At 37.4% G+C, this 144,179-nt stretch overlaps 5 protein-coding genes across 14 annotated transcripts in view; 2 read left to right on the top strand and 3 right to left on the bottom strand.

Annotated features, from left to right (window-relative positions):
• The first annotated feature begins 20,291 nt into the window (after positions 1-20,291).
• LOC127556653 (zinc finger protein 665-like) lies at positions 20,292-41,467 on the top strand. 2 transcript variants are annotated; one of them, XM_051989927.1, is made up of 5 exons: positions 20,292-20,433; positions 22,207-22,288; positions 31,349-31,475; positions 32,086-32,181; positions 35,395-41,467. In XM_051989927.1, exons 2-5 carry the CDS (start codon positions 22,256-22,258, stop codon positions 37,770-37,772), a joined length of 2,634 nt encoding a protein of 877 aa, XP_051845887.1. In that variant the 5' UTR covers positions 20,292-20,433; positions 22,207-22,255; the 3' UTR covers positions 37,773-41,467. The 2 variants fall into 2 exon arrangements, with proteins under 2 accessions (XP_051845887.1, XP_051845888.1); XM_051989928.1 differs by lacking the exon at positions 35,395-41,467 and having other exon boundaries at positions 32,086-32,276.
• A 594-nt stretch (positions 41,468-42,061) lies between these two features.
• LOC127556654 (zinc finger protein 883-like) lies at positions 42,062-67,004 on the bottom strand. 3 transcript variants are annotated; one of them, XM_051989930.1, is made up of 7 exons: positions 66,792-67,004; positions 66,305-66,387; positions 63,811-63,937; positions 62,622-62,717; positions 55,837-57,958; positions 52,957-53,043; positions 42,062-43,573 (listed from the first exon to the last, which is right to left on the bottom strand). In XM_051989930.1, the coding sequence occupies exons 2-5, from the start codon at positions 66,335-66,337 to the stop codon at positions 56,250-56,252; spliced, it is 1,965 nt and encodes a 654-aa protein (XP_051845890.1). In that variant the 5' UTR covers positions 66,338-66,387; positions 66,792-67,004; the 3' UTR covers positions 42,062-43,573; positions 52,957-53,043; positions 55,837-56,249. The 3 variants fall into 3 exon arrangements, with proteins under 3 accessions (XP_051845890.1, XP_051845891.1, XP_051845889.1); XM_051989931.1 differs by lacking the exon at positions 42,062-43,573 and adding an exon at positions 50,712-52,488; XM_051989929.1 differs by lacking the exon at positions 42,062-43,573 and having other exon boundaries at positions 50,712-53,043.
• An 8,997-nt stretch (positions 67,005-76,001) lies between these two features.
• LOC127556655 (zinc finger protein 850-like) lies at positions 76,002-97,269 on the bottom strand. 5 transcript variants are annotated; one of them, XM_051989933.1, is made up of 5 exons: positions 97,001-97,269; positions 96,470-96,545; positions 91,458-91,584; positions 90,551-90,646; positions 76,002-81,883 (listed from the first exon to the last, which is right to left on the bottom strand). In XM_051989933.1, the coding sequence occupies exons 2-5, from the start codon at positions 96,500-96,502 to the stop codon at positions 78,855-78,857; spliced, it is 3,285 nt and encodes a 1,094-aa protein (XP_051845893.1). In that variant the 5' UTR covers positions 96,503-96,545; positions 97,001-97,269; the 3' UTR covers positions 76,002-78,854. The 5 variants fall into 5 exon arrangements, 4 of the variants coding, with proteins under 4 accessions (XP_051845893.1, XP_051845892.1, XP_051845894.1 ...); XM_051989932.1 differs by having other exon boundaries at positions 96,470-96,630; XM_051989934.1 differs by lacking the exon at positions 76,002-81,883 and adding an exon at positions 85,013-87,336 and having other exon boundaries at positions 96,470-96,630.
• Positions 97,270-101,185: 3,916 nt separating this feature from the next.
• Positions 101,186-110,545, top strand: LOC127556657 (zinc finger protein OZF-like). 2 transcript variants are annotated; one of them, XM_051989938.1, is made up of 4 exons: positions 101,186-101,922; positions 102,432-102,561; positions 102,999-105,446; positions 108,515-110,545. In XM_051989938.1, exon 4 carries the CDS (start codon positions 108,595-108,597, stop codon positions 110,017-110,019), a length of 1,425 nt encoding a protein of 474 aa, XP_051845898.1. In that variant the 5' UTR covers positions 101,186-101,922; positions 102,432-102,561; positions 102,999-105,446; positions 108,515-108,594; the 3' UTR covers positions 110,020-110,545. The 2 variants fall into 2 exon arrangements, with proteins under 2 accessions (XP_051845898.1, XP_051845896.1); XM_051989936.1 differs by having other exon boundaries at positions 101,186-102,561.
• A 24,766-nt stretch (positions 110,546-135,311) lies between these two features.
• Positions 135,312-144,179, bottom strand: part of LOC127556664 (zinc finger protein 883-like) — a 10,507-nt gene continuing 1,639 nt past the window's right edge. The window contains exons 2-7 of one of the 2 annotated variants that reach the window (XM_051989948.1): positions 142,342-142,463; positions 142,008-142,116; positions 141,419-141,564; positions 139,634-139,760; positions 138,237-138,332; positions 135,312-137,635 (exon numbers count right to left, since the gene is read on the bottom strand). In XM_051989948.1, the coding sequence (XP_051845908.1) occupies positions 136,053-137,635; positions 138,237-138,332; positions 139,634-139,760; positions 141,419-141,451 (1,839 nt within the window). In that variant the 5' untranslated portion in view covers positions 141,452-141,564; positions 142,008-142,116; positions 142,342-142,463 and the 3' untranslated portion in view covers positions 135,312-136,052. The remainder of the gene's footprint in view (positions 137,636-138,236; positions 138,333-139,633; positions 139,761-141,418; positions 141,565-142,007; positions 142,117-142,341; positions 142,464-144,179) is intronic. The other variant, XM_051989949.1, reaches the window with a different exon arrangement.

Raw genomic sequence — 144,179 nt, forward strand, 5'->3', positions numbered from 1 at the left:
ATATATGTTTGCAGAACCGAACAGTTCTCTTGTTGCATAGGGAGAATTGGATTCAGAAGGTATAAATAACCCGGGAAGAAAAACAAAAATGCAGATAGTTCACATTCGTTTCCCAGTGTTCTAAAAGGAAAGATGTTGAGATTTATTGTTATTTCAGCATAACTTTGAATAGATTAGACTGGAGTGGTCGATATGTATAAGGAGAACAGTAAGAAACAAAGTTTTATAGGGAGGTCAGGACAAGATTATGCTGAATTTTTTTTTTCGATTTTCAATATTTACTTTTATAAGATTGAGTTGCAAATTTTCTTCTCTCTCCTTCCCTTCCCCCTTCCCCAAGATAGCAATCAGTCTGTTATAGGTTATACATATACAATCCTATCAAACATAGTTTCACATTAGTCATATTGTGAAAGAAGAATCAGAACAAAAGAGAAAAGCCACAAGAAAGAAAAAACAACAAAAAAGTGAAAATTGTATGTTTCCATCTTCCTTTCAGGCTTCATTTATTTATTTATTGAACACTTATTATGTGCCAGTGTGCTAAACATTAAGGATGGAGAGAGGCAAAAAGTCCTGCCCTTCATGATAGTTCTCTCCCTAGATGTTGGAATTTTCCATTGTGAATCTTGGAATTGTCAGATCATAGTCTTGCTGAGAAGAGCTAAATCTCTCAAAGTTGATCACTGCAGTGTTATTGTTACTGCATGTATTATTCTTCTGGTTCTGCTTGATTACTCTATTTAAGTGACAGATATTGAGATGAAAGGGACTTTAGTGTGATAATAGTCCCCTCTTTTCTCTCTGTTTCTATCTCTGACTCTGTTTTTCTTTCCCTTTCCCTCCCTATCTTTGTCTTCCTTTCTCCTTTCAGTCTTTTTATCTCCTCTTCACCCCATTTTTTCTCTCTGTCTCTGCCTCCCCTCTATCTCTCTATCTCCCTCTCCTTCCTCTCCCCATTCTCTATCTGTCTCTCTCTAACCCCTTCCCTCTCCCTCCTTCATTAATATCACTTTCTCTTCTCCTTGCAGTGATGGGGATGCTCCTGGATTACCAAATGAGATCATATGTATATATAGGAGGCACAATAAATACTTATTCCCTCCCCATCCTCCCAGCACCCTTTAACCTCTTGTTCCATGCCAGGGATTCTCAACTTGAGGTCCACAGACCAGCCAGGGGTCCATAGATAGAATTTAGAGGCATCTGTGAACTTTCATGAAGGGAAAATGTCTTTATTTTCCTTAATCTTTAACTGAAATTTAGCATCTCCTTCAATAATTGCATGAATTAAAAAAAAACACCTTATTTTGAAAAGGGCTTCATAGGTTTCATTACAAAGAATCTCTGTTCCCTAGGGAGCATGGGCTCAGCACCCTACTGCCAGGAGGGGAATTGCACTCTGGTGAGTGAGTGCTGCAAAGCATGATTGATGACTTTTTTGTCTTATAGCTCTGCTTTCCCAAGACTGACTCAAGGAGCCAAGCAAGGGGAAGAAGAGGCAATGGCTCCTGTGCTCTTGGCAGCCAGCTCACAGGTTAGCTGGAACACCAGCTCCTCTCTCTTTTTTTTGATTTTTGATCCTCAGTCATAGAGTATGTCCCAGAGTGCTGGTCTCCCTGAGAAAATGCATTCTGATGGAAAGTTTTGAGGTCAGAGAATATATAAATGATTCAAGGTAGAAGAAAGCATCAGGGGTCATGGAGTCTAACTTCTTAAAAGAGGTCTAGACCAATGAATTCTATTTCCAAGTATTGCCCATATCTTCCCCAAATCAGAATTTCAGAAATAATGAAAATAGCAGAGGCTATGAAGTTCAACTCATTTAGTCTTTGCTTGAATCCCAGTAGTGATAGGGAATGTGCTACCCCTTAGTTACTCATTCTCCTGAGCCTCTATGCAGGGGGTCCTCAAACTACGGCCTGCGGGCCAGATGCGGCACCCAGGGCAATGAAGTTTCTTTATTTAAAGGCCCACAAAACAAAATTCTTGTCTTTACTATAGTCCGGCCCTCCAACAGTCTGAGGGAAAGTGAACTGGCCCCCTGTTTAAAAAGTTTGAGGACCCCTTCTGGCTTACTCCCCTACTCTACAGGAGTGATCATATTCTTGATTATGCTACCACCTTCACGTGCTCTTCGTTCATATCAAGACCATTGAAGTTTCTTGAATGGCCCATTGGGCCATTAAATAATTACATCTCATTATCTCTTGCTCCTCTAAATACATCCTTGAGTCCTTCATGATGTCTAATCCCTCTTCCCTTCTTTCTGGACTTTCCTGGACTTCACTCTCCCCCCCCCCACCTCATTTTCTTGCCTTTTCATTCTCAACCCAGTTCAACATTATATGGTCCTTTATTCTCAAGTCACTTTCCCCCTGTCCTCTTCATAGTCAAGTCTTACTGAACCTCAACTTTGGCTTACCACCACCATCCATGACTCTTGCTTCTACTTTACTGAGAGAATAGAGACCATTCCCTGAGAGCTCCCTCTTTTTCCCTTCTCTATATCTTGCTTCCCTCTGACATCATCTCTGGTTATCTTTTTCATTACTCTAGTGTCTGCTTGGACCATTGACTCTATTTCCCCCCATTTTCTCCAGAAGATTGCCCCTATAGTCATCTCCTATCTCTCTAATCTTGTGTCCTTTTCTACTACTGGCTCTTTCCTGCTGCTTACAAAAACACATTCTAAAAAAACTCACTAGACCATCCCTTCAAGTTGTCGTCCCATATTTCTCCTACCTTTCTCAACCTAGAATTCTACTCACTGCTCTACTTCCTTTCCTCTCACATCTTAAACTCTAGAATATCCCCCTCTGTGCCCTTTCTTAGAATAAAAGTTTTTCAATACATAAAATGGGTAGGATTACAAAGGAAACCAATTATTTTGAAAAACAGTTACAGAAATATTTTTAAAAGCAAATTCATCATGTTTAACATGTATGAGACTGCCTGCCAGCTAGGGGAGAGGGTGGAGGGAAGGGAAAAGCTGGAACAGAAGTGTTTGCAAGGGTCATTGTTGAAAAATTACCCATGCATATGCTCTGTCAATAAAAAGCTATAATAATAAAAAAAATTAAATTAAAAAAAGCAAGTTCATGTTCCTCAACTGAAGAATCCCAAGTCTAGCCCATATTTTTTCCCTGTAGGATAGTGTATATGACTTTGCTGAATGTTTATTATAATATCTAAGTAAACTATGTTTGTTTGATGGTCTTGATCTATAAAGTTATCATAAAATGTTTTGTTAAAATTTATAGAAGTCATTCTTCCCTTGTTTAGCATTATGGTTTTATAATTATTAAAAATTGTTCTTCATGATTTTCTCAAAAGTAAATGTTTCCAATTAAATGTAATAAAAGTTGCTAATTTTTGTATTGAATTGAACTTTTAAAAATCACTCTAAATAAGATTCTTGTACTTAATGATCAAATGAGATAATATTTGTAAAGCACTCTAGCAAAGGGCTTGGAAAATAGTGCTGTTATATAGGCATGTAACTTACGTTATATAAGTTATGGTATGTGTTATACATTATAATTAGAATATATATAATTATTATTATAAAATATTATATAATTATATTATATGTTGTATATATTAAGTGCTATATAAGCACTATATAATTCTCTTGTTCTTTTCCCCTTTCCTTCACTTAATGTCATTAAATAAGTCACCTCAGGCATGTCAGTAAATTCCCTCCAGTCATTTCCTGGGCCAGGAAAGTCCTAAGCACTTCATTTCCTCTCTTCACCTCCTGCTCATCCTCTGTGGCCCAGTTCAAGTCCTGGTCATCTCACTGGATCCGCTCCATAACTCTGGAAGGAAGGTGCATCACTGTTCCCATTTTACAAAGGAGGAGACTGAGCCAGAGAGTGGTGAAGTGACTTGCTTAGGGTGACAAAGTTAGGAAGTGCTTGGGCCCAGCGCTCTGGCCACTGTTCTGCCAGCAGTGCAGGGATAGGTCTCTTCTGGCCCTGCCAAGTGTCATTTTGTGTGCCGTTTGCTTGTATAACTTCAGGTACTTGGAGTGCAGTCCAGAGATTCCTAGAGGGCCTTTAGATCCTTTCAGGAGCCGAGGCTGCAGTGGACAGCGCTGTGGTCCTGAAATCAGAAGGGCCTCAGTCAAATCCTAACTCAGCCATCTAACACTTCCTCGCTGCGAGACCTTGGACAAGTCCCTTAACCCTGATTGCCTCACTAAAAAAAAAAAAAAAAAGATACTTTCTGGAGCTCCACAGGGCCAAAACCTTTTATAATAACACTAGGCAGTTTTAATTTGTAACATGGCAAATATTGATAAATATAACTGACATTTAAAAAAGTTTGGGGGGATGGGGTCTTCAAAAAAGTTTAAGGTTGTAAGAGAGTCCTGAGAGATAATATTGTGTAAAAGCACTTATCCAGTGCCTGGAACATAAGAAGAGCGCTAGAAATGCTTATTCCCTTCCTGAGACCAAGAACTGTAGCCCTACTATAGTGGGAGTCATCTGCAGGCCGAGAAGATGTTCTAGTTTATCTTCATGTCTGCCCAAGGACTTTACTTGGAGCTCTGTGCATAGCAACTGTTGGATTTAATAATAATAAAAATGCCTTTAGGATTGGCTGGGAGAAAACTCTTTGCTATGGGGTTCTGGGATGAGGGGTTTTAGAGAAGAGGTCATGGTTGCCTTTGGACCTGGAGGACGGAGAGAACACCCCCTTTGTATGTACTTTGTTCCATGATTTCTGGGTAATTCTACTCTAGATTTTGGGGTTGGTGATGAAGAGTGATAGCGAACCTTAATCAGTCTAGAAATGAATTAGCATTAATGCTGTGGTTTTTGATGTCAGTTTTGGGCATTGAAGATTCACTTTTGTTACGTTGAATCGTATTTGGGAAGTGACAAGTTAGTGTTGGATTCCCATTGGGCTCACTTTGGGCGATGGTTTGTAAGAGTGAATTTGAGTGAGCAAGTAAAATAACTTGTAAGCTGCAGATTCAACCACAAGGTGAGCTGCAGATTAGGCAGGAGTGGGGGAGAACCTCCATCACCAGATGTGCTTCCTCCCTGATGTGTGCCCTCACTCCCTGCAGAGCCTGCCTGGGCTGGCAGAGGGAAGAAGACTGTCTCTTTTTGCCTTTCCCTTAGTCTTGGTTGCTTGACTACTCACCAATTTAGAATGGGATGGAAGTCAGCCACTCCCTTCTGATGGAATGGAAAACCATCAGAATTTACCCTATGCCCTAGTATCACCTCCTAAAGTCCTGAAACCTTACTGTACATCTTGCTTCTGTGACCTGTAGTCTCCTAGCACCAGCATCTTAACTACTTCAGTAACTCAAGGCCCACTGGACCTTGGCCCCATCCCTGCTGCTGCTCCCCCTGGCTCTTCCAAGCTTCCCAGTCGTTGTCTCCCCAGATTACCATGTGAGCTTCTTGAGAGCAGGAACCAGCTAGCTTTTTCTCTTTATATCTCCTTTACTTAGCACAGTGCTTAGCACATAGCAAGCCCTTAATAAATGCTTTTTCATTCATTTATTTATTCATACTCACTAAGTATTTAATGTAGTTTTTTAAAACCTTCAACATCTTAAAGACTGGTCCTTTTCTGTCCTACTGACTGTCCCTCTCCCCCACAAGGAATGAGAGAGATATTTCCTAATATTCTTTCAGGAATCCCTGATGTTCAAGGATGTTGCCGTGGACTTCACCCCAGACGAGTAGAGGCAGCTGAACCTGGCTCTGAGAGATCTGTACAAAGAGGTGATGCTGGAGAACTACAAGAACCTGGTCTTCCTGGGTGAGGACGACTTTCCCTTCTAACGTAGAGCCTCTCTTTGGGGTTATTTGCTCACCAGAGGCGCTGAGTCTCTGATCTACTTGAGATTTGTTTGTTTTCCAGGATTATCCAGAGAGATTTCTCAGTCATATGAGATGAAGCAGTTATATGGTTCTCCTCTCTTCCCAACTAAAGTCTGCTTCTCTGACTGGAAAGTTTATTGGGCTGTCCTTGAGTAGTTGAAAGAGGAGATTCTTTGCTTCAGATGCTACCCAGCCTTAAGCACTGAATGGATGTTGCCTCATTCAAATAGACCTGTTGAAGACCTTACCTTAAAAAGATCCAGGTCTCCCTCTGCATCTGGAGCCAATTTCAGTCATCCTGATCTGTATCTGGATACTGGACGTGGGTGGTTCTGGAGGGGAAAGTGAGGCAGGTGACCCTCACTGAAATCCAACTCACTTGCATGTTCTGGGATCCCCTCCCTGATGTTATGGCTCTTTTCGAGAATGAAGGACAAATAACAACAATCTCTCCCTAGTCAAAGCTCTTTCTCAAAAGCCCCAGCACCGATATAAGACACGAAAGTTTTTTGTTTTCTTAGCGGTCCGTATCAGCTCTAATTTGAGTCCCCCCTTCCTTTTTGGGAATACAACTGAGAATGTGCTTCAGACATGCTTTGTGCCCTGGGATCATCTCTTCTCCCTGAAGAGCAAAGATCTTAGCACAGAATCATAAGCTGTTTCTCTTTGCTGTTTCTTTCTCTTTGAGCAGGACTTTTGATTTTCCAACCAGATGTGCTCTCCCAGTTGCAGAGAGGGGAAGTCCCTTGAGTACCAGAGGGCGCTTGCACAAGTAAATAACAACCAGGTAGATGAGAATCATTGTATTCTGGAGAGCAGCTCCCAGTGAAAGTACCTTTGACATTGGCCAATTCATGGCCAGTCTCCCAGTTCTATAAACTTCAATAAATCACTTTCCCGCTATTTCTCTTTACCTTTCATTTTTGTCTTAAAGAAATGTGGAACCCTGAGCTCATGCTTTACTAGGAAGGAAACATACTTTGAACATAATTATCTTCAGTCATTTGGAAAGATGTCATGTTCAGGGAGTGATGTGTCTTTTCCTATGAACTGATGATGTAAGCAAAAGGTGAAAAAAGGAAAATTTAGGCTTGCAGTCAAGGACAATTTCCTTATTATTAGGGCTGTCCAGGAACGGCATGGGGTGACTCTTCAGACAAAGGCTGCAGGATCCCTTCTGAAGCAGAAGGAAAGGGCTCTTTGCATAGACCCAACTGATCCCTCCAAGATCTGGAATTAGCCCTTAGCTTGTATTCTGGCTCCCTTCCTTTTGTGCAGCCAGCATGATTAAAGGCCTCTTGTCTTGGATCCCTAATTCAGCAGCTATTTCTTAACATCTATTTCTACAGCAAGTATTGGTCTCTCTTTTTTCACAAGTTATCTTCCTTCTGCTCTCAAATAACGAGTCCAGCCTATATTTTTAAGACCACAAAGAAAAGAACTCTGCTGTTTCTTGGCTCATAGCTGGCAGAAATGAAAGTCAAATACATATTTTTTTATTCTTATCCTGGGACTTTCCCACCAACCATGTTTTCTCTTTCTTTTTGATGAAAAAAAGTTTATTTTTTCTTCAACTTTTTACTTTCTTCATTATTTGCCAAAAGCTTTTGGTAGATTTGAGAATCCCTTCATAAAACTAGCTTTTCTTTTTACTGAGATTTATAGATTAAACCATTTTATCAGTTATTTTAGTTGACTTCTTTGGGTCTCAAATCCTTATCCACCAACTCATGATTGTCCTTTCTAATGATTCTAAATCTGTTCTTTTCGTTCTATATCTCTTTAGACATATTTCTCATACTCAAGCTTTCAGGGTTGAGGCTGCTTCATTGCACCCCACATTTACATATCCCTGTAAACATTTACATATGTTTGGTAAATTACTTCCATACCACACTATTTCCCAAACTTAAGTTGCCATTTTCCCTGAAATTCCCACAAATTTCCCTTCCCAACTACAATTATTATTTCTGGCAGTGCTGTTTATATTCTTTCAACTCATGAATGAATGTCTTTGGTCCCCTTTATTCCAATAGTTACTGAATCCTTTTGATTCTTCCATAATTTCTCCTGGATTCATTTAGTCTCCATTTCTAATCTAATCCAGCCTTGCTCTTCTTTTTTCATGCTCAGATGACTTGAAGGGCCTCTTGATATTAGAGATATCTTTCCCTAACATTGGGTTTCTTTCCGGGTACCACTGAAGATATGCTTGAACCAGCTTGTCATGACTTACATGAGCTGATTATTAAGTTTTCAGCATGATCCCCAAATGCTGATTTGTAAATCAGACCTTGGTGATATTATTTTATTGATGGAAACCCATAGCGAGTCCTCAGCCCCTACTGGATATTAGTCTAAACTACTCTGCTTTGCTTAATGTTTTTTTTTAACTTTATCTCCTAAAATTCCTAACATCCACCCACACATCCTACATTTTCTCCTTTCCATACTGTGCATCCTGCCTCCCCATTCCTCCTCAGATATCCTTTGAATAGATTGTGCTGTGACAGTCACACAGCTAGTATACACCCATCTGAATTTAGGACTTCCCCTCTCCAGTACTGTCCCTCTGTGGTGCCCCTTAGAGACCCTGTGTCCTGTAAAGTCACAGCAAATGTTTAGTCTTTACAACAGCCTTCCTTGGCTGCTACGCTGCATTTGAACTCAGGTCCTACTGATTCCACACTAGGTGTCTATCCATCACCTTGCTGCCCTAGATAGTTTTCATCATTCACTGTGATTTAAAGTTAGCTTAGATGCACTGTCTTATAATAGACATTTCTACATGTTGTCCATAAAGATATATTCAGAAGTTTTAACAAATAGCAAAAATTTATTAAAAACAATTTTTAGATATTCAATACTTCTTACTTTTCTCCTGCCTAAAGCATCTCATCTCCAAGCTAAGCATTCATAGTGATTTTAGCCTCCTTTCCCATGATATCATTTACCTTTTATTATTCTCAACACCCTCTGGCTAGAGACTTCTTCTTTTAATCCGTGCCATTAGGATGCAAGCTCTTTCAGGGCAGGAATTGTTTTTGCTTTTCCTTGGTTCCAGCTTTTAGCAGAGTAGCTGGCATATAGCAAGTGCTCAGTAAATATTTATTTGTTTCCTTTTTTGTAGAGGGAGAAGACTGTGGATATGAAATGCTGCAAATGATACTGGTCCCTTATAATGTGTGGGTTTTTTTAAATTCTGAGGACCTGGAATTTTTTTCTATTTGTTATTATTATTAGAAGAGACTCTTAGGGTAGGTAAGGGATATTAGAAAGATACATTGGAAAATACAGATGATAAAAGTAAAAGATATCATTAACAATTCACTTTTTAGACCAAGATTCAAAGTCTAGGCAAATGATGATCAACTATGCTATTCTAGAGACTTAATTTCATTTAAATCAGAGATATTTTATGTTAGTATCCTCTTAATTAACTTCTGTTCTCTCTTAATAATGTTTGTTTTATACTCTCCCAATGAATATTCCTTCTTCTTCATGGAAAAGAGCTTTCTTAATTTCTCACAGAGAACAATTAATATTGATCCTTTTATTTCTTCCTTATTCGAGAAACAAGGTAGGATACCCTGGAGTCAGTTACAAAGCAAAGCATTTCTATGGGAAAGACATCTAAGGAAAGACCCGTAGTAAATGGTCCTTGGGATTACAAATTGAGAGAAGCCTGGAAACGTGGTATCAGGTTACAGAGGCAAAAGAACCACAAATTAAGACAATCTAGACAAATGACAGTCACTCATAACTCTAATACATTTCAGGGAAAAGTCAGTCTTGTTTTAATCCTTATTCTATAGCAGAAAACTGCAGAGGAAAAAAGTCTCTACAAATGTGGTATATATGTAAAGAGCTCCCAGCAGTATTCAAACATTCTTAAATGTGATAAAATTTCTGGTAAGAAGTTTTGGAAATCCATTCAACGCAGTAAGTCTTTTAGTTACCATACAGACTTTATTCAATATCACAAAAAACTTAGTGAAGAAAAACCATATGAATGTAATGAATGTGGGAGGGCCTTCACCAGCAGGTCATTCCTTAGAGGACATCAGAGAATTCCTATTAGGAAGAAGTTCTTTGTGTGCTATTCATGTGGAAAAGCCTTTTTAGAAAGGGGAAAACAACCCATATGAAAGAATTTATTCTAGAGAGAAACCTTTTGAATGTAATAAGTACAGAAAAAACATTTAGCACCCCAGTAAGTTTTACTAAACATAAGAGAATTCATACTGGAGAGAAACCCTTTAAATGTAATGAGTATGAAAAAGCCTTTAACTACTTAGGAAATCTTAGTGAACATAAAAGAATTCATACTGGTGAAAAACCTCTTGAATGTGATAAATGTGGAAAGTCCTTCAGACAGAGCTCATTATTTAGGCATCAGATAATTCATACTGGAGAAAAATGTTTTGTGTGTAATCTCAGTGGGAAAGCCTTCATAGAGAGTGGGAAATTCATGATTCATAAAATAATCCACACAGGAGAGAAACCCTGTGAATGTAAGGAGTGTGGGCAGACCTTCATTCATAGCTCATCTCTCAGGTATCATTGGAGACTTCATACTGGAGATAAACAATATGAATGTAATGAATATTGGAAATGTTTCAGTACAAGCTCATCACTTAAAAAGCATCAGGTAGTTCATACTGGAAACCTTTTGCATGTAATGAATGTGGGAAAACATTCATAGAGAGAGGAAAACTTAATGAACATAAGAAAATCCATACTGGCGCTAAACCTTTTGTGTGCAATGAGTCTGAGAAATTCTTCTTGGAGAAACCCTTTGAATGTGATGAATGTGGGAAGGCCTTCAGTAGAAGCTCATCATTTAGGAAACATCAGAGAAATCATACTGGAGAGAAATCCTTCGTGTGCAATGAGAATGGAAAAGCTTTCCTAGATAAGGGGAATCTTACTGCACATCAGAGAATCCACACTGGAGAAAACCCCTTTGGATGTAATGAATGTGGAAAGGCATTTAGCTATACTGCAAACATATGAGAATTTATACTGAAGAGAAACCATTTGATTGTGATGAATGTGGAAAAACCTTTCACCACAGAAAAGATCTTACTGCTCATAAGAGCGTTCATACTAAAGAAAAGCCTTTTGAATGTGATAAATGTGGGAAAACCTTCAACAGATCAAACCTTACATTGCATTGGAGACATCATATGGGCGAAAAACTCTTTGAATGTAATGAATGTGGAAAAGCCTTCAGTAATAGCTCAAACCTTAGGAAACATGAGAGACTTCATGCTGTAAAAAAACCTTACCAGTGAATGCGGGAAAGCCTTCAGAGAGAAGATAAAGATTACATAAGAAAATTCATACTAGTGAAAAAACTTTTCAATGAAATCCCACAAGCCTTGACTTAACATAAGAGAACCTGTTTTAGATTAAAGCCCATACCAGATAATAAATATGGAAAACCTTCTATTACAATGTATCCCTTGGGAATCATAAGAAGCACACTGCACAAAGACACTATCAGGGAAACAATTATAGGAAATCCTTTAACGACTCCTGCCTTAGAATCAATTGTGAATTTATAGTGGAAAAATGCATGTAAATGAATATGTGAATGTTTGCAGACACATCTCATTCGTTAGAGAATTTATAGAATTTTACAGTTGAACAAAACCTCAAGGGCTCAAGGGCCCTCTAGACCAATCCAAGCCCATATAAGGCTGCCCTACTTTATACTTGAAAAGTGATTATCCAGCCTTATTTTGAAAATCTCATGTGAGTGATACCCTATAGTTTAAGCTGAGCATTCCTTTTTTTAAATTAGGAAGTTTTTTCCTTAAAATGAGTAGAAATTTACTTTGAAATTTTACCAATTATTCAAAGTTTTGCTTCTGGAAACAAGCAGGTTTTATTGAAACTTGTCATCTGTATACTAACTCATCAAAATGTCAGAATGTATTGAATATGCTATTATTTGCTGGTTTAGATAATGAAATTAGCTATTTTTCCTCCAGCTCTAACATTCTCTAAACATTTGAATCTTCATATCATGTCTTTCTGTCTCACCCCTACTCAGTTTAATTATTTCCTTCAAATATCTGCTCTATAATTGAATTCCTAAATGGAGAGATATGATCAGTTTTGTGCAACTTGAATCAGATGGTCAGACTGTTTTCTAGAAAAATACAGACTACTAGAAGTTTATGAATAGACCTATCTCCCCATAATCCTACTGATATTATTTTTTTATTAATCATTGGCATTTTAATGGGAATAAAGTAGTAGAGAAGATGTAGATTTCTGTGATTTTGTGAGTAGAAGGAACTTGCTGGTAAGAAAGTTCCCTTTACAAAAGCTAATCAGCTACAATGCTTCAGCTTCTGTCTTAGTTCTACCTATGAAAAGATGCAAAGCAGAAAAAAAAAAACAAAAGAAAGAAACAGAATTGGAAAAAAAATTATGCCTGTTAAATAACTACAAAAACAAAGGGAGAAAATTGTGAAGAGTATGAATGAACAGAGAATCCTGATGGAGAGTTAGGGGCAAGTGATTGGAAAGTTGTAGCATAATCATTTATTTACATGTAAATAGTTGCAAAAAATAAATCTGATTGGTTTTTGTTTACTTTAGTATTGAGTTTATAATAAAGTAATGATTTTTTCCCAATCTATGAGCACATTTATTAAGATTTGGGCCAAACAGTGAGATACCTCACGTCTACAGATTTTCTAACAAAAATAATTCATAAGTTATGTGCAACAAATCTTTACTTATGAGAAGCCACCCCCTTTATAGAGATAAATGTAGATACACAAATGTGTTATCACCATATTTTGAAAAAAACCAAGTAGAGAAATGAAAACAAGGACAAGTTATGAAGTTTGAAAGTATGGCATGATTCTGTTCAAGTGTGTCAGAAATGCTGCTAATGGCCAGAATGGTCTGCACTTGGTGTTTTGAAAGCTTTTTTTGGATGGGATTTAAAGCTTCCATTTTCATCCATGTGGGGATCTACCAGTGTGGCTATTTCTTCCTCCAATATGTCATCAATTTGTCAATAAGAGATACTCAAAAAAGAGAAAGGACTTTTATTCAGGACAAATGTGAGGTTATGACTAATGGAAAAAAAGATAGATTTATTTAAGTCTTTCAGATTCAAAATGCTTATTTTGCATCTTTTCTCTGGCAAGGAAAATAATCTTGTAGTTGAAAAGAACCAAACAAAATGACTTATAATGAATTGAAACACAAAATTAGTAAATATGGAATATTGCACCACTCTTGATGAATTCAAGACCTCAGGCTAAGACTAACTATTCCAGGATGCTGAAAAAGCTCATATATATCACACAATCATACAGCCTCAGAGAATTACAGAGTTGTTTTTGTTTTTGCAAATTATCCAGTCCTGGGTTCAGTCCATTATCTTTCAGAGCTCCCTCACAGTAATTTAGCAGGCACATTTGCCAGGCTCGTTATTACACTGAGGTACATTTCACTTGGGACTGGTGACTTGAATTCATCAAGATGTTGGTGCTTTCTGAGTAGTTCTTATTTATTTTGAACTTTAACTTGTTGTTAAGCATTATTCTTTCTTTCTCTCTTGACTTGGAATCCTTGGAAAGAATTGAGCAGAATTTCTAGATTGTTGAGGAATTTGAGTTATGGTTTCCCCTGACTTTTTTTTTATTGATCCGCTATCTGACAGAAAGTCTTCATAGTAGGCTCTTTTAGACAACTTTTCCTTGTCATCATCATCAGTATTATTTAGCTTTGTGCCTAGAATTTTATTCTTGGGGCAGCTAGGTGGTGCAGTAGATAGAATACCAGCCCTGAAGTCAGGAGGACCTGAGTTCAAATGTGACTTCAGACACTTAACACTTTGTGGCTGTGTGACCCTGGGCAAGTCACTTAACCCCTATTGTCTTAGGGGGAAAAATAGAATTTTATTCTTGAATGCTTCCCAGCTCCTGAATGGTCTCTTTAGAATTTTATCCTAAATCCAAAGTCTTTAAGAAAAATAAGAATCAGTCTCTGGCTGTGGAAGAACTCAAAAGGGATTTTGAAAACTAAGTAAGAAAGGGAAAAGTGAGAAGAGGAATGGGAGTATTACAAAAGAAAATGCAAAAAGCTAATGAGAAGAATGCCATAAAAAGAAAAATTGGCTAAATGGGAAAAGGTACAAAAGCTCACCAAGGAAAATAATTCCTTGAAAATTAGAATTGAAAAAAAAGGAAGTTAATGACTTTATGAGAAATCAAGAAACATTTTTAAAAATCATGAAAAAAATCGAGTTTTAGTCCTTGGGATTCTACCTATCCTTTTTCTGAACCATTTGAAATTCACTCTGAAATCTAATATATATGGCAGACTATGTCCAGCCTTCCTGTCCTCTCTCATGATTCTAAGATGAAGGATCATTTCCTTTTACTGATTCCTCCCTTTTTTGCAAGATGAAATCATAATGACACGTAAAAGATTATAAGTTATAATTTTGACGGAAAGCTCCTTCAGATATTCAGATAATTGAAATTCCTCATCAGCACAGTATAATATCTTTCTGCCAGGTTTGTAGTCTGTTTTCTTGGGTGGGTGTGGGTTTGGAAAAAAAGAAGCACAAAAGGGCAACAGATAAAACTTGGCTAAGGATAAATTTTCCTGAGAGTCAGTTATAGCTATTCCTCTCTTTCCAGAGCTAGAAAACTTAACATAAGAGATAGAGGAGTATTAAATGTTGAAAAATTGACTCCCTTCTTTTCATTTTTCTGTTTTAAAAAAAGCAATTTTTATCACTTAAGGACACTTGTCAGACAATGGGCACACAAGTAGATGTGATTGTCATATTTTTTTCCCTCTGAGTTGAGGGTAGCAAATGATGTAGCACTAGGTGATGTGTTTTAGGAGAAGCTCCATATGTTGGGGTTCGGTCATGTGAAGAACACACATTGGACATTGTCTCTGGCAAAAGGTGGGTTTATTTAGGGGAAGAGATCACAGACAAAATGAAGGGATACAATAGATACCAGGAATGGAAAGTATGAAATAGAGTTGGAGAGCACGTAGTTAGTAAGGAAGGGGTTTTAAAAATTAATGATGAGAAGGGCAAGTTCCACAATTAACCAGTAGCAAGGAAACACCCCATAGAGTTGGGGCCTCCCCTTAGCTGGCAGACCAAATCCCAAAAGAGTTTTCCAATCCAAAAAAGGAGAAGTAGGGTTGAGAAGATGGATACCATAAAACAGAGTGGGGTTAAGAGAAATACAACATGACATGGGAGAGAGGGAAGGGGAAAGACACCATGAGACAGAAGGACTCAAAGGAATGCGGCAAAGATGGTATGTGCCATAAACAGATTTATGGGGAAAATGTAATCTCAGGGACGTGACTGGGATTTTTTTCCTTTTTTCTTTTTTTTTTTTGCTGAGGCAATTGGAGTTAAGTGACTTGCCAGGGTCCCAGAGCCAGGAAATGTTAAGTGTCTGAGACCAGATTTGAACTCAGGTCTTCCTAACTTCAGGGCTGGTGCTCTATCCACTACACCACCCAGCTGCCTCCACAACTGGGATTTCTGATAGTACATAGCCACGTGAATCTGCCCATGACCCCCTCAGATGGCGGGCCTTGGGCATTTGGTATAACTTGGATTTCTGACCAGACAACCTCCACATGGAGCTAAACTGATCTCTACTGGACCCTTCTCCCTGCCCATCTCAGGGAACAATCCCCTTGGTGCTTCAGTTTCTCTCTGCCAACTACAGCCACCATTCAGGACTTCATCATATGGGCAGGGGAAATGTATGAAATCCCATGAGAAAGTGTGTTGTTTGAGGAAGAACAATGAAAGGCATCTGTTCATTTGCCAAACTTACTAGTGAATGGCAAAACAGAATTCTATTCATTGAAACATTTACATAGCTAAGCCATTCCTAACCTGACCTGAGAGTTGTTCAAGCTGACAAAGTCCCCTGTGTTCTCTGAAATGATTGCCCCAAGACAATTATGGGTTAATGTTTGAAGGAATCTTGAGCGAGGAAAAGATCATAAAAATTTTAAAGTATAATAACCAGGCTGAAGGGTCAATACTCAGTTCCTCCGTGTATCATTGATTTCCGTTAATGACTGAAGAACTTCTTCCTTTGATCACGATCAATCACAAAAGAAGCCAAAAGTTGCTGATGTTAGAAAGGAATGTATCAGGGCAAGAATTGTTTGGTTATCTTCCTTATACCATTTCAAAGGATGGTCTTAATTTTTATTCTTTCTGTTCCCCAAAGAGAAGAGTCTACAAAGGGTTTTAGGTGGAGAAATATTTCTTAATATTTCTAAAAAATCAAAAAAGGAAGTTTTTAGATTTTTTTCTTAAATATGCTTCCACATAAGCTGCAGGGAGTAGGAGCTGAATCAGTACTATCATAAAAATAGTCCAAGAATTTGTCCAGAAGTACTGCTGCCAAACATACTTATTAACAACAGACATTTTAATAACTGGTTTATGTGTAGAGCATTTGCATAGTATGCAAAAACACAGTAAAAAAAACAGTTGTTTTTCAACAACTTTATGTAGCTTTTAGTTAGAAGGCTGAACAGATACAATGTGATTTACTGAGGGTAGGAGAAGGTAAAGGTTTACAAATTAAAGAACAGAGAGAAGAGGAACATCTACAGTAAGTAAAATAATAAAACAATAAACATCAGGGATAAAGTTAGAATTTGCAGGCAATTAACACAGGTATAACTTAGGTAAAGAGAGGTAATCATCACCAGAACTAAATTTGATATCAGCTAAAGTCTGCAACCTCCAGCCAGTGATGTTGATTAGTTGTCTTGAGGAAATGGTGGTTGGTCATCAGGCCAATACAGAAAAACTCTCTTTTCATAGTGCTTATTGATTAAATTGCAAGGGGATCAAGAAGGAAGTGGTTAAAAGCCCAATAGTGATTGTTTTCTTCACAACAAATTCCATTATGCAAATTTAGGGAAAAGATGAATAATATTTTACTTCTTGCACTTCCTAATTGTGTGACCCTGGGCAAGTCACTTAACCCCAATTGCCTCAGGAAAAAAAAATTTACTCCCTTCTGAAACCTCTGATTATATTAATATTATTGTAGCATCATTTTATATTTCTTGAAGCAAGCAAGCAAGCTCTATTGAGGAAAGGCATTTAAAAAAAGAAGTAATTAGTGAGGATGGATACAAGATAGTCTGCCAGGGTTTTGTATGGAGACGGAGGACAAAAATGGATAAAGTGGATGATATAGTCTATTTAGTCTTTTTTTTTTTACGTCTTTTTTTTTGGATAGTCCAACCAGATATTGAGGAAAATTTATTCAAAAATAATCTTAAGGAATTGTCCTGATGTTTCTGGCCAGAAGCGGGCCCCACTCCTCTTTGGGAAGAGGGAGCACTGAGTACAGAAATGGGGAAACCTTTATATTTGCTCATGTGATGCAGCTCCTCCCTTCAGAAAATGGATTGGTCCATGTTATCCAGTTTACAATCTTTTTTATACGCCCACTACATGAATAAGATTTTAGAAGTATGTGCTTGGAGGATGGTTGGGTGAACAGGCAGGAACATCAAGCTCAACCCCTTCTCTGAGATCTATGTTGAGTCCTCTTAATTTGAAAGCTTACTATGTTTTTTTGAAATCCTGGGAAAAGAGTTTGTTTGGGTTTTGTTATTTCCAAAAATGGGTTTACTGAGAATCTACAAGTGTGTTATATAGAAATGATTTCTAATGTTTGCCTTTTATACCAGAATTAATTTAAACTCACGAAGAATAAGAAAAAAAGGGGGGATATCAAAGTTAAGTGAAATCTCTTAGGTATGTGAGTTTTATTTGGATGTATTGGGTCATCTTAAAGTTGTTCCCATTGTTCAAAGTGATTCTAAGAACAGTAATCTATATCTTTGTCCCTTTGAACATGGTTAATAACTGAACATGTTTTGCTATAGATTGATTATTGAGCATCTTAAAGCAAAAGGATTTGTGTAATGTTGAACTTAAAACCATCTACTTAGATATCAAGATAAGTGATGAACTTTCTAGGATGAATCTCTTACTGTTAGCAATGTAAGATTATCATCAATACTTATTTAGAAAAAAACTTAAAAAATACTTATTTAGGATATGTGATCCTTCAGAGCTAAATTCACGAGGCTTTGATTAATGAGATTTGCTATTTGAGATAAAATTTTTTGAGACTGTGATTGATATTGTTTGGTGTTTTGAATTCAGGTAAGATTGTTTAATGGATCATCCTCAGTAACCCACCATTCTTTAGAAATATGCCACAAGTTACTCAGAGGAATGTGGTCCTGAACTGTTACAGGTGAAAATCAGTATTTGGGCAAGAGCTGGGAGGACCACCTTGGCCTCTGCTTAAGGGGGGATCCTTCTGACTCAGTTTCCCAATGGTTTTTCTTTGAATGAGAATCCACCTGATTATTCCTGAGTCTGGCTATAAGGTGGAATTATTACTGCATGATTGGTTGAAAACTGTGGCAATTACCTAAAAGTCAAACTGAGTTAAGGATGCTTTAACCTGTCATGTAGGTGCTCTCAGCTGAGACCTAAAGGACTAGTTTTGATGCTATTATAAACATGTGCGCCCTGCTTTTTCCTGTTATGGCAAGTTTCTATAATCAGAGCAAGTGGTAAATAGAAGCTATGAGCCCACTTCAAGTATGTAAGATCTTGCAGTTTTAAATCTGAAAATATGTAGTCATTATATCCTAAATAAGTAAGTAAATGAATATTTGGCCTAGTCATTTTTCTGTTGCTAGATGCATATGTCTTTAAGAAATAAGAGCCTTTTTACCCTGAATATTGATTCAACTCTATGCCCCTTTCCAGCTTGAAGTAGCCATGATTCCCACAGAAGATTGAGATCTCCGATCCTTCTCCCTACAATTCCATCTCCCCAAAAGACAGAACGGGGAGGAGATGAGTTCAAGCTGAGGATCTACTAAGCTAGCTAAGAAATATGGAACCTAATATTTTTCTTATTATCCTCCTCTTTGGGCCAGGTTTATTGTATTCCTTTGTTAGTCTTATTCCTTTCAGGTTACAAGTTAATTTAAAAGGAAATGTTAAATGAGAATAGTTACTTTTGAGGAAGATCAAAATACAGATGAGAAATGTGAGATGATGTTAAAAGGGTTTGAAGAAGGGGAAACAGAAAAGATGTGGAAACCAAAACCTTATTAAAAAGGAAATGGGGGAATTGTGAGAAATACTGAGAAGTTAGGTTTCCACCGAATGTTGTAAGCTTCAAGGTAATGTAAGATACCACTTGTAAGTACCACTGAACAAGGGCTTTTGGGAATATGAGAAATTAAGAGAAGGAAGGTTAAGATTTCCCGGAACAATTAAGTTACAATCTCTCAGAAGCCTTGAGCAAATAAGGCATTGGGGAGCTGAGAAGGCACTTGTGGACTCAATCCATCAGAAAGAGTCTTGTGGTTTGGAGAAAGCCACAAGCTTCCTAGTAAATAGAGCTCAAACTAGTTGGGGTCAGTGGCCTAACTTGACCAAATCCCTATTTCTGTACTTAATAGGCCAAATGAATAAACCCACTGTGGGAGTTTTCTGCCGTTTTTGAACATGAGATGTATGAGGAGGGAGGGGGGACATGCTTATACATATTTAGGGGGAACATACAGTGGGCTTCTCAGAAAGTTTGAAACCTGGAAGGGAATGGATCAACCCATTCTCTGAAGGGACTGCACTGAACTACTAAGCATAAAGCTTCTCTCACTTCATGTGGGGCTCCTTTTTCCAGAAGAGGAACTGGGCCCCACTTCTGGTCACAAATGTTAAGATTCCTTAAGATTCTTCTTTAATAAATTTTCTTCCATGTCTGATTTTCAGTGTCAAGTGTGTTTCCAACCACACGATGGGGCAAAATTCTGGGGTTACATGGAGGAAATCCCGCCCATACCTTCTTATCATTTTCACGGTGTTGTCTCAGAGGTTATTCCGGGGATTAGTAGGTGTTTGGCATATAGTAGGCGCCTAATAAATGCTTGTTGCTCCACTGCATTATTTCCACAGATTCCCAGAATGCACCACCACACTCTGGGCCAGGAACTTTATCCCTGAGCTCTTGCGGGTGAGGGAAAAGGCTCCCTCCCGGGTGAAAGGAGTCCCCAGCAGCAAATTCTGCCCAGATGGGCTTTTCTTTTTGCTGTTGGTTTTGGCTTGGCTGTGGAAAGGCGGGCCGTAGAGACCTCTGGGAAATGAAGATTTGCAACGCTCCCCTCCCCCGCATCAAGTCAAGAGCAGGGGTAGGAAAATCGGTCCTCGAGGCTGGGCAAGTAGCCAAAGTTTAATTAAGTACGCGCTTAGTTCTTGGTCTGTGCGCCTGCGCGGAGGTAGGCCGAGGACTACGTTTCCCAGAAGGCACTGCCGACATCAGACTCCATTTCCCAGAGTCCCTCGGAACGCGCCGGCGCTGCTCCATCCCCCTCGGCACCAAGCAGCCCAGTGCGGACCCTAGCGATTCGGGGGCTAGGCAGCGTTTGGAGGTGCACTGAAATTGAGGCTCAGTCGGGCCCTGGTGCGTGGGGCGTCTCGGAGGGGGCGAACGAACGGGTCAGTGCGCGGGCGCAGACACGCAGTCTCTGCTTGGGCTGGGACCGGGGTGTTTTGCATGCGTGTAGACGTGTGGATTGGGGGACTAGGGGGTTCCGGGGGACGCAGGCCTGTGTCCGGCGGGGGGAGAAGGTTAGGGGATAGCCAGGAGGTGCTAACCCCGCCGCACCGTCGCGCAGCTCCTGCCCTCTTGCCGCCGCCGCCGGGGAACGCCGGGTTTTGCGTGCGCGCTCCCCTTTCCCGCCTGCGAGGAGGCCTGCGTGCGCGCGTCCGTGGGCATCTCTGGGAGCCAGCGGGGGACCGCGCTGGGAGGTGCTCCGCATCTGCTCGGCTCCCGCCTCCGCGCCTTTACCCTGGCTGCCCCCGCCCCGCCCACGGCTGTCACGGTCTGCCTAGGCCCTTGGTGGCGCCCTCTCCACCTGTGTTTATTCGCGTTCTGAGCTCTCCCTCTGGGTGTCGGCTGACCCTCCGAGACCCGGGGAGGCGGGGGAGAAGCCCCGCACGCACTCCCTTCTGATTCCCAGCGGTGCCCCGAGGGCGGGGATTCCCTGCTTTCTGGGGCTGGCGGAGTTGCGAGGAGGGGGAGGGGGCAGGAGGGGAGGGACATCCAGCCTCCTGGGTCCGCCACGGGGAGCGGTCTGCCTCAGTGTCCTCATTTGTAAAGCGGTCCAGAGAAGGGAGTGAGGGACCCAGCGGCACCCTTGGTCCAGATCCGTGTGACCTAGGACCACGCCCCTTGCCCGTGAGGAAGGGTGACCCCCCCTCCCCTTCTCCAGCCCCCCATCCTCACGCACTTCGGGTTGGGGCTTGCACCCTGAGCTCCGGCACCCCCCTGTCAGGCTGCACAGGCTTCCTCCAGGCTGGGCTGCGGCAGAAGTGACAATCCGTGGCACTCCCCCCATCCCCGGGAGATGCCCAGAGCCGGCATACCTATGGTGCCTATTGTGTGTGTGTCCGCAGCTGGCAGGCCCGTTCTTTCAGGGAGCTGGGTAGTGCCTGAGGTAGACTTGTGTCTGCTGCATGGACCCGCTGTGCCAGGAAGATGTTAGCCAGTGGGGGAGGAGTGTTGTGGGGGTCTGGGAAAGGCTGGGGGCTGGGAGGTGGGGGTCTGATGCCAGAGGGACTGGGGAGCCCAGAAGGTTTGGGGGTGGCCACCGGACTGGAGCAACCCTCCCCTCCCCCTTTATGTCTCCTCTCCAATGCTGCATTTGAAAAACAAGGTGGCCACGTTGGCCCCTTTCCACTCACCAGGCTGACCTGTGAGGATGACCATGGGCCGGGAGCACCTGCTGTTGGGAAGAGGTAACCCCGACTCGGGGGCCTCAAGCCTTTGATTTGTGCTTTGTACTAAATTTGTACTTTGATTTGTACTAAATGCCCTGTCTGCAAAGTGCCAGAAAGGATGGGCCGACGTCCTGTCTACACCTGAGAATTAAAAGCATTTTATAAAATGATCTGTCCCACCTTCACCACCCGTGCGGTTCTTGTTTTAGGGATGAGGAGACTGAGGCAGGCAGGTTCCCTTCCCCCCAGATACTGGACTTGAGCACAGGCCTCTCCCAGAAGAAGCGGCTGAGATGGGAAGGAGCTTTCTCCTCAGCAGATTCAGAGGGGGGACGTGTTTCTTAGGGAGATGTGATGGACGGGGGCTCTGAAGGGGGGGGTCCGATGTGGGGGGGATGGAGAGGGGCCCCTCTGAACCCACTGATGTGCCCGCAGAGAGTGGGGGCTGCAAAGCGGAATGCCTCTGGTGACTCCTTTTTTGTCTCCTAGCTCCACTTTCTCAAGATCTGGGCTCTGCTCCAGGAGGGAGCCAGGAGAGATGGCGTCGGTGCTCCTGGCAGCCAGGTCCCGGGTGAGTAGCTGGCTCAGCTTTTAGGCCCTGATCACAGAGCCTTGTCCTGAGCGGATTCCATCACTCTGGGCTGAGAATCGGAACCCCAGAAAACCGGGCCAAGTGTCGCCCCAAGGGAATCCGGCCTGCCCCATTTAACCAGAGCCAACAAGCCCGGGAAGAGGTGCGCCCCCTGCCCTGCCCTCTGAGTCTGGGTCCCTGGATCAGGGAGCCACCTCCTTCCTGAACCAGCCTCCCTAGGGTGGTCTGCCTAAGAATCGACCACAGTGGGAGGCTCTCTTGTAGTGCCCGTCCTGAAAATGGGGTCAACCCTGGCCAGGGCTCCTGGCCCCCCGGCCTTCTGAGGTTCCTTGCCCCTTATTCTGTGTGCCTCATGTGTGCAGCTGACTTCTCAAGGGCAGGAGCAGTTTCGGGGTGTCTGCCTCTCTAACCCCAGGCTTACCACAGACTGACACATAGCAGGCTGCTGAGCGTTGGCTGAATGTTCACCTTACCCCCCAGGGGCTCAGAAATCACATCCGCCATTTTTTTGGGCACACCCCAAGTTTCAGTTTGTCTTGGACTTAAGGACTTGGTCTTTCTAAAAGGCAGTTAAGCTCTCCCTTCCTACTTTGCTGCATTTCAACTCTGTTAGCCATTAAAAAAAAATACATTCACTTCCAGTTCAACCACTGTTCTCCTTAACCAACATATACAAGCAAAACATTTGAAGGTTGTGTCTTTTCCTTTATAGATTTGACATTTTCAAATGTCAAATAGTCCTTCCTATGCCTGAATAATTCTCTGAAAGCCGGAGGAGATTTTAAAAGGATTCTGGGTTGGCTGTTTGGTGCACGTGTCATCAAATTTAAGAGATTAAGTGTCTGCTGCATGGACCAGCTGTGCCAGGAAGATGTTAACCAGTGGGGGAGAAGTGTTGTGGTGGTCTGGGAAAGGCTGGGGGCTGGGAGGTGGGATTCTGATACCAGAGGGACTGGGGACCCTAAACCTAAAGGGACATCCTTAATTTATAGTGGTCTAGGTAGGCCCAAGCTGTCAGCCAATTCAACACTATATAAGGGTTAGACCGGGGGTTCTTAGCCTGGGATCACCAATCCCCCAGGGCTCTCTGGATAATATTTAGAGGTTCCGAGTATTTGAACAAGAACAGAATATCTCTATTTCTAATAATCAGACTAAGAGTGAGTATTTCTTGTGGTTATAAATGTAGGCAACAAGACATTTTGAAGAGTCCATAGGTTTCACCAAATTGCGAAACATGTCTGTGATACAAAAAATAATAATAATAAGGGCTTCTGTGTTACAAGGGGCAAAAGGTGATGATTATTGTCCAGGACCTGTGAAAGGGTTTTAAAACTTAAGGCATGATTTCTCACAGATGAAGCCTACTCAGCTAAATTTCATTCTTTTTTCTTTTTGATTTTCCCCCTCCCAAGAGATCTCCTAGTAACATTCCAAAGAGATCTCATGCCCCTTGATGGAAGTAAATCTCACTCAAAAATTTTTTTGTTTCTTTTTGCAAGCCTCAAAATTTTAAATCCATTACATTTCTTAATTTTAATATAATGGGAAAAGATTCCTGTTTGGAGTCCGTAGAGGTCCTTGAACACTCAGTTTATTCAGACCATCAGTCCCACAGCATTCTTGTAGGACCGTGTAACATTTTTGTATTAATTTTCCATTTGCATCTTTTGTAAATAAGTCCTTTCTAAAGTCTACATTGCTATCAGTTTCAAACTTTGACACCTGTTTCTTGGAAGAGACATTTGAAGTGAATGAGTGGGATCATGTACACATGTGTTCTTTGAAAATTAGTAACTACTGATTAAAACTGAAATTAAAGGCATAAGGAATAAAACTTAAAGCCAGGAAAAAAAAAATCACATTAGACAACTTGGTTCACTAGATATAATAATAGTAAACATCTATTAAGAGCCTGCTTTTTGTCAGGCATTGTGCTAAAGCAATAGGGATACAAAAAGAGTCAAAAGACAATCCTTGTCCTTAAAGAGCTGATGGTCAAATCATAGTTGTGGAATATGTTACAGATTGAAAATTTATTTCCTCAAAACAGTTTTAGAAACTAACAGAATGTAACAGACTTAATGAGGCATGTGTTACATAGTGTAAGTTGTAGGCTTAAAATTATCTGCCAAGTTGCTTTAAATTTTTGCTAGCTATTTTTCCCCCCCACTTTATGCCAAATCTGCTTTATTTTCCCTCATTCCTCCCTCAGGGGAAGAAATCGAAGATATCTACCTGAAAAAGAAAGAAAAATAAATTCCTTATATTGCCATGAAAGGCCAATTCTCACACTGGGCTGTGTGCAGTGAACACACACACACACACACCACACACACTCTTACACTTATACCCTGAGAATTTGAATTGTGGTGGATCATTGTGTTGATGAGAGCTCATAAGTCTTACAACAGTTATTATATAAATTGATCTCATAGTTCTGCTTATTTAATTCTTCATCATTTCATGTAAGTTTTTTCAGATGTCTCTGCCACTGTCGCGGCACAATAATATTTCATCACATTATAACTTGGTTAGCCATTCTTCAGTTGATGGGCATCTCCTGTCAGTTTTTAGTTCTTTGATATCACAGAAAGAACTGCAATAATTATTTTTATTTCCTTTTATCTCTTTGAGGCATAATGGTATTGTTGGTTTAAAGGGTATGGATAGTTTAGTAATTTTGAGGTATAGTTCCAAATTGCTTTTCAGAATGACTGGACCATTTCAAGTCATGAAAAAGTGCTCTAAAACATTGTTGATTGGAGAAATGCAAATTAAGACAATTGAAGTACTACTTCATGCCTCTCAAATTGGATAAGATGATAGGGAAAAATGATAAATGTTGGAGAGGATATGGGGAAAACTGGGATACTAATTAATAATACATTGTTGGTGGAGTTGTGAACTGATCCACCCATTCTGGAGAGCAATTTGGAACTATTCCCAAAGAGCTATCAAACTGTGCATACCCTTTGATCCATCAGTGTTTCTACTGGGAATATATCCAAATGAGATCTTAAAGAAGGGAAAGAGATTCACAAGAAGGGACCCACGTTCCAAAAATGTTTGTGGCAGTCCTTTTTGTAGTGGTGAGAAACTGGAAACTGAATCAATGCCCATCAGCTGGAGAATTTTTGAATAGGTTTATGGTATATGAATGTTATGGAATATTATTGGTCTTTAAGAAACGATCAGCAGGATATTTCAGAGAGGCCTGGAGAGACTGACATGAACTGATGCTGAGTGAAATGAGCAGAACCAGGAGATCATTGTACACGACAACAACAAGATTATATGATGTTCAGTTGTGATGGACGTGGCTCTCATCAATAATGAGATGATTCAGGGTGATTCCAATAGATATGTGGACAGAGCCATCTGCACCCAGAGAGAAGACTCTGGGAATTGAGTGCGGATCACAGCATAGCATTTTCACCTTTTGTTTCTTTCTCATTTTCCCCCTTTCTTATCTGATTTTTCTTATGAAACATGATAACTGTAGAAATATGCTTAAAAGAATTATACATGTTTAACCTATGGTGGGTTAGTTTCTACCTAGGGGAAGAGGAAAAGGGGAAAGAGGAAGAAAAATTTGGAATGCAAGATTTTACAAGGGTGAATGTTCAAAACTCTCTTTGCATGTATTTTGAAAAATAAAAAGCTATTATTATGGAAAAACAAACCAACAACAAACAGAATAGCTGGACCACTTACTATCCCATCAGTAGTAGGTTAATATGTTCCTTTAAAGCTCCTTTAGCATTTATTTTCCCTTTTTGGTCAACTTTGCCAATCTGATGAGTGAGGTAGAACTTCTGAATTCTTTAAATCTCCATTTCCTTAATTAGTAGTGATTTAGAGCATTATTTCATGTATGTATTGAAAGCTTGGGATTCTTCCCCTGAAAACTGCCTTTGACCATTTATCAGTTGGGGAATGGCTCTTATAAATTTGAACTAATTCCTTATATATCTTGGAATGAGACCCTTATCAGAAAAACTTAATAGAGAGGATTTTTGTCTCCATTTTTTTACATTTAATTCCATTGCTTTTGTTTGTAGAAAACCTTTTTAAAAAAATTTTATGTAATCAAAATTAGCCCATTTTACCTTTCTGTAATCATTTCTAGTCTTTGATCACAAACTCTTCTGGGTAATTTTTTCCTTGGTTTTCAAGGGAACAAAAAAAATTTGTTTATTATGTCCCCCTTTTGGTCTAACCTTTTTCATCTTGTTATGTCACTTCTCTTTGTTTGTTTGAGTTTTCTCATGAATAAAAAGGGGATAATATTAGCGCCTGAATCCAGGATTGTTGTGAGGATCAAATAAGATCTTAATTAGAAAACATTTAGCATAGTACCTGCCACTTGGCAGTCACTGTAAATGTTAACGCTTGTTGCTGTTATGTTGCATGCAATGTTGGTCTATACCTAGTTTCTGCCAGACTGTGTTTCAGTTTTCCCTGTAACCCTTCTACTTCTCAAGTCTTTAGAAATAATTTGCTTTTCTGCATTTCATCGACATCAGGTAGTTTTTGGTAATTACTGCTGTGTATCATAATTTAAGATCCATAAGGGCCAAACCCTCATTCTTCTACTACTACCTGTATATTTATTTGTCCAAATGTTATTTTGTCTATGTAAAGTTTTTTATAATTTGGTTGGTCCGGCACTAAATGTGCTTGAGACGTCCAAGTCCTATTACATGAGAGTAGGCTAAAGGAGCTGTGGATGGCTAGCCAGAAGAAAAGGGATGTGTGTATGTGTGTGCACGTGTGTGTGTGTTGGGAGTGGGGTGAGACTCACGTGGATTCCTCTCGCTCTGTGGGATCAATGGGTAGAAATTGCAAAAAGGAAAATTTAGTTTTATGTTTAAAATTTATTTTAAACTTGAAATACAAAATAACAACAACAATAACAAATTCTCATGCACACAACAGAACTTAAGAGGGGATTCAATATAAAACAATAAATTTCTGTTTCAAGAAAACCTATTTAATAAATATTGCACAATTGTTTTCAAAGCTGCCCAGCTTTGCTTCCTTGTTGGTTTTCTTTTGTTCTCTGCTGTTCATGTTTTACTTTTTTCCCCCTCCTCTACACAAAGAAGACTACAATTAAGTGTGGGTGTATATACATAGTCATAGATATCTGTGAACATTCACATATATGTAAGACTATACTATGCTTATTTCCACTGTCATCTGTTTCTCTGAAGATGGATAGCCATCTTCTTTCATATTGAAGTCTTTCCATATTTTTCTAAACTTATCATTTTCTAGTTTCCTTCCATTGCAGGATTCCAGCTGAATCACATCCTATTTGAGAGATTATCAGTGAAAGATTTTCCCCCCTAATTTTCTGCATTTTTTCTGTTCTTGGTTACAATGATTTTTTAATTCAAGATTTTAATTCATAATAATCAAAATTATGCTTTTTATACTTCAATAATGTTCTCCCTTATAAAGTCTGGCACTTTTTCTAACTTGGTAAATTTAATGATTTCAGATTGAGTAGTTAGGTAAAATTGTCATTTAAAAAATTATATTGGCTTTACTTATCCATGAACAATAAATATTACTTCAATTATTTAGATCTGACTTCATTTACATAAAACATGTTTTATGTGTATATTCATATAGTTTCTGTGTCTGTTTTGGCATTAATGCACCCAGATATTTTATACCATCTAGGTATGTTTTAAATGGTCTAAAACTATTGAATAATACTGACACAGTGTAGGTCCTCTATTTTTTCATTTTAGTTAAATCAATTTTTACTTTAATTTTGTCTGACATTATTACAACCCCTGCTTTTTTTTACATAATAAATTCCTGACTTTGTGTGTCTCTCATTTTTATAGCATTTTATGAAAGTAACATTTTATTGAATTAATATTTTAATCTGCTCAGTTTTTGTTTTATGTGTAAATTGATCTCATTCACATTCTAAGTTATATTTACTTTTATATTTTCCTCTTTCTTATTTTCCCTCTTTATCTTTCTCACTCTACAATCCTCTCCTGTACTTCTACATCCTTCCTACCTTGCCCTTTTCTTCCTTAACTTATTCATCTTACTAAGAATTCCTGTTATCCTCTCCCCACCCCATCCTGTACACTTTCTTATTTATTTCTGAATTTTAGAAGACTTTTGTACCCTCCTACACACACACACACACACACACACACACACACACACGTATTATATATTATATATATATTTTTTTCTCTCTTTAACCCATTCCTGATGAGAGGAAGGTTTTAGCACTACCTTCCCTCCACTCACTAGCTTCTTTTATATTTATTTTTCCTTTTTCATCTCATTTGTATAAAATAATTGCTCTTTTTTATCTTTCCCTACACAATATTACTTTTTTTTTGAATCACATCATATTCAGCTCAGCCCAAATCTTTCTTTCAAACTCATAAAATAAGTCATAAAAGAACTGATGTTTTCTTATATAAGAAGTAAATGATTTGCTCATACTGAGGCCCTTATAATTAGTCTTTAATGTTAACTTTCTATTTCTCTTGAATATTACATGTCAAATTTTCCCTTATATTCTGTAGCTTTTGTCACAAATATATGAAATTCTTTCTGTTACTTAAATATCCTTTTTTTTTTTTTTTTCATTCAGAATTATATTTAACCTTGTTGGATAAGTTGGGTTTGGTCATAATCCCAGCTTTTTTGTTTTACAAAATATAGTATTCCAAGACCTACCATTCTTCAACATAGTAACTACTACGTCTCCTACAATTCTTAATGTAGCTCCATCATATTTAAATTGTTCTTTTCTCCTTAACTTGGAGGCTTTGAAACTTGACATATTTCTGTAAATTTTCCGCTTGGGATCTGTATCAGGGGATAATTGGTAGATTTTTTTCTATTTATGTTTTGCCTTCTTGTTCTAGAACTTAAGGGCAATTTACTTGATATTTTCTTGTAATGTATGAAGATAATTTTTTATAAATCATAATTTTCAAGCAGTCTATTCTTATGTTATTTCCTTTGGTGTCTTTTCCAGATCAGTTTTTTTTTTTTTTTTCCCAATGAGGTGTTTCACATTGTCTTCTATTTTTTCTTTCTTTTGATTTGATTTTATTATTTGTATTTTAGAGCATCAGTTGCTTCTCTTTGCCCAGTTCTAGATTTCAAGGAATTATTTTCTTCCTTAAATATTTGATTCTTCATTTCAAGTTGACTGACATGTTTTTCATAATTTTCTTGATTTTTGTGGATTACTCTTTATTTTTTTTCTAATTTCTCCCCATCTCTCTTATTTGATTTTTAAAATCCCTTTTAAGTTCTTCTAAGAAATCTTTTCATGTTTTGGCACTATTTGGTGTATCCAGGTCCTTATTCCCATAGTTAGCTGTCTATGGTGGGATTTTTTTCTCCTTTGCTTTCTCATTTTTATTTGTTTTTCTGTTTTATTTTCTTTTTAGCATCTAATAGTTCTGGTCCCGCCCAAGCCTCAGGTGGTCCTGCTGTTATTTTCTGAGGTCTGTTCCCCACTACTGCCCTCACTACCCCAGACTGAAGTCGGGGACTCTGTGGACCTGCAGGTACCCCCAGCTCCCAGAGGGTTCCCTCCCTCCCCCATCATCAGCAGCCCGGTTCAGGAAACTCAGTCAGGGGGACGTTTGTAGGGCTGAAGCTGCCCCCTCTGTGGCTGCTCCAGGGCTTCTTGGTGGATGCTGTGGAGTGGCTCTGGCCAAACCTTGGCCCCGGAGGCCAGATCTCCCTTAGGGTCTTCTTAGGTTGTCTTAGGGGAGCAGGTGCTTTAGCCTGGCTTGGGTTGTTTCAGCCATTCTACATTCTCTCTGAGACAACGTTCTATCTTTTGTCTTTGGAGGAAATTTGAGTCAAAGATTTTCTTCCCAGAATCCTTTCTCTAGCCTGATGGCTTAAACATTTTTCTAACAGTTTTTGTTAAGTCATTTTCAGTCGTGTCCCATTCCTCATGGTTCCATTGGGGTTTTCTCAGCAAAGATACTGCATAGTTTAGCCATTTCCTTATATTACAGATGGGGAAACTGAGGCAAGTAGGGTGAAGGGACTTTCCCAGAGTCACAAAAGTAGCCAGATTGGAACTTGGGAAGATGAGTCTCCATAGCACCACCTAACTGCCCACTTTCTAAGAATGAGATCTAAGAATGGAAGGGGCTAATTCAGTTGTGAGGGGTTACTCCCTCACAATAATACGTGAAATTTGTTAATTTAAAGGTATTATTCTTTAAAAAAAGTAAAATAAAAAATCGAGGTGGCCAGCCACTAACAGTGTGTCTTTGAGGCTATTCATGTGAATCTCTTTATTTTCTTGTTACAGTATCATGTGACATACTTTGTATCTTCCTGAGCATCTGTGCTCATAAGGTCATCAAAAGAAGGCATCCTGGGCTTTGACAGAGGGGCCTTGAATGAGAAAAGTAATGGTCATGGGTGAGAGAGCAGGGTCACATTACTGGTAGAATAGGGGAGCCGCCTCCTCACCTCCACCCCCCATCCCTTAAATGTAGCTGCTTCTTTGCTTTCTAATTTTGCGCCAAACTTGGAGATCAGTGATGGTGATTACTATGATGTAGCTTTTAGGAAGTTAGCTATGTATGGTATGATTTCAGTGTTATATATTTGATCATATAGATGATTTTGGGGGTGTTAGAGATTTTTTGGGGGAATTCACAAATAAAATAAATTTTTATTTTACATTATAAATATACAATAATTATATTTTTTATAATCATAATAATTTATAATTTTATAACAAAATTAAAAAACAAAATGAATTTGACTTGGAGCTCCCTTTGGTGGCTGGTTTGTAAGGATGAGTTGATGGAATTATGTACAGTAGTCTGCATGGCAGAGGGCAAGTGACTAAGAATAAGGAGGGTTTGGTAAATATTTGACAAGGAACATATAAAACTCTTCGTGCCCTCCCAAGACGCTTTGCACACATTTTGCCAGCTTCTTGGCTCTGTTATGGTTCAGATGATGTGGTTGGTCTCTGGATGAGTAGAAATGTTTGTGTTTCAGAAATCATTGACATTCAAGGATGTGGCCGTGGACTTCACCAAGGAGGAGTGGAGACAATTGAATCCTTCTCAGAGAAATATGTACAGGGATGTGATGCTGGAGAACTACAAGAACCTAGTTTTCCTGGGTAAGGAAGTGTTCCCCTGGGAATCAGTCCCTGGGGGTGTCATGCATTCTCACTTACCAAATTTAGGCTGTGGAATATCTGAATCACTCCGCTGAGTTTTAGTTGAGTTTTAAGAATGGTTTAAGAACCCATGTCATAGAAGGAGCTGTCAATTCTTGAGGGCAAACAAAATGTTTCAGTTCCTCTAGTGAAGACTTTTTAAAAAGAAAACTGGAAAGCTTGTGTTTCTCCTGTGTAGCCTCTAAAGCAACATCTTCCTCATTCTCTGGTTTCCTCCAGGTCTTAGTTTGCACTGTAGACTTCCAAGGTTGTGAAGGGTTCCTCTTAACAACTAGTGAGTCAAATGATCCAGTTTTCTTTATGAGCCTAATTCAAATCCTACCCCAACCTCTGCAGCCTCTTTCATCTCCCCCTTCTCCCCCCCCCCCCATATTTCTTAAGATACTTAGTATATATACTTAGCATATAATACTTAGCATCCTATGGAAGGCTTCAGTCTTCCACACTCTTCCTGATCCTCTTTTCCTTAAGGAGAAAAAGAGTTGTGAGATTGAAATGTGAGATATCCTCTATTCTCAGCACTTTTCTCCATTTGTTTCTCTGTGAATAGGGCTTTTAGGTTCTCAGCCAGATGTGATCTCCCAGCTGGAGAAAGGTGAAGTGCCATGGATACCTGAGGGAGAAGTACCCAGAAACCCTTGTCTAGGTGAGTGACTATATATCCCTCCCTCTCCTCACCCAGGATGTACATGACGTCTCTGACATGCCTTAATTTTTTATTACTATAAATTATTTTCTTGATGTCTCTATCACTTCATATTTCATACCAGGTCTCACGAAATTAAGTCATTGTCATTTCTGATTTTACCTTTTTTACGTACATCCTTTAATGTCCTTCTTATGTGATGGTTCCCTCTTCTTGAATGCTTAGTTCAGTTCAATTCTGTAGACATTGGAGATTGGCTTTTGGTCTTATGTTCTTGTTTTTTTGATATATCTTAGTATTTTCTTTTATTACATTTTTTGTGATCATTTTGTACTTTGTTCTGCTTCTACTCACGTCTCAATTCCTGGAGATCCTCCCCAAGTTCCCTTAAATTCTTCAAAACCATTGTTTCTTACTATACAATAAATTTTTTTCCCCCTCAGTAGTATTTTATCTTTCTAAATACATGTAAAGATAGTTTTCAACCTTCATTTTTGTAAGATTTTGAATTCCAAATTTTTTCTTTCTTCCTCTCTACCTTCTCCCCTCCCTAAGACGGCAAGCAATCCGATATAAGTTAACCATCTGAAATCTTTTAAACATATTTCCATATTTGTCATGTTGTGCAAGAAAAATCAGACTAAAAGGGAAAACTCATGAAAAAGAGCAAACAAAAAAAATGAAACTACCATTCTTCCATCCACATTCAGTTTTCATGGATCTCTCTCTGGCATTTTCCATCTAAAGTCTATTGGAATTGTCTTGGATCATTGCATTGCTGAGAAGAGCTACCTATGTTCATTGCAGATGATCATCACATGTTCTTGCTGTTTCTATGTATTCTGGTTCTGCTCACTTCACTCAATATCAGTTCATATAAGTCTTTCTAAGCTTTTTTGAAATCAGCCTGCTCATCATTTCTTATAGAACAATAATATTCCATTATGTTCATATAACTTATTCAGCTATTCCCCAACTGATGGGCATCCAATCAATTTCCAATTCCTTGCCACTACAAAAAGAGCCTGAACAATTATTCTTAAGCAAAAAAAAAAAAAAAAAAAAAAAAAAAAAAAAAAAAAAAAAAAAAAAGGAAAAGGAAGGAAAGAGTCATTGTAGTATTTAAGAAAAAAATATACAAGAGAATCAAAGGTTGAAAAGGAAGCCCAGACAAGTAGAACAGCTTTGAGAGTAGCATGTTAAATTTGTTGCGCACACACACACACACACACACACACACACACACACACACACACACACATATTTTTTAATAAGGTGTAGGTAGTAAAGACTTGCTATTTCGTAAGTGATCATGTTTTCCTGTTCAGTATATGAGCCTCTTTTGGTGTTATGGATAGATTTTTTTTTTAAGTGAGACATTTAATTTAAAGAGGAAAAAAAGTCCATTTCATTGCTGTGGCTTAAGTTGTTCAGCTATTCCCCAAGTGAATGTTTCTTTGTTTTTATCAATTTGCTACTACAAAAAAAAGTTTGTTAAAATTATTTTCTACAGTCACTTTGCTCATAAATGGCAGAATTGGGGCTTAAATCTAGAACATCAAACGTCAAATTCAGGACTAATCCATTATGCCACAGTTTTAATGTTTCTTCTTTACTTCAGAAATGCTTCAATAATGGATAAAAGGAAGGGAAAAGAATAGGCATTTTCTTAGTGCCTGTTAATGTACATTAATAGTATAATATATAGCACCATCCTAAGCCAATGATATTGGCTCATTTGATCCTCATAACAACCCCAGAGGCAAAACCCCCATTTTACAGTTAAAAGAAACTGAGGTAGATAGATTAAGGGACTTGCTTAGGATCAAACAGTTAATATGTGGTTGAAGTCAGATTTGAACTCGTCTTTCTGACTTCAGGCCCATCTATCTTCTTTACATATCTGTTTCTTCCATAATTGTAAAGGATTTGTAATACTGTTATCTCAGAGTAGGAAATCATTTGTTTCATCTTCTCACCTAATGCAAGGCTTCACTCTACAATAATTGCTATGTATACATCTAGCCTGTTTTTAAATACTTAAATAGGGAGGAGACACCACATTAGCATATCAAATTCCATTTTGCATTAATAATTTAATTAAATATTAAATAAATTAATTAAATGAGCTTCCCTTATGTCAAAATAAAAACCTTCTTGTTTATGACTAGTTTTGTTGTGTCCTTTATCAAAACAGACATTATTTCTATTTGGTTTCCTTGAGAGCCTTTCTGAGCTATATCCTTCTGGCTATACTTCCGAATTCATTTACCCTTTCTTTAGTGATATCATTTCTAGTTCTTCACCATTCTGGTAAATTCCTCTTCACCCATTCCAGATAATTAGTGTTCTCTTCCATGTGTGGTATGCAGAACTGAATTCAGAATTTCCAGTGTAATGTGATTTGTAACTGTCTGTGAGTTGGACACCATGTCTTTTAATGAACTTTTATCATTGTGCTCATTAACCTTGCTGGATTATAACTCGACAGACAGATCTTCATTTTGTCCACATTTTCACAGTGATATCTTAAAAAAAAAAAACTTGTTCAAAGTATCTGCTATCTCTTAACCAATTAATTATAAAATTTTGTTATTAAAGGGAAATAGAGATTTGAAGGTTTTGGAGCATCTTTTTTTACTGACTGTGCTAGTTGCTTGTAGGCACTGCTTTATTTTCTCAGTACTTACAAAATCATTCATCAGTTTAAGATTAGCATTTTATGAGAAATTGCCACAGGTTTGCCAGTTCATAGTTTGTAGAACCACTTTGTTTTCCCTGATGATTTAATTTTTGTTATTGTTGTTGCCAGTAATGAGCAGTGATTCTAAAAATTTGTAGAAGACTGAATGTGGTACATGGTTAGGTAAAAGGACAAGACAAGAGAAAAAAATGTAAGCAAATGTTAATTATTTAGCTTTGTAGAACTAACCTTTGTTTAAAGCAATCAGCTGCTGGTTGAGCTTTTTATCTCATAATAATATATTTGTTTTGTAGTTCGCACATCAGTGTTCTTTTTCCTTTATGGAAAGCAATTTCTGTGTTGTCTCTCAGAGAGCCATGAAACCCTTGAATGTAATAATATGAGTGGAAGAACCTTCCACCACAGAATAAATCTGCATATAAGAGAATTCATGCAAAAGAAAAGTCTTTTGAATGTTGAGAATGTGGGAAAGACTTCAATAACTTTTTTGTTGTTGTTCTTTTCTTTAGATTCTCTTATTCAGAATACTAGGCGTAAAACCAGAGAACCAGTTCCAAAGCATACTGTTTCTTTGGGAGAAACATCCAAAGAGATACTTATAAAGGATAGCCCTTATAATGCCATTTTGGGAGATGATTGGGAATGTGATGTCAAGTTGCAAAGGGAGACGAGTAATCAGCAAAGAAAGTCTAAGAGAATAACAGTCACCCATGAAACCAACACATTTGGGAAAAATTTCGATTCAGATTCATCACTTGTTCCAGAGCAGAGAGGTGCCACAGAAAGAAGTCTCCGTGGGTGTGGAGGAAGTGCAAAGACCTCCAAGCAGTATCCGAACATTCTCAAGGGTCATAAAATCTCTGGCAAGAAACTTTCGAAATCTAATAAATACAGGAAATCCTTCAGTTATCATTCAGATCTCATTCAATATCATAGAAAACTTACTGGGAAGAAAACATGTGAATGTAGTGAGTGTGGGAAAGCCTTTAGCACTAGGTCGGCACTTAAAGGACATATAAGACTTCATACCGGGGAGAGACCCTTTGTGTGCAGTGAGTGTGGAAAAGCCTTCATTCAGAGAGCAAAACTGAATGTACACAAGAGAATTCATACTGGAGAGAAACCCTTTGCTTGTCATGAGTGTGGAAAAGCCTTCAGATACTCAATAAGTCTTACTGAACATAAGAGAATTCACACAGGAGAGAGACCTTTTGAATGTAAAGAATGTGGGAAAGCCTTTAGGCAGAGCTCAGCACTTAGGAGACATCAGATAATTCATACTGGGGAGAAACCCTTTGTGTGTAATCTGTGTGGGAAAGCCTTCATAGAGAGTGGAAAACTTACTGCACATAAGAGAATTCACACAGGTGAGAAGCCCTTTCAGTGTAAAGAATGTGGGAAGACCTTTAGCTACATCTCATCCCTTAGAGATCATTGTAGGTTTCATACTGGAGAAAACCGACACGAATGTAATGAATGTGGGAAATCTTTCAGTAGAAGCACATCACTTAAAGGCCACCAAAAAATTCATACGGGTGAGAAGCCCTATGTGTGTAATGAGTGTGGGAAGGCTTTCATAGAAAAGGTAAGACTGACTGAGCATAAGAGAATTCATACTGGAGAGAAACCCTTTGAATGCAATGAATGTGGAAAAGCCTTCAGCCACAGCTCATCCCTTCGATATCATCGGAGACTTCATACCGGGGAAAGACGTTACAAATGTGGTGAGTGCGGGAAATCCTTCAGTGCAAGTTCAACACTTAGAAAGCATCAGAGAACTCATACTGGAGAGAAACCTTTTTCCTGTCCCGAGTGTGGGAAAGCCTTCATAGAGCGAGGGAGACTTACAGAACATATGAGAATTCATACTGGAGAGAAACCTTTTGAATGTAATGAATGTGGAAAGGCTTTTAGCTATACCACTAGTCTTACAGAACACCAGAGAATTCATACAGGAGAGAAACCTTTTGAATGTAGTGAATGTGGAAAAGCCTTCAGCCAAAGTTCAACACTTAGGACACATCAGTTAACACATACTGGAGAGAAGTCCTTTGAATGTAATGAATGTAAAAAAGCCTTCAGTAGCCGATCATCCTTGAAGCTTCATTGGAGAATTCATACAGGAGAGAAAAAGTTTGAATGTAGTGAATGTGGGAAATCCTTTATAAGAAGTTCATCGCTTATGAAGCATCAGAGGATTCACACCGGAGAAAAACCATTTGCGTGCACTGAATGTGGGAAAGCCTTCATTGAGAGAGGAAGACTTAATGAACATATGAGAATTCATACGGGAGAGAAACCCTTTGAATGTCATGAATGTGGAAAAGCCTTTAGTTACATAGCAAGTCTTACTGAACACAAGCGAATTCATACTGGAGAGAAGCCTCTTGAATGTAACGTGTGTGGAAAAGCCTTCCGCCATAGGATAGGTCTTACGGCTCATAAAAGAATTCATACAGAAGAAAAGCCTTTTGAATGTAAAGAATGTGGGAAAGCCTTCAGTAACAGCTCAAATCTTATGATGCATTGGAGACTTCATACAGGGGAGAAGCCCTTCAAATGTAACGAATGTGGAAAAGCCTTCAGCAATAGCTCGAACCTTAGGACACATCAAAGACTTCATACTGGAGAGAAACCCTTTGATTGCAATCAATGTGGGAAAGCCTTCAGAGAAAAGAGACAACTTACTCTACACAAGAGGATTCATACTGGAGAGAAACCCTTTGAATGTAATGAATGTGGAAAAGCCTTTAGTTATCCCACAAGTCTTACTGAACATAAGAGAATTCATACTGGAGAGAAACCCTTAGAATGTAATGAATGTGGGAAAACTTTCAGTCACAGCTCATCTTTTAGGAATCATAAAAAATGTCATATTAAAGAATAAGATCTAGGAAGCAAAATGAAAAACCTTTCTGCAAAAAATTTATGTTTTAGAGAAATCAAGGGAAAGTAGCATGTGGGATTAAAAAAAAATTTTTTTTTTTATTTAGCAATAGCACATTCTTTAAGAAACCTTGGACAAGAACTTGGGGATCATAATCTATCTCATACCAGCAGAACTAAGGTACTTGAAGACAAGGACCTATTTGTGAGATATATATATATATATATATATACACACACACACACACACATATATATTTTTTTTGTGGGGGTTACCCAGCACTTAGCACAGAATCTGGCATTGGTAGATGCTTGACAAATGCTTATTGAATGCCTAAGTAAGAATCTGTCATACAGTATGATTGAAAACTATGCTGCATTATTTGCTTGAAAATTGGACTCCAGCATTCAAAGTAGATAGGCCCATTCAAAGTCCTTAACTTTTACTCCAGCTATAGGATCCTGTAACAGAAGATCTCTGAGAGACTCAAAACCAATGAGGGTTGGAACAAGTGATATGGCAGATATAACAACATGGGTTTAAGAAAGCTTTTATATATTTTTTTCCTTAAAAAATAGATGCCCATGAGATTGGACTTAGAAGTTGAGAGCCATGAACTTTCCCTGGAGAAATATCTGTTACGAATGTAAGGTGACTTGATTGGAAGGAACCTAAAATAGCATTTTTTTTTCCTATTGATAACAGAAAATGAGAGCTAAACTTCAGTAATCCAAAGATTGTCCCCTGTGGACATAGGGTTTTTCTCCAAAGAATCTGGTTGATTCCTAATGACTTTCAAGCTTAATTTCACAGATAGCTGGAATTTTGACATGGATTTGAAAAAGCTAGAATTCTCCTATTTACGAAACAAGTACTGGGGATATTTGTCTAATAGACACATGGGTATCAGCCTCCTGACAAACGATTACGAATATTTCTATAATTCCACATTAAACCTATTCTGTGTGTGTAGTGTTGTGACACATGCATCTGAGTTTGTGGTTCAAATGTATATATCAATCAATGTATTTAGAATTACTTTAGCGTAAGATTTATTCTCCTTTTCTTTACCAAGCTACTACCAAATGCAAAATACTTAGAAAATTATCAGCCTTCTAACTCTACATATGAAGAGAAAAGAGGGCTACTTGTTTTTGCAGAAAGTTTCTGTAAAGTTAAGACAATTGGAACTGTAGACTCAGCACTTATAAAGATTTATTTCCTCATGTGTAGCCATGTTTCTATGAGCTGAGAACAAATACTCCATTTTCTGTTTAAACAGGAATTCTATAGCTCTCTTCCGCAAGAATAGTCCAGTTCAAATCTGAGCAAGGTATTTTTAGTATTCAGTCTTATCCTTTATATATTTCAAATGGCAACCACTTCTAATATTCTATCGCTGTATTATTTACTATCAGAAGTTATTATTAAAACTTAGTTTCTCATAAAAAAATAGTTATTCAGTGAGCCAGTTCTCAGTTCAATGAACCATGATTTGCATACTTCATTGTGAATCATATTGTCTCTTAACTGTTTAATAAATATGCTTAATATTTTCATATCTTTTCAAAAAACAATTTGTTAGAATGTTATTGAACATAATCTGCCAAGATGCTTTATTGTTGAAAAGATCCAAAATTCATAAGACTTGGAATGTGTTTTATAATAAAAAGCTAAAAAAAGTGAGCTATAGGAATTCACTTTCAAATATATTTGGACCTTCAACAATAGTCATTGACTAAGTAGCCTGGGAGCTTTGACACATTGATTTCAGTGAGGGATGTGGGTGTGTATATTTTGAAAATGCAGCTTTGAAGTGCAGAATTAGCAAGTAAAGATACCAGACTAGCAGAGCAAAGAAATTAAATAGTTTTAATAATCCCAAAATCAAGATTAAGTTAAGACCATGATAGAAAAAGGTATTAATGCAGATTAACTCTTAGAATGTTGCTTAAGAGTTCTGGGAAGTGATTTCCCATGGGGATGGAGTAGGGTTCATAGCCAGTGTATGCAGAGGTGAAATTTCGGTTTGAGTCTTCCTGGTGCAGACTGGCTCTACCTACTGTTCTCTCCTGCCTGTCTGTATAAGATAAACCATTTTAGAAAAGTGGGCCAATGCAAATTTGTCAGTCTAAAGGTTTTATTCCGGAGCTTAATTAAAATTTGATGATTGAATCTGGAAAGCCTGAAGTTCCTATCAATGACACGTAATTGTTTTATTATTTTCTCCCTTGGTTCAGGAACTTTTCTGTAACTGCTAAGTGACAAATGCTTAAACTTAGAGCTTTGGGCTCACCCAATTGAATGAATATGTAATAATAAACATTTTTAAGATAAGGAGTGGCTCTCCCCTCTTCCCCCAACTCCCAGGATACCACCGTCAGAGAGAAAGTCTAGCTCTCTGAGGACATCAAGATCAGAGCACATCTTTTAGAAAGTTTTAATAATAAGATTTGAAGGTCTTAAAAATTTGATAAATTAAACCTGTAAAACCAGCATTGATGGTTTGACCTTTTGCAATAATGAAACTCACTAAAAGCTCTTTGTTTGCTTTGGCCTTTGAATTACATGCTTCTGGTGTCTGAGAAGAATAAATTAGAAAACAAACTATTGTTAAAAGTTAAAGGATGGGGTGAGTACTAATGTAGCAGCAACTGGCTAATAAAGGGAGGATGATGGCAGGTGAAATTGTAATCATGGTTCTGACTGGCCCATCACCTGTTCAGTTCATTCCAGGAAAGGCTGGGCCAGTGATGGACTACTGGCAGGACTTCTGAAACTTCAATGATTTCTCTTCCTTCATCACCTAGTTGACCATCAGTTTGACTATTGTATCCTTTAGTCAATATGGAGAAATATTGTATAAAATCACATCTCCAAAACTAAGTTTTATCCAATATCAAAAACAGGATCAGAAGATTTGCACAAGGTCAGGATTATTTCTATAATGATGTCACAATTTTCCCTTTGTCACATATTCATGGTGCAAGAGTTCTATTTGCAAGGGGTCTTTAATAATCAGTGTCGGGTGAACTTCTGATACCTTGTTTAAATGTGAAAAGACTTAATAATCTTGGGCTGGGACCAAAAAAATACTAAGAGATGTCCTACAGTGGGTTAAAACTCATTATTGAGATGATGTAAAATGGGTAGGACGTTTTTGGGATCATCTTAAGATACATTCTAGGACAAGGGATAAAGGTGGCTGCCACACAAGTTATGTCATAAGTTGAAAACCTTTAGTAGCATCTGAACATCAGCTCTGTTGGACCGGCAATCTCACTATTACAGAGTGCTTGGATGGATGACAGCCAGCTTTATCCTAGATCAGGGGGCTTTTACTTTTTATGTCATGGGCTATAAAACCCTCTGAATATTTTTATGCTTTAAATGCCTAATATTACAAAGGAAACCACTATATTGAAATAATTATACAAATGAAAAAAATATACAAACCCATAAGAACCCTTATAGCATAGAAATACTCTCCCCTTTATACTTTGGGCTCTAAAGGTTTTGTGCAAAATGTAAGAAACTTAGAGAATCAAAGTCCTGTACCCAAACTTCAGAGATCCAGTAGGATCAGGGGAGGGAGCTCTGTCTTGATTTTTGTTCAATGGCAGCTGTTGATGTCCTTTGCCTGCAACCTGCTTTATTATCACTATTGTTTTAAGTAAAATTGCTTTGTTTTCTAACTGTGTCTATTTCTTGTGATATCTTGGACTAGCCATTGTCCCTCTTTGTAGTTCACAGGAGGTGAGGAATCAATAAACTGAACTACTGGGTTGAAAACAGGTTTTTCAGAAAATTGTGCCATAATGGCTAAAGTGAAAGGCTGTGTACCCGTGTCCTGCTCACTACTTCCATACAGTTAAACATATATCCAAAAAAGAGATGCGGTTATAAAATCCTAAAACTTCTTTTAAAAAGGGGGAGGGAATACAGCAGAGTAAATTAATGAAGATCAAGCAAAACTGCTAATAAAATGAAGTAATACTACGGGCTAATAAACTTGTGGGAGAAATCTTCACAAGAAAATATATTTTTCAGTAACTAGGTTTCAAGAAAGGAGGGAAATAGCATCATATCCAGTTCCTAGAGCACTTAGAATTGGAATCTAAAGAAAAACTAAGGAAATTAGAGCTTTGGTTTCTTTTGATAGAAACTGAAAAACCTTGGTGTTAACCAGCAGACACCCTGAAAAAAAGAATGGAGGGAATTGCTGGTGTATTAGAAACTAACGATCCAAATAGGGATTAAAGCCAAGCGAAAAGAACAACAACAACAACAAAAATTAATGCCTTTTTATTTCCCCAAATACATGTAGACAGTTTTCAATACTCATCTTTGTAAAACCTTGTGTTCCAAATTTCTCCCTCCTCCCCTAGACAGCAAGCAATCCAATGTAGGTTAAACATGTGCAATTCTAAATAGATTTCCATATTCTTCATGCTGCTCAAGAAAAATCGGATCAAAAGGTGAAAAGAAGTCACAAGGCATCTCCTGAATCATACACATCTGGGCAGAGAGCTTAAAAACTAATAAGATAAGAGCATAAATGTAGGGACGGCAGATAGTTACCTAGTTTAAATCTGTTATTTTATATTAAAGAAGCTCAGAAAAATTGAAGGCCTTGAGTAGTGAAGGTCAGAGGAATAATCAAGTACCAAATGGGATTATGACTAAAGCTACAGGGCAGCTGAATTGCACAGTGTGTAGAGAGCAATGGCCCTGAAATCAGGAGGACCTGAGTGCAAATTCAGCTTCAGACATATAATATTTATTACCCTGTGCAAGTCATTGACTCCAATTGTGTTTGCCAAAAGAAAAAAAATCTATAATTGCTTTCAAACACCAGGAGGGAGCCATTTCTAAGCCATTCCCTTATTTTGTTCTGGCAAGAGATTAAAACGGCGACAACCAGGTCATCTCTAGCACTTGCTGGTGCTTGGGTTAATAGGAATTAAAGTACAGTTGTTAAGATAGAATTTGACTTCTCCCCACTGAGAAAACTGGAAGGCTTCAAATAAAGTCTACCTAGGCAAAACTGAAGTCTCATGTTGTGTTAGAACTGGAATGGTGAAGATTTAGAGAACTTGGCAAAGTCTGTGTGGAATCAAGCCCCAAGTTCTTCAGGTTCCATAACAAGTTAAAGTCCGTTCAAGCCTAGTTCTTATGAGATACTTTTAAAGATTTCTCCATTGTTTGGCCAACCTTAGGATTATGAACATACTGGTATAGTGAAGATAGATCACACTTGTTGTACCAATGTTATTAGAGAGATTAAGAACGTTTTTAATGAGCTTTTTCTTGTTTTAAGAGTCAATGGCGATGGACACTTTTGTTCCCAAGGCCTTCCCTCTTTCCCCAGCACACCCTTAAGTGATGTTACATGATGAACTGAGGAGGTCTCCAATGCCTGTGAAGAAAGCCTGGGAATAGGCAGGAGCTTCTTCCAGATGAGACTTCCCAGTGAGAAATAAGGGCTGGAGCAGGAGCCTAGGTTCAACTACAGGTCCCCTCAACTTGGATGCTCAGTGATGATGGCATAAGTATTGGAACAGAGAAGCTGCAGCCTCCGGCCAATTATTTATTAAAACCCTGCCGTGCTGATCCCTCGGTAGCAGATTGCTGACCAAGGGGGCCCCCAATCAGCTGAGTGACAGCTGCTCCAAACCTCTCATCTCTGACCTGGCAAAGGGCCACCTTTCTCTGTTGTCACAAGAGCTTTTCCTGAGGTAGATAAAGGATGTCCGGAAGGTGGAGGAAGATACTTCCTGGACTCTACACACAGCTGGATCCTATGGAGAACGGGAAGCAAACAAGCATGGATTAAATATTTAACTAGCTAACCAATCTGTGCTAAATCCTGAACACACCTCAAGGTGATGCTAGGAGGGAGATGGTTTTGTCTCCACTTTACAGGTGAGGAAACAGGTTAAATCACACACTGAGTGTCGTACAGTGTCTCAGGTCTTCTTGACCAGGTCTAGCGCCATGTCCGCTGTACCACCTAACTGCCTAACTCTACTACCTGAAAAATAACTGAGATCCAAAGTTCATCCAGACAAGATTCAGGAAGGAGTAGAATCTGTGGTCTCAGATGTCAGGGTGACCAGCGAGATGAATGAGGTCCTGGTACAAGAATCTCGGCTTACAGCTATCACTGAGGACTTGAGGGATCAAAACAAGCCTGCAGCCAAACTGAGGAATGGTATATATGACTAGGATAGATTAAAAGAGGATGTGGGGGAACACTGTTTATTAAGATAATGTCGCAGGAGGAAATTCAAGAAAAGGAGCAGCTGAAAGCACTGAGGATGCAATTTGATTTTCTTCAGCTTCCTCCATAACAGAGATTTTAATCTTTCCCACTTAGAGAGTTTTCAAAAGATTTCAAAGCTGAAGAATTGACCCATTAATCCAGGGGTCCTCAAACTATGTCCCGTGGGCCAGATGCAGCAGCTGAGGAGGTTTAACCCCCTCACCCAGGGCTATGAGTTTATTTAAAGGCCCACAAAACAAAGTTTTTGTTTTTACTATAGTCCGGCTCTCCAACACTCTGAGGGACATTGAACTGGCCCCCTATTTAAAAAGCTTGAGGACCCCTGCATTAGCCCATGCAGAGGTGAATCTCTTCAAACTTAACTAAACCTTTGTGACAACATATAACTCACTATAAGTCTACTGCTTGAAATGTTTAGGGGGTGGGTGGGAGGGAGGACTTCTCTGGTTTGGGACCCTCCCTCCCCCCAAAAAAAAGAACACATTAGCTTTGCATGAATGTTTCAGAACCCCTATTCTGGATTATCATACTTAAAATGCACGGCTATCTCAATATAAAATTCCTTAGGTCTCAAATCTCAAACGAGATACTATTTGTGAAGCACAGCACAGGGACTGCCATGTAGTTGGTTCTTTGTTTTTGAACAGGACTAATGACACCAAGGGGTGACATCTTGACTCCTGCATGAATTGGATTTAAGGGAGACAGAGTTGCATCACTAGCTGAGTCACAAAGTCCAGCAGCGAGACAAAACTCCGGATCACTGGCAGGGGCCTGAATGGTCTTGGAGTCTTGGGGTCTGAGCAAGCTTGGAGCATTTCTCACACCTGCTTCAGCTGCCTTTATGGCCACTGGAGGAAGGTCTCATACAGGTGTAGACATCTCCCAACTCCCAGAGAGGTTTGAGGCCCGTTGGTCACCTTCAACCCGATTCAGCCCACTGCTAGGAGACAGTTAAATGGGGTCGGGCTGTTCCTGTACTGCCACTTCTTAGAGCCACAGATAAGAACCAGGTGGATGAGCAGCCATGAAAGGGGTACTAGTCCATCTAGAACACACTATAAACCCTGAAATACAGTATAGCCTCAAGAAATCAAGTTCCATTCCATCCTGTTCTAATCTATATCTTGATAGAATTGTAATATTTTGTTACTTTGGTGTATTTATGATTTTGTTTTCTGGGCATTCCCATCAAAGTAAATTGAAATCATGATGACCTTGGTTTTACTTAAGAAGACTCAACAAAGTGGTTGTTATTATTTATGTTTTCACTTGGTGTAGATAGCTGGTAGGGGAACCTGTGTAACAAAAATCACTTTTCTGCGTGCTCACTGTTCAAGGGGCATCCTGATTCTGCTGTGGCAACAGGGAAAATTTTCTTGGGGCCATCACAGGCTAAAATCATTACCAAAAAGTCACATATCTTCTAGTCTGAAGAGAACCATATATTTTGCAGCTGAATTTTCTGGAGAAATTTTGAAGGACAATAATTGGCAATATCCAGTCTGTGAGCACAATGCAAAGGGAAACAAACCTCTGACAGCAGAGGGAAGGATGAGGACCATTATCTATTGCATATATTCACCCAAAGTCTGTTTTTAGTAACTTTTCTAATATCCGACAGGTTCTCCATAGGCTCAAAAATGCTATTTGTGATGAAACTAGGTCATGACTAAGGAATTGCCACCAATTATCTGCTGCAGTGTAAACTCATCTTTCCATATAGGCTCCCTGCATGCATTTCCAAGATGACTCGTAGCTGAGCAGCTCTAACTGGGACAATATGTACAGCATCCAGTTCCCACATGGTTTTTTTTTTTCTTTCTTTTTCTCTACTAGGTCTTTATATATTAAAAACTTCATTCCACATAGTTTGTAAATTTTAGTAGGGGAAGGGCATATAATAAAACTCACCTAAAACTGTCTTTCTAGATTTTCATTTCACTTAATTCCTATTTGTCTCAGTTCTTCATCTATAACATGGGGACACTGGAGAATGAAATGGCAAATCTCTCCAGTATCTTTGCCAATTAAACTCCGTATTATCCTTGAGGTCACAGAGTCAGACATGACTATGATTGAATAGCAACAAAATTTTGCAACCTGCGGAAATATGTTGCATAACTTCTCCCATGCCCTTGAATGCTCTACATTGAATAAGTGTCTTATTGTTTGATTAGCAAGTATCTGTTTTTTCCCCTTCCAACTCTGCCATATCTTCCCATTAGAAAACTTGTAACAAATAAGTCAAGCAAAACAAATTACCTCTTTGTGTTGAAAAGTGTATGTGCAATTCTCCACGTTAAGCTACTACCTCTCTGTCATGAGGTAGACAGCATTCTTTATTATTGATTATCTATCTGGAAATTGTTGCTCATTATGCTGGTCAGAGTAATGAAGTTTCATAATTACTCATTTTTACAATATCATTCACTTCCCTCAGTTGTTTTATAAAAAAACTAACCAGGTTTCTCTGAAGCCATCTTTCCTCATTTCTTGTATAATATTCCATCGCATTCATATATCATAGTTGACAGACTCCATAGTCATTAGGTATTTGTCACTACAGAGTGTTTATATCATCATAACTCTAGGTCCTTTTCTTCTTTCTACGATCACTTGGGGTGAAGAGTTACGAGTGGTTATCTCTGATTCAAAGGGCATCTACACATTAGTAAGTGTGGGGTTACAGCACCAAATTGCTTTCTAGAATTGGCCATACCACTTCATAGTTCCAACTGTGAATCAGTGTTTCTGTTTTCAGTCATTTTCCTCTTTTGGTCAATTTTGCCAATTTGATGGGTATGAAGGGAAACCTCAGAGTGACTTTGATTTCTAGTGGTCTAATCATCAGTGATTTGGAGCTTTTTGAAAATATAAATATGGCCAGATATAACAAGTTTCATTTGATAGAATTATCTTGTGAGTCGTTCTAGTCTTGAAGATTTTTCTTTGGGACTTCCTTCATGGCTTCTTCAATTTGTTTGAAATCTGAATATTTGAATTTGGAGAGGGGAAGCAAACACTCATCTATTTCATCTAAGTTGTAAGTTTTATTGTCAGATATTAGCAAAAGTTTATCTATTAATAGCCTTTTTTCCTACATTTTTGGGGAAATTTTTTTTTTTCATTTTTGATACTGGTAACTTGGTTTTTACTTTCTTCTTTTTACTCATTATCTAATGGCTGATTTCTTTTATTGTGATGTTTTAAAATTGGTTTGTTTTCAAGATGCTTTTAAAAATAATACTGCCAAATTTCTTGATATAGTCTTTCCTCCAAATTTTAGTCAATTATTTCTATGATTTGTTCTTTGATCCATTGGTTCTTTAAAATTGTTATCTAGAGTTTCAATCCTTTAAAAAATATCTTTATTAAACATAATTTTTTTGCATTGTGGTCAACAAAGAATGTGTTGAATAATATTGCTTTTCTGCATTTGTTTGTGATGTTTTTGTGATTTAATAGAGATTGAATTTTGTAAAGGTGCCATTCACTGTAAAGAAACACATGTAAGATTTTCTGTTCCTATAGTAATTATCAAATGTCTACTATATCTAACTTACTTTAAAATTCCATTTTCATTTTTCTAGATGTCTTGCTCTGAAGGATCTCCCCAGTATTATAATTTTACAATTTCTTCTTGTAATTAATTTAGCTTTTCTTTTAAGTATCAAGATACTATGCATACCATTTGGTGCATGTTTGTTAAATATTGACATTGAAATAGCATTTGTCTATGTTATCTTTCAGTAAAATATAATTTTCTTATCTTTTTAAATTGAATCTATTATTATTATTATTATTTTTTGCAGTTGCCAGTTGAAATCATAAATGTTAAGTCCTGATTTTTTGACTTTAGTTTCTGTTCTTTTTGAAGTTCCTTTCAGGAAATGATTAGTGAATTTTCTTCTACTTCAAACTGCTCACTTGCTCTATTAGCACACTTTTCTTTCATAATTTCTTCTGGGAATTTTGATAGATCTTGTGGGCAAGTTGTTTTACTGATATGAGTTTTGAAGTTCTCCTCTGAGTTCATGTCTTGGGTATCCAAGTTATAAAACTCTTTTTTGGTTTGCTCATTTTATGTCTGGTTTCTGAGACTCAGATGCCTTCTTATCGAGGGGTCAAAATGACTGTGCCAAGCCTCCACTCCTTGCCTGAGAGTTAGTCACAGACTTTCCTTTCTCCTGGGATTGTCTCTCCCAATCAAAGGTTAAGACCCCTCCACTGGGGGCAAGGGGTGGGGGGGGGGGCATATCTCTTGTGACTGTTGTAGGCTAGGTTGTATAGCTACATGGTTTCCTTCTATTCTACTATCTTGGATGATTTCCATAATTCTGGTGGCCATTCTAATTAGAGTAAGGCAGCCAGTTTGAACAGTATAGAAAACACTGGATCTCAAATTAGAAGGGCCTATGTTCAGGTTTTTAAATTTGGTTGCCTCAATTCTTCATCTGTAAAATGAACTGGAGAAGGAAACAGCAAATTACTTAAGTATTTTTGGCCAAGAAGACCTTAAATGGGGACATGAAGAGTTCAATGACTGAAATGACTGAACAATAAGATTTTACTTTTCCCCATCTTAACCAATCTTACGAGAATGATGCAGTACCTCAAGAGTTGTTTTAATGTGTATATCTCAAATTATGAGTGATTTAGAGCATTTTTTCATATCGCTATTGATGGCTTTGATTTTATCCTCTGACAACTTATTCATATCCCTTTACTATTTCGCAATTAGGGAGGAAATGACACTTATTCTTGTAAATTTGACTCACTTCCCAATGAATAAATTGGCATTTACATGAATTGGTATTGCCCTAAAAGAGATCTTTGACAAGACTGACCTGGTTTGATAAATGGAAAGCACAGAACAATGTTTAGAAAAGGCAAAGACCCCAAAAAGTTGGGGTTCCAGACTGGTGTTGAGAGATGTCTCAAAACCATTTGCAGGCTTCGATCCATCTCCAAGTCAAGGGGAAAAATTTATTATAATTGTAACACCAGTTAAAGCGGACTAAATTCCAAAAGAAGTTAGCAAAGAACCAGGAGCAAGAAAGTAATTTACAGGGAAAAGTTTGAGAGAGCAGGAGCTTCCGTCACTGATATGGCTTAGAGGTGAAGATGAAGAGTGGTCTGGTGCCGTTGGGCAGAGCTCATGGAGGGAGGAGGTGTTTTTAGGCTTGAAATGTCACTAATTCAAGTGGCTGGTAACTAATTTTGTTATGCTCCCGTGTCAACTTTAAGTACCTCATCATTGCTGCTCATTAATGAAATATATCATCTCTAACTATATCCTTTCCAAGGCCAGGGGACCTTTGGATTACGACTGCATCCTCCCTAAGAGCTGCACCACGTCATATACACACAAAATACAAAAATGCCCTTAGATGAGAGGGATGAGGAAAGGCTTCATGTAGAAAGTGGAATTTCTCCAGGGTGGGGGTGAAGAAAAAATTAATTCTGGGCAGAATCGGAAGCTGGGATAGAAATTTCCTCCTGAGTCACTGGAATCCATGGCAAGACCTTCGTGTAAACTACTTTCAGTAAAAGTGAAATGTTTTCTTTGTAAACTGCAGATTAAACCTGATATTAATTTCTAGCAAAATCTATATATTACATATTTATATATGTTATAAATATATTATATAGTTATATAATTTGTATATATAGTAAATATATTACATATATTTTAATATTTCATTTTCTGTTATATATGATTATGTATTATATTTTATCAAATATATATATTTTATGTATTACATATTATAAAATATGCATATTATAAAACTTATATAGCGCTATATTATAAAATAGATGGTTTTGAAACACCAAGAAAAGAAAATAATATTCACTACAATCTAGCAGAGGTTTGAGGACAGTGGTTAAAAAAAAAAAATCTACTTTTTTTGACTTCTCTATTCATATCCCGGCACCCAGGCCTGGTGCTTTGCCCATAATAATAGTGGACATTTATTTAGTGCTTCAAGACTAAAAAGTACTTTTATCTCACTCAATCCACAAAAATCCTGTAGAATAGGTGCTATTATTATTTATTTTACAGACACGGAATCTAAGCCTGAGAAAGGTCAAGTGACTTTTCCAGTGCAACACAGCTGATTCAAAGTCCAGCCTCCATGCTTTCTTTAGTAGATGCTCAACAAAGGTTTTCCCAGTCCTTCCTCCAGGTTAGACTTAGGGAATCTTGAAAGGAGAAGGACCTGGACAGAATTCAGAAACAAGAATAAGGAGGATGTGGGGCCTAGGGCAACTTTACCCACAATTTGGGATTAAAACTTGATAATAATAAGCTGCATATATAATAAATAATAATATTAAACAAAACAAATTAAAAATAAAAATGAGTAAATAAAGGGAAAAGATCCTCACCATGAATAGCTAAAAAGATCTGGATTTATATTCAGAAGATTTAGGGAAAAAAGCCATTCCTACTCCAAAGAATAATGTCAACTGATCCAACACTCCCTTTCTCCCCAAAAATCAAACAGACCAACCCCAAAACAATTCTTGGAAGAACTTTAAAAAGGCATTAAAAAAATCAAGTAAGAAAGATCAAGGAAAAAATAGGAAATACAAGAAATCCAAGAAAATTATGAAAAGAAAGCTATCAATTATAATCTCAGACAAAGTTATGGTTAAAATAGATTTAATTAAGAGGAGATAAGCAGGGCAAGTACATTTTGATAAAAAGTACCATAAACAATGAAGCATTATTAATACTGAACCTAGATGCACCAAATACTAAAGCATCTAAATTTTTTTTTAAATAATTATAACTTTTTATTGACAGAACCCATGCCTGGGTAATTTTTTTACAACATTATCCCTTGCACTCACTTCTGTTCCGACTTTTTCCCTCCCTCCCTCCACCCCCTCCCCCAGATGGCAAACAGTCCTATGCATGTTAAATAGGTCACGGTATATCCTAGATACAATATGTGGGGGCAGAACCAAACAGTTCTCTTGTTTCACAGGAAGAACTGGATTCAGAAGGTATAAATAACCCGGGAAGAAAAACAAAAATGCAAACAGTTTGCATTCATTTTCCAGTGTTCTTTCTTTGGGTGTTCGCACCTAAATTTTTAAAGTTAAATGAAGTATAGGTGGAAATAGACTGTAGAACTATTATAGTAGGGGATTTTAATCTTTCACTCTCAGAATTAGATAAATGTAACAAAAAATAAATAAGATAGAAGTTAAGGAAGCAAATAAAATTTTAGATAAGCTAAATATGTTCGATATCTGGAGAGAAATGAATGGAAACAAGAGAGGAATACAATTTTTTCTCAGCAGCTAATAGTACTCTTACAAAGATTGATCATATATCAATACATAAACATTTTATACTTAAAAGCAGAAAAGCAGAACTATTAATAGTATCCTTTTCAAATCATAATGCAATAAAATTATATTTAATAAGGACTATGGAAATATAGATTAAAAACTAATTGGAGATGAAACAATCTAATCATAAAGAATGAATTGAGTTAAAAAAACTATAAAACTGTGCATACCCTTTGATCCAACAGTCTCATGCCTTGATCTGTATACCAAAGAGATCATAAAAGAGGGAAAAGACCCACATGTGCAAAAACATTTGTAGCAGCTTTTTTGTAGTGGCAAGAAACTGGTAATTGAGTAGATACCCATCAGTTGGGGAATGACTAAATAAGTTATGGGATATTAATGTAATGGAATATTGTTGTTCTATAAGAAATGATGATTAGGATAATTTCAGAAAAGCCTGAAAAGACTTAACACAAAATGATGCTGAATGAAGTGAGCAGAACCAAGAGACAGTATACACACAGCAACAGCAAGAATGTGCGATGATCAACTATGACAGATTTGGTTCTTTTCAGTGGATCAATGATCCAAGGCAATCCCAATAAACTTTAAATGGAAAACGCCTTCCACATCCAGAGAGAGAACTATGGAACCAATGTAAATCAGCATATGCTATATTCATTTTTTTTCTGTATTTTTTTTCTCATAGTATTTTCCTTTTGTTCTTATTTTTCTCTCCCAATATGATTTGTAAAGAAATATGTTAAAATGAAATATGTAATATTGTTCTCTAAAATTTAATGTTCTATGGGAGCAGGTTTCTTGGGGGGCTTCTGGAAGCAGCCTTCCTTTCAGTTCATAGTAGTCACCCCAAATGCAGCCAGGTATTAAAGTCCAAATCCTTTATTGTCTCCTTCAAAGTCTTGTCTCTTCTCCTGGGACCCAGTTAGTTTTAATAAGAGGCCTATCTCTCTCCTTGGTTCCGAGAGCTTAAAGCTGCCTTCTCTGGCTTGTGAATCTTCTTGACTGAATCCTGGCTGAGGCTCAGAGCTTCTAGTGGGCTTCCGTTCTTTGGCCCTGAGAGCTCCTTCTTACATATGCTTTCTTAAAGGTGTGAATCTTGTGGAATTATAGTAAGTAATAAACACATGTAAATTAGAGAATCATTATCTCACCAATTCCACTGACTTGGCACCTTGTAAGAATCCTAACAAATGTACACATATAATCAAACAAACAAAAATGATACACTGTTTTTATAGGTAACTGGTGATAATAAATTTTTTAAAAGGGGTGGGGGAAAGAAAATTTAAAAAAGGTTCACACTCCTAAGTTTTAAACAATGACTTCTCATGAGATTGTAGATTTATCATAGGAAGAGAAGTGAAAGGTCTTGGAGGCCAACCTCCCTCATTTCAGAAGCAGGAAGACTGAGGTTTAGTAACAATCAAGATCACATCAACAAAGTGTCTAAAAAAAGAATTCCAACTCAGGTTATTTTGCCCCCAATTCTAACACTTCCTGCTCCACTGCACATAAATCCTTCCTGTCATAATCACATTAATTCACTGGCCCCTTCTCACTCACCTAGACAGAAGCTCCTTGGACCTTTTGGCTTCAGAATTCTGGGCTCCTCAAAACTAGAGATCAAATCTTCTCTGTGAATTGTAATTCCTGGACATAGGAAACGGAATAAAGAATGGATGAGTATATAGAGAAATGTACAACTTATTCCTTTTTAGGGAGAGGGGACATGCAAGCAAGGACCAATGGATCCCAAGGACTCTTCAAAGACAACCTGGGGATAAGGAAGATCATGCAGCCAATTGGAAATTAGAAAATTACGTCTTTGTGTTTTTCTTTTACATATGATGAGTATATTCTATAACTTCAATTACCTGGAAATTAGAGCCAACTAGTTATTCAGTAATGAGAGCCTTGGACCTGGAGCTGGAAAGACTTGAGTTCAAATCCAGACACTTAGTAGTAGGGTGGCCCGGGCATATAATCTGTTTGCCCGAGTTTCCTTCATTGCAAAATGGGGATAACATTAGCACCCCAAACCACAAGGATGTTGTGAGGATCGAATGCAGTCATCAAACTGTAATCATCAGATTGATATTAGAAATGTTTGCATTCTTGAATGAAGATGGTAGGTGCTTTGAAAACCATGAGCTTTTGGCATTTGAATTACAACTCACTTGGAAAACATCATGGACCATCCACAAATGTTCTATAAAAACAGACCTTATATGGGCCTTTCATTGCAGTACTAATTCTGCTTTCTGATGTTTAGCTCATATTCCACTAAAATTATTGTTCTTTTATTTGGATTTTCAAAGGAACTGGTTCACAACTTGTTTGAATCATTCCAGAGTTTCTGTGGGAACCCAGCCTGAGTGCCAATGGTAAAAAAGAATACAAAACTACATTTCATTAGCTGATAGAAAAATAATATTTCATACAGTAGCTAGCAATTCATGTTGTTACATGGTTTATTGGCCTCCTTCCTCAAAAAAAAAAAAAAAAAGAATTGTTGAGTTTTTAAAAACCCTTAAAAATCAGATAAGAGAGGTATGGGAAAAAATGAGAAAATAACACAAGAAAATTATAAACAATTGGAAAAAGAGGCTAAAAAACTCACTAAAAACAACTACTTAAAATTAGAATTAGGTAAAGAGAAGCTAATGACTTCATAAGACATCAAGAAATACTAAAATAAAATCAAAAGAATGAAAAAGTAGAAAAGAATATAAAATATTTCTTAGGAAGAACACTTGGAAAACAGATCAAAGATAGATAATATAAGAATTGTTGGACAACCTGAAAGTTATGATCAAAAACAGAGTCTAGACATTATACTTGCCCTTAAGTTTTAGAACTAGAGAGTAAACTAGAAACTGGAAAAATCACCTCCTGAAAGAGATTACAAAAAATAAAACTCACAGGAACATTTTGTTTAGTTAAATTAAAAAGCTTCCAGATCAAGGAGAAAATACTGCAAGCAACTAGAAAAAAATAATTCGAATATTGTGAGTTATAGTCAAAAGTAATATAAGAATTAACAGTTTCTACATTAAAAAAAAAAAAAAAAGCAGAAGTAGCTGGGACCTTAGGCAAAATTGAATAGATTAAAAGAGATAAGCAGAGAAACTTCATTATGTTAAAAGGTACCACAGAAAATGAAGAAATATCAATACTAAACAAATATGACTCAAATAATATTCAAATTTATAAAGAAAAAGGTATTGAATTGTAGGCAGAAATAATGTTAGCAGCTGGTTTTATGGAGGAAAGAAACACAATAAAATAAACTACTGGCTAATATTTTTTAAAAAAGAAAACCAAATCATTAATATTAAAAATGGAAGAGTGAATATATCACTAATGAAGATGAGATTAAAACAATTAATAGGAGTTATGTTGTCCAATTATATGCCAATAAATTTAATCTAAGTAAAATGGAAAAGTATTTACAAAAATATAAACTGTTCAGGTTAATAGAAGAAACAGTATCTGATTAAATCTATTTTAGAAAAAGAAATGGAACATTTTGAAGAATAAAAGGTCAAAAATATCAAGGGAGTTAAAGGGGAAAAATGTAAGGAAAGAAGGTCTAGCAGTATCAGAACTCAAATTATAAGATAATAATTATTAAAACTATCTGCTATTGCCTAAGAAATAAAAGAGTAATTATGCATTTTATTACTGTTTGGTCGTTTCAGTTGTACTTCATTCTCCATGGCCTCCTCTTGAGGTTTTTTTGGCAAAGATATTAGAGTATCTTTTCTTCTCAATTTAGCAAGAAGGAACTGAGACAGAGTTAAGTGATGTGTCCAAGGTGACACAACTAATAAGTACCTGACGCTAGTTTTGAACTTGGGAAGATGAGTACTCCTGATTCCAAGCCCAGTGTTGTATTCACTGCCACCTACCTGCCTCAGGCATAATAAACCATAGTAAATGTCAAATAGCAAATGTTTTGATAAACCCCCAAATCTAAGATTTTGATATAAAAACTTAAAATTTGGTAAAAACTGCTAGGAAAACCGGAAAGCAATCTGGCAGAAGTTAAATGTAGACCAATATTTATACCATTTACCAAGATAAGATTGAAATGGTTATATAACCTAGTCATAAAAGGAAATATAAGAAAAATATAGCAAAGTGGAAAACATAGCATATCAGATTTGTGGACAAGAAGAATTTGAAAGAGACAATAAAAAATTTGGATTTTAACCCCTGGCGACTCTTGTGGCGATAACTGAACTGAAAGGAAGGCTGCTCCCAGAGACCCCAAGAAAACTGAATCAGAAAACATTACAAAATAATAAATTGACTAGGAACTGTGAGAAATTATGGCATATGGAAGCTACAGAATATTATTGAGAATAAATATTAGGATTTTAAAAGAAAAATTACATAATTTAGAATGTCTAATAAAGTTTATACTGCAAGAGGCCTTACCTCATTACTTAGATCCATGTTTTATCTCCAACATGATTTCTCCAATATGTATTCAAGTATGAGCACTATGTAAAGGCGTGGACATTGACTAAAGACATTGCTTTGATAAGCCTTCTTTCCAGTACAACTTCAAATTTAGGGATCTCCTTGTTCCAGAGAAAAAACTGATTCCCTTGAGCAAATATGTAAAGTTTCTCCCTACTCTGAATCCTGTCATGTAAAGAGATGATCTCTGAAGGTTTTCCCCCATTGTGTCCATCTACCCTGAATAAATTGTCTACAATCTCTGTACTCATTTGAATGTCTTTCTTCATGTCAGTGACAGAATTCATATTTAATAGTAATTCTCTGATGGGAAATAAGAAATGACTGTTACTTGAAGGCTTTATCACACTGATCAGATAAGGTTTCTCTCAAGTATGCATTTTTTGATGTTTACCAAGACAGGAGCTGGATCTGAAAGCTTTTCCACATTGATTACATTCATAAGGTTTTTCTCCAGTGTGAATTCTTTGATGGTCAACAAGAATGGATCTTATTCGGAAAGCCTTTCCACATTGCTTACATTCATAAGGTTTCTCTCCAGTGTGGATTCTCTGATGTGCAACAAGATTGGAGTTCTCTGTAAAAGCCTTTCCACACTGATTACATTCATAAGGTTTCTCTCCAGTGTGGATTCTCAGATGGCTAGCAAGATTGGCCCTATATGGGAAAGCCTTTCCACACTGAATACATTCATAAGGTTTCTCTCCAGTGTGGATTCTCAGATGGACAGCTAGTTTGGAGGTCTGTGTGAAAGTCTTTCCACACTGATTACATTTGTAAGTCTTTTCACCAGTGTGGGTTCTCTGATGAGCAATAAGAGAAGCGTGTTCACGAAAAACTTTACCACATTCACGACACTTGTGAAGTTTCTCTCCATGGAGGATTTTCTGATTTTGAGGAAGTTCAAAACTGCATCTCAAAGCCTTTCCATACTGATTATATTCACATGATTTCTCAGCAGCATGGATTTTCTGATGTTTTGCAAGACAAGAGCTGGAGATGAAAGCTTTTTGACATTGTTTACATTCATAAGGTTTCTCTCCAGTGTGAATTCTCTGATGTTCAACAAGAATTGATTTTGTTCGGAAAGTGTTTCCACATTGTTTACAGCCATAAGGTTTCTTTCCAGTGTGAATTCTCTGATGTTCAAGAAGACTGGATCTTCTTTTGAAAGTCTTTCCACATTGGTTACATTCATATGGTTTTTCTCCAGTGTGAATTCTTTGATGCACGTGAAGACTGGATCTTGTTCTGAAAGTCTTTCCACATTGATTACATTCATATGGCTTTTCTCCAGTGTGAATTCGTTGATGCACATGAAGACTGGATCTTGTTCTGAAAGTCTTTCCACATTGATTACATTCATAGGGTTTCTCTCCAGTGTGGATTCTCTGATGTCGAGCAAGACTGTAGTTCTGTGTGAAAGCTTTTCCGCATTGGTCACATTCATAAGGTTTCTCTCCATTGTGAATTCTCTGATGTTTCAAAAGACGGGAGTTCTGTGTGAAAGTCTTTCCACAATGATTACATCTGTAAGATTTCTTTCCAGTATGGATTCTCTGATGTATATCAAGACTGGACCTATTTGTGAAAGTCTTTCCACATTGACTACATGCATAAGACTTTCCTGCAGTGTGAATTTTATGATGGTCAGTGAGCTTTGAGTTCTGGTTGAAGGCTTTTCTATCTTTATTCTCTACAGAAGCCATTTCTCCAGTGTAACTTTTCCGATGTCTAATAAGATCTGAACTCAAGCTAGATACCATTTCCTGTTGAAATATTCGTTTTTCAGGAGGTTTCTCAGAAGACCGAATAAGCCCAATTTTTTTAAAACATTCCCTAGTTTTAGTATACTGAAAACACTCATTCCCTAAGGCCATTTTCTTACACCAAATTAGTACTGAACAATGTCTGAAACTCTTTCCATTTTTACCAAATTTACAATAATTATTTTGATTTTTCTCTATCTTGGTATCTGAGTCACAAGAACTACCATTCATGCATCTTTGTGGTTGAGATTCTTTCATAGAAATGCTCAGCCTTGCAGTAGTCTCATTCACTTCAAACTTGGTCTCATCTGAAGGAAAGAAACAAACATATTTACAGATATACATATATGCAAATGAATTCTCTTCCTCCCATTGGAAGAAACTGGAAGTAAATTAACTTTCTTTTCCCCTAGTAAAAAGAAGAGTTTTGAAAGTCGACAGGCAAAATCAATCAACTGAAAATATCATTAGCTTGTATCAATAGGATAATTTAATTTCACAAACAAGTAACATTGGATCCTCAGGAAAAACCTGTGACCCTGGGATTCCCATTACACTTTCCAACTTAAGCCATGAGCTCAGAAAAGCCAAGTCACGTGACCAACATGCCTGTAGATAACACTACAACTCAAATCCTGAGATTGAGCATGCACTTTTCCTAGCATTTTGTAGTAGATTCTATATTGTACTGATTTAATATTGCAATTAATTCTGTATTTGGTTAAAGCCCCCTTTCTAAACATAATTAAGAAATTAACATTAGTTAAGTTTAAGAATTCAGCTTTCTCCAAGCAAGTTTAAAGGTCAGTCTGACCAAAAGTCACTAATTAAAAGAAAAGGATTGTCATCTTCTATACAATTAGCTCTTTGGTGAAGACATCTGGTATTTAAGTTCTAAAGCTAGCTTTAAATGACATATTTGCCCTAAAGTGTCCTTGTACCATTAAGGGTGACATCTCTTTACCAAACCTTCTAGGTACCAGGGAATCTGTTATGATCCACTAGCAAAGATTATGTGATGCAAATGGATTCCAAAAAGCAATCAGCATTCCTTATCGAGAGAGTCAGTAGTCCGATGAAGTTACTAGCCCATTTTCCTCAGGAAATTCAATCATAATGTTCTAATCCCCTTGATGATGACAGAACTATCAACAATCACACTATACCATATTCTTTTTTTGTTGGTGATGTACTTTCTAAAACTAAAGAAAGCTAGTAAATGCTACCTCAGGTCTTTTTGATTACTGAGAAGCCACTGACACAATTTATCATGCTGAGAACTTTGTCTCTAGGTTTACCTTAATTTTCAAATTTAACATTTCCTACATTTCACTTTCTTTTATTGATTATTCTTTTTATTTTACCTTATTCCAGTAAACTTTCTGTTTTTCAATACGGACCAGTTTTTCTGCATTATAACTTGGTCATTCTTTGCAAATTTCATCTGAAGCTGAGAAACAGGTTTACCTTTTTTGTTTGTCTTGTATTAATTTTTATTGTTATATTCAACTTTCTTTATATTCTGTTCAATTCCATAGGTATTATGTCATTTAATATACTTATGCTAAAACTTGCTCTTATTTCATTATCACCCATATCTTGCAGCATAATATATTTTCTCTGGTGAGACTTTTTAATCTTATTTTTCAATTGTCATGTCTGAGAGCACATCAGAATGGTCAAAATTAGTTTTTAAAAAATTCATCAGAAACATAAGATTTTGTTATGGCCCATGATTTTTTTTTAAGGACAGTTATTATTTCTTAATTTAAAAATATTTCTCTTTGAATATTTGTTACTTCAATAAAAAGAAAAGAAAAACTAAGTTTTTATAATGAACACATGTTAAAAAATTCATGCATTTGTCATGTGTAAAATATGATGTCAGACTAGCTAGGTGGGGCAGTGGATAGAGCACCAGCCCTAAAGTCAGGAGGACCCGAGTTCAAATCTGGCCTCAGACACTTAATACTTCTCTCATTCTATATCTTTAGACCATCCTCCTCCTCCAGTAGCACTTCCCATTTAGTAGTTCACAAACATACTAGGTATTTATGATTATGGTCTAAGAGATCAGAGCTAAAAATTTCTTAAATGGCACTTTAAGTAGTAAATAATTATCCAATTTTGTTACAATATATTTTTCCTCTGGGATAATAAGCATGTACATGTTTAAAATACAATAGGTTTCCTTATTCAGTGATTCCAAATGGTCATGATCAGACAAAAATGATTAATTATAAAGACAGTTTAAAGAAAACGTCACTTAAAGCTAGTTTTAGGTCTTAAATACCAGGTGTCTTTACCACAGAACTAATGGTATAAAACAGGACAATCCTTTCCTTTTAATTAGTGACTTTTGGTCAAACTGACCTTTACACTAGCTTGGAGTTTCTATGAGGGTGTAAACAGTATGCCAGTAGTAGAAAGAAAAAAAGTTATGTCTGAAGATTTCTGTCCTTAAAAATGTTGTTTTAGGGAAACTAGAATTTGACCTCTGATACTTTAATACTTCCTGGCTATGTGACCCTAGGCAAGTCACTTAACCTCAATTGTCTCAGCCAAAAAAAAAAAATAAAAAATCAAGTTTTTTTATATAAAAGCATTATTTTTTTAAAAAAGCAAAAAAAAAAAAAAAAAGCATTTATCACTTAATATAATACTTGTAATCAGGAAACAAAAATAAATCTTTTATCTCCTAATCAGTGATTTATTTTGATGATTTGTTTGTGGGATGAAAAGAAAAAAAATGACTTTCTATCCCTCAGCAAGACAGGTTATAAATATCTACATTTCTCACCTCATCCATTTTTACTGTGTTTTGGCTACAAAACAATAAAATAGAGAGCTAGGTGTAGCAGGCAGGATGACCCAATTTTGAAACCTGGCTTCATATATTTTTTAATGCTGTGACTCTAGGCAAATCACGGCGCCTCCTCTTGCCTTTGTTTACTTCACTGCAGAATGGGGATAACAACACCATCTACATCCAGCATTTAAGGAACGAACAAGATGATGACTATAAAGCACCAATGTCCAGCACATTGCAGGTGCTACTTAAAATATTATTCTTTTTGTGTTTTGTTGTTGTAATATTTAAACAGACGCAGAACCAGATTGAATCCTGAGTTTGGTAGCTCTTGAACCAAATACTGCAAACCTTTGTTCAAAAAGTTCAATTCTTAAATTATTTTCTTATTACATTATATTTAATATCTTCCAAGTTATAACTTATATGATGAAAATTACCATTCATAATCCACAAACTCTGTTAAAAAAATTAAATATAAGTCTTAGAGGTAATAAGTTGGAATTCTTGATATATTTTTTTAAAAAAGAATGTATGTTATACTTGGTATATTATCATTTCTTTTTATTTCATAATACAAGCAGAATAAAATTTTCTATTTTATAATATGTTGCAATGAAAATGCTGATTTGGGGCTTTGAAATATAACAGATTAATGTAGGAATTAAATACATAAATAAGAATACTATAAGTGGAAGTTTAAATGACTTCAAAAGATTCACAAAAAAAAGATTCACCTGTTTTTGCTGACAGAGGTCCTAAGAACAACAAATTTTGCACCAACTGTTCTGAAGTCATGTTTCAACTTTGCATGGATTGGAATTGCTACAATATAAAGTATTTTACCCATTCTGTTGATTCGGTTAATTCGTATCTTCCCAGGTTTCTCTGAAACTGTCTTATCCCTTCTTGAAGCAAAAGAACTTTCCAGTTTATTCTTAGACCACTGAAACATTTGTTTAGATATTTCCCAATATATGGTGATCATCTCTGTTTTCAGTTCTTTGAGACAACAAAAAAAATAGCACCTAAAATTTTGGTTTGTGTCTGGTTTTTTAAAAATTTAATTTATCTTTAATTAATTCCTTTAGTTGATAGGTCTACTACTGATTATCACTGGGTTGAAGAATATTCAAATAAGTAAGCATGTAGACAAAGTTCCAAACTGTAATACAAAATGAAATGCCTTCATTTTTAATGGTGAGTGAATCTTTTGTTTCAAGGGTTATTTCTTATATAAGGCAGGTATTCACATTCTGCTTCCAATGCATTCAGCCCTATTTTTGTCTCCCTCCATCATACTACTTACAAGGAGTTACTTTTTCTGGTTCAACCCTGACTGGACCTGATGAGAGCAAGTATGGACATCACAAAAGTTTCCAGGTTCCTGGAAAGTTTCCTGCCATGGCTGCCTAGGAGTCTCAACCTCCCAACTCCCTAACCTGAGGATGATGATTAACTCAATAAATACAGCTAAAGTTTTTCTGAAAACTGAGACAATGACTGGGTCGTAAAGATCAAGAAAGGGATACATATTGATTACTTAAGTAAGGGTGAGCACAGATAATTACTCCCAAGTAAGGCTGTATTCTTCTCAAATATTATTGAATGGAGAGGAGGAAATCATGAAACCAACTTGGCTGGGTCCACTACAAATTTAAGTTACATAAACTGAATTGGATTCTCATTATGGCAAGGTAATCCTTCTACATTTTCCTGATTCACTATTCTACTCATTACATCTTTTCTAAATCTTTTCAGCCTTCTCCAATCCTCCTATTTGACTTATTCCCTTCTATTCTTTCTAGGCTGATAACTTGGCGTTCTATTTCATTTGCCAAAATAGAACCTATGGGTTCTCCTTCTTTTCCTATTTTGTTCTATCTCCTACAAAAGGAGTGGTCTTACTACTTGCCAAACATACCCCTTTACTTGGATTTATTACAGAATCATAGAAGGGAAGTAAAAAGCCATGATATCCTAATTTCACAGATGGAAAAAACTGCTGTTCAGAATTCAGTGACTTTCCCAGGATCATATTGCTCAAAGGCGTCTAAAAAGGAATTCCAAGTCAGGTCTTCTGTCCCTGAGCCTAGCATTCCCTTCTCTATAACACAGATCTGTGATATCAGCCCTCCTATACCTGCTTTCATCTCACTCACCTGGACATGAGTTCCTTGGTCCTAGATGATGCAGGATCCATGATGCTTCCCTTTCCTCAAAATGGGAGATCAAATCTTCTCTGAGAACTGGAATTCCTTGGAGTGAGCAGTGGAAAAGGGATGAGGATGAAGAGAACCGTCTACTTTATTTCTCTTTAGGGAAAGGGGACATGCATGCAAGGACAACAGATGAGTTCCCTAGGGTTCCTCAAGAATGGCTGACATGGCATTTATTGTTGGGAGCATGGGTGCAGACAGATTATGCAGCCAATTTCGAACTAGAAAATTCTGAACGTTGCCCCCTTCCTAGAAAGATGGTCACATTTCATGGCTTCCTTTTCTAGAAATTAAGAGCCAGCTAGTAGTTCAGTGCTGAGAGCTCTGGCTCTGGCCTTAGACACTTAGTAGTTGTCAACCACTGCATAAGTCACTTAACCCATTTGCCTTAGTTTCCTCAACTATAAGATAAGGATAATACCAGCATCAAACCCATTATCATCAGGATCAGATGAGATGTTATTTCTAAAAAACATAAAAACAGTGCCCAGAATGTATTAGAGCTATATAAAACCTGATTCCTTTCCCACCCTCTGTGTTAAAATTTTTGGGGAAAATGAAAGAACAAAATTAAACTTGGCAGGACTAGAATTAATGGGTTCAAATTTGCAGTTGTTAACAAGAACATTTGAAAAACTAGTCTTATTCCAAAGAGGAAGGATTTGTCTTGTTGGATAAAGGATTGCCTTCACTGCCCATCTTCAAAGAAAATCTGCATAAGCAGTTTTCAGAAATTTAGCAGATAAAATTCACCTCTAAGAGAGGGCTAAACTAGCTAGCCTCTGAAATTAGTTCCAAGTCTCAAATTCTATAAACCTTCTTAGTTTTGAAAATGTGAAGCTATCCAAAATAGGAAAACAATAGCTTTAGGTTCTATTATGTAGGAACAATTCTCAATCATGCGGAGAACACTGACTTTTCACTTTCATCATTTTGATTTCTCCTTTAACATATCTGATTTATGCTTTGTTGAAATCCTTATTTCTGCTTTAGGAGCAAATGCAAAGTCCTATTGTCAGGAAAACCAGCCAGCAGGAGGATGTTGCTGAGAGACCACCACTTCTGCCTTTTTAACAAGTAATAAATGCTCAAACCCTGCACGCTAGGGAATTACCAGGACAGTTGTGCTTACCCACAGAGAGCAGATTCTGGGAGTTTTCCAGCATGACTTTCTTGTAGAGCTGTTTCTGAGAACGGTCCAAGAGGTTCCATTCCTCCTGGGTGAAGTCCACAACCACATCCCTGAACGTCAGTGACTCCTAATCATCAAAATTCACAAGACTTAGAGCTGAAAGAGATTTTGAATTCATCTGGTCCAGCCCTTATTAATGCACAGGAGAAGACTGAGGCCCAGAGAAGGGATTTTGTAAAGGTTAACTCTTATTTCTTATATTATTATCTTATTCCTTTCTGCCCACACACACATGCACAGACACACACATCTCATTCTTTAGTTTCTTACACAAAAATCTTTTCAATGCTTAAAATGGAGTTATTAAAAAACCAAATGGGATAAGAAAAGCACTTAATATTAGCATCTGGAATAAAGCTGACAAACAGCTTATCAGAAAATGTTTCTCCTTTTGGAATCAAGCAGGTATATTATCAGTGAGGTATGAGAATCTGTAGAAGAGAAAAAGAGGTGATGTGAAATTTCTTCCTCATCAGAATTCTAGAATAATGTTAAAATTATATGAAGAATGGATAGAAAGCTGTTGATACCATGTACTGTGGGGCTAAAGACATTACCTTTGATCACCAAAAAGAGAAGAAAAAGAAACAATTTAACTTCCTAAAAGTCTAGAATAAAGTCTTATCTACATGAAAACATGCAGAAGATTTATAAAAGAGAATAATAACAATCTGGACTGTATAGAGTATGTGAGATTGTAATGAGTTAAATGAAAACCTGCAATTAGGGACAGTGCTGAGCTCAGACTTCTCCAGACGGACTCTGCCATGTCCCAGCATCTGGTGTCTCTCCACCTTAAGTCCCAGGGGGCTTTTTATTGCCCGCTTCCCTCCTGAGCCTTTAAATTCCATGAGGTAAGGGACTGTCTTTCTTTGTAAATTGAATAATGTCAAAATTGAATAAATGTTCTGACCATCCACAGCCTCATCTGAACATTCTGGTTCTTCTTTCACTTTAAAAAGTGAGTCGCTGCTGATCACGACTTCCTCCCTCATCTCAAACTGGACGTCTAGCAGCTATCTTAAAACTCCAGCGAATAGAACTCAGCATCTTGTCCCCTAGCGGGTCCCTTGCCTCCCTTCCTTCCCTATGACTGTAAGGAGCACCACCACTTCCCAGTCCCCGGACTTCACGACAGGCGGCACCCCCACCTGCTCTCTCTTAGCCCCTTATCCAGCCTATTGCCAAGGCTTCCTCATTTTAGTGTGCAGCCTTTCTCTATAAAGCCGTTTTCTGACACTACAGCCCTCCTCACCTCCACCTGAGTCCACAGCGAGTCTGCTGGTGAGCTGGCCTGCATCCAGATGTCCTATCCGTCCCCTGCTTCTCAAACTCAAAGCCCCTGCCCTGGCCACACCCTGAGCTGCCGGTTCTGACTGGGGCTGGCAAGCCCCTGGGGATTCTTGTAACTGCATCGAGGACAGGATTACTGGTCTTGCTCCTCGTACACCAAAGGTGCCACATAACTAGTGCCCGCTACATCGGCATTCTCAGGTCCTAATCTCTGCCCCAGAGACACTTGGTTAAGACCCTCCCTTCCCTACATCTCTGTCTTTCCAATAGCTTTCTCTTCCTTTCCACCTCCTGGTTCCCTTCCAGTCTCAGTTCAAATGCCTCCTTCTGAAAAAAGGCTTTTCCTGCTCCTGAGATGCTGAATCCTGAGCCCCTGCCTCCGACACTGTGGCTTTTATGGACACGGCTGCTCACATGCGGGCTCCCACCCGGGACTGTGAGCTCCTTAATGGCAGGGACCAATTTTCCCTTCCTTCATATCCACACGAGGTCTGAATAGTGCCTGGTGCAGAGCAGCCACTTTCTAACTGCTTACTGACTTGTCCTAAGAAATGGCAAATGGGAGGGATTCTGAGAGACCTGGGAACTGTGGGGGAACTGGGTCAATGGGCCAGGGGATCCTGATCTGACAACACGCACTGACGACAACTTTGCAAAGAAAACCAGTTGGGTGATGTCGGGGCTCTGTACTCTCCAAACAGGAGCCTTGTGGGAAGTGCTCGACTCTCAACTGTTACAAGGGAAATCTCTGAAAAAAAGGAAGCACAGAGGGCATGGAAGAGGGATGTGCGTGTGTGCACGTGGGCAAGGAATGCAAAGAGGAAAGAAAGGATTTCTGGGCAAGAGACTAAAGAATGAAGTGTGTGTGTGCAAGGAATGCAGGAGAGAAAAGGAAGGATTTCTGTGTAAGATAATGTGTGTGTGTGTGTGTAGAAGGTCTGGTGTAATGAGGGAAAACAGGGGCCAGCCAGTGGGGGAGGAGGGTCACTGCAACAGATGACCAAGCTCTAAGGGAACGTTCCTCAAACCCCGGAGGGGGCGGGGCCGAATAGTTAAGCCACACCCACATTTATTTAAAGAAAGGATAATTAGGGGAGTGAGGAGGGAGGCTCACTCGGCCAAGCCGCGGTTGCCCACTCACCTGCCAGGGGAGTCTACGGGCTCCTGGGGCCATGCCTTCAGGCCCCCTGTTGGGGTCGGCTCCGGGTCCTCTCCAGGCTGAGCCTAGCAGGGACAAGGATGAGTGGGGGGAGGGGAAGAGAGAGAACCACGTCCGTCCTGTCACTGCCCCGGCAGGGGATTCCTGGGCTACGAGTTTTCAGAGGATGAGGTCTCCAAGGAGTCCTCCAGCCCCTGCCGCTTCTCCGGCCCTCTCCCACGCTCCCAGGGAGACCTAACAGGCAGGAAGGCGTTTACGACCCCCGCAGGAGGAAACCAATTCGTCCCTCCCCCTCCCCGGCTCGTGCATTAAAGCTCCACCCACACGGAAGCTCCGGGCCGGGGCAGAAGGTCAGGCTGAGTGACCCGGGGCGAAGGCAGGGCTTGGCGCCCGCGGGGAGCTTGGGCAAAAAGCTGGACCCCGAGCCAGGCCGGAGGGGAGCGCGCTCCTGGGCTCAGGGAGTACTCACCGCGGGGTCCAGGAGGGGTCCCCAGAGCGCGGCCGCAGGGACCAAGCTGCGACCTCCGGGGGCAGTAAAAGGGATACTGGCTCCCACAGCCCAGGCTCTGGTCTAAACTTCTGGGGAGCGTCTTCCGGGCTCTGGAGCCCCGCCCCGCCTCTGAGCCTTTAGCTTGATAAGCCTCCAATGGCCTTCAGAGTCACAACCGATGGACACCGCCCACCTCAGCCCTCCATCTCTGACCTACGCACAGGCACACTTCGGAGAGCAGAGGAAGTAAACCCTCTGATTGGCGGCCGACAGCTTGTCCTCTGATTGGAGGAGGCTAGCGTGACCTCTGATTGGTAAGATGTAAAATATTTTCTGATTGACGGAAATGTAGTGTGCCCTCCGATAGGTTTACCCTCTGATTGGCGGGAGTATAGCATAACCTTTCTGATTGGTGGGAAGCTAGGGTGCTCTCTGATAGGCTAAAGGATATTTGCGACGCAATGAACTTCCGTTTTGCGCCCCCGCCCAAGTGCTGGCAAAGAGTTAAGCCTAACAGCCCTTTCCTCTGGATGGCCTTTGCCTCTGGTAATCATTGTGTCCAATCGGGAACTTTGAGGAGAATCCGCAATCCCCTTCACCTGAGAAAATGGGAAAATAAGGGGAGGGGGAAAAGCGTTGAGTGAGCTGTAAGAAAATTGAGACTCGTAGGAGGCCTGGGCGCATGCGTATTTCATCAGCCCGGGGGAGGGGCTACGTATTGCTGTGGTGCCGCCCACACCCACGTGGTCAGGTCCGAGGAAGCAGCCCCAGTTAAGTGGGGAAGGATGGACTGTTGGGATTGGTGTGATAAGTAGAGTTGAGGAAGAAGCTTGACAGCGACCCCCCCTCTTCCTTAGTGTGGGCTTTTTGGCTTTGGAGTGAATGATGGGGAGGGGCGGAGGGCTGGGTTGCCTTTTGGGGAAGGGGCGTGACTACTATTGGGGGAGGAGCCAAATAACAATTAGTGAAAAAAGTTTTAACAGTCAATTTTTAAAAAGTTGAATTCCAAATTCCGTCCCTCCCGCCCCTGGAAAAGACAAGTCATGGATGAGGCTTATAAATGTGAAGTCACGCAAAACGTAGTTCCATCTTAGCCACCTTGCCAAAGAAAACAAATACAACAACAACAAGGAAAGTTTTTTCAAGCTGCCTTCGCAGGGGTGAGGGCGCCGGAGCTCCTGGGTCCTTGAGCACGGTCTTGGATGGCTGCCAGGATGCGAGCTGCCAAGCCCTTCACCAGAGATCACCCTCCCAGGAGCGCTTTTATATGGACATTTCTCCGGTTTCGCTCTCTGTTTGCCGGGGTTTTATCTTCCCGGATTTTCCTCACACCGCCCGGCTTGTCATATAGTACAATAGTATTTAATCACCGACACGTACGGCGACTTGTTCATCCATCCTCCACTCGTTGGCTCTCCCCCAGATCTCCAATTCTTTGCCACCACAAAAAGAGCCACTACCAGTGTTTTTGTACAAATAAGTCTCTTTCCCTGCCCTTGTAAGTCTTTGGGCTACAGACCTGATGTATTGTGATAGTGAACACCCTTGCTTCGCTCCTAATCTTATTGGTAAGGGTTCATTCATTGTCTTGCTCTTGGTTGTAGAGAGATAGTTCTTAGGATTTTAATAATATTCTATTGATTCTAATGATTTCTAGTGTTTTTAATGGGTAGCATATGTTTTCAAAGGCTTTTTAAAAAAATTGATTACCTATTGATATATGATTTTTATTACTGACATAGTCAATTCATCCTAACCACAGAGGAAGAAAGAAATTAAGGAGTCTAAATATAGCCCCCATAGTGCCCAGGATTCAATCATAAGGATTTAGATATGGTGGAATAACTGTCCACCTCAACCTTTGTGGCCAGTGGTTGTTCCAGGGTACAGAACTTAAGTTTAAGAATCAGGAGGTGTGAATTGGATACATAGCTGAAAGTTCTTGAAATAAACGGACTCCATTTTTCCCACCATCCTCTGGAGTCCCTTCTAATCACTTCACTAATCACCCTCCTATGGGGGCTCTAGAAAGCAATGGTATGTTTTATCACCCCAACTTAGGGGGGGGTCTAGAAAGCAGGATATAACAACATGGCTGGATTTGGGATCAGGTCTTTCTGATTCCAGGGTCACCTTTTTCTTTGATCCTGCCACTTTGGAAGAAGGAAACTTAGAGATTCCTAAAAGTATCTCTGAAAATAGCTGCGCAAAACTAGCAGACCTGCTTTAGCATCGAGCTAAATGTGAAAAAACAGGCTAGAAAATGAGAACATGAGAAAGAAAAGAAAGTCTGGTGACAAGGAAAAGAGAGGTAGAAGAAAAACTGGGAAGAGAAATGTGAGTGATACAAGAAAATCTTGAAAATAGACACAATTTGGTAAAGGAGGCAGAAAAATTCACAAAGAGAATAGACCTTAAAAACCAAAATAGGCCAAATGTTTAAAAAGGTACACAAATGAGGAGAATAATTCTTTGAAAAGTAAAACTTGCCAAATATTAAGATATAGAAAATTCACTGAAGAACTTAAAAAGTAGAAATGGCCAAATAGAAAAAAATATACCAAATTCACTGAAGAAAATAATTCCTTAGAAGGAAGAATTGGCCAAATGGAAAAGAAGATACAAATGCTCACTGAAGAAAATACTTTCTTAAAAGTAATAATTGAGCAAATGGAAGCTAATGAATATACGATACATCAAGAAACAATAAAACAGAAGAGAATAAAAAAAAATAGAAGGCAAAGTGAAATATCCCATGGGAAGAACAGCTGATCTGGAAAACAGACTGAGGAAAGATAATTTTTAAATTATTGAACTATCGGAAAGTCTTGATAGAATAAAAGAGCCTAAACATTATATTTCAAGAAATTATCAAGGAAAGCTGCCCTGACATTTGGAACAGAAGGTAAAGCAGAAATTCAAAGAATCTAAAAGAAATGCCAAAATGAAAACTCCCATAAATATTAGAGCCAAATTTCAGAGCTTCCAGGTCAAGGAGAAAATATTGCAAACATTAAGAGAGAATTCAAGCATTGTGGAGACACAATCAGGACAATACCAGATGAAACATTAAATTGCAATATGCTATTCTGGAGGATAAAGGAGCTAGAATAACAATGGAGCTAGAATAACCACAAAGAATCATCTACTCAGTGAAACAGTTTAATTCTTCAGGGAGAAAAATATTCACTGAAACAGGAGATTTTGAAAGCATTCCTTATGAAAAGACCAGAGCTGAATAGAAAATTTGGCTTTCAAATACAAAACTCAAGAGAAGTATAAGAAGATTAACAGGGAAGATCAATTATAAGGGACTTAATAAAATTAAACTGTTTACATTTCTTTGTGGGAAGATGATACTTGTAACTCATAAGAATATTCTCATTATTAGGGCAATTAGGAAGAATGTATATATATGGATAAAAGGCATGGATGTGAGTTGAACATGATGGGATAATTATCCAAAAATTTAAGGATGTATAAGAGGAATACACTAGGAAAAAGGGAAAGGGAGAGGTAAAATGGGGTAAATTATGTTATCTAAAAGATGAAGAAAACTTTTACAGTGGAGAGGAAGATTGGAGAGGTGGTAGAGAATGCTTGAATCTTACTGCCATCAGAATTGCCTCAAAGGGGAATAACATATATACTCCATTGAATATAGAAATCTATCTAACCCTACAAGAAAGTAGGAGGGGTAGGGGATAAGAAACTAGGGGACTACTGATAGAAGAGAGGGCAGATTGGGGTAGACTATAGTCAGAAGCAAAACACTTTGGAGGAGGGACAGAGTGAAAAGGAAAGAATAGAATAAACAGGAGAAACAAGGCAGAAAGAAATATGGTTGGCAATCATAACTGAAATTTTGAAGCAAATTTCTTTGATAAAGACCTCATTTCTAAAATATATAGAGACCTGAGTCAGATTTGTAAAAATAAGTCATTCCCCATTTGATAATCAATAGATATGAATAGTCAGTTTTCAAATGAAGTAATCTATAGTTATATGAAAAAATGCTCTTACATCGATTGGAAAAATGCAAATTAGAACAATGAGAGGTACTACCTCACTTCTATTAGATTGGCTAATAGGGCAGAAAAGTAAAACACAAATATTGGAGGGGATGTGGGAAAATTGAGACACTAATACACTGGAATTGGGAACTGATTATACATGGCAACTAGGAACTAGGCCCAAAGGGATACAAAAATATTTCCTGTGACCCAGAAATACTATTAGGTCAGTATTTCCCAAAAGACAAAAAATAAAAAATAAAAAGGAAAGAGATCTACAATTACAAAATTATTTATAGCCTCTCTTTTAATGATGGCAAAGAATTGAACATTGAGAGGATGCTCATCAATTGGAAAATGACTGAATAAGTTGTGGTATATGATTGTGATGGAATACTATTACAATACAAGAAATGATGAGCAGGCTGCTCTCAGAAAAAACTGCAAAGACTTGTTTTACTTGATATAAAGTGAAATTAGTAAATCAGCAGGACATTATACACAGTATAATGGAAATATCATATGATCAACTGTGAATGACATAGCTTTTCTCAGCAATTGAATGATCCAAGACAATTCTGAAGGTCTTATGATGAAAAATGCTATCCCTTCCCAGGGAAACACTTGGAGTCTGAATAGATTGAAACATACTTTCCCCCCATTTTAATAGCTTTTAATTTTTCCAAATACAAGCAAAGATAGTTTTCAACATACACCTTTGCAGAACTTTGTGTTCCAAATTTTAATTTTTCTCCTCCTCCTCTCACCCCGTCCAGACAGCAAGCAACTCAATATATGTTAAACATGAAGCACATTTTTAAAACTTAAAAAAACTTTTTGTATTTTCTTTTATAACATGACTAATGTGTTTTATATAACTACACATTTCAAATTGCTTGTCTTCTCAATGAGGGGGGTGAGGAAGAAGAAAGAATTTGGAACTCAAAATTTTTAAAATGAATGTTAAAATTGTTTTTACATGTGATTGGGGAAAAAGAAAATACTTTATTAAAAAAAAAGATATTTCCTCTGAGTTTTCATTTGTCTGCACTAAAGGGTCAAAATCTTGTACTCCTCTAAATTTAATTAAAGGAATTATTTTACTCTTTATATAATCTAGTGACTATAGTCTAGGGCTTTGGTATCTATATTAACTCACTTTGTGAGCAGTGGTGTCCAAAACTACTTTCTCCCCACTCTACACTAATTATTAGGCTTGCTTAAAAGTGGAAGTAGTAGTTGATTAACCTTTGATAGAGATCTTTGAGATCTTCTTCTCTATTATTTAGTAACAGAGGGGGATTCCTTTCAGATATAGGTTGGATTAGTAGCTATCTCTCTCTCTCTCACTTTCTTTTTTTCTTTTTCTTTTTTGTAATTTTTATTAGTTCCAAATTTTTGTTCCTTCCTCTCCCTCCTTAAGAAGGCACGAAAACAAATCCCCCAAACTCATTAAATATGTATAGTCATGCCAAATAAAGTTCTATATTAGCCATATTCTTTCCCCACCTTGAAAAAATGAAAAAATATGCCATGTGAAAGTGGATGTCGGGTTTCACCAAAAGTTCTTTGGAAATGTAGAGGGTCATTATGTTGATCTGTCCCAAGTTTTTCAAAGCTGATCATGATTTTACAACATTGCTGCTATTGTGCAGAGTGTTATATTAATCCTTCTAAATTTACTTTGTACCAATTCATGTAGAATTTCCTAGGTTTTTGTTTTTTGAAACCATCCCTTTCATAATTTGTAATGTTTGGGCTAACTTTCTGTCATAGTCTGATCCAGGCAGTCTCTTCCAGCAATCTGACAGTCTTAACCAGTCTCTTCCTTAATGTAGGAGGCAGGAGAGCCACCCTGAGGATGGTCAAAGATGGAATGTCTGTGGCTGACTTTGTCCTCAGTTTAAATATCTTATTACAATTACATCAGTTGTAGAACTATTACATCACCATGGTAAATACTAGTATATGTAAACTAGATAACCATTGTCTCATCAATTCCACTGAGTTAACACCTTGTTTCAAGTATACTTCTCCAAAGTTCTACCCTCTACAATAATTTCTTACAGCACAATATTCCATCACATTGATATATAATAACTTGTTCAGCCATTTCTCAATTAATAATTGACAGTCCCTAATTCTAAATCTTTAAAATCACTATAAATGATCTGTTCTAAATTTTTTTTGGGGGGGATATAATATGGGTCCTTTCTCTCTTTGTGGTATAAAGTTTTGCTGGGTCAAATAGGATGAACAGTTTATTTTTGGGGCATAGTTCCAAATTTCTTTTCAGAATGCTTGGATTAGTTTACAACTCCACCAACAACACATTAGTGTACCTATTTTCCTACATCCTCTCCAGCATTTGTGAAATTTTTACTTTAGCTAATTTGATAGCTGTAAGGTGGTACCTTAAAGTTGCCTTAATGTGCATTTCTCTTATTAGTCAGGGCATCTTTTCATGATTATTGAAAACTTGGATTTCTTCCTCAGAAAACTACCCACCCATAACCTTTGACCATTTATCAAGTGAAGAATGGTTGTTATTATAAATTTGATTCAGTTATCTGTATATTTAGAAATGAAATTTGCTAATAAGATCCACCCTTCCCCCAGTTTCCTGCTTTTATGCTAACTTCAGATGCATTTTTGTTGCACAAAAAGTTTTCCTTTAATCAAAATTATGCATTTTGTCTTCTATGAACTTCTCTCATTTGGTCATAAATTCTTCCTTGATCTGATAGGTAATTTCTTCCATGCTCCCCATGATATAATTAGACACTAAAAATCATGCACCCATTTTGAGATTATCTTGGTATATGATGTGAGATCAGTAACCAGGGTTTTAGAGTTAATAAAATATTAAGTTATTGTGCTCATTACTTCTGTATGTTGTGTACCCAATCTCTTCCATTGAGAAACCTATTTCTTACCCAAATTTCAATGCCAAATTTTCACGATAATAGTTTTCTAGGATAGTGTGAAGTATATTACTAAGCTCCTTCTCATTTTTACTGTTTTTATTTTTTGTTTACTATTCTCCATTTTATTATTGTTGTTCAATAATTTTTTTCCTGCTAGTTTGGTTTATATGCACCAAGTAAATTAATTTAATACTGCCATTTTTTATTGGTTCAGTTTATGCATGAGCAACTAATATTTCTCTTTGTGCAAACTAAGTTTTGTAAATGTGTTCATATGGTTCTCGTGTCTAGGCAGATAAACTCCCAAGTATTTTATACTGTCTAGATATTTTTAATGAAATTTCTCTATCTTTTGAATATGCAGAAATGCTGATGATTTGTTTGGGTTTATTTTATATCTGTAACTTTACTAAAGTAATTGTTTCAACTAGTTTTTAGTTGGCTTTCTAGAATCCACAACATAAACCATCAAGTGATCATTTTGTTTCTTCATTGTTTTGTTCATATTGTTCAATATGACACAATATTTTTTATATGTTATTATATACAATAACAAAGATAATGAGAACATCTTTTGCTCAGCCCTAATTTTACTGGAATGGCCTCTACCTTATCCCCATTAAAGATAATGCTGGGGAGGCAAACAGGAATGAGTATACTATTTTGTCAAAACCCCTTTCTGCATCTTTTGAGGTAATGGTATTATTTTTGTTATTAATATAGTCATTCATGCTTGTAATTTTGCTAATATTGAACCAACCTTACATTTCTTGCATAAATCCAAACATAATGTGTTAGTTTGATAAACACAAAAAGCTAAGCTTTTAGGATAAGAATTCACTATCTGATAAAAAAAAAATTTGCTGGGAAAATCATAAGATTTTTATAGAAGCTAGGTGTAGAGTAATAGTTTTTTATACTGTTTATCCAGGTAAGTCAAAATGGATACCTAATCTAGACATAAAAGGAAACAAATAAATTAGAGGAGTATGAAACATGTTACCTATCAGATTTATAGACAAGAGAATATGAATAAACAAGAGATAGGATTATATGGGATGTAAAATGATTTTTATTACATTAAATTTAAAAGTTTGATACAAATAAAACCAATGTAGCCAGAATTAGAAGGAAAGCAGAAAACTAGGTGAGGGGGAAACTTTTATAGCCAGTTTCTCAGATAAAAGTCTCATCTTTCAAATATAGAAAGCACTCAACCAAATTTATAATAGCAGCCTTATTTTCAATTGATAAATGGTGAAAGAATATGAACAGGTAGTTTTGGGGGAAAATATGTAATTATATGAAAAAAATACTTTAAATTATCATTAAGAAATGCAAAAAAAAACTCTGAAGTACTATTTCACATCTATCAGATTAACTACTATAATAGAAGGGAAAAATTGGGACACTAACACTGTTGGTAGAATTGTGAATACAATTATTTTGAAGAACAATTTAGAGTTATGTGCTCCAAATTATAAAACAGTATACTGTTTGACCTGGCAATACCACTATTAAGTCTGTTTCCCAAGGTGATCAGAGAAAAAGGAAAAGAATCTTTATGTTCTAAAATATTCATAGCAGCTCTTTGTCATGGTAAAGAATTGGAAATTGAATGTATACCTATTAATTAGGAATGGCTATATTATTTGACTATGATGGAATATTACTGTGTTGTAAGAAATGAGCAGATAAGATTCAGAAAAACATGGAAAGATTTACATGAAATTACATGAGCAGAATTAAGACAACTTTGAATAGAGTAATGACTGTACTGTTTGAAGAGAAACTAAATAACTAAAATATTCCAAGTACTATGATCACTCAAATCAACTATGAAGGATTTGTAAAGGAAAATACTATCTGCATCTGGAAAAGAACTGATTTATGTAAATACACATTGTTGTTTCATAGCTAGATATAGATATAAATATCTATCTATATGTATATATCCTAAATGTTGGTCTTCTCTAATGTGATGTTGGAATGGAAGGAGGGGAACATTTCAGAACTTAAAATGTGGCATAAAAATAAATTTTCAAAAACTGAAATTCAGAGCCTAGTCAAGAAAAATATAAAAAGGAAATACAAATCTAAAGCCACTGATAAAACAAGGAGGAACTTCTTATATTTTAATATGGGAAGAAGATGCATGTATTCGCTCTGACCTCTATCAGGGATGATAATTATATAAAAGGTCTTTTGAATGTTTTCAAAGTTGGTGAAAATGACAAAAAAGAAACAACTAATATTTGATTACTTTTAATTTTGAAATTCACAAACATGAAATAGATACCATTAAACAGAAAAAGAGGATTACACACAGAACAAGTTCTAACATGAAAAATGGAATTCCTTTTTGAGTAATTAAACAATTCAATATGGCACTTTCAAAGCTATTTTCATTTCTTCTAAACTTTCTTTTGTTCTGCTACATGTATTTTAAAAATCTATCAATTTCCTTTACTTCTTTTTTTTTTTTCAAAATGGAGGAAGAGCATTTCTAATTCCTAATCTCCTTTGCTACCATTCTCTCCTGGCCAAAACTGGGGGGAAAAAAATCGTCAGGGAAGAAGTAAACCAAAATGAAGTCCACCACAGTCCACGTCCTCAAAAAGTACTTTATTCTACAAACATCACTTCTCATTCAAGAAGCAGGTGGTGCAGAGCTTGATAAATCTTCTGCAATTGTGGTTCTCATTTTAATAATCAAGACTTGTGATAGCTTTCGAACTTACTGGCCTTTACAACATTGTTACTATTATCAATTAGTCTCCTGATTACATTATGCTGCATTATTTCATACAATTCTTTGTATGTTCCATTTCATTTATATACCAAAATTTGTTCAGCCATTATCCTTTTGTGGGACCCACTTAAGTAACTAGTCCTTTGTCATAACACAGGGAGCTATTATAGTTTTGTACGCGAATCCTTTTCCTCTTTCCTTAGAGGAAAAAATCCTCTAGAGGCATCAACAATTCAAAGGGTATATACAGTTCAATGACTTTTTTATCTTTATAGTTTCACCAATGGCAAAATAAGCATGTGCCTATTAATTCAATGCTCAATTTTCTTATCATCTTTGCCAATTGCATAGATATGGGTTGGGGATATTAAAGTTGATTAACTGCAGTTATCTAATTATTAGTGAATTAGAGTTTTTTCTTCTTAATTTAAATTTTATTTCTAAATTAACAAATATTTTCTATGTCATGAAACAAATATGTACCTTCCCATAGATGAAAAGGGAAAAAAACCCCAAAACATCAAAACTCAAAATTCTATCAAATATTCAATCAAGAAAAATAAATTTCCCCCAATATTTGATTATCACCTTTAACAATATAAGAATTTTTCTAATTAGTGATTTGCATTAATGATTATAGATATGGGACTTATTTATCATAGGATTGTTTATACTTTGTATTTCCTTTGAAAATTGCCCATTTGTACTTTTTGACATTATTCTACACGATTTCTTTATATACTTGTGTATAACCTGTATATAACCTTGGATGTGAAGCCTTTATTAGAGAAAATTTTCCCCAGTTAATTGCCACATTTACATTTTCATGTAATCCAATTCATGTATTGGATTGTTAATGTGGCCCATTTTATTTTCTGTGAATCTTTCTTTTTGTTTAATAATGAGCTTATCCCCTATTCAAAATGGAAAACCCTGTCTTTTTTATGACTTTTCCAATTATGTTTGAGAGGACTTTTATATCTAAATCACCTACAGTTTAGTGCTAATCTTGGTACTATGAGATGTTGGTCTATATCTCTTTTCTGCCAGCCTGCTTTTCAGTTTTTCTAGTATTTCTGTGATTAGAAAATCCTGGCCCCATATTTGGGGTCTTGGGACTTACTGAAGGCATGCATATTATATTCACCTTTTTGGGTACCTGATTATGTACTTGGATCTACTCAATTTCTCAAGCTAATTTTTAAGAACTTCCTCCTTTCTATAAAATACAGAGGTAGGGAATATTTGAGGCAGGATTTGACCCACTTTCTTGATTCAAAACCTAGTGCCCTATTTGTTAAAATTAGTAACTTCCTCTACACTGTTCTGAATATCAATGAGTTGATAGAAAAATGACTAAATAGTTTATATATTTTAGCCCACTAAATTGACTATGAATCCTATAACCCATGGAATAAAAAGCAATAGCTATCTCTTCTACCATGACTTAATATGTGCAAAGATATTTACTATTATTATCTTCTTTGTTCCTTATATCAACCCTAGGAGGTATTTGCTATTATTAACCCCATTCTACAGATGGGAAAATCAGGGAGAAAGAAGTTAAGTGACTTGTCCAGGGTCACACAGTTAATAAGTGTCATACATAGAATCTGAATTCAGGTCTTGGGGCTCCAGGCATAATACATTATCCCCTCTGCCAAATAGCTGTTTAAAGATATCATTACAGAAATAAATAATGTTTAGCAGATATCAAAATACTTATACCAGGACATTTAGCATCACTAAGAAAACAGGAATCAAAGTGAACACTAAATCAGTTATGAAATGGCTGAAGATATCATGGTATATGAATGTTTAAAAATATTACTGAGAATAATGACAAACATTAAGCTCTTAACAGAAAAATTCATTATATTTGTAGGGCTTTATGAAAATATGAATTTTGAGAAACCTAACATAGTCTTTACTGCAAGAGGTCTTACCTCATTACTCAGATCCATAAATTTTCCCTCCAGCATGATTTTTCCAATGTATAATCAAGTATGAACTCTATGTAAAGGATTTTACACTGACAAAAGGTATGCTTTGATAAACCTTAATTCCAGTATGAATATTCTCATATCTAGTGATATCTTTGTTCCAGAGAAAATCCTGGTTCCATTGAACTAATTCCTAAAGCTTTTTCCTACTATGAATCCTCTCATATAAAATAGAGATGATCTCTGGATGAAAGTCTTCCCCATACTGTGTCCACATAGGACACCTAACCAAAATGAATTTTCTGAGGTTGAACAATCTTTGTATTCATTTAAATGCCTTTCCTCACCCATCACTATGACAATATTTAATAGCAATTCTCTGGTGGGAAATAAGGGATGACTGTTACTTAAAAGGTTTCACCACATTGGTCATATTCAAAAAGTTTCTCTTCAGTGTGGATTTTTTTATGTTTATCAAGCCAGGAGCTGGATCTGAAAGTCTTTCCACATTGATTACATTCATAAGGTTTTTCTCCTGTGTGAATTCTCTGATGCTCAACAAGAATGGTTTTCATTCTGAAAGATTTTCCACATTGATTACATTCATAAAGTTTCCTTCCAACATGGATTCTTAAATGGTTAGCAAGATTGGCCTTATATGGGAAAGCCTTTCCACATTGATTACATTTATAAGGTTTCTCTCCAGTGTGAATTCTCTGATGTTCAACAAGAACGGTTCTCATTCTAAAAGCCTTTCCACATTGATTGCATACATAAGGTTTTTCTCCAGTGTGAATTCTCTCATGTATATCAAGATTGGATTTCTCTGTAAAAGACTTTGAACACTGAGTACATTTGTAAGGTTTTTCTCCAGTGTGGATTCTCAAATGGTTAGCAAGACTGGTCTTATATGGGAAAGCCTTTTCACAGTGAGGACATTGATAAGGTTTCTCTCCAATGTGGATTCTTAAATGGTTAGCAAGATTGGCCTTATATGGGAAAGCCTTTTCACACTGACTACATTTATAAGGTTTTTCTCCAGTGTGAATTCTTTGATGTTCAACAAGAATGGTTCTCATTCTAAAAGCCTTCCCACATTCATTACATTCATAAGGTTTCTCTCCAGTGTGGATTCGCTGATGTACAGCAAGATTGGATTTCTCTGTGAAAGCCTTTCCACATTGATTACATCCATAAGGTTTTTCTCCAGTGTGGATTCTTAAATGATTAGCTAGACTGGCCTTATATGGGAAAGCCTTTCCACACTGAGTGCATTTAAAAGGTTTCTCTCCAGTGTGGATTCTCAGGTGTACAGCTAGTTTGGAGTTCTGTGTGAAAGCCTTTCCACATTGATAACATTCGTTACTCTTCTCTCTAGAGTGGGTTCTCTGATGTGCAATAAGAGAAGCATGTTCATGAAAAACTTTACCACATTCCTGACACTCAGGAGATATCTCTCCATGGAGAATTTCCCAATGTTTAGCAAGTTCAAAACTGCATCTCAAAGCCTTTCCACATTGACTACATTCATAAATTTTTTCACCAATGTGGATGTTACAATGTTTAGCAAGACATGTGCTTGACATGAAAGTCTGTCCACACTGACTACATTCATATTTCTCTCCAGTATGAATTCTCTGATGTTCAAGAAGACTTGATCTTTTTTTGAAAATCTTTCCACAGTGATTACAATCATGAAGTTTCTCTTCAGTGTGAATTCTTTGATGGACATGAAGACCGGATCTTGTTCTGAAAGTCTTCCCACACTGATTACATCCATATGGTTTCTCTCCAGTGTGGATTCTCTGATGTTGAGCAAGAATGATATTCTGTGTGAAAGCCTTTCCACACTGATTACATACATAAGGTTTCTCTCCAGTGTGGATCCTCTTATGTACAGTAAGATTGCATTTTTCTGTAAAAGCCTTTCCACATTGATTACATTCATAAGGTTTCTCTCCAGTGTGGATTCTCTGATGTACTGCAAGATTAGATTTCTCTGTGAAAGCCTTTCCACACTGACTACATCCATAAGGTTTCTCTCCTGTGTGGATTCTCAAATGGTTAGCAAGATTGGCCCTATATGGGAAAGCCTTTCCACACTGAGCACATCCATAAATTTTTTCGCCACTGTGGCTTTTCCGATGTTTAGCAAGACAGGAGCTGGATATGAAAGTCTTTCCACATTGATTACATTCATAAGGTTTCTCTCCAGTGTGAATTCTCTGATGTTCACGAAGACTCGATCTTTTTTTGAAAGTCTTTTCACATTGATTACAATTGTGAAGTTTCCCTCCAGGGTGAATTCTTTGATCTTGACCAAGAATGTTCTCGGGGAAAGCTTTTCCATATTGATCACATGCATAAGATTTTTCTCGAGTGTGGATTCTCTGATGTACAGTAAGATTGGATTTCTCTGCGAAAGCCTTTCCACAATGACTACATCCATAAGGTTTTTCTCCAGTGTGAATTCTCAAATGGTTAATAAGGCCGGATCTTTTTGTGAAATTCTTTCCACAATGATTACATTCATAAGTTTTCTTTGCAGTGTGGATTCTCTGATGTTTAGAGAGAACAGCAATTTGTCTGAAAGTCTTTCCACAATGACTACATATATAAGGTTTCTCTCCAGTGTGAATTCTTTGATGCATCAAAATTTGGGAATTCTGAGTGAAAGTTTTCCCATATTCATAAGGTTTTTGTACAGTGTGAATTTTCTGATGTGTAAAGAGACCAGAACTCCGTCTGAAAGTCTTTCCACATTGATTACATTCATAAGATTTCTCTCCTGTGTGGATTCTCAGATGGTTTTCAAGATTTGCCCTATCTAGGAAAGCCTTTCCACACTGATTACAATCATAAATTTTTTTTCCAGTATGGATTCTCTGATGCATAGTAAGAGTGGATCTTTTTGTAAAAGACTTTCTACATTGATTACATTCATAAGGTTTCCCAGCAGTATTATGAGGGTCAATGAGCTTTGAGTTCTGGCTGGAAGTCTTATCACTTTCATTTGCTATGTAAACCATTTCTCCACTATAACTTTCCTGATGTCTAATGATGTCTGAATTCAAACTAATATCCATTTCCTGTTGAATACCTTGATACATTTGTTCTTGAGGGGGCATCTCATAAGACTGAATAAGACCAATCTTTTCATTAACACATTCACCATCTTCACAATACTGAAAAGAGTCATTCTCTGAGGTCATTTTCTTAAGTTGCATTAGGACAGAATATTGTTTGAAATCCTTTGCATCTTTATCAAATTCACAGAGACTGTTTTGATTTTTCTCTATCTTGATGCCTGAGTCACAGATTTCTCTCAAACTCAAGTTACAGGGAGTATCACTTTTGAATCTTTGCTGGCAAGATTCTTCCACAGAAACATTGAGCTTCAAAGCAGTCTCATTCATTGCACACCTTGTCTCTGTATCTGAAGGAAACAAAATATATACATATATATAAACAAAATATATATATATATACACATACATGCATAGTTACATGTGTATATACACACATGTGTGTGTACATGTACACAAAGACACATGTATATATACTGGGGAAAAAAACCCTTTTCCTTCTCTTGAAGTAGGGAGAATTATATTCTATTCTCCAGTCAAAAAGAAGTTTTCAAACTTAATGGGTAGAATTAATCAACTGAAAATGCCACTAACTCACATCTGCAGGATGATTTAATTTATGAAGAACTTCACAAACAATAACACTGGATGTTCACCACAAACCTGTGACATAGGTAGAATCCTCATTACACTTACAATGAAGCCATGAGCTCACAATAGTCAAGTGATATGACCAATATCTCTGTAAAAGACATCAGAACTCAAATTTCAGGACTGATGCTCCATTCCTAGCACCAAATGGTCTTTCTCCACTTAATTTCGAATCTTCATTCAAATAACTTTTGTTACAAAACGAATGCAGACAAGATTAGAAGGGAAACAATAAACTGGGAAAACATTTTTACTGTCAAAGGTTCTGATAAAGGCCTCATTTCCAAAATATAGAGAGAATTGACTCTAATTTATAAGAAATCAAGCCATTCTCCAATTGATGATTCTCAGATGAAGAAATTAAAATTATTTATAGCCATATGGAAATATGCTCCAAATCATTATTAATCAGAGAAATGCAAATTAAGACAACTCTGAGGTACCACTACACACCTGTCAGATTGGCTAGAATGACAGGGAAGGATAATGCGGAATGTTGGAGGGGATGTGGGAAAACAGGGACACTGATACATTGTTGGTGGAATTGTGAACACATCCAGCCATTCTGGAGAGCAGTTTGGAACTATGCTCAAAAAGTTATCAAACTGTGCATACCCTTTGATCCAGCAGTGTTTCTACTGGGCTTATATCCCAAAGAGATCTTTAAAAAGGAAAAGGGACCTGTACATGCAAGAATGTTTGTGGCAGCCCTGTTTGTAGTGGCTAAAAGCTGGACAATGAATGGATGTCCATCAATTGGAGAATGGCTGGGTAAATTGTGGTATATGAATCAAATGACTTTTGCTGCTCATTCTTTTTAATTTGCTGTTCTCAGGAAAGCATTCTGCTTCTCTATTTCTATCTCTATTTGATGTACTATCACTTGTTCATCCTTTGTAAATTTCATATGCTAAGCAAAGGAATAGTTTTGTATTTATTTATTAGCTTTTTGTGTTATATTTTCTAACATTCTATTCTGATGTATTGCTATTATGCCATTTGCTACACATAGACTAAATACCATTTGTTTTGTCATCTACAAAAGTTTTGACATAATGTAATTTTTCTATTAATCCTTTTTAGTCTTATTTTTTTCGGTTGTCAACTCTAAAATCACATTTTAAATGCCAAATATTTTTTCTTTTATTCACCAAGAGGCATGATTCATGGCTTTTAAAAAATGATAGCTATCATGTCTTTATTTTTCAAAAATTTATCTTGAATACTAATGTTCCCTAAAATAAAAAACAAAACAAAGAAAAAAAAAAACTCCAGTCCTTGTGAAATTTGAAACAACGACAAAAATCCACATATGTCCCACATTCAGAAATACATGGTCTCTTTCTGTATCTTCAGACCATTTTCCTTTTTTCAGGAAGTAGACAGAATATACTTACCAGCTAGTGATTTATGAACACATTGGAGATTCATAACTATGGTCTAAGGGATCTAAGCTACAAAATTCTTTAATGGCATATAAAGTAGTAAATATATGTACAATTTTGCTACAAATATACTTCTCCTCTGCACAACAAGTATGTGCAACTTTGAATAATAGTTTTCTTCAAGCAATGATTCAAAATAGTCATGATCAAGCATACAATTTTGGTGTCCATACAGTATTAAATCAAACTGATTTTTAAACAAAATCTGTTTCTCAACCCATCATTAAAATGTTGCCAAATTGTCAGAAAGATTTGACATTCAAGTGGAAGTCAATTCCTAGTGGATAGTTACGGGGTGCACATACCCTCATTTGCTTTGTGTGATATACTGCACTAAAGTAGTTCCCTCATTTCAGGGTCACCTTGGAATTGCAATTCATCAATGCTGTTATTATCAGATCAAGATGGTACAAGTGTTTGTGTTCTTGCATTTGGAAGATTCTTTGAAAAACATGCTCATTAGGTATGAACATTACAAGACATCTTGGAACCACTGAGGACCATCACAACCTTTCTGCAAAAGAAAATGCCTCAAGAAACTAGAAACTGAATGGATGCCCATCGATTGGAAAATGGCTGAATAAATTGTGGTATATGAATGTTATGGAATATTATTGTTCTATAAGAAACGACCAGCAGGATGATTTCAGAGAGGTCTGGGCTGATGCTGAATGAAATTAGCAGAACCAAGAGAATATTATACACAGCAACAAGAAGACTATACGATGATCAATTCTGATGGATGTGGCTCTCTGCAACAATGAGATGATTCAAACCAATTCCACTTGTTCAGTGATGAAGAGAGCCATATACACTCAGAGAATCGTGTGGCCCCCAATATAGCATTTTCATGCTTTCTGTTGATGTTTGCTTGCATTCTGTTTTCCTGCTCAGGTTTTTTTCTTTCTAGATCCGATTTTTCTTGTGCAACGAGATAACTGTATTAATATGTACACATATATTGGATTTAACATATTTAACTGTACTGGACTACCTGCCATCTAGGGAATGGGGAAGGGGAAAGGAGGGGATAATTTGGAACAGGCTTTGCAAGGGTCAATGTTGAAAAATTACCCATGCATATGTTTTGTAAATAAAAAGCTTAAATTTTAAAAAAAGTTAAACTCTGCTGTATTAATAAATATTAATATAGTTTACCTTTCCAAAAAATACCTCATACTGCCATTTAAGGCCATTTTCTATTTGAACTTATCTTCTGTTTATGTATTATTCTTCTATCACGAAGGTTTTCAGAGGATATTTCTGTAGTGTTTCTGTGAGGATGTAGACAGTATGCCAGTAGTAGAAAAAAGAAACATATCTGAAGATTTCTTTCCTTAAAAAATGTTGTTTTATGTAAAAGTATTAAACAATATAGGCATTTGTCACTTAATATACTACTTAACATTAGGAAACAGAAAAATACATATTTTACATATTAACTAGTGATTTATTTTGATGATGAATTTATGGGCTAAATAGAAAAAAAGAATTTTTATCCCTCAGCAAGGGAAATTATAAAATTCTCCTACATATTCCACCTCACCCATATGAGAGTGAATGATTATAAGCCAAATCTCCCAAGATCTGAGGCTAGTAATCAGGAAGAAGTGGGGTTCAAATCCTACCTCATTTACTTATTAGAACAAATCACTGAACCTTTTCCTGTTTCCTCAATTGTAAAGTAGGAACAAGAGTAGTACCCATCTCATAGCACCATAAAGATCAAACGAGAGAATGTCTATTAATTACTTGGCCCAGTGTATAGAACCCTCCAAGCATTACATAAATGTTTATTATTATTGTTGTTGTTGTTTTTCTTATTATTAAGTCAACTGGATGCAGAACCATATTGAATACAAAATTTGGTAGCTCTTGAACCAAACACTGCAAATTTTCATTCAAGGAAAAAAGTCTAATTAATGAATTTCATATATTATGGTACATATAACCCCTTCCGAGTTATAATTTATTTTATGAAAAAAATGTTATTTATATTCATTGATGTCTATGAAAATAAATTTAAATGGAAATTTTAGAAATAATAATTAAGAAGCCCTACTCTATTTAAAAAAAATAATTCTTGCAGGAAGCCCTACATTAAATTTTCATCATTAAAATTAGGATGTTATTTTGTTTCATTATTTAAGCAGAATAAAATTTTACATTTTATAATAATACACTGAAACAAAAGTATTGATTTGTAGCTTTGAGGGGCAACAGTTTTCTGGGTCACTACTGGAGGAATTAAATGCAAAAATAACAAGAATAATATGAATAACAGCTTAAGTGACTGGGGAGATTAATACGCTTGTTATTGTTTTAGAGAGGTCCTAAGAATCAAGAGCCCCTGCTCTGAAGTTAGTTGGTTGCACTGATGAATGTCTCTCCATATGAACTATACTACCTGTTCATTCAAATCTTCTCAGGTTTCTCTAAAACTGTGCCTTTTATTATTTCTTAAGACTGAATACCCTTTCATTTTATTCTCAGATTAGCAATCATTTCTTTAGACTTTTCCCAATATATAGTGACCATCTTTGTTTCCAGTTCTTTGAAACAATAAAAAGATAGCAGCTAAAATATTCACTTTTTGTTGTTGTTTACTTGTATTTTATTTTGCTTCTCTTTTCTTCTTGTGTGGCATAATAATTGCATAAATATGTATACATATATTAGATTTAACATATATTTCTACCATGTTTAACATAAAAAAAATAAAAACATCTTCCTCATAATTGGAATGTCCACTGGATTATAGAGGAACTGCCCATTTTTGGTAGAACACAATCTAGCAATAGACATTTCATTACACATTATTTAAATTTTAATTTATTGTATCCCAAGAATAAATGATGGCATAGAGTTAACATGTTTTCTCTATCCTTGTGAGAGATGAGGACATTACGTCAAGTCACTGAGAAATGATGTAAGTTTAAGTAGGATATGTTTGAAACAGGATAAAAGATCAAATCTGATTCAGGCCAAGTTAAATCCAAAATAAACCCCTAAATAGAAAATTAGATAGTCCTCTAGAAAGAGGCAAAGCTGAAAGAATAGAAAATTGCCCACTTTTTGATATCCTGTTTGGCATTTTCTTCATGCTACTACTTAATGGAGTGGGTATCAGTAATGGTGAAAATGAAAACGGGATTGACTCAATGTTTGGTTCTTTTTCTTGAATTGGAACAGACTAACAAATCTCATTGTCACCTTGGAGTTAAATAAAACTATTTGTTTACTACTTTTTATTTTCTATCTATAAAGCAATTCTCTACCCATGATTTTCTTCTGATATTATTGGGACTTTTCCTCCTCCACTGAGTTTAGGTGTATTATCTTGTCAAATATTTTAAAACATCAGAACCATTTCTAAATTTCTAAAAAATAAAAAAAAAATAGATAAGCAGCTATAATTTTGGGTTGTCTATAATTTGAGTTCTCATTTATTTCTTTAGTTGATAGGTTTACTAGTGGTAACCACTGAGTCAAAGGGCAGCCAAATGAGTCAGTCTGGGAGCAGAGTTCCAAACTCTATTATAAAAGGAAATCCTTTTATTTTAATGCTGGGTGACTCTTTCTTTCACGGGTATTTCTTGTATACAACATGTTGTCAGGTTCTGTTATCTTTCTCCATTATTATGGATGAATTCATCCCATGCACGTTTAGTAATGATAATGAAGTTTTCTTTATATTCCCTTAACCCCTGCCTCAATGGTTAGGAGAAAAAAAAAAGATGGAATCAACATTAGTAATCTATAATTGAAATGGCATGATCTTCATTTCTCATCTCATTTTGTTATCCATTCCAGCCCTTGATAACTGCTTGTAACACTATCTTAAAAGGTTCCTGCCTTCTTAATCTCATCTATTTGAAACAGTCTCACTAGTGGAAACATTTTCCATCTTGAGGCAGCCAGGTGGTGCAGTGAATAGTGCAACGGATCTGGAGTCAAGAAAATGTGTTCAAATACAGAATGACATTTGCTATTTGAGCAACGCTAAGTAAGTCACAATACTTCCGTTTACCCCAGTTTCCTTATCCTTCAGAAGAGGATAATCATACCTCTCATCTCTCAGGGTTGTTGTGAGGATCAAATGAGCTACTATTTGTGAATTACCTGACACACAGAAGGTGTTGCTTTTTATCATCAGCAATTTGATTATTTCCTTAAAAACCTGTATTCCTTAAACTGTTCTTGTACACTCACCTTCCATTCACTCATTTCCTTGTTGAATTTAAATGTACTGCCCTACCAAAACACCCTTCTTAATCTAGATCAGCTAAGAGTGAAGTTCATGATCTGTAGTTTCTTCTCAAACCACCTGTTTATATTCCAGATTGAGCTTCTGAAGAAAAGGGACTTTTTAATTTTTAAAAAATAATTCTTTGCACTCCTGAACCTTAGCACAGTGCCTAGAAGTGTTTAACTGATATTTATTGACTCACTGGGCCTATGGCTAATACTAGGAAATAATCAATCCTTTGTTCTCTGGATTCTGGATTTGTGTTTAATTCTGAAATGCAAGTTCTGGGCTCAATCCTATTTTTGTTTATTTTTTGCATTTTATCACCTACAAGGAAATACTTTGTCTGGTTCAAACCCGACTGAATCTGACCAGACCAAGTTTGTGTTGTGTGGGACAACTGCGAGGTTTTGTGCTACAGGATGCCTGGCAGTCTCTATCTCCCAACTCCTTAACCTTCACTTCAATGGTCAAGGCTTTTCTGAAAATTGAGACAAGATTGGGGCACAGAGATCAGGAAAGGTTTTTTGTTAAGTTAGGCAAAACTCAGGCCGGAGTAACTACTTTTAAGCAAGGTAGTGACCTTCTTTCCTTCTCAACTGCCAAAAGGAAGACAAAAGAAAAGAATGAAATCAGCATGGCGTGGTCCATTACAGACTTGGCTTACATAAATTCAGCTCGGTAATCTCAGATCCCTGACTCCCTGTCCCCCTTAGCATAGTGTCTTTTCCAAATCTTTTCATCCTTCCACATCCTTCCCTATTTGGCTTGCTCATCTCTACTCTCAACTGACAACTTGGTCTCATATTTCATTGAAAAATTAGATATTTGTCGAGCTCTCATCCAATCTAATTTCATAATCATGCTCCTAACCCTAACCATAACTGAACTCATACGCTGCCTCCTGTTCTACATCGGATTGCAAGGCTGAAAGGTGGAGTGTCAAACTTCTTCCAATGTCTCCCTAAAGAGCAGAAATGGACTTTTAAAGGTTCCCTCCATCTTGCCTGGTTTCTGCAGGCAATGCTGCAGAACAAGATGCATGAAGTACACCCCAGTTTCCTTCCCCTCCCTTACCCACCTTTATTCTTTCTTGCTTCTTTTTTCTGCCATTCCTCCCCTTCCCCCAAACCTCCTCGGACTGTAAGATACTTAAGGGCAGGGACTATTTTTTTTTTTTTAATTAATTGTATCCACTGCACTTAGCACAATGCCTGGTACATAGCATTTTTAATGTATCTAAAACTGTGTTATTGGATTGTATCTTTTATTTTAGAATACTCTCTCCTCTCCCCCTCCCATTTTCCCAGCCAATTTTCAATCTTTAGCTGACTATTGGCTCCTTCTCTACTGCCACATACAAATCCAGGTCTCCTTGACAGTCAAAGATGCCTCACTTAGTCCATTCATTCCCATAGATAATTCCTTATATCTTTCGCCCCTTTCATTGCTAAATACCTAGAAATGGCTATCTACAATTGGTGCCTCCAATTCCTTTCCTTTCACTATTTTTGAAAATCTCTGCAGTTTGGCTTACAAATTCCTTGTGCAATAAAATAATTCTCTGTGAAGCTATGAATCCTCTCATTGGCCAAATACAGTGAATTTTTCTCAATCTGCATTTTTCCTGACTTCTCTGTTTTCTCTGTCACTGCCAAGCATCCTCCTTTTCCTGGATACTCTCTTCTCTAGATTTCCTGGATACTCTCTTCATCCATACCCACAAACCAGCACCTCCCCCCACTCCCTCCATTTTAATTTTTTTGTTAAGTCCTATTGATACTACTTTTGTAACCTTCCTCCCAAATACCTTGTCTCTCCCAACACTGCCACTTTCTTGGTTCAGATCTGTATAATCTTACATCTGTAGTAGGGCAAGAGCTTGCTGGTCAGTCTTACTGCCTAAATTCTCTCTTTGGTCCACTTAATCCTCCAAAGAAGATCAAATCCACCTTCTTGAATAAAGCCCACTTCTGACCATGTCAGTACCGACTCAAAGAGTTCCAGTGGCGCTTTATCACTAGGACTGAAAGCAAAAACTTCTGGGTATGAGAGCCCTTCATCATCTTCCCTTCCCCTACCTTTCCAGTCTTCTTCCACCTGTGATAATCCAGGGGTACAGGCCTCCTTTCTTTTCCTTAAATAAGATCCGCTATCTCCTGATTCCAAATGCTTTCTCTAGACCAATGTCTTGAATGCTCACCCTGGCTTCCCTAAAACTTCACTTAAAAACCCCCCACCTTCTACAAGAAATCTTTGGCAGTGCTCCTTGACCATTGTGCCTTTCCTCTCTTAATTAATTCTAATTGATCCTGAATATAGCAGGTCTCCAAATAATAGTATGGATGCTTGGGAACTGAGAATAGGAAGTACTTTGTCTGGTTCAAACCCGACAGAATCTGACCAAGTATGGTTCAACCCAAAAGTTTCTAGCTTACTGGAAGGTTTTGTCCTACAGGCTACCCGGGAGTCTCTACCTCCCAACTCCTAATTTCATAGATGGGAAAAAGTGATGCTCAGAGGCTCGTTACTCCCAGGATCTTATTGCTAAAAAGCATTTAAAAAAAGAATTCCAAGTCAGATCTTCTTGTCCCTGAGCCTAGCATTCTCTTCCCTACAACACAGAGGCTTCCTAGAATAACAGCCCTCATACCTGCTATCATCTCACTCACCTGGACAAGAGTTCTTCAGGTCTATTTGATCCAGGATCCACGATGGTTCCCTTTCCTCAAAGTGGGATACCAAATCTTCTTTGAGAACTGGGATCCCTTGGAATGAGGAATGGAGAAGGAATGAGGATGGAGAGAAATGTATACTTTAGTCCTCTTTAGGGAAAGGGGAAATGCAGGCAAGGACCCCAGAAGGGTTCCAGAACTGCTCAAGGATAGCTGAACCAGTATTAACTGTTTTGAACTTGGGTGTGGGTAGATCATGCAGCCAAACTGGAACAAGAAAATTTGGTCTCTGCCTTTCTTAGAAGGATGACTACTACCTAGTTCGCTGCTGAGAGCTCTGGGTCTGAAGTCATAGAGACTCGAATTGGAATCAGCCTCAGACACTTAGGTGCCACTTAACCCCTGTTTAGCTTAATTTCCTTAATTGTCAGATGGGGATAACCACAGCAAAAAAAAAAAAAAAAAATCACAAGATATTAGTAAATTCAAATGGAAACTATACTTCTAAAGTACTTAGGGCAGTGCTTGGGACATAGGACTAGGATTAACGAGTTACTAATTTATATCCCACAAAGGAATGACTTGTCTTGTTGGGTTCGGAGGGGTTCCTTTTACTGTACATCTATAAGGAAAATCGGAATGATCAGTTTTCAGAAATTTTGCAGTCAAAATTCATGCCCAGGCAGAAAATAGTCTAGATAATCTCTGAGATTAGCTCCAAGTCTGAAATTCTATAAATTTCATTAGTTTTGTAACCCGAAGCTACCTAAAACAGGAAAAAGACAGCATGAGGAAGTGTCACAAAATGCAAAGACCTAATACCACGAGAGCCAGGGAACAGGAGGACTCTGTTGGGAAACTACCATTTCTGCATATTCAGAGAAACCAGACAAAACGCGCTTACCCATGGAAAGCAGGTTCTGGGAGTTTTCCTGCATGACAACTTTGTAGAGCTCTTTCTGAGAATGGTCCAAGAGGCACCACTCCTCCTGGGTGAAGTCCACGGCCACATCCTTGAATGTCAATGATTCCTAATCATTAAAATTCATAAGATTTAGTGCTGAGACCAACACTTAATAATGTACGGGGGGAAATGAAGCTCAGAGAAGGGATTTTGTAAATTTTTATGTGTGTGAGAGCCAATATTTAAAATTGTAGTTATTAAAAAGCTAAATGGAATGAGAAAAAGCATTTTGTATTTGCAGTTGGAATAAATTTGGCAAATACATTATCATGAATCGTCTCTTCCTATGCAATCAAGAAGATATAGGGTCTGTCAGTGAGGTATGAGAATCTATAGAAGAGAAAAAGAGACAATGTGAAACTTCTTATCAGAACTCTCCTAATGATATGTTAAGAAAATTCTACAAAGAGTTGTGAAACGCTGTCAAGTATTATATATTCTAATTCTAAAGACATTATCTTGGATCACTGAAAAGAGAATAAAGAAAAATAAATAATATAGTTAATTACTAAAAAGTCTAAAATAAAGTCTTATCTACTAGAAAACAAAAGAGATTCATAGAAGAATAACAATAATCTGAACTTTAGTTAGTATGAGATTTTAATGAATCAGGTAAAGAGTTATTTATGGTTGTTTTGAGGGCTTGAGGTTACAGGCAAAATATCATGTTTTTGCTTCATGAATGCTTTTATTTGTTCATGGCACATATTCATTAATATTCATATTTCATAACCTGGAAAAACTTACATGAACTGATACAAAGTGAAGTAAGACAAACCAGGAAAACACTGTATACAGCAATAGCAACATTGAATAACTTAGCTCTCAACAATAAAACTACAGAAGACAATTCCAAAGACGCATGATGGAAAATGCTTTCTACCATCAAGAGAACTAACTGGTGGTGTCTAAATGCAGACAGAAGCAGGCTATTTTCACTTTCCTTCTTGATTTTCTTTGTCCATTTTGGTTTAGTTCTTCTCTCACAACATGACTAATGTGGAAACATGTTACACATGATTGCACATATGTAGCCTAGTTGAAATTGCTTCTTCTTTTGGAGAGGAAGAAGGTAAGGAAAAAAATTTGAACTCAAATAAAAAAAAAATCATGCAGGGGGCAGCTAGATGGTGTAGTGGATAGAGCACCAACCATGAAGTCAGGAGGACCTGAGTTCAAATGTGATCTCAGGCACTTAACATTTCCTATCTGTGTGACCTTGGGCAACTCACCTAATCCTGATTGCCTCAGCACAAACAAAAAAACAAAAAAAAAAAAAAATCATGCAGGAAAACTCCCAGAACTTTTTAAAAAATATATCCAGCAAAATTAACCCTAATATTGAATAGGAAAAAAAGAAAAAGGACATTCAACAAACTTGCAGATTTTCAGGATTTTGTCTCAAACTTGAACTCAATACAAAATTTAATATATAAAACCCAGCACGAAAGATTAGTTTCAAGATACTCAACAAGGACAAATTGTGCTTTTTAAATTAAAAAGTAAGCTATACATTTAAGATTGATATCAACAACTGGATAGTTCGAAAGAAAAACTGGGGCAGAGATGAGTATGATCTCACTCTAAGAAGTAAAACTCTAGAAAAAGGTAAAAATTATCAATTATGCTATAGGGATGAAGTGCAGAGGAAGAACCAATAAAAAGACATTGGGGGTGAAGGGTTGGTAGTTCTGAAAACCAATCACAATGGGAATGTGTTAAACAAGGAACAATACATATATATAGCACCCTCCAGAAATAAGGAATAGCATAAGAGGGTGTATAGAAGGGTGTGCAGATTAATGATGGTAGGACAAGATGTGTAAATTAATGGGAAAGGGATACAGAGGAAGGGAAAGGTGTAGTGAGAAGATAAGGAAGGATTCATGGTTGAGGAAATGCTAAGTAATAACAAGGCAAATTAAGGAGTAGAATTAAAGTATAAGTCTAGTAGGTATGGAAAATATACAACAAGGATCAGGAGTAGAATTTATTAGAGAAAAAAATTTAGTGCTAGTAATCACTGACCTCAGATGAAGTCAAACTTAAAGATTCAATCAGAGAAATCTAATATGTCAGTCATATTAAGATTGTTTTAGATGAGTATCAACATGTGTAAATGACTGTCTATATCAGATACATGTGTAGGTATAAATATAGATATGTGTGTAGATATGAATATACATATCCCCTCTCCCCTATGCTTAACTGTAGCCTGTGTACAACAGAGAACAAAAGAATAACCTACAAGGAAGCAAATACAGTCATAATATAATCTCTTTTTATTATTATATAAGTTTTCTTGAAATGGAAATTTATTGTTAAATATTTTGAATACTATCTGGGCACATTTCAATATTTTGTTTTGCTTTTAAAATTTCATTTCTTTTTCTATTTTGTTTTTTTCTTATTTATTTTTAAATAAATATTTTTTTAAAAATAAAAAAGTTAAAAATTCTTGGCAGGAAATAAAACTAACATTTTAAAAATTAAAAATTTTTTCCATATTTCGTTATATAGAAATTAGAGTAACTATGATGGGGAAAGGAGGGTGCCTTTATTTATTAAAAATGTAATGTTTCCCTATGTAAGGTTGGAGATCAACCTACTTTATGGGGGGGGGAAGGGGAAACATTGTTAGTTTATAAGAAGTAAATTATCTAAAAGTATCCCTTAAAGTCTAGGACAGTGGAGAGCAAGAGTCAGGATAATAAGTTAAAATGTAGTTTGATGGATGAAACAGAAGAAATTGTCTAGATGTGGAAATGCCTTGATACTTGAAAGGCACCTATTTTTCCAATCTGTTACATGTAAAATATGTATTGGGTCAATCTCTTATCATCTGATGCTCTCTCACTTCATTATTTCTCATTTCCATTATTATTATCCTTTGCTTTTTCAGAGGTTCTATTATGTAGGAACAATTCTCAATTAGATGGGTAATGCTGTCTTTTCACTTTCATCATTTTGATTCTGCTTTAACACACTGATTTCTGCTTTGTTGAAACATCTATTTCTCCTTGAACTTCCTTTTACTGCCTCTGATTACAAGGTATCATCTCCAAACCTGCACTTAGTGACAGGGACAGGGAGATCCTGGTCTGACAACATGCGCTGATGACAACTTTGCAAAGAAAAACAGTTGGGAATGATGTTGGGGCTCTGCGCTCTCAGGAGCCTTATGGGAAGTGCTTGATTCTCAACGGTTACAAGGGAAATCTCTGAAAAAAAGGAAGCACTGAGGACGTGGAAGAGGGATGTGTGTGTGTGTGTGTGCATGTGTGCAAGGAATGCAAAAAGAAAGGATTTCTGTGCAAGAGACTAAAGAATGAGGTGTGTGTGTGCATGTGCGAGCAAGAAATGCAGAAAGAATGAAAAGGATCTCTGTGTAAGAGACTAATAAATGAGGAATGTTTGTGTGCAAGGAATGCAGAAAGAAAAGAAAGGATCTCTGTGTTAAGAGACTAATAAACAAGGGGTATGTGTCTATGTGCAAGTAATGCAGAAAGAAAAGAAAGGATTTCTGTGTAAGAAACTAAAGAATGAAATGTTGTGCCTGTGTGTGGGGGCAGAAAGAGAAAGGGAAGGATCTGTGTAAGAGACTAATAAACGAGGGTGTGGGTGTGCAAGGAATACAGAAAGAAAGAAAAGAGGATTTCCATGTAAGAAACTAAAGAATGAGATGTGTGTCTGTGCCTGTGTGTGGGGGCAGAAAGAGAAAGGGAAGGATCTGTGTAAGAGACTAATAAAGAGTGTGGATGTGCAAGGAATGCAGAAAGAAAAGAGGATTTCCGTGTAAGAAACTAAAGAATGAGATGTGAAAAGGAAGGACCTGTTAAGAGACTAATAAAGAGTGTAGGTGTGCAAGGAATGCAGAAAGAAAGGGGGATTTCTGTGTAAGAAACTAAAGAATGAGTGTGTCTGTGCCTGTGGTGTGGGCAGAAAGAGAAAAGGAAGGACCTGTTAAGAGACTAATAAAGAGTGTGGGTGTGCAAGGAATGCAAAAAGGAAGGATCTCTGTGTAAGAAACTAAAGAATGAGATGTGTGTCTGTGCCTGTGTGGGGGGGCAGAAAGAGAAAGGGAAGGATCTGTGTAAGAGACTAATAAAGAGTGTGGATGTGCAAGGAATGCAGAAAGAAAAGAGGATTTCCGTGTAAGAAACTAAAGAATGAGATGTGAAAAGGAAGGACCTGTGTAAGAGACTAATAAACGAGGGTGTGGGTGTGCAAGGAATGCAGAAAGAAAGGGGGATTTCTGTGTAAGAAACTAAAGAATGAGTGTGTCTGTGCCTGTGGGTGTGGGCAGAAAGAGAAAAGGAAGGACCTGTTAAGAGAAAGAGTGTGGGTGTGCAAGGAATGCAAAAAGGAAGGATCTCTGTGTAAGAAACTAAAGAATGACAGTGTGTCTGTGCCTGTGTGTGGGGGCAGAAAGAGAAAGGGAAGGATCTGTGTAAGAGACTAATAGAGTGTGGGTGTGCAAGGAATGCAGAAAGAAAAGAGGATTTCCGTGTAAGAAACTAAAGAATGAGACGTGAAAAGGAAGGACCTGTGTAAGAGACTAATAAACGAGGGTGTGGGTGTGCAAGGAATGCAGAAAGAAAGGGGGATCTCTGTGTAAGAAACTAAAGAATGAGTGTGTCTGTGCCTGTGGGTGTGGGCAGAAAGAAAGAAAAGGATCTCTGTGTAAGAGACTAACAAATGAGTTCCGGTGCAAAGAACAGGAGGCAGCTAGTGGGGGGGAGAGGGGGCCATTGCTAGAGAAAAGAACCCTACAGCCAAGACCTAGGGGAACCCCACAAACTCCGGAGGGGGCGGGGCCGAGAAGTTCCGTCACATCCACATTTATTTAAACAAATGATAATTAAGGGAGGGGGGAGATGCTCACAAGCAGAGGGAGACGGGAGGGGGAAGGCTGAACCTCGGCCCAGCCTGTGGCCATCCCCTCCACTCACCTGCCAGGAGGGTTTGCTGGCTCCGGGGGCCATGTCCTCAGGCTCCCGGCTTGGGCCGGCTGGGGTCCTCTTCAGGCTGAGCTCGGGAGGGAAAAGGATCGGGGAGTAACACGTCAGTCCAGTCACTGCCCGGGCGGGGGCGGGGGGAGGAGAGGGTTGGCCTACAAGGATTCAGAGATGAGGTCCCCAAGGAGTCCCCCAGCATGCCCCTGGCACTTCCCTCAAGGAGAAGCTGCCCCCGGGGATCACCTCCTCCCCTTTCTTCTGCCTCCCTCCCACGCTCCCAAGGAGACACAAGGGGCTGGAAGGCGTTTCCGACCCCCGCCGAAGGAAAACAGTCCGTTCCTCCCCCTCCCCGGCTTGTGCATCAGAGGCTCCGGGTTAGGGAGGAAGGTCGGGCTGAGAGACCCGGAGTAAAGGCAGAGGAGGGCGCCCCTGGATGCGAGGGACCGGCTGGGGAGCCTGGATAAGAAGCCGGGTCCCCGAGCCAGGCCGGAGGGGAGCGCACTCCTGGTTCCCGGGAAGACTCACCGCGAGGTCCGGGAGAAGGCCCCCAGAGCCGCAGGTGCCGGGCTCGGACCTCCGGGAGTAGTGAGGGGGATGTCGGCTCCCACAGTCCAGCCTCCGGGCGAGGCTGTTAGGGGTGGCGCCTCCCGGGCCCTGAAATCCCTCCCCGCCCCGCCCCTGAGTCTTCGGGAGTCTGGCAAGTCTCCAATGGTCCTCAGGGTCACAACCGGAGAATGCCGCTGGCCTCAGGGCCTGAAGGCCGGCCCTCCATCCCTGGCCTCCGCACAGGCCCTCCCGGGAGAGCAGAGGAAGTGAGAATTGACGGAGGGTAGCGTTCCCTCTGATTGGCAGAACGAAATCGTGTTCTCTGATTGGCGGTATCGTAGCGTGACCTTTGAAGGCGGGAGTTTGGCGTGTCTTCTGATTGGCAGTCGTGGTGCAATGAACTCCTGCTCCGGCCCAATCTGGCCAAATCCTAGAAAAGGGCCAGTTAAAAGAATTAAGCTTGTCTTCCCCAGTCTGGACACCCATTACCGCTTATAATCTTAGTGAATCTTAGGAACTTTGAGAGAACGTACGTAGAGGGAGCCCTCTAACACGCGATAAATGAGAAAATAAGGGGAGGGTGAGGGTTACTGAAGAGGTTGCCTGGGAATTTTGGGAAACTCTAGGTGTAAGCGCATGCGTACTTTCCCGGCCTGGGGGAGGGGTGCGCCTGCGCCTTCAGAGCTGGAAGGGGTCCCGGAGCCCAGAGTTCCTGCTTGTTCCTGCGGTGCCGCCCCCATTCTGGGTGATCAGGTCCGGGGGGAGCAACCCCTGTAACGGAGGAGGGTAGAAGGGGACAGACAGGGGTTGGAGGACAGATGTGATAAGTGGGCTCGAGAAGGAAGTATGAAAGCCCCTCGGGGAGTGGGGGCTCCTTGGCATTGGAAGTGAAAGCTTGGGAAGGGCTGAAGCAGAGCCGCTGAGGGCTGTTTGGGGAAGGGGCACTTACTTTGGTTTCAAGGGGAAGGGCGTGGCCACTGTCAAAGAGGTGGGTGGGAGCCTTTTTCGTAAAAATATTTTTATTTCGTTAAATAATTCCAATCACCACCTACTAAAAAATCGTTTACAAATTTTTGAATTCCAAATTCTCTCCCTTCTTTGCGTCCCTTTCCCCTCCTTGAGAAAATAAAACAATTGGATGTGGGTTATAAATGTGAAATCATACAATACATATTTCCATATTTGCTAAATTGCAAAAGAAAACACAAAATAAAAACAAGGAAATTTCTTTTTTGTTTGTTTTAAAGAAAAACTGTGCTTCAAGCTAACTTCAGAGGAGGGATAGTATTTTTCATCATGGGTCTTTTGGAATTGTCTTGGATCGATGCCTTGAACCCGAGCAGCCAAGTCCTTCACAAGTGGTCATTCGCAATGTTTTGGGTTTACTCACTTCAGTTTGCGGGAGTTCACATAAATCTTCCCGGGTTTTCCTCAAACCATCCGACTTGTCATTTCTTACAGCACAATAGTATTTAATCACAATCACATAATCCTAAAAAGTTCATCCATTCCCCTCTTGATGGCCGTCCAATTCTTTGCCACCACAAAAAGAGCAGCTTTCAATATTTTTGAACAAATGGGTCTTCCACCTTTGCCCTCAAGCCCCCTTTTTAATCTCCTTGGGTTAAAGACATGCTTGTAGTATTGCTGGGTTAAAAGATGTACACAGTTTTATACACTTTGGGACATAATTTCAAATGATTCTCCCGAATGGTTGGATTAGTTCGCAACCTTCCCATGCTTTCGAGTTCCAATTTTCCCATGTACTCTTCAGCATTTATCATTTTCTTTTCTGTCACGTTAGCCAGTCTGATAGGTGTGAGATAATATCTCCCAGTTTTTAAATTTATATTTCTCTAATCAATAGTGATTTAGGCCAGTTTTTCTTTGATTTGTTCCGAAAACATCCTTTGCTCATTTAATTTTTGTCAGATATAGAGTTCTCACCCCCAAAGCTTGGGTCTTAGGGTTTATCAAACACTAGATGACAGTGTTATTTACTATTGTGTATTATTTACCTAGTCTATGCCACTTTTCTATCACTTTATTTCTTAGCCAGTATCAGATTGTTCTGATGATTATTGCTTTGTAATATCTGGAAATTCTGGGTTGCCATGTTTCACATTTTTTTTTTCTTGTTCTTTTGATGTTCGTAACCTTTTGTTCCTCCAGGTGAATTTTGTTACTATTTTTTCTAATTGTAAAATAATATTTTGATAATTTGATTGGCATGGTACTGAATAAGTACATTAACTTAGGTAGGAGTGTCATTATATTAGTTTAGGTCTACCCATGAGCAATTAATATTTCTTTAGTTGTTTAGATCTGACTTCATGTGAGTGAAAAACGTTTTATAATTGTGTTCATATGATCCCTGAGTTTTTCTGGACAGAAACAATCCCAAGTATTTTCTATTGTCTTAAGTTATTTTAAATGGAATTTCTCTTTCCATCTTTTGCTACTGGACTTTGTAGTATATAGAAATGCTGGTGATTTTTAAAGTTTATTTTACATCCTATAATTGTTTCAAGTAGTTTTTTGAGTTGATTCTTTAGAATTCTCTAAGTATACTATATCCTCTGTAGAGTGATAATTTTATTTCTTCATTGTCCAGTTTTCTTTCAATTCTTTATTGCAATAGCTAGGCTAGCATTTCTAATATAACATTGCATAATACTGGTGATAATAGACACTTTTGCTTCACTCCTAATCTTACTGGGAAGGCTTCAAGTTTATCCCTATTATAGTTAATGCTTTTGGTTTTAGATATATCCTACTTACAATTTTAAGAAAAGTTCCATTGATTTCTCTGCTTTCTAGTGATTTTAGTAAAAATGCTTAGTGTATGGTGTCAAAGGACTTTTTATATCAGTTGATATAGTTATATAATTTTTGATTGTTATGATCAATTATGCTAATAATCTTCCTAATATTGAATTACCCCTGCATTCCTGTTTCAGTCTCATCTGGTAATAATATTGGAAGTGAGATTTAATAAAGGTCAGAGCAAGGCAATTCTTTGAGCAAGATGTCCTTTATTAGCAGGGGCATGTAGCCTGGAAACAAAGCCTGGTCTTGGTGGTGATTGCCCTTCATTGCTGAAGAGGACCGAAATGACATTTGAGTTAGAGTCGAGTTAGAGTGTATCTGACTGGCTGATCGGGCCAGCATGACTTTGGAGTGCTCTGTCCCAGTTTGGATGCAGACAGCCCCTATGAACACTTGGGGTGGATACTCTAACTTTGTGCATTAACCAACTCTGTTTTGGTCAGAACACACATAGCCCCTTCTCTGAGGAGGGCACGCCGGGCTGGTCATCCTGTGCCAGTGTCTTTCACTTCATAGTCAGTTCTAAAGTTCTTCAGAGAGACTTTGAGAGCGTCCTTGTATCCCTTTTTTTCTGACTCCCTTGTGTGCGCTTGCCTTGTGTGAGTTCTGCATGATATAACCTTCTTGGCAAGCGTGTTGGCATTTGAACCGTGTGGCTGGCCCAATGGAGTTGTGCTTGGCAGTGTAGTTCGAGACAGGACCTCAGTGTCTGGTTCCTTATCCTGCAAGGCAATCTTCAGAATCTTCCTAAGACAATTCAAATGATGCTAGGTTCCATGTGTCAAAGACTGGAGGAAGAGCCCAAAGTCCTTTTTAAACCTAGCAGGATCTTCCTTCTGATTGGCAAGACCCTTTATAGTTTGGACATCTTCCCTAGCCAATAGAAGGCAACTCTGATTGGTGGATATTTTAATAAGGAGGTAGGCTAATTCTCAGCTTCTCCCATTACTTTATTATTAAGGGGCAATAATTATATTGGTTACTAGTATTTTAATTAAATTTTCATATTGATATTCAGTAAGGAAATTGATATATAGTTTTCTTTCTCCATTTTTGCTTTCCCTGGTTTAAGTATCAAAACTTATATTTATGTCATGAAAGAAATTTGTTAGAACACCCTTCTTTGCCTAGTTTTTTCAGTTAGTTTATATGGATGTTGGCATTAATTGTTCCTTAAATATTTGGTAGAATTTACTTGTGGTAGATATGTGGTAAATGTGGTAAATATCTGGTCCTGAGTTAATTTTTTGTTTTGTTTTAGGGAGCTTATTAATGGCTTGTTCCATTTCCTTTTCTAAAATAAGTTATCTAAAATAAAATATTTAAATATTCCATTTTTTCTGTTATCTGGGTAGTTTGTGTTTTTACAAATATTCATTCATTCACTTAGATCATCAGTTTTACTGTCATATAGACAAAATAACTCCTAATAATTGCTTTAATTTCATCTTTATTAGTGGTGCATTCATCCTTTTCATTTTTCATTCTAGTAATTTTTTTTTTCATTTATTAGCAAGTTCTGTATTGTAGGTAAATATATAGTTCTAGGGCATTATAGCAAAAATGAACAGCAACAGTTGATCCAAGCTTCAATGTGGATGACCTGCCTGCTAAGAGTTGTATGTTACTTGAAGTAAACTGATAATTTTTTTTTGCCACGAACTGGAAATTAGTTATAGAGATCTACAAAGGAACTTTTAAGGAAGTTTAGCTATCCATAGTATAAGTCTGTTGCTATGTAATTCCTTCCCCCTCCCCCCAACGACATAAAAAGAAATTGAAGCAATAAGATTGGCAACAGGGAACAAAACTATCACGTTTTTGCAGATATAATGGTTTACTTAAGAGAACCCTAAAGATACAACTAAAAGTTAATTGAAACAATAAACAACTTCAGCAAAGTTTCAGTTTACAAAATTCAGTTACAAAATTACAACATCATTACCATTTCTTTATTTCACCAACAAAACATAGCAGCAAGAGATCGAAAGAAAAATTCCATTTAAAGTAACTGCAGGAAGTATGAAACACTTGGAAGTCTCCCTGCCACGACACACAGAAGATCATGGAAGGTAAAAGGGATAATATTTATTAAGTTAAATTAAAATATTTTTGCATAATTTCAATGTTGTGCAATATAGCCAAAATGAGAATAAGAAAACTGGGGAAATAATTTTTACAACACATTTTTTCTGATAAAGGCCTTTTTTCTCAAATATATAGGAACTGGCACAAATATATAAATGTAAGAGTCGTTCCCCAATTGATAAATTAAACTGACATGTTAACACAAAAGGTTACAGAATTGTGACGAATTACTAGCAAGAAAAAATGTTTTACATGTTACCAGTTTTATTTTGTGTACTGAATTTTATGGGTTATATTATGGTTATTGAGATAAGAAAAGTATATTTTGTTAAATTTTTTTGTTTTGTTATTTTGTTAAAAAGAATTGTATGCCGAAAAATATATTTTCAGTAATCTCTAGTGAAAGATCATAGTTTTTGGTGGTTGCAGAAACTTATTTTTCCTAAGTTCACTGTGGTGACATTCATGTTTTTTACTTTTATTCTGTTTCTAGGAATGTTACCTATGTCATACAGATATATTTCTAAGAATGTTAGCCTGTGAAAGTTGAGGATTGATCCTAACAGATATTCTGCTGCTGGAAGCCCTTTCCATTTGGCCCATACTACCCTTCTGATCTCTTGGTGAGTGTCTTACAGGGATACCAGGATCATGGTTCCCTGTCAGGCCTGGCTCTGGGCTGATTTCCAGCTCCTGCTTCTTGTTCAGGTTCCCCTCCCATCCTAAATATCCTGAAGGGCCATCTCTTACCATGGGTCCCAACCTTCACACCTCACTCAGAGTCTCGTGGAGGGAAGAATTCTGATTCAGGAGTCATTGAAACCGACTGGCACCTGCCCATTTGGAATATGAATACCTTTCCTGCCTCTTGGGGCTCTATAGAGGGATGAGACAGAAGAAGGAATAAGAGAGGGTAGACAGTAGTCTTCAATTCAGACCATCTTGGTTTCCAAGCCTAACTCCACCTGCTGCTTTCCTCTTTTGGGTGGAGCTTCTCCCCAGAAGGCAGTGCCAGGAACTGGGTGACTCCCCAGGAACCTCACTCTCTGAATCTTTGTAGGCCAGCCCCTCGCCCAGGCAGTGACGGGCAGACGTCTCCCCCTCTGGGATCCTTCTCCTTCCCTTGTTCCACCTGAGGAGGGCATGGCTCCTGGACCCCAAAGATTCTCATGGCAGGTGAGTGAAGTGGCTTGACTTGCAGTATAGCAAAAGCACTTCATTGGCCAGATAGAGGAGGCAATGGAGTAGGGGCCATCCTCTTAGCAAACTATTGTGATACTCCAAGGAATAGATGGTGAGGGTCTGTGCCAGGGTTGGTGCAACATCAGAGAAGAGAAGCTAGTTTATTGGGGGAATGTTATAAAAGTGAAATGAATAGGTATTAGCACTAGACTGGATAAGGGACAAGGAAAGACAGGAGTCAAATTTCACATCTGAATTAGGAACTCCAGCGATTGGGTGGTTGCTGCTGCCCTTAACAGTAATAGGGATGGTAGGGGGGAGAGGGTGAATCTTAACAGAACGGGGTAATAAATTACATTTTGGATATGTTGAATTTAAAATATCCACTGATATGTCTGAAAGGAAGTTGAGATCAGAGATGACTCACATTATTAATTTTTTAAAATCACATCAACTTTTAAATTAAAATAAGAGGTAAGATGTTCAGATGAGACTGGGTGTCAGTAGTTAATACATATTTATTGTGTTTATGATACATCAGGCATATCATAAGGGCTAATTCAGATCCCCCAAAACAAAGACAGTCTCTAACCTCACAGAGCTTACACTCCCATGGAGAGGGGAAGCCAACATACAAAAAGAAGCCCATGGAGGTCAGAGATAACCCAGCAAACACTGAGGCACGGTGGGGAAGGCAGAAGCCCCAGAGTGGAGCAGCCAGATGGGAGGTGAAGTATCTGAGCTCAGCCCTGTCCTCCAGTGGAAGTCTGGAGTTTGTGGCCCCATCCTCCACCAGAGAAGCTGCAGGTAGTGATGAGGTGGAGTGCTAAAGCTGCCGGGATGTCCCCACAGGGAGCCTCCTGGGGAATGGTGGAGATGGCCTACAGGCAAGTCCAGAGTTAGTATGGTGAGATCCTCATCTGGTGAGAATCGAGCTTTTTCCCGAAAGGAAATTTGCAGCTTGTGACCTCACCCCATGGTGGTGAAGGATGCACATGGAAGGTTTGAGAAGGAAGCTAGAGAGTCAATTAGACAGGAAGCATCTGTGCTCCAGTTTTCTCCTGTAAATTGATGAGAGTTGGACTAGAAGAGTTCTGAATCTCAGCTCTAAGTCTTGTGAATTTTGATGGTTAGGAGTCCCTGACATTCAAGGATGTGGCTGTGGACTTCACCCAGGAGGAGTGGAGCCTCTTGGACCGTTCTCAGAAAGAGCTCTACAAGGAAGTCATGCTGGAAAACTCCCAGAACCTGCTCTTCCTGGGTAAGCACACCTCCCCGAGGAACTCTGAATTGGCTGTCACAGGAGTAGTGTGGGGGTTTGGATATTTGCCGTTTATTAGCAAGTAAAAGGGGTGGGTTCTCCTGCTGCTTGGTTTTCTTGACAAAAAGTCTTTGTGTTTTGTGATAGGAAGCTGGGATTTTCTTTTCCTACTCCTGAAGTTGTCTCTTTCCTATTTCAAGTAACTTCAGGTTACAAAACAAACGGGTTATGGAGCCTGAGACTTGGAAATAATCTCAGAGATTATGCCACGTAGGCCCTGCCTGGAAAATGGATTTTGTCTGCAGGCTCTCGGCAAACGACTCGTGCACCTTTTCCTTGAAGAAGGGCAGTGAAGGGACCAACAAGGTCACTCCTCCCTTGGGATGGGTCAAGTCTTAAAGTTGGCTGTTATTAACAAACATAAATCCCTAGTCCTAGTTGGCTTTGTATATCTTGGTTTTTCCTTCATTCTTCTCCAAATTCTAGCACAGATAGCACAAAAGGAAGGAACAAGCATTTACATAGTCCTATCATATGCCTGGTGCTGCTCTAGGTGCTGATCCTTACAATGCTGTCATTTGGCTGATGAACCTAAAGAAACAAATTCAGTGACTTGTTCAGGGATATGCGGCTCCTACGTGTCTAAGGCTCAGTTGGAGCTGAGTCTTCCTGATCTCCTGCCTGGCTCTCCCACTACTGAGCTTGTAATGGGCTCCTGGTTCTAGATCATGGAAGCCATAGGATGTGATTATGTTTCTGTGAAGGAGGCAAAGACAGAATTTTCTTATTCCCATTTAGCTCTATGATTGCACCCATCCCTTCCTCCCTGCCTCCAGCCCCAAGACCCCAACAATAAACTTCCTGGAGTCCTGGAACCCTCCTGAGGTCCTTGCTTGCATTTCCCCTTTCCCTAAAGAGAGCTGAAGTGTACATTTCTCTCCATCATCACTCCTTATTCCCCGTGCCAAGGAATTCCAGTTCTCAGAGAAGAGTTGGTCTCCCACTTTGAGGAAAGGGAAGCATCGTGGATCCTGGATCAAATAGACCTGAGGAACCTCTGTCCAGGTGAGTGAGACAAGAGCAGGTATATGAGGGCTGTTACCACAAGAAGCATCAGTGCGGTAGGGAAGAGAATGCTAGGATTGGGGGCAGGAAGACCTGACTTGGGATTCTTTTTTTAGATGCTTTTTAGCAGTAAGATCCTGGGAGTAACGAGCCTCTGAGCATCAGTGTTTCCCATCTATGAAATTAGAAGTTTGGACACCATGGCCTTTCGTTTCCCTTCTAGCAATAAATCTGTGATCCTACAAAAAGTCATTATGTAGAATATTGGGGCATGGAAATCTGAAAGCATCCAAAAAGGGCTGAGGCTGTCCTGTAGTAGCTCTTTCCTACACTTTTTAAGGACCATCCCTAAGTGAAGGGGCAGGTCATTTCTTCGAGAGCCTCCTTGGCTGTGGATCAAAGCATCTGGAGTTGCAAGGTAGACTTCGCAGCACAGGTTCCTTGTAGACTGGGAATGAAATAAATTGGAGGCCGAGGGAAGAGGAGAGAGGTTAGATAACACAATGGCCTCTCAGTCTCCTTGTATCATCATCTGCCTATCACAGGAAGAGATCCATTCTACGGGTCTGAGTTAGACCTCCAGCAGCCACTGGCAGGTGACTTCTGTATCACAACATACACCATCAAGTCCACAAGCATTTATTCAGCGTGTGCCACACACTCATACTAAGTACAATAGATAACTGTGCCTTGGTCAAAGGGAGTTCAAAAACTAGTAGGGAAGACAACATGTAGAGTCCTGCTATATGCAGAATGAATTACAGTTAATTAAAAGAGGAAAGACACGGAGTAAGAAGGACTGGAAAGGACTTATTGTAGAAGATGAGCTTTTACATAGGACTTCTAGTCATGGTGGCAGCTGGGGAAAAATTTGGAGTCAAGAGTTAGAGGCTCCTGTTTAGGTAACAGAAAAGAGACCTGTTCTATTGGAACATGTGGAACAGGAGTAAGTGAAAGAAGACTGAAAAAGAAGAGAAGGGGAAGATGATGAATTTTTTAGAAAAATAGTAAGACTTCTTATCTATAAGAGTTCAGTATAAATTTATTTTACAGATTTTGTTGAATATGAATAGCATTTTTTCATCATATAAGTTATAATCAGGAAGTTGTTAAACATAATTTACTATGTGAAATTCTTTTTACATTTGGGCTTTTTTTTTTTAAACAAAAATTTGCTCCACTTGGTTCAACAGCTGCCAAAGTCAATCTCCAATGTGGTTCTGCTTTCAGTATTTAGTAATAAGAAAAACAACAGTAAAAATTAGAATAATAAGTGACATTATGTAGTTTCTATGATACGCCAGACATTGGGTTAAGTGCTTAATAGACATAATTTCATCTGATCCTCAAAATACCATAAGGTAGACAATGTTATCCCCACTTTATAATTGAGTAAACAGAGATAAAAAGAAGATAAGAGGCTTGCCCAGTGTCATAGAGCCAATAAGTATCTGAGGAGGGATTTGAACTCAGGTCTCTTTATTGCTCTGCCGACTTCTCTATTCCATTTAAATTTCGATTTGTGACCAGGTTAGTGAAAATGCTCTCTCATGCATGGGGGAAGTGGAAAATGGGAGAATTTCCTGGAACTTCATTTGCTTATCTTGCTTTGCTTTTTAAAAAGTGATGCATTTATATAAAAGTGTTTTTGTAACTTTCTTTTATCTATTGTTGGCACATTGTCTACACTCTTACAGAAATTCTGCCAAATGGTGGTCCTTTTATTAACGTGATCCTTTGAAAATCGACGCAATAGAAGAAGATATATTCAGATTTCAAAAATAGTTTTTAACTATAAGGGGCATTTTTTTTGTAGAATGGTTATTATGGTCCCTGATAGTTGCAAGATACATTGTAAAATCCATGTCTACTAAGCATGCTTTTCAGAGAATCTGCCATCTTCACTGCAAAAACACAGACATCTGTATCATTCTGATCAATGATTATAGCATGGATTTCATGAAATTCTAAGGTAACTTTGGAATGAGAGGACTACTCTGGTGCCCTAATGATACAGATAACAAATGAGGGTATTGCATACATGTGACCATCCAATGGGCACTTGTTTGTGCTTGAATGTCAAATCATTCTGACAGTTTAGAAATGATGAGAAGCTGAGAAGCAGTGTCTGTTTTACTCATATCAAAATTTGATATAATCACTGTGTGAACATCCAAACCATTGTATGCTTGAATATGACTATTTGAAATCACAGCATAAAGAAATCTTTTATGTTTCAAACATGCTTATTGTTGCAGAGGAGAAATATGTTTGCAACAAAATCAGGCTATTATTTACAGCTTAAGATACCACTGAAGAATTTTTGGCTTGGTTCCCTTAGATACAACCAAGAATCTTCAGTGTGTTCATGAACTATTAATAGATTAAAAAGGATCACCAGGGACATTACATTATGCTCAAAGAAATTTTTAATGTGTGCAGCACATGGGATAATTATGGATCTGAATAGAATGTAAGAAAAGTTGAATATAACATAAAAATTGAATATGTATATAATATAATATTTAAATTAATATGACAAGAAAAAAGTGTAAATCTCTTTCTTAGTTTAATAAAAAATTTACCTAGGATGACACAGGGATAATGAATCAAACCTGATCCATATAGAAGAGCAGGAAACTTTTATGAGTACTACAAAATGAAAATAATAATCAGCAAAAGGCATTTCAGTGAAGGACTGTAAGTCAAATGGAGTATGGCCATTTGGTGCTAGGGGTTGAACACAATCAGTCCTAGAGTCCTAGTTTTTCCTGTTGAGATGTTGGTCATATCACTTGGCTATTCTGAGCTGATGACTTGAATTATAAAATGTAATGAGAATCCCCACCCTGGCCATGTCACGGTTTGTAGAGAAGATACTATGTTATTGTTTGCGAAGTTCCTTGTAAATTAAATCATTCTGGCATTTTCAATTGATAGATTCTGTTTGAAAACTCTTCTTTTTGATTGGGGGAATAGAATATAAGTCAATGTATTTACTTCCAATGGACAGAAGATTTATTTATATGCATGTATATCTACAAATATATTTTTTTTTCCCCTTTTAGATGTTGAGACAAGATCTGAAGTGAATGAGACTCCTGCAGAGTTAAGCATTTCTGTGGGAAAATTTCATCAGCAAAGGTTGATGACTGATGGGCCCTGTGACTTTAATTTGAGAGAAATCTGTGATTTGGATATCAAGATAGAGAAAGACCTAAATAATCACTATGAATTTGGTAAAGATAGAAAAGGTTTCAGACAATATTCAGCCTTAATTCAGTGTAAAAAAATGACTTCAGGAAATGAATGTTTTCAATTCAGTGAAGAAAGGGAATGCTTTCCTGAAAAGGTTAGTCTTATGCAAGCTTCTGAGAAGCTTTCTGAAATGCAAATGTATCAAGGGAACCAAAGGGAAATGGCCTTCAGTTTGACTAAAGACCTCATTAGACCTCAGAAAAATTATACTGGGAAAATGGTTTATATATTTAATGAAGATAGGAAGACCTTTAGCCAGAACTCAAAGCTCATTGGCCAACATAAGATTCACATTCCAGGGAAACCTTATGAATGTAATCATTGTGGAAAGGCTTTCACAAATAGGTCCAGTCTTGCTATACATGAGAGAATCCACACTGGAGAAAAACCTTATGATTGTACTCAATGTGGAAAGACTTTCAGAACGAGATCCAGTCTTAATGAACATCAGAGAATCCACACTGGAGAAAAACCTTATAACTGTAATCAATGTGGAAAGTCTTTCAGACAGAGCTCCAGTCTTTATCTTCATCAAAGAATTCACACTGGAGAAAAAACTTATGAATGTATGCAATGTGGAAAAACTTTCACAAAAAGATCCACTCTTGCTAACCATCTGAGAATCCACACTGGAGAGAAACCTTATGACTGTACTCAATGTGGAAAGACTTTCAGAACGAGATCCAGTCTTAGTGAACATCAGAGAATCCACACTGGAGAAAAACCTTATAAATGTAATCAGTGTGGAAAGACTTTCAGACAGAGCTCCAGTCTTTACCTCCATCAAAGAATCCATACTGGAGAGAAAACTTATGAATGTAATCAGTGTGGAAAGACTTTCACAAAAAGATCCACTCTTCACATACATCAGAGAATCCATTCTGGGGAGAAAATTTATGATTGTGATCAGTGTGGAAAGGCTTTCCCAGATAGGGCCAATCTGACTAACCATGTAAGAATCCACACCGGAGAGAGACCTTATCAATGTAATTATTGTGGAAAGGCTTTTACACAGAACTCCAATCTTGCTAACCATCTGAGAATTCACACTGGAGAGAAACCCTACGAGTGTAATCAATGTGGAAAAGCTTTTACACAGAACTCTAGTCTTGCTGTGCATCAGAGAATCCACACTGGAGAGAAACCCTACGAATGTAATCAGTGTGGCAAGACTTTCAGACAGAACTCCAGTCTTGTTGTACATCAGAGAAGCCACACTGGAGAGAAACCTTTTGAATGTAATCATTGTGGAAAGACTTTCAGACAGAGGGCTTCACTTACTCAACATCAGAGAATTCACACTGGAGAGAAATAATAGGAATATAATCACTGTAGGAAGGCTTTCAAACATCTCTAGTTTTCCTCTTCATTGGGGAATCCAAACTGGAAAGAAACCTTATGAATGTAATTAGTGTGACAAAGCTTTTAAGTAACAGTCATCCCTAATTTTCATTAGAAAATTCCTATAAGATAGAAATTTTATCACCATAATTAATGAGGAAAGATATTCAAATGGAGTATAGAGCTTGTTCAACATCAGAAAATTAATTCTGAAAGGATGCTCTATATGGACTAAATGGAGATAGGCTTTCATTCAGAGAGCATCTCTTAATTTATATCAGAAGATTCATTTTTGGAGAGAAATTGTACACATTTCTTCAATGGGAACATGATTTTGTTTGATAGAAAGATCACTAGATATTAGAATATTCATGCTGGAAGGAAGATTTATAAAAGCAATACCTTTTGTCATTGTCAAGGCCTATACATAAGAATTCATGTTTCATTACAAATTGGAGAAATCATTCTGGAAATAAAACTTACAGATCTGAGTAGTGAGACTAGGCCTCTTGCTGTGGTATAGACTTTTTAGACACCTGCATATTTCATACTGTTCATAACTTAATAATTATTTTTTGAAATCTGTCTTTATGATCAATAACATTCCATAGCATTTGATCTTCATTTATTTTTTTCAAATTTGTAAAATTTTCTATACTTCAGATTATCTACTCTTTCAACAAAATTTATATTTTGGATTAAAAATTCAAGCCACGGTTGTGAATGGTACCTAAATATGTTTTCTTCTGTTCTTGTTTTTTCATTCCATCAGTAAAAATTCCACTTCTTCCATCCAACTCAAATGAGCAAGAAAGAAAAACAAACCCCCTACTAGAGATATGTATAACCAAGCACAATATTCTTGTGTTGTCCAAGTCCATGGCTCTTCACTGTTTGAATTTGTTCTTGCAGTATTTTTTCTTTGACCTTAAAGTCCTGGATATGTGATGATCCCATAAGTTTTTATTGTGGAGTTTTTTTTTTTCCTCCAAGGTGATGAGTAAATTCTTTTTCTACTTTGACTTCAAGTCTTAAAGAGACTTGGGCTGCATTTTTAAAAAATAGAATATCTGGGCTCTAACTCTGATGTCTTTAAGATATAATAGCTAAGATTCATATAAATCTTATAGAAGTAGCACTTTGTCTCTAGTACTCTGCTAAGTGCTTTACAGTTATCTCATTTGATCCAACAACCATCCTATAGTAAGATTTTTCAGAGTCCTTTTAGCTAATCATGCTATGGCATGAATAAGGCAACTCGAGATACAAGAAGACAAGTACACGGAAGTTTACTTAAAATTGTGACATATACAATCAGTAGGGGATAGACATGTAAGGGAAATACATATATGTATATATTTTATATGTGTGTATTGTATATACATGTATGTATGCATATATAGTTCAATTGTATTGGACTTTTCATGACCTCTTGGGATTTTCTTGGTAAAGATATTGGAGTGGTTTGCTGTTCTCATGTGACACTTGAGGAAACTGAGGCAGACAAGATTTGATACTTGCCCAAGGTCACATAACTGAAAGTGTCTGAGGCCAGATTTGAACTCAGGATGAGGAGTCTCTTAACTTCAGCCCTGAAACTCTATAAACTATGCTATGTAGCTGACCACATAATTGTATCATTGAAAAAGTACCTCCTTTTTTGGTAGAGATTTTTGCTTGAAAACGAACACAAGTAATTACTATTTGGGAAAGTACTTCAGACTTTGTAAACATCTGAAGTTCTTTGGAAGTTTGGCGGGTTTTCACTCCCCTGGATCTGCAGTTTGATGATGTCATAAAATCTTATCAATCTTTAATGAAAAATTACTGATATCCTAATACACATTCTGTTAGGATGATAGTATCAGGTCGTACAGAGTAAAATTATATAGGGAGCTAGGAATGAATGATAGTGTGTTTTGATGACCTTAAAAGAAGAAAAAAATGACAGGTAGGAAAAGACATAGTAGGGAAAAAGGGAGAAATGGAAAGGGGAACTTATTAACTTGCATTATCAGGATTAATAAGAATAATTATAAAAACAAGGAACAACTGGTGAAAGCTGTTCTTACTTGAAACTTACTTTCATCTGACCTGGACAAATGAGAGTAGAACCCCCTCTCTCTCTTACATACCACCCCCATCATTTAAAGGAACATGGTACAAAAATACCCTTGTTTTTCTTTTTCTTCTCATTATAGGACAGAATCTACTGCATTGGGAGGGTGATTCAGATTAAGAAAGCCTTGCTATGAACAAGATCTGTAAGCCTGAGGGACACTCTTCTATGAACATTAATTATTTAGTTAGAGAACAGTATGTTTTCATGTTATTCTTCAATTAAATTTAGGCTATGGAAAGTAGTATTGTAGGGTGGGCAGAAGCCAGAGTTTGCTAAATAGAAAGTAGGGAAAGCAGGTCTCAAGTTGGATGCCAGGTACAACTCTGAAAGCAATTTTGTGTCTATTAATGTTCTCTCAATTTAACCTCTAAGGACTTTTAATTTCCTGATCTCCTTTTCCTGTGGATTCTGTTCAAATCCTCCTATATATAGTTCATAATCCCTATTTAATTGTAGGAATTATTATTAGGAATTATCTCATTAGGAATTGTGATTAATTTATTTTTATGCTCAATGTATATTAGCAAAAAATCTTAGAGAAAAATTCATTCATTACATGATCAAGAAAGTAATTTGCTGCCTTTTAGTTCAGTGACACCTAAATTTTTAATTTTTAATTTTTAATGTTGTTATTTTTGAGAACAATTCTGAAGACAATAGAATTTATTGTAGGACCTAACAAACCTGAATTTTTGTAGAACCTAATTAAATTTGAATTGATCACTTATAATACATCACATCTCAGATTGTTATCTGGAGGGAAGCATTCTAACAAGTAGAGCTTTTCAGAAGTGTCATGGCTTGTCTAAAAACCCTTAATTGCAGTGACTACACCCACAACCCCTGAGTGTAGTTTGAGAAATCTATGGAGGAAGGTGTAGGGAGACAGGTTTCACCTGGCAAATAGTCATGGACCACTCTTTGTTTCTAGCAATAGTGTGTGTGTGTGGGGGGGGAGGGCACCAGAGAAAACAAGATTATAGCAGTGTTGGTGAATGGGAAGCAACAAAATTTACAATTGGGATTTTGAGAACATTGTAAAATAGGACAATGGAAGACATATAGTTAAATCAGGGCTTCTTAAACTTTTTTTATTTGTGACCCCTTTTTGCCTGAGAAATTTTTATGTGACCTAGGCATATAAATTTATGAAATAGTTATACAAATCAAACATTTACTGATAACAGATCATATTTTCGTGATCCCTACATTCAGTTACACAGCCCTATATGGGATTGTAACACAATTTAAGAAACTTTGATCTAGATTTATACCTATTTTGGGCACAGATACTTTAATTTGATGATGAAATAAAAGGAAAATCTGAAACATAGTTTCTGGACAATTAGTAGCCAATTTGTTAATTGGGCTAGAAGATAATAAATAAATTAAATTCAGTGGTTCTCTTAGAAACCAAAGATCCATCATGGAAGTCACTTGAAATATTTTTGGAAAAGGAATTGTCCCTGACAGATGAATAAATCAATTCATCATCATCATCAATATGTTAAAGATAAAGAATTCTTTATCTTACACTCCTTTCAATGAGAATGTTTAATTCCATCTCTTTCCCCCAGTGCTATTTCGATATTTTTTGACGATATCTCTGGAACCCTGCATTATACTTCTTTTAGAGAGATATCAGACAGCCACATGTAAATTTCCAAATTTGGGATCAAATTCTTACCTGTGAATTTGGCGAACACTTCTTTCATCCCAGTGATGGGATATTTTCCCAGCACCGATAGAACAGCCTCTGTCCTTGGATATAGTATTTGACTCATGCCTAACAAAGCACACAAAATCTTTTATTTTATGTGCTCAGTGCAGACTCTACCCAATATGGGAAGCAATTGCTGAGTCAATTGGGGTTAAGTGACTTGCCTTGGGTCACACAGCCAGGAAGTGTTAGATGTCTAGGGCCAGATTTGAACTCAGGTCCTCCTGACTTCAGGGCTGGTGCTCTATCCACTGAATCATCTATCTGCCCCTTATGCACTCTTTAGCAAACATATCAATGCTCCTTAGAGGAGGAGATTGGGGAATATCTGTGCTATCCTATAATCAGGGATTCTGCAAGAAAGTTCAGAACTCTTAGACTCCAAAAGATAATGGACCTTTTATATATTGTGCTAATTATTCTAGGCCCACCATCCCTGGCTCTGGGTCTAGTTCTCACCTGTAGCAGTGGTTTTGTGGCTTCATTCCTTAGACCTTCCATGATTTCTCAGGAGTTTTGCTGTACTGGGATTTGTTCTTCAGTTATTCATCCCATAGAACTCTTTGTGATGCCTTTTGAGTATTCCTGGCAAAGACACTGGAGTGGTTGTTGTTTCCTTCCCCAGATCATTTTATAGAGAAGGAAACTGGGGCAAACTGGATTAAGTGACTTGCCCAGAATTCCAAAGCTAGTAAGAGTCCAGATTTGAACTCAGGAAGATGAGTCCTCCTGGCTTCAGATCCAGTAGATAAAGTACTTAGACACTTGCTGAATAGTCTATTGGTGGCTTCCATTTGCTGTGTCATCTCCCCTTTCTTTGCCCAACTTTTCTAATTTTTCCAAACAAGATAGCCAGAAGGATGGTGATATCATTAATTAAAAAAAATGAAATAAGGAGGATTGGGGTTTTTGAAAGATAATGGGCTATAAAAGACTATAAAATCATGCATATTCTTTCACCACTGCTAGGTATTATTTTTAAAAAAGAAATGAATCTATATGTACAAAAATATTTATAGCAGCCCTTTTAATGGTGACAAAATAGGAAATTCAGAGGATGCTCATCAATTGCGGAGTGGCTGAACAAGTGGTAGTATATGATTGTGATAGAATACTATAAGAAATGAGCAGGAATCTGAATGAAGATAAAAGCACTTTTTCTTTGCTTTCTTTAGCTTTCTTCTTGTTTGTCTGTTTTCTTTCACAATCCAATTAAAGTGGAAGTGTTTTGCATAAGTACACATGTATAACTATACTAAATCACTTGTCTTCTCAATGGGGGAAGAGAGTAGGGAAAGGAGAGAGAGAATTTGGAACACAGAAATTTAAGAAAAACCAATAGTAAAGATTGTTTTTGCATGTAAGTGAGGAAAATAAAATGTTAAATTATTTTTTAAATTGTAGATTCACTTTTTTATGATAGCACAGTGTGTTTAACATTGAATTAACATTGTTTAACATTATATTTAAGAAACAATGAAATTTGTGAAATACTATACCATAGTATACATTCAGGGATATACTGTCATGTGTTTAATAATTGGCTTTAGTAATTGGCTAATAACTGACTGTCCATAGTCAGGAGATTACAAGGTCATCTTTGCTATACTGGGTGCAAGATTTTTTAAATATCTTCCATAATCAGATTCTTGTTGCAGTCCTGGATTTCATTCCTAGAATGAGGAGGGGCACTAGCACATCAGAGCTTGGGGCTGCAGAAGAGCAGGAATTATAATCACAAATCCAGTGTAGAAAAGAGTGCTTGTCACTCACAGCCCGGAGCACAGGTCAGGAGAATAGTGACCACACTTCTCCTTAAATCATGCCACATTGGAAGAACTGAAAAATTACAAGCCTTACTCCTGGAGTAGAAAGGGCACTGCCTCAAGCCTTAGGCCTTTTTTGCTGCTTCTCTCACAGCTATTATTGAATATAGAATTAAAATTCAAAAAATAGATTGGAAAGTGAGCAAAAAAAAAGATACTGACTTTAGAAATTATTATGATAACAAGGAAGATCAAAATATAAACTCAAAAGAAAACAACAAAGCTAAACTGCTACATCCAAAGCTCAAAGAAAAATGTTAATTGGTATCAGGCCCAAAATAAATTCCCAGAAGAATTACCTAACACTAATAAACACTTAAAGCAAGGGCCCAGAGAAGCAAGCAGGATGATTTTCATGGATGAAGTTGTAGTCCTGGAGAGGCTAGACCACTGAGTCAGACATTTAATCTCATATAATACTTCTTTTATCTGAAAAAATAGAGCCCGTTTCTATTCCATATCATATCCTCAACATGTAGTCAGGCCCATGACCTAGTTATATGATCCATTATTAATATTATGGATGACTTGGAGTTTTCTCCCTTCCAATAGGAGTTTGTGTCACTAATCCTGCAAAGAGAAAGTTGCCTCTGGGTCTTTCACATGAAACGTTCCTCATCAAGAAGAAGGCTACATATGGTTTCTGTTTTAAAATCTCATTCTATTATAAATTATATTATATATTATATATTATAAAGAGCTATTTTAGCAGCTCGGGCAGCAAAGATACAGCCACAACCCTGATCAATGGGACACATGATCCGCCAGTAGTGAACTGAAGAAAAGGCCAAGGATTTGTTCAAGGAATACCAATTCCTACCCAAATATTGAACAAGGGCTTTCCTGAACCATGTTAGTTTTAGGAAAACAGACATGAGTTAACAAAGTTAACCAAATAGAAAAAGAGGTCTAAAATCTTAAGGAAGAAAAAAGCTTCTTGAAAACTAGAATTGAGCAAAAGGAATTGAATATTATAAGAACCAAGAAATAATAAAAACAGAAAAAAACAAAAGAGAATTTGAAACATCTCATTATAAGAACAACTGATTTGGAGAACAGATTGAGGAGAGATAACAAGAATTGTTGGACTACCTCAAAGTTATGATAAAAAACATGATCTGGATACAATATTACAAGGATTATTATAGAAAATATCCCTGAAATTAGAGAACAAATAGATACAGTAGAAATAGAAAAAAAATCTACCATTCACCAAATGAAAGAGATCCAGAAGGAAAATGTACAGAAATGTCATTACCAAGTTACCCATGTTAAAGAGAATATACTGCAGGCAACAAGAAAGAACCAATTTCAATACTATGGAAATATAGTCAGCATTTCAAAAAACCTAGCAACTTCTACTCTTAAAGGCATGTTAAGGGACAGGTCAATTCCCCGAGAGCCTCCACAGCTATGGATCATAGCATCTGAGGGAGTAGCAGGGCAGCCTTTGTTGATACAGGTGTTGCAGACTGGGAATGAGATAAATTGGAGGCAAAGGGAAGAGGAGAGAGATCAGACAATGCAACTGCCTCTAAATCAGAGAGGTCAGAGAACAGCAACTGCCTCTCAAGTCTCCTTGTATTATCCTCTCACACGAGGAGATCCATTCTGGGTTGGATCTCCAGCAGCTACTGTCAGGTGGCTCCCATGTATTTCAGCAGCTCTCCCATGTAGTCCAACAAAGGCCATATTTCAAAAAGCAAAAGAGCTGGGGTGAGTCCAAGAATAACTTATCTAGCAAAGTTGAATATCATCCTGAATGGAAAAAAAAAGAACATCTAACAAACTGAAAGACTTTAGGTATTTGTAACAAAAAGTCTAGAAGTAATGGAAAATTTGATATAAAAAGGCCCAGAAGAAATATAAGGAAAACATTAAAAATTAATTATAAGGCACTAATTGAATTCATACTGTTTATTGTATATATCCCAGCTTCTTAAACTGTGGTTCATGACCCCATATGGTATCTTGTAACTGTGTGTGTGTGTGTGTGTGTGTGTGTGTGTGTGTGTGTGTGTGTGTGTTGTAAAATTATGTTGTGCTCAATAAATATTTGATCTGTATATCTGTTTCATATATCGATATACCTGGGGTCACATAAAAATTTCTAAGGTAAAAAGAGGGTCACAGATTGAAAATGTTTAAGAAAATGTATTTTCAGTATTCTTTAAATTGTCATCATCACTAAGATACTTTGAAAGAAAATTTGGGGCTGAGTTGTATAAGATGGGATGATTCTAAATGACAAAATTGGGTAAAAAAAGTAAAAAGGAGCAATTATGTTGCAAAAATGGAACGTGAAAGGAAGAACCAATACAAAGAAGCAGGTAGGAATGAAGGGTTGGTAATACTGGAATCTTACTCTCATTTGTGTGTCTGGAAGGATGTAGTCATTTTCCAAAAATTTAGAGAGGTGAGAAAACTGGGGGAAAGGGTAGAGGAAGGACTTAAAAGGAAGTGTGTGGATTGGGAGTTGGGAGAGGGTTAGGAGATGAAGGACTTTTGGAAAAATGGGTGAAGTAGGGTTGGCAATGTGGAGGAGAAGATAAGGTAACAGGGATAGGGTGAAAAGAGAGAATGAAGAAGAGAATAGTAAGTAACTTAAGATGGAGAAAATTCATAAATGATTATTATAATTTTGAATGTGAATCGGGTGATTATAGCAACTCTCTTTGTGATAGCAAAGAACTGGAAATTGCAAGGATCTCCAGCAATTGGGGAATGGTTGAACAATTTATTGTGTTTGTTGTGATGGAATATTATTGCACTGTAAGAAATAATGAACTCAATGATCTTAGAAAGGCATGGAAAGTCTTGTGTGAAATAAGGAATAGTAAAGCGAGCAGAACCAAGAAAACACTGTATACAGTAAAACTTATATGGTTTTAGAAATGACTTTGAACAACTTAGTCATTTTTACTATTATGAATATATAAATTAAATGTAAAGGACTTATAAAAATACCAACTGCATCTAGAAAAAGAACTGATAAGTAGAAGCATATATAGAATAATTTTATATGCACATATCCCTACTTGTGTCTAATAATAACCATGGTAGGGGGTGGGGAGGCAGGGAGGGAAAAGAGAGAAAATAAAGAAAACAGATACAAGAGAAAGATAAGGAAGGGGGCCAACATTCTAAACTTTTTATCCTGGAAAATCTTTCTCCCGGGATGTTTTATACCACACTGTTAATCTTCTTTCTTTCTTTTTTTTTTTTAATTGTGTAAAATATGTAAAATTATTTTCCTTTGTAAAATAAGAAAAGAAAAAAAATTGTTATGTACACATAGAGTACACAAGAGGATTCAATATAAAGAAATTAATTTCTGTTTGAAGAAAATCTATATAATAAATACTACACATTGTAGTAGTGTGCTCAGTTTTTCTTTGTTTTCTTATAGATTTTCTTTTGTCCTTTGCTGTGCACTTTTTATTTTATTTTTTCCCTCCCTCCCCTATCCCTACAAAGGAGGCTACAATTAGGCAAGAATACACATATAAATAGATATAAGTAGATATATCTACCTATGTTCATATTTACACATCTACACATACATATACATTGATATCTATAAACATACACCTGTATACTCATAACATATATTATATATATATATATATGTGTGTATATGTACACATATATATGTGTGTGTGTGTGTGTGTACTATGTTTCCACATGTCATTTATTTCTCTAGGAGTAGATAGCATCTACTTTCATCAGTTCAAGTCTTTCCGTGTTTTTCTAAATCAACCAGTTCTTCATTTTCTAAATCACAGCAATATTTCAATCTAACCAATTTCTACCTAAGAAATTATCTATAAAAGTTTTTGCTCCCATTTTAATGTACTCCTTCTATTTATGGTTATTTAAGTTTTACTTATATAAGAAAATTCAAAATAATCAAAATTATTCATTTTAGACTTCAACAATGCTTTATCTTATAATATGGTTTAAGTTCTGATAAAATTGAATCTGCTTTCTTTGCATCTTTTTTCCCTGGTTTCTTTGAAGTTCCTGACTTTTCTTCTTCTAATTGAACTTTATTATTTTTTCTAATTCAGTAAAATTATTTTTTTTACTAATTTGATTGGGATGGAATTATATAAATAGGTTAGTTAGGTGAAATCATCATTTTAAAAATTATATTGACTTTTCCTATTCATAAACAATAAACATTATTTCAACTATTTACATCTAACTTTATTTGTATAAAAAGTATTTTGTGTTAATATTTGTATATGGATAAGTACAATCCATTCATACTCTGTTATAGTTTCTTAAACATTTTCCATCTGTGACCCTCTTTTTACCTTAGAAATTTTTATGTGACCCCAGGTATATCGGTATATGAAACAGATATACAGATCGAATATTTATTGATCATAACATAATTTTACAACTCCCCCCCACACACACACACACTGAGTTACAAGACACCATATGGGGTCATGAACCACATATATTTTCTTCCTTTCTATTTTTATTATTCTTCTCATGCTATATTCCCACCCCTTCTCAATCCTTTGCTTTACTTCTGCCAGCTATCTTGCCTTCCTATTCCTTAATTCTCCCCTGCAAGAATCCTTCCCTTTGTCCTCATTTCTTTTTGAATTTAGAAGACTTTTATACCCTTCTATATGTATACGTTGTTCCCTTTTTAACACATTCCTGATGAGAATAAGGTTAGCCTTCCCTGCACTCCTTACTTCTTTTCTATTTATGTTTCTTTTATTTTGCCTCATTTGTTTGCATAATTGCTTCTTTTTATCTGTCCCTACATGGTATGTATACATATGTATTATGAATAAAATGTATTTGTACCTATATGTATACACACACATATATGCATATATATTTTTAGAATCACCCCATTATACTCAGCTCAACCCAAGCTGAGTTGGGTTCTTCCAACTACCTAAATAAAAATGAGTCATAAAAGAACTTATATTTTCATATGTCTAATAGAACCACTTATGATTGGTCTTTAATATTTACTTTATTTTTTTCTGGATATTATATGTGGAATTTTTTCTTAAGTTCTGATATTTTTGTTACAAATATCCGAAAGCATTTCAGTTCATTAAATATCCATTTTATGGTGGTTGTTACAGTTCAAGATTATGCTTAACTTTACTGTTTATATTCTTTGTTTTATTTTGTTTTTAGCATCTAGTAGAGTAATCAAGTTCTTTGGTCCTTTCTCTGATGCTGCAAACTTTAATTGTCCTCCTTTTCCTAGTATGGAGACCAGGTTTTCTGCTTACCTGCAAGTGTAGTCAATAGGGTCCCTACCTCTGTGCTTCTGCACTCAGCAGTGAAACTCCTTCTTCCCAGCCTTGCCCACAACTGTGCTTGATGCCCTTGAGGGTGGAAGGTCCTTCATTGTCCTACTGGGCCATCAGACCCCTACATCATCCAGGAGAAGAAATTTTCTAAGGAGGAGCTGTCTCCCAGTCCCAGCTGCCCTGAGGGCTTCTTGTTTGTGGATTCCACAGAGATGTTTATTCTTCACTTGGACCAAACTTCCTCCTGGAGGTTAGATTTTTCTCCTTGGATTACCTCAGGAGAACAACTGCTTTACCTTGACTTTTGTTTATTTCTGCTGCTCTACATTCCTTTTGGAGCAATGTTCTTTTTCTGCCATCTTCTTAGGATCCTCTGACACACTGTACATTTTCAAACATCCCCATAAATAAACCAGGCTCTGTCCAGTTTTCTTTTGTTAGTTAGGGGTGACCATCAAGTTTATCAGACTAATTCTTATCCTTAAAGTATGGGCTTGGTGAATATAATGCATAAACTACAGCTAAACACATGGAACAATTGCACATGGAAAAGATCACATTTAAAATCATAAAAATAAAGACGGTATTTCACATTCTGTAATTGATAACTAGTGCTTTGTGAAGTGATTTTTTTGTGAAGACACCATAAAAACTGCACAGCAAGGTTTCCATTACAATTAGAGCTTGGTGTTTCTCCCTCATAATTAGTTTAAGGTCTTGGAAGTATTGACGAGAGGTACCTCTAGGTATACCATCATATCATCTGCAAAGAGTGATAATTTGGTTTCCTCATTACCTACTCTAATTCTTTTAATCTCTTTTCCATCTCTTATTGCCTAAACTAGCATTTCTAATACAATATTGACTAGTAATGGTGGCAGTGGACAACCTTGTTTCACTCCTGATCTTATTGGGCATAGTTCCAATTTTTCCCCATTACTATGATGCTTACTGATGGTTTTAAATAGATGCTACTGATTATTTTAAGAAAAAGATCATTTATTCCTATACTTCTAAGTGATTTTAATAGGAATGGATGTTGGATTTTATCAAATGCTTTTTCTGCATCTATTGAGATGAACATATGGTTTTTGTTAATTTGGTTATTGATATAGTCAATTAAGCTAATAGTTTTCCTAATACTGAACCAGCCCTGCATTCCCGGTATAAATCCTACTTGGTCATAGTGTGTTATCCTGGAGATGATTTTCTGTAATCTTTTTGCTAATATTTTATTTAAGATTTTTGCATCAATATTCATTAGGAAGATTGGTCTATAATTTTCTTTCTCTGTTTTTGTCCTACCTGGTTTAGGTATCAGTACCATGTCTGTGTCATAAGAGGAATTTGGTAGGACTCTTTCATTCCCTATTTTTTCAAATAGCTTATATAGCATTGAAGTTAATTGTTCTTTAAATGTTTGGTAGAATTCACATGTAAATCTATCTGGTCCTGGGGTTTTTCCTTAGGGAATTGATTAATAGCTTGTTCTATTTCTTTTTTTAAAATGGGACTATGTAAGCAATTTACTTCCTCCTCTGTTAACCTGGGCAGCCTTTATTTTTGAAGGTATTCATCCATTTCACTTAGGCTATCAAATTTATTGGCATAAAGTTGGGCAAAGTAACTCCTAATTATTGCTCTAATTTCCTATTCATTGGTGGAAAGTTCTTACTTTTCATTTTTAAGACTAACAATTTGATTTTTCTTGAAGAAGTTTCTTAATTCTTCTTCCCTTTCTGTCATCAAAAAGGTATTGTCTGCATATCTGAGACCTTTGAGATTTCTCCTGAAAAACTTGATTCCAGCTTTTCTTTTGTCCAGTCAGGCTATTTTCATAACTTATTCTATATATAAATTAAATAAATAAAGAGAAAGTATACAATTTGATCATAATCTTTTTTCCAATCTGAAACCAAAAACAGCTGTTGCATGTTTGTTGTATCTTTTTTCTTCTTGGTCCACATTCATGTTCCTGGGCTTCAGTAGGATGCTCTGGTACTCCCATCTCTTTGAGGACTTGCCACACATGTTATGAGTAACATGGTCAATGTAAATAAAGCAGACATACTAGGTGTTTTTTTGGAACCTTCTTCTATTATCCATAGCCTATGAATGTTGGCAATTTGATCTCTAATTCCTCGATTTCTTTTGAAAACCAAGTTGCTGCTGCAACCTTACTTGAAAGGTCTTAATTATAACCTTGCCAACATGTGAAATGAATGCAGTTGCTCAGTGCCTTGAATTGTCTGGGAATTATCCATCTTTAGAACTAACATGTAAACTGATCTTTTCACTCCTATGTCCATTATTGTGATTTTCAAATTGGTTGTCCTACAGTGTCCAGAATTTTAAGAGTCGCATCTTTCAGAGTTTTAAATAGCTTGGCTAGAATTCTTTTTACCTCCACTAGCCTTATTATTAGCAATGCTTACTAAGGAACATATTGTTTCATTTTCCAGGATATCTGGCTCTTTAGAGCAGCCACAACATTATGGTTATTGTTTATGATAGTACCTTATATAGTTCCATTGTGTTCTGCTTCTATTAAATATGTAACTTTTTTTTTATCATGTCCATGTTGGCATGAAACTTTCCCTTAGTAGCTCCAATTTTCTTAGTGGAATCTTTTATCTTTCATATTCTATTTTTTGTCTATTTCTTTGCATTGGTTCTTTATTAAAACCTCACCCAGATTGCTTTAACCCTAATAGCATCCTGTCTTCTATAGTTGAGAAGAAACCCAACTCTTCAGGCCTTTAGTTATGTGGGTCTCTTTTGCAAGGAAATTGATCCAAACTTTATCAGGATAACTATCTCAAAAGCGTTTGGCTACTTCCCTTTGCAGCCTCCTCAGTCCAGATGCAGTAAAGTCTGTGGTCCTGGATTCCAGAAGAAAGCCCAGGAGGGAGGGCCTATCTGCTGTTTTAACTGTGATCCCTGCCCAGACAGGCACATTTCCAACCACATACTGTGTCCTACTTACAGTCAGACACAGGAAATTTATTACCTTTGGAATATGATACCCAGAGGCCAAGAGAAGTCTAGAAGAAAGGTCAGAATGATCAAGGATATTGAAGGTCCAAAGTGATCAACATTAGAGAGATATGAGGGTTTGAGATCCACAAAGTAGGAATTTCTTGCCAAGTTTCTCTGTACTCAATTGCTGAGGGAGAGATTTCTGAAAAGAGCGCCTATATAGACAGATTTCTTACACCTATATAGGAATAAAATGTTTCAAATGAGTCTTTTCCATCAAGACAGCAGTGATGTAATATAAATACTTCCCTACTAATTTAAGAGATGAGAAAGATGAAGTGACCAAGACAGTAACATGGTTATTGATGAGGGCTGGAATGAGTTGCAATTCAGTGAATTTTTCAATTCAGCTCAGCTGTTCCTCCTGGATGTTTATCTTATATGGTGCACAATGGTTGCCAAGAAAGCATCAATCTCCCTATACCAAATCCTTCTGTTACTCAGAAAACTTCCTGCCTTCCTAGTAGACAATGATCTGTTTCAAGCCCAGATCTAAATTTACTGAACATAAAACTATGATTTTGCAGAAAATGCAAGTAAAATTTTAAAATACTTTATTTAACCTGTCAAACCAAGACATGTAGGCAAAAATTTGGGGAATTACTTCTGACAAATAGAAAAGGATAAAAATGGATAAAATTAAAATAGAACTAGAGTAGTGTCTACAAGAACAAGATCTCTGTGAAGGAAGATCTTGTACTCATCCTTGATCTGTAGAGTTTTCTCAATTCTCAGCTTGCTTTGAGGTTTGTCCTCTAGTACAAAACAGAGCAATTTTGATTCCTCTTCCAGGTACCTTAGATTTCTATGGATCACACCAGCTGTCATGTCCCTTCAGAAGTTTCTCATCTTTTCAGTTTCTTTGATTCCTATCCTTACATCATTCATAACTGAGGCCTAAAAAAACCCTCAAGGATCATCTAAGGAAAGCCCAGAAGACTTCATGTCACAAATAGATCATCAATATGCTAAACATCAACAGGAAAGACATTCAATTAAGATGTTTAAAAGTTGTAGGGGGGGCATATCTCCACACGTTGCAGAAGAAGGCTAGAACTACTAATGCATTCAGGACAACAGAATCATTTTATTGTAAGAAGGAACCACAAAAATAGAGAGCTACAAGCTCTCTAACAGAAATCTTTTAAAAGGATTATTGTCCAAGTCCAAAAAATGAATTCAGCAATAAATTCATTACCTTATTTTATGACATGGAGCTAACCCATTTATAATTCTTGTTGTTATAATACTAAGAATAATATGTCATGTTTAAAAAGTACTCTCTGAATGTTATTTATATAAGAGCTACCATGTATCTAGTGGCTACCCAGTAAATGAAGTAGAGCCTGCAGTAGGGAAGGTACTTCCCTATTTCTTGAGTTCACATTTGGCTTCAATACCTACTAGCTTTGTGACTAAGGGCAAGTCACATAATCTTGTTTATCTCAGTTTCCTCATCAAGAAAAAAAATAGGCTGGAAGAAGAAAAATACCAAATAAAACCATTATCTTTGCCAATAAAATCTCAAATGTGATCACAAAGAGTCAGTCACAAGTTACAATTACTCCAATTTACTTAGTATTTTAAGATTTGCCAAACTCTTTCCATTTATGTGAAGTAGGTACAATTATTATCCCTATTTTCAGACTATGATCTCAAAATATAAAGAAAGTAATTTACTAACCCATAATCAGAAAGCCACAAAGTTATCTGAGCCAGAATTCAAACTCAGGTCTTCCAAGTCTTTTGTTCTATCCACTGACACCAGATTCTGATCTCCATGGAACTAGATGGAGCTATTTGTATTTTTTCAACAAATATTAATGGCCCACTAAAAGGTAAGTTTTGCTGTGCCTGAAATATTGAGACTTGGTTTGTTCTCTTCAGATGCAAATCAGTGTGTAAAATGCCCTGAAGATCAATATCGCAATCAGGAGAGGAATCAGTGCCTCCCCGAAGTGGTGACCTTCCTGGCCTATGAAGAGCCCTTGGGAATGGCTTTGGCTTCCATAGTTGCTTGCTTGTCTCTCCTCACAGCTCTGGTTCTCTGGGTCTTTGTGAAGTATAAAAAACACCCCCATAATCAGAGATCTCAGCTATATTCTCCTCATCTCCCTTTCCTTCTGCTTCCTCTGCTCTCTACTCTTCATCAGTTGCCCAACTGCAATGTATTGTCTCCTTCGACAAGTAACCTTTGGAATCATGTTCACGGTGGCGATCTCATCTATTTTGGCCAAAACCATCATTGTGGTTCTGGCCTTCAGAGCCACCAGACCAGGCAGCAGGAGCAAGAAATGGGTGGCTACCAGAGCACCCATTTATTTTGTTCTCTTTTGCTCCTTGATACAAGGCTCTGTGCAATCTGGCTGCTGCTCTCTCCCCCATTCCTAGAGGCAGACACACAGTCTGACCAGGAGCACATCATTCTGGGGTGCAATGAGGGCTCCCTCATTGCCTTCTATTTTGTCCTGAGTTACATGGGAGTCTTGGCCCTGGCAAGTTTCACCATGGCCTTTTTTGCCAGAAATCTCCCTGATACATTCAATGAAGCCAAGTTCATCACCTTCAGCATGCTGGTGTTCTGCAGTGTCCGGGTCTCCTTTCTCCTCACATACCAGAGCACCAAGGGGAAGATGATGGTAGTCATGGAGATCTTCTCCATCTTAAGCTCCAGTACCGGCTTGCTAGCCTGCATCTTTATCCCCAAATTCTATATGATCCTTGTGCAGTCCCACAGGAACACCAAGAAAACTTTAAAGAGCAAATTTTAATACAAAGTATATACTAAGAATAATATGTCATGTTTAAAGGGTACTCTCTGAATGTTATTTATATAAGAGCTACCATGTATCTAGTGGCTACCTAGTAAATGAAGTAGAGAAGGAAGTACTGGGCCTTTGCGTTGGTTCTTTATTAAAAGAGGGAAGACCATAAAAAAGGTTCTATCTCCAAATAGTAACATGAAATGGTTTCCTGAGCAGAAAGAAATGAAAAAAGATATTATAGAAATGAAAAAAGGAATCTAAAAATCAAATGAGAAATATTGAAGAAAATTTTTTTTAAAAAACCATCCAAGAAAAACAAGAAGATTATGGGGGAAAGTTATCCAACTAAAAAGAAGATACAGAGTCTCAAAGATGAAAATAACTCTTCAAAAATTAGAATTTGGCAAGGGGAAGCCAGTGAAGATATGAGAGACCAAGACATAACAAAACAGATCATAAAGAATGAAAATATAGAACATAATATGAAACATTTTAAGCAAAAATAACAGATCAAGAAGAAAAAATATAAGAATAATTGGACTCCTTGAAAGTTGTAACCAAAAAAAAAGAATCTTGGTACAATAATGGAAGAAATAATTCAAGAAAATTTTCTTGGAGTGATAGAACCTAAGAAGAAAGTAGAAATAGGAAAAATTCATTGATCACCACTTCAACAAGATCCTTTGTGGAAAGCACATAGGAATATTATTGATAAATTTTGAAACATCCAGATCACAGAGAATATTTTTTAAGAAACAAAAAAAAGACAATTCAAATACACTGGAGCTACAATTAGACTTTGTAACAGGAGCAAACTACTAGTAGCTGCTGGGGATCTAATTTTGACCAGCAGAATAGATTTCTTCATGTGAGAAGATAACAATACAAGAAGATAGAGAGGTAGTTGCATTCTCTGATCTCTCTCCTCTTTCCTCTTGCCTCTGATTTATTTCATTCCCAATTCATAAGCAATATCTTTGCCAGTAAATATTGATTTGCAATTCTTTCAAGTTTGTTATGATTCATAGTTGTGGGGGCTTTCAGAGAGTTGACCTATCCCTTCACACTTAGGCACGGTCCTTAACAATTTCCCATTTTTTGCTTTATGTGAACACAATTATTTCCCCCCATAATCACATGGTCAGTAAATTTGTGCAGTGGTTGTAAATCTGAGTCTGCATGCTAAGGAATACGAACAGCATTGTGAAAGTCTTTTCAATACTATTCCTCTGGATGGTTTCAGAGTGAGACACTATAGCAAGTGTTAAATCTCGTGAGATGTCATGGAGGCAAGCTTTCTGACAAGCAGAGAAGTAGAATTGTAGTCAGAGTAGGTGTTTTTCATTAAGTCTGTCATCAGTCTCCTAGCTTGGCCCTTTGATGTGCTGGCCCATTTTAATTACCCCAACTGAAAAAATCTTATTGGGTTTCTTCTCCCTTTCCTTCCCCATGAGGTACTAGAAAAACTGTCCAGGGAGGATCCTATACTTCTCCAGCACTGCTACTTCTTTGTTTCTTGTTCCCCACGTTGGGCGCCATTTGTTATGGTATTTCCTTTATGAAATCTGCATATGTAAAATCCTGTTTGGCACCAAGGTAGGAAAAGACAAAACTCAATGGATATAATACTTAGAGGCATTGCTATAGAGTAGGAATTACTATTTCAATATTAATACAATATTAATTACTTATGAGCTCAGTGTGCCCTGGAGCTGCTCCAAAACCATATTATACTTCAAAAAATTGAAATCATGATATAGCTGGGAAATGATGAGAGAGTTCTGGTGAAATGCTTTGAAACTGAGTAAGAGTAAGAACAATTCCCACCAAGGTACAAAGACAATATTATGCTGGCCTGCACAATACTATAAGAAATAACCATTAGACATTTGCAGTATCTCAGGCAGGTCAGAGCTTATTGATTATATTTGTTTAACATCAATTTCAGGCCTTAATTCTTATGGGTTTACTCCAAGACAGGTCCAGTGACTCCTGGATCATTAAGATGAAGACTGCTGTTAAGAAAACTAAAATGACTAACTTTATGCAGATCTTTAAATTTTCCCCTATTCCTATCCATATAGAAAGTTTTTGAGAGATCCTGGTCCTATTTAGTGGTCTTGTCAATTTGTTAATTTATACCCAGAGGTATAAAAAATGGTGGAAATGATAGATTTGTCCTATGGACTTCCTTCAATTAGAATCCTTTGCCTTGTCTGTAGGTCATGTTGTCTCTACCTTACAAATGATCACTTTCCATCAGAGCATTCCCAATGGAAATAAAGCTTCTCACTGAGCTCAATGGGACATGCTTTTCTCTAGAAGAGGGTGATCATTAAACATTAGAACATTTGTGCTGGAGGCTGAGTTCAGAAAAGCCCAGACATACTTACATGAACAGATGGTAAGTGAAGTGTGCAGAACCAAGAGAACACTGTATACAGTAACAAACAAGATTATGTGATGATCAACTGGGATGGACTTGGCTCTTTTCAACAATGAAGCGATTCAGGACAATTCTAATAGACTTGTATTGGAAAGTGAAATCAGGATCCAGAGAAAAAACTGTGGAGAATGAGTATGTATCAAGCCATAGTGTTTTCACTGTTGTTTTTTTCTGTTGCTGTTTATTTGCTTCTGTTTTTTCTTTCTCATGGTTTTCCCCTTTTTATCTGATATTTCTTGCATAGCATGATGAATATGAAAATATTTTAGAAGAATTGCACATGTTTAACCTGAATTGCATTTCTTGCTATCTTGAAGAGGGAGGTAATGTGTGAGAAAAAGAAAAAATTGAAACATGGTATTTTGCAAAAGTGAATATTAAAAACTATCATGAAACATGGTAAAACTGATGTCACTCTAAGAAGATGGAATTCAATAGAGATATATCTAAATTCTTCTACAAGTTCAAAGACGCAATTTACAAATACAACATTAGGGCAGTATATAGGAGTGATTGAAATTTACTCGGATTTCTGGAGGAAATTCTGGAATGAATAAGTAGAAAACTTGTTCTGGACATACAGAAAAGCAAGAGATTACTCCAAAAGAACTTGGGATGAAACATGTTTTTCTTAAGTATACAGATTTGATACAAAAGTTTCTCTCTCTTTTCCTTTGGGGAGAAACAAATTTCAGCCATCTGAATGAAAGATTTAAGTATTCCAATGGATTGCAGTTCAACATTAGCCAGCATTTTCTGGGACATAGTTAAGAGGTGCATTTCTGAGAGGAAAAGTGATAATCCCATAATATACTGTGCTCATCAGACAAATTTTGTAACATTGTATTCATTCTTAATTCTGCAATGGAGACTGGATAATGATAACGTGGAGAAAGTCAATAAGATACTCTATAGGATATTAAAGCTTTCTATATCCAGACCAAAGAAAGAGACAAAGACATGGATAAATATTTCAAAAAGGCATTAGTTGTAAGAAAAGATTGATCCTATGCTCTTCAAAAGCAGGAATAAACTAAACTATTAGGAGAACTAAAATCTTCCTATTAAGAATGAGCACTCTGGATGCCCAACAGTTGGAGAATGGCTGAATAAGTTGTGGTACATGAATGTGATGGAATGTTGTTGTTCTGTAATAAATGACCAGCAGGATGATTTCAGAGAGGCCTGGAGAGACTGACATGAACTGATGCAAAGTGAAGTGAGTAGAACCAGGAGTTTGTTGTACATAGCAACAAAAAGATTAAATGATGATCAATTCTGATGAACTTGGCTCCTTTCAACAATGAGATGTTTGTGATGGAGAGAGCCATCTGCACCCAGAGAGAGGACTGGGAGGACTGAATATGGATCACAACATCTCATTTTCACTCTTTTTGTTGTTTGCTTGCATTGTTTTCTTCCTCATTTTTTCCCTTTTTTATCTGATTTTTCTTAAGCAGCATGATAAATGTGGAAATAAGTATGGAAAAATTCCACATGTTTAACATATATTAAATTACTTGCCATCTAGGGTAGTGTGAAGTGAAAGGGAAGGAGAACAATTTAGAACAAAGGTTTTGCAATGGTAAATGCTGAAAACTATGCATATATTTTGAAAATAAAAAATTAAAAAAACCTATCAATTAAAGTGTTTTCTATGATCTTGGGATCTTGGCCGGAGTGGGGGGTGTGTGTGGGAGAAATCTTTCTCCATGTTCCAATTACAGTCTACAAGTTTTTTCCTTGCTGGCTGCATTTCGAATCTTTTCAGGTAAAAAAATCTAGCACACAGAACAAATATGACACAGATGTTTTGCACTGAGACAGACACAAACAAAATGACTGGTTGTATCATTATCTTAATTAGAGGACTGTCCCATTTTGTCAAAACTCATAAAATTTCTATTGTTATAGGGCTTCACCACCTCCGGTGTTGCAGGGAGGGTGAAAAAGGTGGCAAAAGTTCCTCAGTTCTTTGCCAAAAGCCATGATGTACCTTTTGCCTCCTCTAGCATTCTAGGGAGAATGAAAAGATGGCAGATGTTCTCTAGGTAGGAGGGAACTATGCTAAGAATCGCAAGAATTTCCAAGTTTGGGTGTTTCCAGTCAAGGAAAATTTGCTGAGTGTGGAACTCCACACGATCCAGACAAGCTTTTCCTAGTGCTTGGAGTGTACCAACTATAGGATGAAATGAGAAAAGAATGGGGGTCTCACCTTGACAAGGAGAGGGTGCAGATAGGGGAGACCAGATTCTCCCTGTATGGGCCACCAAATATTGCAGTTCAAAGGAGACCCCAAAGGTTTGGGATTTCAGACCAGTGTCACTAGGTGTCTCAAAAGAAAGTGCAGGCTCAAATCCATCTCCAAGTCCAGGGGCAAATTTTATTATAATTGTAATGCCATTTAAAGTGGGCTTAGTTCCAAAAGAATTTAGCAAAGAACAGGAGCAAGAAGATAAATTTACAGGAAAAAGAGAGATCAGGAGCTTTGTGTCACTGACATGCTAATTTTATGGATTAGAGCTGGAACTGAGGAGTGATCTTGGAGATGTTGAAGAGTGGTCTGCTTATTATTGTCTCAGAAACTTTATCTTTACTGACTAACAGATTGTTATCAGACAGACATCATGGTTTGTGGAACTATAGTACTCCCAAGGCCAAGTAGCTTTAGGGTTACTGCCACATTTTCCCAAGAAGCTGCACCCCACCAAGAAGGCTTCATATCACCTTTTTAATTGTTGTTATTGTTGAAAAGAATAAAACATTTGGAAACCATTGCTCAAGAGCTATGGTTGTTCATTTCATTGATCGATATTGTGACAACAGAAACTATTCTACTAGTTTTTCTCATTTCTGTTTCAGTTCAGACAAAATGATAATGTTCCATTATATTTTTAGACCATGATTTATTCAGTCATTTCCCCAATTTAGGGGTGCCACCATTGTTTCCAAATATTTTCAACCCTAAAAAGCAGCAATTATAATTTTATATTGCATGAATGAGTTTTTTTTCCCTCTTTAATCTCTCTAGTTTATTGTGAGAATATGCAGTTGAGCCCCTTTAGGCATACAGTTTGAATTGTAACACAAAATGATATCCCTTCATTTTAATGCTGTACAAATCCTCATTTTACAGAATAGATTGCCAATTTCTGTTTTCTATTCTGTTACCCTCTGATTTTGATAAGTAAAACCATCCAATTAATATTTATTTTTGACAATTTATTATTTTCATCATATTTTCTAATACTTCTTTGTGCCTCATTAAAAGGAAGGCAAAGGTGAGGGAAGAGATTGAAATCAATACTAGCCATCTATACTAGAAATGGCATGATCTCTATTCCTTGTCCCCTCATCTTCTATCCATCCTAGTCCCAGATGACTGGTTGAATCATTATCTTAAGTGTCTCTTATATTTTAAACCTCTCATTTAAACTGACCAAATGAGGAAAGAACTCACAGAGATCTGGGGAAATAAATATATTTCACAAAACAGGGAAACAGAAGGAGAAGATAAAAATGCAGAAGTTGGAAGAAAAGTAAATATGAAAGGGATTAGTCCTAGTTACTGCAAAATAAAGGGTTCAAAAAGATAGTTATCTTTTTTTTTTTACAGGAGTGAAGAATTAGAAAATGAGTGTATGCTTATCAAATGGAGATGGCTAAACAAGTGATAATATATCAAATTTGCTGAAATACAATTGTGTTGTAAGAAAATATGAAGGGGATGGTTTCAGATAAATCCGGGAAGATTCTATGAACAGAAGCAAAGTGAACAGAATGAGTTAAAAATTTATACTTGACAAAAATATTATAAAGAAAAAGAACTCTGATGAATGAAATGACTTATCACTATACCAGAAAACAAATGATAAAATGTTATGCATCTCCTGATACAGATGAAAAATTTATAATGTAGAATGACTTTTTTTTTCATATAAATAATCCACTAATCTTAGAATTTTTCTGTTGGTGATTACATTAATTTTTATAGATGGGACATTTAAGTATCATGAATGATCAGTTTGTATTTCTTCCTCTGAAAATTGAATATTCATAGTTTTTTAAACATTATTCCATAGGACCCATTTTTCATAAACATGAATATAATCTATATCTGTTCTTCATATACTTTGGATGTGAAGTCTTTATCAGGCAAACTGCAAAGGTTTTTTTTTTTTCCAGTTAATTGTTTCATTTACATTTTAGCATTTGAGTATTTTTTAATGTGATGTACCTTCTGTAATCCTCCTATCCTCCATTTAATGATGAACATACCCTGTTATGGGCCAGAACTCTGAAACAAGGATTCTTACAAGATGTTAAGTCAGTGGAATTGATGAGACAATGGTTATCTAGTTTAGTATGGTGATTAATAGTTCTCTAAGTTCAGTATGATTGATTTAATCTTACAACAAATCCTAGTGATATAATGATTGGTTAATACTCAGGGTAGAGCATATAAGCTGGGAGCCTCAGCCAGGTGAGAGCAGAGAAGACAGAGGACTGAAAGGTGGAGCTCAAGCTCTCGGGAGAAGGAGAGAGAGAGTCAATTCCATCTTGGCTCAGGCTCCTGGTGGCTGGCCTGGCCTCCTGCACTTCTCCACTAAAACCAATTCTCCTGAAGAATCTCAAGAAAGCTAGCTGGGCCCTAGGCAAGGAGACAAGATTTTTGGACTTTAACACCTGGCTATTCTTGTGGTGATTATTAAGCTGAAACAAAAGCTGGTCCAGAGACCTCCAGAAAACTGAACTAAGAACATTACAATGACCCATATCCAAAAGTGAAAAATACATCTTTGCTGGCCCATAAATATATTTCAAGGAATTTTTACATCTAAGACATGTATCCTTCAAAGATAATATTGCTATAGGATAAGATATTGGTCTATACCTATTTTCTGCCAGACTGCTTTTCAATTTTTGTATTATATTGTTGTGACTAGGAAATCCTTGCCCTATAATTAGGGTCTTTGGATTTTTCAACTTGCGTTTACTGTACCCCACTTTAAAAAATATATTATGCACATGATCTATTCAATTTCTCAAACTTCAAGATGTAGTTCCTTTCTTAGAAATACAGAGCTAGTGAGCATTTGAAGCAGAATTTGAATCTGTCTTCCTGATTCTAAAACTAGTTTCCTGTCCAGCCTATTCCAAATATAAATTTGAATGAAAAATGATTAAACTGGGGCAGCTAGTTGGTGCAGTGGATAGAGCACCAGCCCTAAAGTCAGGAGGACCTGAGTTCAAATCTGATCTTAGACACTTAATACTTCCTAGCTCTGTGATCCTGGGCAAGTCATTTAACCCCAAATGCCTCAGCAAAAAAAGAAAGAAAGAAAAGAAGGAAAGCAAGAAAGAAAGAAAGAAGGAAGGAAAGGAAGAAAGAAATGAAGGAAAGAAGGAAAGGAAGAAAAGGAAGAAAGAAATGAAGTAAAGAAGGAAAGGAAGGAAAGGAAGAAAGAAATGAAGGAAAGAAGGAAAGGAAGAAAAGGAAGAAAGAAATGAAGGAAAGAAAGAAAGGAAGGAAAGGAAGAAAGAAATGAAGGAAAGAAGGAAGAAAAGAGGAAAAAAAAAAGAAAAGTGATGAAATTGTGCACATATTTTAGTTTACTAACTCTACTATGACTTTTAGAGTCCATGAAATATATACTATCCAGATTTTTCATTACAATTTAATACTTGCAAGGCTTTTTACAAATATTTTCTCATTTGTTCCTCCTGTTAACTCTAAGAGATAGTTATGATTATCCGCATTCTATAGATGTGGAAAATTAGGCAGGATTAGGTTAAGGAACTTGCCCAGTGTTATACAGCTAAGTAGTATTAAAAACTGAATTGGAACTCTGGACTTGTGGTTCCAAGTACAGCAAACTATCCATTGTGTCACTTTGGTGATGAAAGATCATTGCAGAAATAGTGATGTAGAAATTATTGACATTTTGTGTCATCAAAAGACCAGAGAGAAAAAAGGAAGTACCAATCAGTTAGTAAAAGGCTAATGAAATTATGGCACGATAAAATAGCATTAAAGAGGAATGCCAAACAGAATTACCAAGAAAAATTTATTGTATTTATAACACTTGTTGAACAGTATGAAATCTGAGATGTCTACCAAAGATTATATTGCAACAAGAGGCTGTTACTCATTATTTAGCTCCATAAGTTTCATCTCCAGCATGATTTCCCCAATTTATGAACTTTACATAAAGACTTTGACATTGTAAAAAGGCATTTCTCTTACTGGCCTTTTTTTCTACCTTGCTGTCTAGTCATCTCCATCTACCAGAGGAATATATACCCCCAATGAGCAAATTTATAAGGCTTTCCAATAGGAATCCTTTGATGGAAAGTAAGAGATGGCTTCCCCTATTGAGTCCATATAACCCTTCTCTGTAAAATGAATGATCTGCTATTGAACAAGCTCTGTACTCCATTTGAATATCCTTCCTCATTCATTACAGTGATATAATTTCTATCTACTAGGAATTCTCTGCTGGGAAAATAAGGGATGTTTGCTCCTTGAAGGCTAAGATTTCTCTCCAATGTGACATCTCTGACATACAAAAAGATTGAATTTCTTTTTGGAAAGTCTATTCATTGATTACATTAAAAAAGTTTTTTTTTCTTAGTGTGGATTCTCTGATGTCTAGGAAGAGTAGACTTTTTTGTGAAAACTTTTCACATCAATCACAATCATATTTTTTCCATTCAATGTGGATTCTCTGGTGTAAATAAGGAGTGGACTTCTATCTGAAAGTCTTTCCACATCGACTGCATTCATATAAAGTTTTATCTAGTGTGGATTCTTAAATGGCTAGCAAGAGTGGACCTTTTTGTGAAAGTCTTTCCACACTGATTACATTTATAAGGTTTCTCTCCAGTATGAATTCTGTGATGTTCATGAAGACTATATTTCACACTGAAAGTCTTTCCACATTGATTACACTTATAAGGTTTCTCTCCATTGTGGATTTTCTTATGTGTTAAAAGATTGGCATTCTGGGTGAAAACTTTACCACACAGATTACATTCATAAGGTTTCTCGCCAGTGTGGATTCTCTGATGTATCAAAAGATTGGAATTTTGGGTGAAAGCCTTTCCACACTGATTACATATATAAGGTTTCTCTCCAGTGTGGATTCTCTGATGTACAGCAAGCCCAGAGTTCTGTCGGAAAGCCTTTCCACACTGATTACATTTATAAGGTTTCTCTCTAGTATGGATCCTCAGATGGTTAATAAGATGGGCCCTATAAGCTAAAGCCTTTCCACACTGATTACATTCAAAAGGTTTCTCTCCAGTGTGGATTTTCTGATGCAAAGCAAGAGTGGACTTTTTTGTGAATGTCTTTCCACACTGATTACAAGCATAAGTTTTCTCTCCAGTGTGTATTCTCTGATGATAATAAAGAGTGGACCTTGTTGTGAAAGTCTTTCCACATTGATTACAATCATAAGTTTTCTCCCCCATATGGGTTCTCTGATGAAGATAAAGAGTGGATTTCTGTCTAAAAGTCTTTCCACATTGGTTACATAGATAAGGTTTTTCTCCAGTGTGGATCCTTTGATGAATAGCCAGAGTGGATTTTGTTCTGAAAGTCTTTCCACATTGATTACATTCATAAGGTTTCTCTCCACTGTGAATTTTCTGATGTGTCAAAAGATTGTTGTTTTGCGTGAAAGTCTTTCCACATTGATTACATTCATAAGGTTTTTCTCCGCTGTGGATTTTCTGATGTGTCAAAAGATTGTTGTTTTGTGTGAAAGCCTTTCCACATTGATCACATTTATATGGTTTCTCTCCACTGTGGATTCTCTGATGTATACAAAGACAGGACCTATTTGTGAAAGTCTGTCCACAGAGATTACATTCATAAGGTTTCTCTGCAGTGTGAATTTTCTGATAGTCAATAAGCTTTGAGTTCTGGCTGAAGGTCTTCCTATTTTCATTTCCTATATAAAGCATTTCTCCAGTATAACTTTTCTGATGTCTAATGATGTCTGAACTCAAGCTGAAGGCCATTTCCCATTGATTACCTTGATACATTTGCATTTCATGAGGCTTCTCAGAACACTGCATAGGTTCATCTGTTTTAGTAAAGCATTCCCTATCTTTATTATACTGAAAGCAATCATTTCCTGAGGTCATTTTCTTACATTGAATTAAGCCTGGATGTTGCCAGAAACCTTTTATATCTTTATCAAATTGACAGTGATTATTTAGATTTTTTTCTCTCTTGATATCTGAGTCACAGATTTCTCTCAAACTGAAGTCACAGGGACCGTTGCTCATCCATCTTTGCTGATGAGATTTTTTCACAAAAATGCTCAGCTTTAAAGTAGTCTCATTCACTTCAAATTTGGTCTCTGCATCTGAAGAAAATAAAGAAGCATAATATACAGACACCTCCCCTCACCATATATATATATAAACCTCTTCCTTCCATGGAAAGAAAGTAAGCTGACATATTCTATCTTTCTGGGCAAAAAAAGGAGTTTTCAAACAATGGACAGAATCAATCCATTGAAAATGTCATGAACTCATATCTGAAAAGTGATTTAATTTATGAAGAACTTCAATAAGGACATTGGATGCTCACAATATAAACCTGTGGCATGGATAGGATTCTCATTACACTTTACAACTGAAGCCATGAGCTCATAAGAACCGAGTGACATGACCCACAGCCCTGCAGGAGACACTAGACCTTAAATCCTAGGACTGCCTGGGCTCCATCCTCAGCACTCCATGGCCTTTCTCCATTAATTCTAATCCTTTATTCAAATGATTTTGCTAATTATTCTTCTGAGGCTCAGAGATTCAGTGACTTTTCTTGGATCATCTTGCTAATAAAAAGCATATGAAAAAGAATTCCAAGGCAGATGTTTCTGCTCCAAGCCCAGCATTCCCTTCATCACCACACAGATGTTTCTGAGAGAACATCTCTCATATAGTTGCTTCCATCTCACTCACCCAGACACGAATTTCTTGGGCCTTTTGGATCCAAGATCCGCGATGAATCCTTGTCCTCAGAACGGGAGAGCAAATCTTCTTTGAGAATTGGGATTCCTGGCCACGGAGAATATAGAAGGGATGAGGATAGAAACTTACATTTTGCTCCTTCTTAGGGAAAGGGGAAATGGAAGCAAGGAGCACAGGATGATTCCTAGGGATCCTTCTCAAGGATGGTTTACATGGTATTTATGGATAGAAGCTTAAGGATGAAAAAGAGATCCCGCAGCCAGTTTGGAGCTAGAAAAGTATGTTTTTACCTCCTTCATAGAAACATGGACACATTCTATAGCTTCCATTAGCTAGAAATTAGAGGCAGCTGGGAAATTTAGTGGTGAGAACCCTGGACCTGGATTCAGAAACACCTGAGTGCAAATCCAAGCTCAGACATAGCATCTCTGTGCTCCTGTTTGTTTAAATTTTCTTGGTTGCAAACTGGAGTGATAACTCCAACTCACAGGGTATTTTGAGGACCTGATGAGATCACATTTCTAAGGCACTGAGCACAGTACCTGGAGCACAGGAGGTCTATATCAATGCTTATTCCTTTCTCTTCCTCTGTTCCTCTCTGTGCTGGTATTTGGGGGGAGAATTAAGAAAAAAAGATAAACTTACCAAACAAAGCAAGACTTGTGCATAAATTTATGCTTGCTAACAAGAAAGCTTTTTAAAGATTTTGGTGTTCAGTCATTTTTCAGTCACTTCAGACTTTTCCTGATCCCATTGAGGGTTTCCTTGGCAAAGATGCTGGAATGGTTTGCCATTTGCTATTCCAGCTCATTTTACAGAAGAGAAAACTGAGATTTAGACTTAAGTGACTAATCAAGAAGTCACGCAGGTCATGTCCAAGATCAGATTTGAATTTGGTAAGAATAATTTTCCTGACTCCAGGCTCACTGTGCAGCAGAATTGCTGTTTTAAAAACTAGACCCATCCCAAAGAGGAAGCGGTGACCTTGTTAGAAAGGGGGTTCACTCCCCATCTTCAAGGAAAAGCCCATGAGCAATTTGCAGAGATTCTACAGACAAATTCTTGCTCAGAAAGAGACTAGGATAGATAATCTCTGAGATTAGTTCCAAGTCCAGTAGTCTATAACACTTGTTTGTTTGGTAACCCATAGCTTCCTAAAATAGGAAAGAAACAGCTCTGGAAACAACAAAGGAAAGTCCCAGCTTTCTATCACAAAACGCAAAGACCTTCGGTAGGGAAAACCAAGTGGCAGAATGACCCTGTGGGCACACAATCACATTGACATTTCTAATAACTGACAAAAGTTCAAAACCCTCTGAATTTTAGGGAAGCGAGGAAGACACTCCTGTGATAGCAAATTCAGAGTTCCTCTGGGGAGTTGTGCTTACCCAGGAAGAGCAGGTTCTGGGAGTTTTCCAGCATGACTTGCTTGTAGAGCTCTTTCTGAGAATGGTCCAAGAGGCTCCACTCCTCCTGGGTGAAGTCCACAGCCACATCCTTGAATGTCAGGGACTCCTAACCATCAAAATTCAAAGCTTTACAGCTGAAAGAGACTTCAGAATTTATCAAGTCTAACCTGCATCAATGTTCTAAAGGAGACAGTAGGATAGAGAGGGGATCTGATGAAGGTCATATGACTTAGGAATCTTGGAGCCAACACTTAAAATCAGTCATTAAAAAACTATTGCCATTAAAAAGGGGGGGGGGCTAATGTAGAAAAGCAACTTATATTTGCATTTGGAATAAAGTCAACAAATAAGTATAATCCTGAATGAAAAAAATAGACATACTTCATCTTTTCCTCCTAAAGCTTTCCCATCTCCCCCAGCAGTCCCAGGTGCTCACAACCTAGGTATCATCTTCAACTCCTATTCCTTATTACTCTTTTCCAATGAATTGCCAAGCCTCTTCATTTCACTTCTGCAAATTCTCTCAAATAAAGTCCCTTTCCTGCTCTGAGGATGCAAACACATGGGTGGAGACCTTCATCGCCTCATCTTTGGACTATAACAATAGTTTGTTGTTATTGGTAGCTGGCTCCCCACTCCACTGCACCTTTGATTGGGCTGACAAAATGATTTTCCAAATCACAGGTTTAAGCATGTGATTGTCCTGATCAACTAACTTCAATGACTCCCTATCACCTCTAGGATTACATGCAAAATCTTGCATGCAAAACCTCTGTGACTTAGAAATCACTCGTTTTTTTAGAGCCTTCTTATACCGTGTTTCTCTTTGCTGAGATTCAAGTAATATTGGTTCCTTGGCAATCCGGAAAGATGCTCTATCTCTCCAGGGATCCTCAAACTACGACCCACGGGCCAGATGCGGCACCTGAGGACGATTATCCCCCTTAACCAGGGCTCTGAAGTTTCTTTATTTAAAGGCCCACAAAACAAAGTTTTTGTTTTATAGTCCGGCCTCCAACAATCTGAGGGACAGTGAACTGGCCCCCTATTTAAAAAGTTTGAGGACCCCTGCTAGACGATGCATTTTCTTTGGCTAGCCTTTATAGATTGTTATTTATCCTGTCTATGGCTTGCTTGTGATCTCACTGTAAGCTGTAAGCTCTTAGAGGAGAGCATCCTTGTTTGACTCCTTTTGTATATACAGCACTAAGCTCAGCCTGGTATACAGCAGGCATTTAATAAACATTTATTGGCTAAATGCTTGCATTCTCTCGGTCTCAAAACCTCTTTGTGTAATCTTCCAATGCCTTTTTTCCTAGTCCCCAACATTTTTGCTCTGATTTCAACAGCTGGACAGATATCAAGGCTGGGCACTCCAGACCAGAGGACTGTGGGAAGTGCTTTTCCTTGACCTTCGGTTGTTATAAGGGAGAGCTTTTTAAAAGAAATCTAGAGAAAGGGGAAGGGGTGTGTATGTGTGTGTGTGTGTGTGTGTGTGTGTGTGTGTGTGTGTGTGTGCTCCCAAAATAGAGAGCAAAGATTATTGCTGGAGATGAAAGAGTTCATGAAACAATTCAAAATAGAACAGGGCAGGACAGTGTTGTTACTGATATATTCTATTTCACCATAGACACATTTATTTAAAGAAACAATAATTAGATAAAATAGATAGGCAGCTTCACAGACAATGCTCTGTATCTATAAAGATGTCCATGGTGGGGGGAAAGGGGGTCTTGGACCAGCCAGTGATCACCCTGCACTCACCTGCCAGGGGGGTCTGCAGGTTCCGGGGGCCATACCCTCAGGCCCCCTGCTGGAGTCGGCTCCAGGTCTTCTTCAGGCTGAGCCCAGCAGGGACAAGAATCCAGGGACACACGTCTGTCCCGTTGCTGCCTGGGAAGGGGGCTGGCCTAGGAGGATTCAGAAGGTGATGACTTGAAGGAGTCCCCCAACTGTGGAATGCCCTAGCACTGCCCTTTGGGAGAAGGTGCCCCAGGGGACTGCCTCCCATTCTCTCTTCTGTCCCTCTTCAAACTCCCATGCTCCCAGGGAGATTCGAGGGGGCAGGAAGGGGTTTCCAATCCCTGTGTCAGATCCTCCACCCTGCACTTCAGCTTATGCATCAGAGCTCCCCCCACCCTCCCAAGGAGGCTTGGGGCCAGAGCTAATGATCTGGCTGAGTAACCCTGTTCCAAGGCAACAAATGGCACCTATTAGGAGATTAACTCTCCTTTTGATCTGAATGCTGAAAATTTTGGATTAAGTTGTTAAAGACTGTGGGTACTATGCTGAAAACTGTTAAGTATTTCATTGGATTTATTTTTCTTTGAAATGAATAATAAGAATAGCTTACTGTGTGGAAACAGTATAAAAAACCTTGTAAAAATCTCCTTTTCTGTAAAGTTCATTCCCAGATGCCTGCGGAGCCTTCTTTTGGGGCAGGGCCTTCAAATTTAACAGCCCTGAGAAAGAAGTCATTGAGAGAAGGTTATATAATTCCAAAGTAATGAAGTAGGATCACTGAGCAATTGAGACCCCTTAAAGGTGTGAATATTTGGGGGGGGAAGGGAGTTGTAGCACACATAAGTCTGTTTTTACTATAGAAGTGCTTTTTATGGCAATTTATCTGCCCACTGATTGTGAAAACTATAAAATTGCACCTGGAAGAGTGTATATTAAAGTCATACCTTTGAGCCAACTTAGTCTCAGCAGACTCAGCCTTCATTCAAAGGCTTCATTCACTTCATTCAAAGTGGGGGCCAGAATCGAGACAACAGAGCATCCAGTATGGACCAGGAAACCAACTGGTCTAAGGAAATCAAGGATAGATAGGAAAACAGGGTAAGATTGCCAAAGAATTACATGTATTCACCGCCATTGGGTGGTACAGTGGATAGAGAGCAGGGCCCGGAGTCGGGAAAACTTGGACTGAAAACCAGCCTCACACATTTCCTAGCTGTGTAACTCTAGACAAGTCACTTTACCTTGTTTGCCTCAGTTTTCTCATCTGTAAAATGAGCAGCAGAAGGAAAAAGCAAATCACTTCAGCATCTTTGTCAAGGAAAACACAAAAATAGGGTCATGAGGAATTAGATATAACTAAAAAACAATGAAATAAAAATGGAAGTTGTAGAATGGAAAATATACTAAATGTTACATGAAAAATAACCAATAAAAGTCATTTGTATACAAGGTATTCAATGTGAACCAGGAGTCACACTGCCAACAGTTAAATGCTAAAATGATATAAGTATTCAAAACCATATAACTATCTATAAAACCCATGAAAAAAATGTTCCAAAACACTAATAGGTGGAGAAAGTTATATCCAAGTTACTTTTTCATTTCCTGTTCTCTCTTCAAATGAATGAGAATGACAGAAAGAAAATCATCCATATATAAACTTTAAAAATTTGAAATTCTCAAGCATGACATAAAAAGAGTATTTCCTGTATCACCAAAGGAAAAAGAGGTTGCACATGAAACAAGCTCTAACATTCTCTTTTTGAGTAATTAAAAAATTCACGGTGCCACTTTCAAAACTGTCTCATTCCCTTCTGGCCTTCAGTCCTGTTCTCTTATGTGTATTCTTAAAAAATCCATCTCTTTGAGGACATTGTGATGAAAATCCTCTTCCTAGTCCCCATACACTGCTATGAAATTTCCTACCCAATTTTTTTGAGAAAAAACAACAACAAAAAATAAAATATTTATAATAAAATCATCTGATCAAGCAAAATAAATTCTCACACTGTGTTTTTTTAATTCCCTGTTTTTTTATTCCACATCATGTAGAATCATTTTTCATGTAAATCATCTTTCACTCAAAAGACAGATGGCCTGGACCTTGTAAGTGCTCTGCTATACTGCTTTACAAAGTTGTGATGTCTTTCAAAGTTTCTGGCTTTTTTGTTTTTCAGTTTCATTCCTTTCTGACTCTTTGTGACCCTTTTTGGCGAAGGTCCTAAACTTTTCCTTCTCTATTTTACTGATGAGATAAAACTCATTTTACTGATGAGGAAACTAAGGCAAACAGAATGAAGTGACTGGCTCACAGTCACACAGCTAGCAAGCCTTTGACTTCACATTTGAAGTCACAGTGATGTGTCTCTCTGATTCTGCCCCACACTGGGCCAACCTACCATGTTAGGATTGTTATTGATTATAAATTCCTTGATTGTACTCATTAAGTCCTGACAGCTTTTCCTAAGTCTCAGTGAAATGGCCTTTTTTGAAAGGCATATTTGCATTAAGTTAAATTCATATGCCAACATTTGTTCAGTTATTGTCCCAGTGATATTTCTTGATCTCTTCACCCCAAATGATTCATCTTATGCTGTGACAGAATACCCATGTTCCAAGTAACGTAAGGAAGCATGCGCTCTAGCCTCTGGTTTTCTCTGCTTCCATTCTTTTTCTACTTTAGAATCTCTGCAGCTGTCACAAGTCTATAAATCCTCGGGGTACCTCACCCTCACTTCCCTAGGCTTGCAGAAAGGTCCTCAGTTTCTTATTTTCTGGCTGC

The sequence above is a fragment of the Antechinus flavipes genome, chromosome 3, assembly GCF_016432865.1.
Source record: "Antechinus flavipes isolate AdamAnt ecotype Samford, QLD, Australia chromosome 3, AdamAnt_v2, whole genome shotgun sequence".
NCBI classification, from domain to species: domain Eukaryota; kingdom Metazoa; phylum Chordata; class Mammalia; order Dasyuromorphia; family Dasyuridae; genus Antechinus; species Antechinus flavipes.

Excerpts from the sequence above, each read along its gene's own strand:
- LOC127556654 (XM_051989930.1), bottom strand. The coding sequence starts at position 66,337 with ATGGCCCCAGGAGCCCGTAGACTCCCCTGGCAG. Across the intron at positions 62,718-63,810 it reads CCAGAATCTGCTCTCTGTGG|GAATTCCAGTTCTCAGAGAA; the intron begins GTAAGCACAACT and ends GCTCACTCCAAG. Across the intron at positions 57,959-62,621 it reads ACCAAGGAACTCATGTCCAG|ATGAGACCAAGTTTGAAGTG; the intron begins GTGAGTGAGATG and ends TCTTTCCTTCAG.
- LOC127556653 (XM_051989927.1), top strand. The coding sequence starts at position 22,256 with ATGGCGTCGGTGCTCCTGGCAGCCAGGTCCCGG. Across the intron at positions 22,289-31,348 it reads TCCTGGCAGCCAGGTCCCGG|AAATCATTGACATTCAAGGA; the intron begins GTGAGTAGCTGG and ends TTTGTGTTTCAG. Across the intron at positions 32,182-35,394 it reads ACCCAGAAACCCTTGTCTAG|ATTCTCTTATTCAGAATACT; the intron begins GTGAGTGACTAT and ends TCTTTTCTTTAG.
- LOC127556655 (XM_051989933.1), bottom strand. The coding sequence starts at position 96,502 with ATGGCCCCCGGAGCCAGCAAACCCTCCTGGCAG. Across the intron at positions 91,585-96,469 it reads CCAGCAAACCCTCCTGGCAG|GAATCATTGACATTCAAGGA; the intron begins GTGAGTGGAGGG and ends TTTAATGATTAG. Across the intron at positions 81,884-90,550 it reads CCTGAAGAACTCTTGTCCAG|ATACAGAGACAAGGTGTGCA; the intron begins GTGAGTGAGATG and ends TGTTTCCTTCAG.
- LOC127556657 (XM_051989936.1), top strand. The coding sequence starts at position 108,595 with ATGACTGATGGGCCCTGTGACTTTAATTTGAGAGAAATCTGTGATTTG.